At 38.5% G+C, this 121896-nt stretch overlaps 5 protein-coding genes across 8 annotated transcripts; 3 read left to right on the plus strand and 2 right to left on the minus strand.

The window, feature by feature from the left end:
- Positions 1 to 6535: 6535 nt before the first annotated feature.
- On the plus strand, positions 6536 to 15192 carry LOC128863677 (acylphosphatase-2). The gene is made up of 3 exons (XM_054102956.1): positions 6536 to 6882; positions 14584 to 14710; positions 14775 to 15192. The coding sequence occupies exons 1-3, from the start codon at positions 6819 to 6821 to the stop codon at positions 14887 to 14889; spliced, it is 306 nt and encodes a 101-aa protein (XP_053958931.1). The 5' UTR covers positions 6536 to 6818; the 3' UTR covers positions 14890 to 15192.
- On the minus strand, positions 14996 to 15700 carry LOC128863678 (cytochrome c oxidase subunit 6C-1). Its single transcript, XM_054102957.1, has 3 exons — positions 15594 to 15700; positions 15250 to 15427; positions 14996 to 15185 (listed from the first exon to the last, which is right to left on the minus strand). Exons 2-3 carry the CDS (start codon positions 15420 to 15422, stop codon positions 15122 to 15124), a joined length of 237 nt encoding a protein of 78 aa, XP_053958932.1. The 5' UTR covers positions 15423 to 15427; positions 15594 to 15700; the 3' UTR covers positions 14996 to 15121.
- A 9209-nt stretch (positions 15701 to 24909) lies between these two features.
- LOC128864910 (uncharacterized) lies at positions 24910 to 68836 on the plus strand. 4 transcript variants are annotated; one of them, XR_008454720.1, is made up of 7 exons: positions 24910 to 26054; positions 46944 to 47127; positions 47194 to 53910; positions 55705 to 55833; positions 55901 to 56275; positions 66305 to 67748; positions 68158 to 68836. XR_008454720.1 is itself a non-coding variant. In XM_054104670.1 (6 exons), exons 1-6 carry the CDS (start codon positions 26040 to 26042, stop codon positions 66364 to 66366), a joined length of 7482 nt encoding a protein of 2493 aa, XP_053960645.1. In that variant the 5' UTR covers positions 24910 to 26039; the 3' UTR covers positions 66367 to 68836. The 4 variants fall into 4 exon arrangements, 3 of the variants coding, with proteins under 3 accessions (XP_053960645.1, XP_053960647.1, XP_053960648.1); XM_054104670.1 differs by having other exon boundaries at positions 66305 to 68836; XM_054104672.1 differs by having other exon boundaries at positions 46947 to 47127; positions 66305 to 68836.
- An 11578-nt stretch (positions 68837 to 80414) lies between these two features.
- Positions 80415 to 102859, minus strand: LOC128863666 (MTOR-associated protein MEAK7). The gene is made up of 7 exons (XM_054102932.1): positions 102549 to 102859; positions 91464 to 91682; positions 89099 to 89414; positions 88777 to 89031; positions 88583 to 88701; positions 85161 to 85352; positions 80415 to 81247 (listed from the first exon to the last, which is right to left on the minus strand). Exons 1-7 carry the CDS (start codon positions 102672 to 102674, stop codon positions 81134 to 81136), a joined length of 1341 nt encoding a protein of 446 aa, XP_053958907.1. The 5' UTR covers positions 102675 to 102859; the 3' UTR covers positions 80415 to 81133.
- A 2750-nt stretch (positions 102860 to 105609) lies between these two features.
- On the plus strand, positions 105610 to 121593 carry LOC128863471 (UV radiation resistance-associated gene protein). Its single transcript, XM_054102638.1, has 5 exons — positions 105610 to 106133; positions 106189 to 107346; positions 117269 to 117343; positions 117422 to 117835; positions 120518 to 121593. The coding sequence occupies exons 1-5, from the start codon at positions 105802 to 105804 to the stop codon at positions 120630 to 120632; spliced, it is 2094 nt and encodes a 697-aa protein (XP_053958613.1). The 5' UTR covers positions 105610 to 105801; the 3' UTR covers positions 120633 to 121593.
- Positions 121594 to 121896: the final 303 nt, after the last annotated feature.

The following is a 121896-nucleotide window of genomic DNA, read 5'->3' on the forward strand; positions in this document are numbered from 1 at the left end:
TTTTGAAATAATGTAGCCTCCGAAGTTTTCCAGCCCATTGAATTAAATATCATTCAGTGCGGTTATGCGATCTAAAAAATCGTTGGTTTCTTGCTATTCTTTAAGCTAGAACAGATATGTATATATAACTACATTCAGTTGGGAATAATAAAGATAGAAGATTGTGCTCTGTATGCTTTTTTATATTTTATTGAATCCAAACAAAATGCAAAGGCGAAAATTCAATCCAGGCCGCTGAAATTGTGAATGGTGTTTATGGTGTCGATACTGTAACAGCTAATTACGCGCAATTTTGGTTTCGTCGAATCCGAAATTTTTGATGTTAAAGATGCACCTCGCACAGGCAGACCCGTCGTCGAAATTGTACATAAAATCACAGAAATAATCGAAGTTGACCGTCACGTTAGTAGTCGTAGCATCGCCCAGGAGCAATTCCCCCAAACTAATATAAGTGTTGATCCCAATAATACTTTGGAATAAGATAATTGTAATTTGGCAATTTTTAATAAGAAGTCGTAACGGACGCCATCACAGCAACATGGCTAACAGTACCCTGTACTAACAGTACATCGATTATAGTCGAAAGCAGATGCAGATAGATTATTTTCTTTAATTATGATAATAGACATAGAGAGATTCGAACTTTCGCACTTCCGAATGCTAGTCGCGCACCAACTCATTCGGCTACAGCGGCCGCTTACATATACATATACATATGTATTAAAATAATTGGCGCCCACACTTGGGTTTTGGCCTCTACTAGCATAAAACTTTTTCTGTCAATTGGTGTTTCATGCCAGGAGATTCGAGCTTCGATACTTCCGAATGGTAGTCACGCCCTAATCCAATCAGCTACTTACATACACACTGATTTTACTCAACATATCGAAGGCTATTTGTGAAATAGCTGCTTCAACATTGCAATGCGAAAGCTTAGGTCCTCTTTTGTGGTAATGTTATGCTTGTTTAGTAAGTGTCTATGAAGAATCAATATTGATTCAGTATTTCGATGTTCACAAGTAGGTTGGAATACGTATGTGAACATACTTATATATTGCTGCTCAACAAGAACTTTTGGTGCACGAGGCAGTTTGGGAGTTGTCTTACCATTTGATGGTCGAACAGTTTCTGTTTTCACATTAAGAAATAAGTCCACATGGTTTTATTTCTGCATACGGTCCAAGCAGCTCCCAACTTCTGCGCTTCGCCCAAGTATACTCTAAATTATATACCCAAGAAATATATAGGACCTTGCGACGTCTACTACAGCTGCCACGTAAAGAAGCGCAAATCCGGTGTTGGATTTGTTGTGGGAGAAAGACTCCGTCGCCAAATACTGTCATTCACTCCACTAGACGAGCGTCTTGCAACAATCTGTGTCAAGACTAGATTTTTGGCGCTGCCCCGCCACGACATAAAAATCGTGCTTGGCGACTTCCATGCCAGGGTGAGCAAGGAGGGAATTTTGGTCCCACAGTTGGAAAATTCAGCCTGCGCAACGAAACATCCGGCAAGGGACAGTGGCTGATCAATTTCACCGGGGCCCAAAACATGGTAGTCTATAACACCAGATTCAAACATAAGAAGGTACACCACGCTACGTGGCTGTCTCGTGGTCGAAAAATGCGAAACCCGATCGATCTTGTTGTGATGTATGGAAGACATGCTTCTAGTGTTTTAGATATACGGACGATCAGAGGACCCAACATCGACTCAGAAGATTCGCCACTCGACTCTCACTCTTGCTTTCGGATAGTACTACCTAACAATCTGGCATGCAAGGGCAATGGAACAACATTTCTCGTTCTCTACGTACCGCCGACGAAAATAATTGAAATTGTTAAAGAACAACAAAGGCGCGTGAGCCGACGGACTGCGGCTGAGCTACCAATCCACAATATGGGTGATACAGCAATCTGTGCCAATTATCGCGGAATTAGTTTTCTAAATATCGCGTATAAGGTTCTGACGAGCGTATTGTGTGAAAGGTTGAAGCCCACCATCAACCAACTGATTTGACCTTATCAGTGTGGCTTTAAACCTGGAAAATCCACAATCGACCAGATATTCACAATACGCCAAGCCATGAAAGGAGAATCGACACACACCATCTTTTTGTCGACTTCAAAGCTGCATTCGACAGTACGAAACGAGTAACCAAAACTAATACGACTATGTAAAATGATGTTGCTCTATACTTCCAGCACCATTAGAATTGGGAAGGACCTCTTCGAGCCGTTTGATACTAAACCAGGTTTCAGACAGGAGGACTGACTGTCGTGTAACTTCTTTAATCTGATATTGGAGAGCATCATACGAGCCGCAGAACTTAATCGCTCAGACACCATATTTTATAAGAGCGTACAATTTTTGGCGTATGCCGATGATATTGATATCATCGGTCTTAAGAACCGCGCTGTTAGCTCTGCCTTTTCCAAACTGGATAAAGAAATAAAGCGAATGGATCTGGTGATGGACGAAGGCAAAACCTCCTGTCATCACACAAACAGTCGGCGCACTCGCGTATCGGCATCCACGTCACTGTTGACAGTTATGATTTTAAGGTTGTAAAAGGCTTCGTTTATTTGGGAACCAGCATTAACACCGATAATAATGACAGCCACCGATAATAATGAAATCCAACGTATAACCTCTCTTGCCAACAAGTGGTGCTTTGAACTAAGTAGACAATTGAGTAGTAAAGTCCTCTCTCGACGAACAAAACTAAAACTTTATATAAGGCTGTTATGATCCCGTCCTATTGTATGGCGCAGAAGCGTGGACCATGACAACATCCGATGAGGCGCCCCTTGGAGTGCTTGAGAGAAAGATTCTGCGGAAGATTTTTAGACCTTTGCACGTTGGTGCCAGCAAGTATCGCAGACGATGGAACGATGAGTTGTATGAGCTTTACGACGACATAGACATAGCGCAGCGAATAAAAATCCAGCGGCTACGTTGGCTGGATCATGTCATCCGAATGGATACAAACGATCCGGCTTTGAAAATCTTGGATGCGGTACCAGCTGGAGATACCAGAGGAAGAGGAAGGTCTTCTCTAAGTTGGAAAGATCAGGTGGAGAAGGACCTGGTTTCACTTGGTGTGTCCAACTGGCGCCGTTTAGCACGAGAAAGAAACGACTGGCGAGCTTTGCTAAACTCGACCAAATTCGAGTAAGAGGTTATCGCGCCAATCAAAAGGAAGAAGAATAACACCATACGAAAAAGTAAATTTTGCATTCACATACAAATTTTGGGGATGGCTTTGGGTTACTACCATGAAAAGTTTGCATATAATGTCCAAAATTATTACACACAAATGTAGCCAATATCTACATATTATATAATTGAGTGATATGGCCATGAACGTGATTGTGCGCCAAAGGCCGATAGATGGACGAGCCGCACCAACTTTTTAACTTTTTCAGAGATGAAGAACCGCTATTCTGCTCTTTTTTGAAAAAGTTCAAAATATACTTTTTTATGAGTAAAAAACTGGCATAATTTCGCTGGAACAAAACTAAAAAGTGAGGTTCGATAGAACTTTTGTGGTTTTTAAAAAAGTAAAATTGACCTTAAGCAAAACAAAACAATATTTTCATAAATATTGAAAATTTGGACTAAAAAATCGAGCCAAGAAGAATAATAGGAATGAAAACATTGTGTCCAATTTGAAATTCATATTGACCATACCCTAAATATGGTCTTATTTCTATGTGTGAAGTGAAATAAAGCCATGATATTTCCTATGCCCATGATCGGGATCATGCTTACTCGTAAACAACTTTTTAAATTACATACGCCTAAAGCCTATTGATTTCGTTAAATATCGTTTCTAACACGGACAGTAATGTACGTATCTTCGTTACGTTCGTTGTGCAAAGCTGTGAAGGTTGCGGATAGTTTTTTGGCAACAGTAATTTATTTTTGAAAGGGTGGTATAATACATGGTTGCGTCTTCCGAATTCGCTTTGTCGTCAGAGCCAAACGAACAAAAGGAAGAGGAATTACTTTCACAAATTAACATGCGTCACTTAGTTTTTATTAGTTTGTTTAGCTTAAAAACATTATTACCAACCCATCCACTGAATTTTCACAAACATGTAATTTCTCTTCCTTTTGTTTGTTTTGTATTGGAAAGGGAACTTCCATCACTTGTCAAAATCTCAAAAACGAGAGTAACTGTTTTGGGAGTGCGCCTCCTATGATACTAAATTTGCCTTGGGTAACTCGTATCTTCTGGCGAGTTCTGTCATGTTTTTGTTTTGGTACCTTATTCGATCGGTATTGTTGCCAGTCGATTCTGGAAGTTTCTTGGTTCGTTACAATATATGGTATTTGGTTTCACTGATCCGTTTTCATTTACGAACATCAAATCTCAACGATCGTTTTAACCCTTAGAGGGGGCGACTTTAGGTCCCCCAAGATTAGTTTTTCTTTAATAACTCGTAAATAATTTCTTTCTCTCTTTTTCCCTTTAGGTAGTCGAGTTTTATTTTAAATCCTATATAAAAACTTATCTTTTTTTAATTTACTAACAGTTTTTGTTTAATTTTTTTTTTTTTATTAATATGCCAACTCTTCTTTCGTTGTTTCTTCTTTCTCAGTTTTTTATATGCACATACACAGGTTCTGGAATATCCAAATGATTGGAGCAGTTTCTTAGAAGATGTAGTTCAGCTTTCTCATGACATTTCAGGTTGTTTTGAGGTATTCAATAAGCGCTTAAAAATAAAACGGCTTTTTTTTACGCAATTCATGACTTCAAAATTAAATATAAATTTCTGCTGTCTAACAATGGGTAACCTTTCTGGACAGGAGACTGTGCTCATACCCGCGATACTCAGAGGTATCTCCGTATTTTGACACGACAGAAATATTTAACCCAAATTCCAGGTATGTCCGTGCAGCAACATGAAAACTACACCAATTACAACTTCGACCACGATTTCAACCTGCAAAAATTTGCGAAAAACAGGCAAAGCTTCAATAACAACCTCACCTACTACCTTTTCAGAAATCGTAGCTCTATGTCCTATAGCTGTCTGAAGCTTGTAGTCAACCAATGGTTCCACATTACCATTTACCAAATCTGACCAAATGATCGAGTTCATTGCGCCTGTGTCTAAACTAAGCACCTGGGGTAGACCCTTTAGCGTTCCTGTTATCGTCAAGTCGTTGCTTTTCCGTCCAATTCAGAATACGGAGACTGTGGGGTATTCAGTTGGGGGAATCAGTTCTCCCTCTTAGACCTGGTTCGATTTAGTTTAACGACTGCTGTTTATCGGGAGCGCCATTGTCAGTTTTGCGAACCACATGTCCGGTCTTACCTCAGTTTTAACACTTTAAATCCGAGCTTCTTCATGTAAATTGGGGAAAGGACTCTTATGGATTCCTCCACCAAGGTAGTCTCTACAATTTCAACCCGATGGACTTTGTGCATTGACTTGCTCTAGAGCGCTGCTGTTCCCTGTGCTAGCGGAAAATACACTGTTTCAGCAAACGTTCCATTCGGTGTTGAATATGCTGCCCATTCCGGACCTCGTATACCTCTTACGAATGCCTGGCAGTTCATCTTCTCAACGAATTTTGCTGTTTTATTTTAATTTATTTTATTTCATTACAGCTGGCTACTGTTGACTCAAAGCGAATCTATTCGAGGTGGTGGCATCCGAGCAACAACAACATTTTTTAAACTAGAAATGTCAAGGGAAAGAGAATAGAAGAATGGAATGAATAACAAATCGATAAAATTAGTTTATCGCCTATTCACAACGCTATAACAACTTTTCGTCATGTTGAATAAAGCCCCAAGAACAGGATCGTGAAAATGGCAAAGTTGAGCGAACTTAAGGTTCAGTTGGAACAACGTGACTTGTTAAATACTGGCAATAAGGCATATTTACAAGTACGGCTGCGCGAGACTGTGGAGGCAGAGGGCGTTGATGTAAACGAATATGTGTTCCAGCTAGAAGGTGAGGAGTCATCGTCTAAAATGGAAGAGAATACAGAACCTTCATTTTGTTTAAAAATTCTCTTTATGGGAAAGAAGCCTTTTTAAATTCTTTTCATTTTACAATATTTTTTTAAATACCTTTAGAGAAATTCTTAGAAATGTGAATTCAGAAATAAAAAATGTAACATAAACTCGTTTATAAACAAAAATTGTTCATATTTTTTTTTATTATATTAATATTTCATTATGAATATCCATAGAAATTTTCTTCCTTCATGTATGTACTATGTATTAATTGTACCATTTTTTTTTAATCGCTGTGAAATAAAAAGTAATTTTTCAAAAAGGCAATTTGTCTTTTGAATGGTTAGAGTGAGTGATGGCCGATTTAAAGGAAAAATGTTAAAATAATAACAATGACATCAATATTGCAAACATAGTTACATATGTATATAATTATATTAGATTCCTATCAAGAATTTTTTCTCGTAAAATTGATTTATGTTTTTTTTGTAATTTGTAACATACTGTACTAAATTCAATAAGCCAGCTGTAGGGTTAGATAATGAAAAAGAAAATCAAAATTAGCTGATATAAACTGCATCATCAGCAGACCAAAGGCAATCGTATTTTTTCGTTGTATTTAAATGAAATACCATGCAATAAATTTAGTTTGTACAACGTAGTCATTAGAATAAAAGAATAAAGTTGCTGAGACTTAAATTTTGCTAATAGTTAAAACACATGGATTGTTATACTCAGAGTGGAAAAGTTAACAATAAAATATTTACATAAGCTATTTTAATATTGCAGCATTCAAAGTGCACTTTCAATAAAATAAATCAAATTGAATAACATAACGATGGGCATTCCCGATATTCGAATGCTCATTTCAGTGGAGTTTGAGGTGTTTGGCCACGTTCAAGGTAAGCATAGAAAAAAGTATGTATTTTCTGTATTGAGTAGAAATGGCTTCATATAATTTCTACAAAAAAATAATAGACATCTACGCCAAAATTGTTCACTTGCAAGAATTCTATTTTTAGGTAATGGCATTTAATGTATTTGCGCATTCGAGCAAAAATGTCGACATAAAACCAATTCAAAGTGAATAACAAAATCAGAAAAGACATTAAAATAATTTATTATTGATCTCGAACATTGGGATTTATTTATTTGTTTATTCATATAAATTTAGTCAATGAAAATACAAGTTTCTTACAGACTATAGGCAAATAAAAAATTTATTACTAAAAGCACTAAAAATTATTTACAGGAACTTAGGTAAGTAAGAGATTAATTTTTAATAAAGTGTTCAAAGTATTAGTAAATTTATATTTCTCTGCAAAAATCAATTGATATAGAACTCGAGATCTTATTTAACTCACTAAGTGCACACGCACAAAAGGATAAACAACAAAAACAAAAATAAAATACAACACCAATAAATATGAAGGACCGTGAGTTCTTGACCAAATCGAAATACATGGTGTTCAGTGTAGCAGAATTCCTCCTTCTTATAATTGGAAGTTTGGCGACGAGAATAGCGCGATTATTAGCAAATATAAATATCTGCTTATATACAAACTCTCTTATACGAAACACTTAAATCTGAAGCTTGCTGATTCTAAAAGCGCTATCAATGCAACTTGGCTTAAATACGAGGGCGGATCAATAAGTCCGTGACTTTTTGTATTTCTGACCTCTTTACTGAAAAAGAAATACTGCTCCTGTCAACAGGCATCTGTCAGTTGACTCCTGTCAAAATTTGAACGTGCTACGTCAGTTAGTTTGTGTTTTACAGCTACCTTTATCAGACTACCCAGTAATTGACAGTCGACCACAAACGCAATCGTGTAACAACTTCACAGGAAGGTTTGGCGTTGTTTAATCGCAATATGGAGGAGTTTTTGTGCCGTTTTGTAACCGTGGACGAAACATGGATCCATCACCACACACCAGAGTCCAAACAACAGTCGAAACAGTGGGTTTCTAAGGGTGAATCGGCTTAATAAGCACACGAAATTCAGTTTTTTTTCATTTTCTCCTCAAATTACTGGGTAGTCTGATAAAGGTAGCTGTAAAACACAAACTAACTGACGCAGCACGTCCAAATTTTGACAGGAGTCAACTGGCAGTTGCCTGTTGACAAGAGCAGTATTTCTTTTTCAGTAAAGAGGTCAGAAATACAAAAGGTCATGGACTTATTGATCCGCCCTCGTATTTCAATGATCCTCGTATCAGCATTTCAAATAAACTAAAAATCTATGATGCGTGCTCAAGGTAAATCATGTTTTAGGGTGCGCAAGTTTGGGTTGTCGACGAATGCGATTCAGTTGAGAGACTTCTACGTTTCTTTATTAAAAAATACATTTTTTTGCCGCCAAATCGCCGAATTATATGATTCATATCGAAACAGATTTGGTTCCGCAATATTTACATATACCTTCAGCTCAAATATGAACGAGACGTTATCAATAAAACGGTCCGCGGATAACATATGGCAAAAATAAATTTTTTGTTTTTTGGTAGGACTGTTATAAGCTTACATGGCAAATTTCAGCGTGATATGTCACATAGTTTGTTTTCTGTGCTACTGTAAACAAGTCAAGCTCGAGTGTGTTCTTCGAATTTAACGATGGAAATTCAAGTTGAACAAAGAATTTGTTTGAAATTTTGTTATTCCAACAAAATTTCGGCTTCAGACGCCTTAAAAATGTTGCAGACAACCTATGGGGACTCTGCTCTATCGCATGCACGTGTTTTCCAGTGGTACAAATCGTTCAAAGAGGGCCGTACATCGGTTGAAAACTTGCCTCATGAACGTCGTCCAGCAACATCAGTAAACGACGAAAACATCGGAAAAGTAAAGGAAATTGTGCTTGAAAATCGCACAAAGCGCAAAATCGGTTAACGCTGAATATTATTTAGACGTTTTAAAGCGTTTGCGCGAGAACATTCGTTTTAAAAGGAAGGAATTTTGGGACAACAAGTCATGGTTCTTGCATCACGATAATGCACCAGCTCACACATCACGTCTTGTTCGCGATTATTTGAACAAAAATAATGTTAATATCGTTCCTCAAGCACCGTATTCGCCTGATATGGCTCCATGTGACTTTTTCCTGTTTCCCAAGCTCAAGTTGGAAAACATTTTGAGACAATTGAAGTCATAAAAGAGAATTCGAAGAACACACTCGAGCTTGACTTGTTTACAGTAGCACAGAAAACAAACTATGTGACATATCACGCTGAAATTTGCCACGTAAGCTTATAACAGTCCTACCAAAAAACAAAAAATGTATTTTTGCCATATGTCATCCGCGGACCGTTTTATTGATAACGTCTCGTTCATATTTGAGCAGAAGGTACATACTCCGAGCACATACATATGTAATTTGTCTTATATATATTGTATACAATTGGCGCTTACATCCTCTTTGCTTGTTTGGCCGAGCTCCTGCTCCTATTTGTGGTGTGCGTCTTGATGTTGTTCCACAAAATGGAGGGACCTACAGTTCCAAGCCCACTCCGAACGGCAGATATTTTTATGATGAGCTTTTTCATGGCAGAAATACACTCGGAGGTTTGCCATTGCCTGCCGAGGCGCGACCGCTATTAGAAAAACGTTTTTCTTAATTTTGGTGTTTCACCGAGATTCGAACCAACGCTCTCTCTGTGAATTCCGAATGGTAATCACGCACTACGGCGGCCGCCTTTTTGTCTTACGGTGTTTTATTATGCCAAGTCACAGGCTTCTGCGCATCCCTGTTGAGGAGACTGTACGCCTAGGCGCTCATTGGGTAAGGGCATCTCGCTAATGTTAAATATTGAGCCTCTTACTGCTTTTACTTCTAAGACTTTGTCTGAAGCTTAAGAATAAAAACCTTTCGACTTAAAATCAGAAACATATGATTTGTTTGCACTTACAGATATTAAATAGGTTAGTGATAACACAGGTCTGCAAAAAAATGGGTTCGGAATGTTCTATAAAAGTGTAGTGTCATTTCCGAAGTAATTTTTTGCGTAGAATCCGAGTCCGGGGTTTAAATTGCTCTATCACGTCAGGATTTTGAGATATCCTAACCTAAAAGTGCAAAAAACGCTGTTTTTGCCCATTTTTGAGGTTATGTAGCTACGAAGATTTTGCTCGCAACTAGACCCATATATCCCAATGAATTTTTAGTCGATGAATCCGAATCCGAGGTCAAAAAAATGGTTTGGTAAGGGTGGTTGGTAATGGTTTAGGGGTTGGGATGGGTTTTCCATTTTTTTGACTTCGGATTCGGATTCAGCGACCAAAAATACATAGGGATATGTAGGTCTAATTGGCTATTTTTTTTTGTGCGACTATGTATTCGACCGTATCACGTCTCATGTTATCTCAATGGATTTTCGAATATCGAAAAATTCACAAACATGAAACTTCAAAATGCGATATCTCAGTGAAAAATAAAGATATTTAAGAAAACTCAACGGCATTTAAAAGAGGAAGACTTATACTTTAAAATACCACGTCTACTTTTTTATGAAGAGCGAAATCTTCGTAGCTACATAACCTCAAAAATGGGCAAAACAGCGTTTTTTGCACTTTTAGGTTAGGATATCTCAAAATCCTGAAGTGATAGAGCAATTTAAACCCCGGATTCGGATTCTACGCAAAAAATTACTTCGAAAATGACCCTACACTTTCCTAGAACGAAAGATTGTTGACCTGTGTAATTTTTCTGCCTACGTTATTAGCTTAATAGGAAGTCTTCTTAAACTAAAAGCGAGACCTTTTAAGAATGCACTTTCTACCGACTGCACAGTTTGTAACTTGGGTGACCTCGAAAACATCCAACAGTCCTGGTCATCTGCCTAATTTATAAAAATTTTCGTTTAGAGCATTTTTGTGAAAAACATTAGATTTATTTAATACTGGCTTTAACCCGCGGCCCCGCTCGCGTAGGAGTAGTTTTGAGGGATTTAGGATAAGTATATAAAAGAATTACAAACAATAATTCCATAGAAAATAATTTTTTTATTAATAACCATAATATTTCAATACCCGGCATCCGTTGCTATGCCTCGTTGAATAAAATCAGAACAACCAAAGAGAAAAATATCAAGCAAAATTATTTTTATTAATCTTCTATCTCAAACCGTTTTTGAACTTTGCATTTGGGTTATAGTTGAACAGCTTATGCGGATTATGAAGTCTAGAGTGTGCTATAAATAGTGGGAAATAGGAAAACCCAAGATTTTTTAGATTAAATTTAAGCAAATATTCCGTTATTAGTGACGAATGAGAGTGGTGGCGCGGCCATAGCTTTCTTAAGAATATCAAAATTATATTGCGAAATTTAAACAAACATGTCGAATAAATATATTATATCTCCTAATTTATAATGAAATTCTAAACGACGCATAAGCACTTAGTATTAAGTATTAATTAAGCACTAATTTTACATCATAAGAAGAAGCTGAAGGCCTTAGCAGCCATAGCTTTCCTAACTAGGCTTATAATTTTAATTATAAGTTTCAGCTTGTAATAATAATAATAATAATACACTTGAACCAGAATCCTTTGAACTAAAAATTCAGAAAATGTGCCATCATATATGGTAGATAAATTATTCCGACTGACAACATACCAATGTTATAGTCGTATGTTCTACTAGTTATAAGTACCAATTGTATATGTATAATTATTATTTAAAAAAAAAGAACATAACATATAGTCCGTAAGCCAGCGACAGATTTTCACGACCAAGTTCCTCTCAGTCGATATCTCGTAAACTACCTCAGATAGTTGCATTATGAAGGGTTGTGAACGTCAGCTGCGGCTCCGAGGGTGGGTTGAGCAGTTATAGCCACCCTCGCACGTAAAAAAAAAAATTATTTTTAGTCATTTCCTCCCGATTAAAACATTGATCAAATTAAAGTTAGACTAATATTTTGAAGAAATAAAATCGTCAGCTGATTATAAAGTGGTGGATTATACGTCAGCTGGTCACACAAATATGGAAAAAAAAAATATTTTTTCAGAGATTTCCTCCCAAACGAAAATTTATCAGATGATAGTTTATGTATTGTTTTTAATAAATAAATAAGTCAGCTGGCTATATGTCGGTGGAATGTGCGTCAGCTGATTCCCTGAAGGTGTAACGTAGGAGCTAGTCGGAAACATTTATAGCCTAAGTAAATGTATCAGCTGACGAGTTTTCCCCCAACATACTGCCAGCTGATTTGTTTTATTACTTACAGGATCATTTCAACAATCCGCACAAACATTTCTTTTCGGGAGGAAATGACGTACTTGAAGTTATTCAACATTACATTTAATGTGCAAACTGAAATGTATAATTTTATGGCAATGTTTCGATTAAATAAAATTTTTTATGGGAACTTTCCGATTCTTAAGAATAGAAATAAATAAATATTTTGTTAAGCAAATCAACTAATTTATAATTTTTCAGTACTTAAATGAATAATGTTTAAGATTTAATACAAAAAGTTATTTAATTATGTTTGGTAATTTTATCATTTTCATTTTCGCTTCTGCTCATCTCACTTTCTTCTCTTTATGACTCACTGTCAGAGTCGCTGTTTAAAAATACAAAAAATAATTTAGGATACAGGTTTAAAAAAAATAAAATTGAAAAAAATTCTTACCTTCTTCTGATTGAGTTATTTGATCAATGGATGTTGGTAACTGAGTACCAGGAATCCACATGAATTCATATCTGTTATTTATTTCTACCCAGCCATAGTCAGAAGGCTCATTGACAGTTGGTACTTTCAGGTGTGCTTGAGACCAAATTTCCGAAATATAACACGTCCTTAGAAAATGATTATATAATTCCGTTTTGCACGGCGGAAGAGATGAGCCATCAATACCTTTCTTAGGTAATCGAAACGAATTGTCATTATCAAGAAATTTGTATGTCTTTTGAAACAATGCTACTCTCGCCTCATTTATAAACTTTAATCGTTTCAAACCATATACATTACATACAAACTCTTGTATTTTGTCAAAAAAGTCAAGTCTCTTCTCAGATGGTTGTGACAATTGGATAAAACATTCAGTGAATTCTTCAGATTTTGAAATTATTGAAAATGGCCGGTTTTTGCCCTTCTTAAAAAAGGCCGGGTTGTAATCGCATCCTGTGAATGCGTGAAATGCAGGAAGCGCTGCACTTAAATTTACTCCTAATGCTTTATGTAATTCTGTTATGATGATAAATCTTTGATTTTTTCCGACGCCGACTTCCATACAAATTTGAATATCTTCTGCAATATTACCCATATTGGCTAACATAATTATTAATACGTCAGTATCCGAGCAACGAATCGTAACATTTGCATTAAAATTTAACTGGCAAACGTGGAAAATTATTTTTGTGTCGGCTTCTTCGTGAGCTGGACACGAAAGTGTTTTTTCTACCGTTTTTACCACTTTAGAATCTGTAACTACGTACTTAAAACAATCGTCAACATTGACATAAATTATTTTACAATATTATTAATATATGGTGCCATATAATTTTCTTCCCAATTTTCAATAAAAAACTGTAGAAGTGCTTCTTTAAAGTTGGTATTTTTTAACTCAATTGAAAAATCTTTTTTTCGCACTTGATCTGGACCATCGATACGAAAGTTTACTTGTTCCATACCTCGGAGTTTATGCTCAGTGTCTTTAATCGATGGGAAAATGTATCTATCAAAGGCAATGATAATGACTTTTGCTCTGTTTGCACAAATTGCAAAATCATTCATGATTCATCATTTGCAATACTCTTTTTGAAATGTTTCCAATTTCCATTATTATAAATTAGTTGATTTGCTTAACAAAATATTTATTTATTTCTATTCTTAAGAATCGGAAAGTTCCCATAAAAAATTTTATTTAATCGAAACATTGCCATAAAATTATACATTTCAGTTTGCACATTAAATGTAATGTTGAATAACTTCAAGTACGTCATTTCCTCCCGAAAAGAAATGTTTGTGCGGATTGTTGAAATGATCCTGTAAGTAATAAAACAAATCAGCTGGCAGTATGTTGGGGGAAAACTCGTCAGCTGATACATTTACTTAGGCTATAAATGTTTCCGACTAGCTCCTACGTTACACCTTCAGGGAATCAGCTGACGCACATTCCACCGACATATAGCCAGCTGACTTATTTATTTATTAAAAACAATACATAAACTATCATCTGATAAATTTTCGTTTGGGAGGAAATCACTGAAAAAATATTTTTTTTTTCCATATTTGTGTGACCAGCTGACGTATAATCCACCACTTTATAATCAGCTGACGATTTTATTTCTTCAAAATATTAGTCTAACTTTAATTTGATCAATGTTTTAATCGGGAGGAAATGACTAAAAATAATTTTTTTTTTTACGTGCGAGGGTGGCTATAACTGCTCAACCCACCCTCGGAGCCGCAGCTGACGTTCACAACCCTTCATAATGCAACTATCTGAGGCATTTTACGAATTATCGACTGAGAGGAAATGACTGACAAAAATTAGCACCTGGCTCACGGACTAATATGTGCATACATACATATGTTTACTATATATTTATATATTATATAACTATTGTAATATATTTACTTACTTTTTTAACTATTAGGTTGCTACTTCACCAAATATACGAGAGACCTTTGTGGCAAAGCTGGGATCAGAGGGTGGGTTAAAAACTCTAAGCAAGGAACTATTATAGGAAAAATGCAAGGACCGAAAGAAGAAATCGACAAGATGTATGTACTCCAAAGATAACTTAGTATAAATACGCTCTATGTATATTATATATTTTCTTCTTAGGATAAGCTGGCTATCTAAGGAAGGTTCACCCGGCTGCCAAATTGACAAGTGTATATTGAAAAATTCTACAACTCTCAATCGGTTGGACTATAAGGATTTTGCAATTAGATTTTGATGTATTGAAACTCTTGTCATAAACTTCTTCCCCGCATGAAATATTGGAATTTATTTTAAGTTGTTAACCTTTCCCAAAAGATTTTTGATAAAATTAAATATTTAAATAAATATTTGTCTTCTCAATTGAGAAATCTTGTATTTTTATATTTGGAAATCAACATTTTGGGAAAAGCAATTAATTGTATACTAATCGTAACCACTGTTCCTCTCATCTTTAACTTTCTGTTTATCTAACATCCTTGGAAACGACCGTTCGCCTTCATACGTTCAAACGATTTCTGTGCATCATATTTCCTGAAAAGATGTTTTTATATATGTAGACAAATATATGTAGACAAAATTACTACGAATCGATTACTTGTAAAATTCGGCATAAGCATCTTTTTTGGGTTTGTTCACAAGAAAATGCCAGCTTACTGTTACAACTGTAGTCAATGCGATAGCAACGATTAGGTTCTTTTTGATGGTAGCATTATGCAAACCACGAAGAACAGGCTTTGCAGCACTTACAGTTGCGGGAGCACTCGCCATCGTAACTAAAAAAAAAGAAAATTGCGTAACAGAACAAACATAGGTTAGATGTAAAAAAACTTTCGAGACATAAATTTTGCACTTCAGACTTTTGTGTTCTTAATTTGCAATTATTATGAGTATTTATTTAAGAATTATGTTAAACTATTTCAAGCTATAAAACATTCACACCTTTTAATCAGATAGAAGAAAAACTTCTGACAAATGTACACACTACGAGAAATGACAAATATAAGGCTTGCCACAAACACTTCGCAACGTCGTCGTTAAGCTAGATATACACGAGGAAACCGTTGAAGCAACGTGTTGCCTTTGTTTAAGAAACACGTTGCGACCGTTGCTTCAATCTCAGTATTGTGTATAACTGTGGTGCAGGAAAGGTACAAGCGGAAGATACGTAAAATTCAATTTTTTAAATGATCCACTAAATACGTAAAATTACTTCTCTTATTATAATGGACGAACTTTTGTACGAAAAAGAGGAAGAAGGGATGCAACAAAAGAAGAGAAAGAAAATTTGGTCCAAAAATTGGATTTAAAAAAAATCGAATTTTCGAACGAGAGGCTGCTGAAAGAACTGAAGGAAAACGAGCCAGCGGACTATAAAAATTACATGAGGATGGACGAAGCCCTGTTTAGAAAATTGTTGGACTTCGTAAAGGCCAAAATAACGAAACAAGATACCATAATGAGAGAGGCAATATCAGCAGAAGTTAGACTGGCAATAACTTTGCGGTATCTTGCAACAGGAAACTCTTTTGCGGACTTGAAATTTTTATCAATTTTATTGTATTCATTTTTTAATTGTTCGTATGCTTTTTTTCTATTGGAGGTTGAATTAGTTTTAAAGGTGACACACAGATGGCGCTATTTATCACTTTATCGCGTTGGCAATACTGAATATATATTCATGACAAAGCCTCATCCCTAGGCTTTGTTTATCAGTATCTGTCATTTCGCTGAAGTATAAACAACGGAGTGTTTTCGTGCTCCGAGTATGTCAACTTTCGTGCCGTCGAAACGCAATTTGCGGGAAGCTTTGCTTTTCTGCTTCAATTTGAAAAAAAATACAGCCCAAGCCCGTGAATTGCTGCAGGAGGCCTACCCAGACCATACTCCGTCAATTTCAACATGTGAGTACTGGTTTCGACGATTCAAAAGTGGTGATTTTCACACCGAAGACAAGGAGCGTCTTGGCCAGCCCAAAAAGTTCGAGGACGCGGATTTGGGGGAATTGGTAAACGAGGACTCGTGCCAAACCCACAAAGAGCTTGCTGAATCATTGGGCGTTGATAAATCAACCGTTTGCAAGCGTCTAAAAGCGATGGGAATGATCCAAAAGCAAGGACATTGGGTCCCGTACGAGTTGAAGCTGCGCGACGTCGAACGGCGACTTTTTACGTACGAATTGCTGATCGAGCGACAAAATCGGAAGGGTTTTTTGCATCGCGTGGTGACTGGCGACGAAAAATGGATCCACTACGATAACCCAAAACGCAAAAAATCATGGGGTTTGCCCGGCCACGCATCAACGTCGACGGCCAAGCAGAATATTCACGGCAAGAAAATCATGCTCTGCATTTGGTGGGATCAGGTCGGCGTCGTATATTTTGAGCTGCTCCAACCGGGCGAAACAATCACGGGGGATCGTTACCGACTGCAATTGATGCGTTTAAGCCGGGCATTGAAAGAAAAACGGCCGGAAACGGTAAAAAGGCACGACAAGGTTATTTTGCAACATGACAACGCTCGGCCGCATGTTGCTCAACCTGTCAAAAAATACCTTGGAACGCTTGGCTGGGAAGTGTTACCCCACCCGCCGTATAGTCCAGACATAGCTCCCTCCGATTATCATTTGTTCCGGCATATGAGTCTCGATTTGGCGGACCAGCGGTTCTCCTCGTACGAGGCTACCAAAATATGGGTTGAGTCATGGATAGCCAAGCAGCGGCCAGAATTTTGGAGAAACGGCATCCGGAAATTGCCCGAAAGATGGGCGAAAGTTGTAGCTAGCGTTGGCCAATACTTCGAATAAAATAATATATTTTGTACCGTTTTTTCACAATAAAGCCCCAAATCTTCGAAAAAAACCTTTAAAACTAATTCAACCTATAAAATTTTTATTTTTATGTTTTTCACTACTTATATCCCACAGCTCTCTCAAATTTTTATATTCGTTAATAAAATTAACATAATTTTCCTTATTTTCAATTGCCATTTTTTCCTTTTTCACTTTATTTTACTCCGCACGAACCTTCTTCTTCGCTTGTTTTCAACGAACTGAACGAGTAAAAGCAGTAAACAATGATACACACGAAGCAACGGTTGCAGCAACCTATCCCAAAAATCAAATTTATTTGATATTTCAGGCAACGGTTTCAGCAACACGAAAATCAATTGGCAACACAGCTACATACGAGGCAACGGTTGCTTCAACATGGCCGTGTTGCTGCCTGCTATGTATTTAGCTTTAAACCGGTCAACGACGACGTTGCGAAGTCTTAAAGGGCAAATAGACGCTGTAAACATTTCACAAATCGTTTGTTTTCAGAAGATTTTACGTGTAACCAATTGTAATGCTATTTTCTTGGTGTCGTTGAAGCATCCGACGAATAGAATGGCAAGTAATATTAATAAAAACAGGGAAATAAAGACCGGCAAAAAAGGTGCTTTAAATAATCCGTTCTATTATATTATTCGGATTCGGATAAAACCTTTGTACCCTAATGCAACAACAAGGATATGATTCCCGAAGAGATCTGGTTGAGTTTATGATCCGTTCGCTTGGCTTTATTTTTCGTCATCAATTTGTCCTCGCTTTGTAATGTGTACCACTGACAAGTGAATGTATTGTTGTGAATCTAAAAGCCACGCGAATCTGCTGACAACACTAGAAAGCGAATGGCATACTAAAGCCAAGCATGAAGCGTGGCAGAAGATGCGAGCTGCCATATATAGAAATTACGATAGTTATTAAGCAAATGTATATAAGAACAAGTGCATACAAATAAGGTATTCAGTCTTGCCGTGTAGGAGAATTTGTCCTTCCAGATGAACTGGAGTACTCATCTTAATGCTGCATGATCTGTTCTTAATTGAAATCGTTGACCGTACAAGTATTTGTGGAAATGTTTTTCGCACTCAACCACAGTGGAACGCTTCCTTCTGTTCCTTACGCCACACAAAAGAGCAATTCCTCTTGGTGAGATTTTACAAACTCCGGGCAACCTTTGCGAATCCTGGAACAAAACGACGGTAATACGTACACAGTCCTAGTAAACATCGGAGGCTTCCATCTTTCCCCTACTGGAACTCTCGTGTCTTTTCTCTTCTTCACTAGTGTCCTTCCCACGATTATGTTCGTCGTCTCCTCGGCGATTCTTTGGCCCACACTTCGGTCGCCCCACAGGCTCCTTCCACATTAGCCCATATGACTGCTTCAGATATTGGTGGAATCCATTGACAATGACTTAGGGTGACCTTTCTGTACTGTGCACTTGGCTCATATCCAGGTATCAGAGGTATCTCCCTTATTCTGACACGACATAACCTTTTTACCCAAATCCAAGGCAAATCCGTGCAGCAGCATGAAATCTGCACCAATTATTCCTTTTTCCGTGTTTTAGCCCGTAAAAAAGTGTGAACTACTGAAGAAGCTCCAATAACTACTTCGCAAACTGGCTTTCCGCAAATCGTTGCTCTCTCTCTAGGTCCCTGGAGCTTGTAGCCAGCCAATAGTTCCATATTACCGATTACCAAACCCGACCGGATGATCGAGTTCGTTGTACCTGTGTAGTATGCCACCCGTTTCGAGTCTGGATCTCGAATACCTCTTATGAATACTGGGTACTTCAGAAATCCCACAAAACAGACGACAAGCAAAAATATTTGCAGGCAAAGCATTTGTTTAGGAATACATGCGAGAAAGCGAAGAAGGATTATTATGAAAAACTGGAAAAGAGAATCAATAAAGCCGCTAATTCAAAAGAATGGTGGAGCCTTGCTAAAGTTGGTGTAGGTATTACGACATCGGAGTTTAAAAACTATTTTCAAGACTTACTAAATAAGCCTCAGTTAACTAAAGATATTCGTTATGCAGCTGCTTTGCATACAGATACGGACCTTGATAGAGATGTAACAATAATCGAAGTCCAACAAATAATTAAAAAGGCTAAAACAAACAAAGCACCTGGAGAAGACAGTATACCGTATAAGCTACTAATGGCTGCCTCAACAGAATTTATCATGGAGCTAACGAAAGTATACAGGATCATCTTCGAGACCGGAAGAATTGACGAAGCATTACTTAAAACAATAGTTTACCCAATCTTTAAAAAAGGAAATGCAAATATAGCAAGTAATTATCGGGGAATATCCTTTATGAACTGTATCGCAAAAGATTTAATGAGTTTGATTAATGAAAGACTTCCAAACTGAATAGAAAACATTAACATGCTCTCTGAATTTCAAGCCGGCTTTAGAATAACATATACAATCTTGCATTTAAAGTTTAATGAAAACAAAAAAGTTTATGCATACTTTGTGGATTTCAAAGCGGCTTTCGAAAGGGTACCCAGGAGGTCATTAATTTACAAACTTCGACAGATGGGATTATCCAACAAAATAACAAATCTGATTGAAAATATATATTCGAATACGAGAACAGCAGTTTGGGCAGGAAGGGAAGCGTCAGACTACTTTGAAACCGGTACAGTGGTGAAAGAAGGTTGCCCGTTATCACCTTTGCTCTTCACATTATACCTGAATGATCTACATGACTGTTTGAAAGGTGGTCTATGTACTGATTGATGAAATAAATGTGCGTCTTCTTCTATATGCTGATGATATTGTTCTCTTAGCTGATAATCCTAATGTAATGCAATCTATGATTAAAAAACTAGACATATATTACACTGAGTGGGACATGGAAGAAAATTTAATGAAATCTGAGATGATAGTATTTAGAAAAAGTTGTCAACTAGCCAAGACAAAAAAATGGTAGTACAAGGTGAGGAAATAATAGTCGTAGCAGAATATAAACATCTTGGAGTCATTCTCACAACCAAAAATGGCGTTTGCTAAACATGTGCAAGCCAGAAATAATTCAGCAAAAGCTAGCATTAATTATACGTGGAGCAATTTCTTGGCTAAGCCATACATCTCATACAAAGCTAAATGGAAACTGTTTGAAGATGTGTGCAGAGCCATACAAACATACGTCGCTCAAATATGGGGTTATACGTTATTCGAAGAAGTAAATAAACTTCAGCGTTATTTTATTAAAATAAAACAACGTTAGAAAGTAACGTAGAAGATAGCTACTTATATTCGTTAGAACTACATATGAAATACATTTGGAAGCCATCTATTAATACAACAGCAGAAAAACGTGTCTTGGCTCAAACAAAGCAATGACTTAGGTATGGAGTTCGGCCTAAAGCTTGAAGAAAATATAACTGCTACTGCTTGCTAGGGCAAGATCGCTGTACCCAGCATTTATTAAACATTAACCCTTTGCACTCCAGCCTAGTAATGCATAGAGGCTACCAGCAACTCCAGCACTATATTAGTTCCAAGTACATACCTATGATGTAGAAGAAAAATAGAGTCCTTTCAATAAAACAAAATTTTTATTTCTTAGCTATTTTACAAACAAAGGACTTAAAATTTCATAAACTGTGAAACAATTGCCCATATGCATTCGCGTTTTACCGGGACAAGTATCACAGTATTCCAAAGTTTCGCGTCTTTCTCCCTTCTGTATATTAGAACAAAAAACAAAAAACAATATCTTTTCTTGCCTCACAGCAAGGTCCTGACACTTAAATAAAGCACTTTTTACTCTTATTACAATATAAGTATAATAAACATATCATTAACACTATAAGATAAGCACAGACTATTTTGCTTACCTAACTGTTAAGGGCGCCGAGGCAGCAAAACAACCATGTCGCCGGTACGGCGACAGCGGATTTATTGTTAGCTTTTTAATGTCGTGTAATGTAATGTGTAAATGTAAACACTCAAAAGGAGAATCATACTTTAGAGAAAATATGCGGTTAGCTGACATAACAACAATATTTCAAGCAAGATGTGGTTTACTCTTATCCAAATAAAAACGTCTCAATATAATTCCTCTGAGTTCGATCACTGGATTGTTAAATAAAAGTTACAAATTACTGGCAAGGCACTGACTTGCTGTAAGCGTGGCATACATGGGGAACATTATTTCAAACTTAAGCTGCAAATATGCATTGTTATAATACGTTCACATATAAGTAGATGATCTGATTTTCCGTGGTTAACTCCCAATTCGTAATTAAAAAGCGAGATTTCCCATACAAAATTTTTCTTCCTGAATCTGAGATTATAATATACATAGATCTAGATAATAATCACGCTTTTTGATATACAACCCTGTGTTTTCTGTGTAATAGATCATTAATTTTACGCGAATAAAGAAAAACGTCAAAGTAAAAACTAAATAAAATGGATGCTGGCAAAGAAAACAGGTTTGTAGGGATAATTCTAATAAAATGTTTGCTAGGTATTATTAACTATGCATTCATATAATAAAAAAAAGCGTGTGTCCATAAAGGTGTAACCTCTTATCAATTATGACCCGATTTACACGAGGAGACATCTGGAAGGGAAACATTTTGTTCAAGGGCGAAGGACGGTCGGGGAAGAGAGAAGGGATTTTGTCTCCCGTACTCGGCGACACGCTTTGCTCTTCTTATTCGTATTTCTTATCTTAAAGCAATTTTTGACAGTTGCTTCATTCGTTTTCTTCTTTTGTGGAAGAAAGTTCTAAGTTATGTGTTGGTTTCAATCAAACGGAAGATAACAACGATGACAAACATCTGAACGCTGCTTGGGAAATGCACGATTATTTTTGCTAGTAAAGTAGGTATAATTTAAAATAGTTATGGGACATGTTTATGTTGATTTCTAATTTTTCCCTGCATTTCTAGATACTCAAGTTAATTTTAAGTTAATTATTTACATATGAAGTATTTTTAATTTAATTTTTTTTATTAAAGTATAAGAATTTATATATATATTTCAATAAAAAAAAACAACAAATTATTTATTATTTAACCAGTTTGCATTTTTCATTCATATATTTAAGAAACTGTTGTCGAACGCTCTCTGCTTTACATGTAAGCGCGTGCTAGAATACATCCGAACCAGACGATGCTAAAGTATTAAATGTCAAAATGTCGCGGAAACATTTTTGCCCGTGTGTACGCGAATGAAACATCAAAAGAGAATTTCCAGTGTCTCCCTTCCAGATGTCTCCTCGTGTAAATCGGGACATTATAAAATATAATATCGAGTTTCAAATGCGTATTGCTGCCATACTTTTTTGAAACCTCAGTAAACGTCGTTTATGGATTTCCTCCACCTGTTTATTACTAGCAGGCAGTTGCGCAATTAAATGAGCTATTCCTTCTCTTTGTCTTTTATTCATATCGTTAATAATAATTAAACAAATCAAAAACACAAAGAAAAACCTTTTACAACAGTATTGACAGCTAGTTAACAAGTTTGCAGTTAATCTGCCATATGTGAACAGGTAGATTAATTTAGTGGATTTATTGGTAGTTAATGCTTATGTGAGGCGGCCGCCGTAGCCGAATGGGTTGGTACGTGACTACCATTCGGAAAGAACGTAGGTTCGAATCTCGGTGAAACACCAAAATTAAGAAAAACATTTTTCTAATAGCGGTCACCCCTCGGCAGGCAATGGCAAACCTCGGAGTGTATTTCTGCCATGAAAAAGCTCCTCATAAAAATATCTGCTGTTCGGAGTCGGCGTGAAACTGTAGGTCCCTCCATTTATGGGACAACATCAAGACGCACACAACAAATGGAGGAGGAGCTCGGCCAAACACCCAAAAAGGGTGTACGCGTCAACTATATATGTGAACGTGTTTTTACGATCAATGTTACACGTGTATTTGTATGTTTGGAACAATGTTGAAGTTACGATTAAAGTTATTGAAATTGGAAACAATGTTACTGTGTGTATGGGCATGTTTGAAATTAGAAACGTAATATCAGTTACGTGGTTGTAGAAGAATGCATATGGCATCAGTCGTACAAAGAGAGGAATAGATAATTTTTTTCGACACCTGGAAAGAGCTTCCAGAACTTTGGATGTAAAAAACAAATTTAAAAAGAGGCTTTTGAATAATTTCTTAAAATTTATAAAAAAAAAGATCCAAACAACTTTTTAGTTCCGCAGGTATGACAGTTTCAGTCCCTTTAGTAATTTATATGCGAAAATTCATTTCTTTTCAAATAAAAATCTTTAGACTATATTCTCCTCCTCCAAACATTCATCAATAATTAATATTTTAAAGAACTTTTTTGCGCTTATTATAATTGAAACAATATTACGACAGCAATCATCCATGTTTGTAGCTAATAATACGTTCACATATAAGTCTATGATCTACTTTTTCGCGCTTAACTCAAAATCCGTGCTTAAAAAGCGCGATTTCCCAAACAAAATTTCTCTCCCAAAATCTGAGATTATAAAATACGATGTATTACACAGAAAACACAGGGTTGTATGCCAGAAAATATGGTTATTATTAGCATTATTTTATAATCTCACATTTTAGGAGAAAAATTTGGCAAAACTTTCCATTACTACCACGATATATTTGATTTTTGTTCCAAATTTTCAGTATTTGTAAAAATATTTTTTTTGTAATATGTATGTATACTCGAAATCAAAAAAGCGCCCCTATAAATATTAAAACTAATAATAAAAGAATTGTTCCCTTTTGATTGACTGGGTTTTTCTTATTTCGCTTTGTTCTTCTCTCTCTCACCGTTCGTTTGACAGGTCGCTCCTCACATTTATTCTGCACGGTATTACAACCGTTTAGAAGAACATTTGTAATAATAGAATTTTAATAGAATTTGGAGTATTATTTAGTAAAAATAGCTTTAAATCGAATCTTCATTTAATAAAGAATGTTTATAAGAGAATATTTTTACTTGTCTGTGTTTGTATTTAAGTGAAATAAGCGTCTGTAATAGGGCATTTTTTCAAGCTTATACAAAAAGAAGTATTTTTAACGTTAAATATTGCTATTAATTCTTAATTGTAATTTATGAAAAGTACACTAATTCAAAGGGCTGATATAGTGACTGCATTTGCGTGTTGTAATTTTAAAATTCGGTCCACGCATTTAGACATTATAAGCTAATATATCGTGGTAGCAATGGAAAGCTCAGCCAAAAATTTTGTATGGGAAATCTCGCTTTTCAATTACGGATTGGGAGTTAAGCACGAAAAAGTATATGATCTATTTATATGTGAACGTATTATTAGAGAATTCGTTGTTATCTGGCATATTTCGTAGATGTCATTATAAGTTAAGTTTTCTTTAACTCTTCAAAAAGATGGCAGCACTCGATTTTTCCATCGTTGCTGAAAGTTCCATTGGATGATATTTTCCAATATAATTTTCATTTTCCAAAATGGTTTGGAAGGCAAATGCAAATGGCGGTTGTTATTGTGATCGAAAATTGTAGAAGACGATTATTTTTATAAAATCGTGTGGAGACGCGACATTTAAGGCAAAGATTGTATTTAAATCGAAGAAGTGTAGTAATATTTTTACAGGAATATGAATTTACAGAAAACAATCGAGTGTATGGAAAAATCTTCTTTCCAAAGTGGTACTAGTCTGTTCACTCGTTTAATCGCTCGGTGCTGCGTATGTGTCCAAAATGTTAATAGAAATTAGTTCAAGAGGATGTCATATATCAGACAAAATTTCACAGTGTTGAATTGAATCCTCATTGCTTTATATAAACTATACGTGTTGAGAGGTGTCAAAAAGAATGGGAAAGTTACGATAAAAAATATAAAGCAACTAAGTATTCGGAGCAGTTAGTGTAATGGATCTAAAAGGGGTGATGCAAAAACTGTGGCGAGAACGCAGCGTAGAGAAATCCCATGAAAGGCGGCGCCATTGATACGTGGTGGTGTGGCAATTCCTTGATATTCGTCGGGAGACATGAAACAACGTGGAGATGGTCAAAAAAGGAATGTGAAAAGTGGTAGTCATGCAAGATAACCATATACATGTGTTTGACCGATCGCTGTGATTAATTTGCGAACATTTTTAAACTTTTGCTTTGAGAGAAATACATATGTATGTAAAAATCCGTACTTGGTGTATATGCAACATTATACTCTGCTCGGGCTTTACTCTTTAGAACAGTGCAATCCAGTAAGAATTTTGTTTTTAAAAAGTGGGAAAATATGTTGCTGCCTCTGAAACAGTGCGGTTAATTTGTGATGTAAATGGAAATGTATATATATTAAGTTATAAAACTTTAGTAAAATTGTGTAGAGAGCAAACATGCATCAACAAAGGCAGAAACTGTGCGCTGTTTGTTGCATTGATTTGTCCCAAACATCTCCAAATTATAAATAAAGTGGATATAACTATATGTATAAAGATTTCACCATATAAAAATCAGCAATATAAAAGTTGTACTTTTTACTTATAATATAGATGTTATATTGCAATAAATTCTCAAACTTAATTTTTAAACCTCTGTCAAGTGTGATTGTCGTGTGATGATATGCAACTTAAACAGGTGAGCTATTTGCATATTTTGGATCTATTAATTTTTGGAGTTTACCCCCAAAATATCACTAGGTATTCTTTGTTATCTTAAACATTAATGACAACAAAAATTCCTAAATCATCGGGCAATAATGATGTCAATCCCAATATTTGCAACTTAATTTTGACGTATATTTGTGTAAATGGAAGCAATTTCTTTTAAATTGCTCTACGCCTAGCAAGATTTATTTGCTACTCGTTACCTTATCGCAACTCTTCTTTTCTGTAATTTTCGTTACATACGATAACTTTTGCACATATGTTCGTCTCTTCTGCCATCTATTATATTTCTTTATTGTACGAACGAAAGCTGTCAAAGAATTTTAACCAAAATGGCGGATACGTTCATAGTGAAATGAAAACGCTTTTATTCCAAACCTTCCACTTTCCAGTAGAGTAGAATTGGGTATTGAAAAACAAGCTTGTGGCGTATTAAGGTTCTTATTTTGTCCAATAAACGTATTTTGTTCTTAATTAGATATTTTCTTTTAAAATCATTTTTCGTATCTTTCTATACCTACGATGTGTATGCATTTTAGTATTCCTTTGTGGAACATTTGGAATATTGGAAATCTTGAAGTGGATACTAGAAGTCTAACGAGTAAAAGAAAGAAATCAAACGTCAAAACTTGTATTTTCCCCCTTGTTTTTTCCGTTTGCGTTTGTTTGCAATATATTTGGGGGAAAAATGCTCTATTCGAAACAGCGTTAAAAAAATTCAAAGTTTCAAAGTATTGATGAAGAATAATATTGTATTTATAGTGATTGTCCGTGAGCACATCAGCATGTTTGTATGCACGAATTGCGAGTTAGAAGTATCTACATACATACATATGTACCTGCATTCAAATGTATCTTAACAATAAATTATTTTTTATATATAACTTGCATTGAATAATATATTTCCAATTCTGATTCTATTTATTATCAATTTTAATGAAAAAGTTAGTTAAATTTTATATAACGATTTACTGTTAATGTTCATTCCCATGACGGACGGTTTACGTACCGGAATGACTGCCGCCCCAGTAAACTAGCCTTGTCCAATGCACTGAACCTCACCTCTCGTCTATAGTCACTTGAGCAGCTCCATGCAGCAAGACTGCTTCCAATACTTCTCAGTGCTTGGCAAACTCAATATAACTTAGATGGAACTAGTGCAATGGGTGGCTCCACATTAATACCTGCTCAGATGTTAAGACACACGGGGGGTGTTGCACACGATATGTGTCCACATTTTACTGCCGCCATTTGGCGCTCGCAGCCTCCATGGTTTATACCTCACGCAATGTGTTGGGGCAACCAACCAGCACCACAAAAAAACCTTCACAGTTCCACGGAGCATACCCAATTGCACCTTCACAATGAGGTTTCCCCTGCATCCGGTTAGGGAGCACAGCAAAATGCTCAGCAAACAATTTCTACTTCGTTGCTACTGAATGAATCAACCGTGCACACATTTTCTAGATCCTGAGCCACCTCCCAGGCGTGTGAGTAGACATCTATTCAACCACACTGACGAGATTTAGGACAAAACACAACTGCAACTACTGAGCTGCACAGACAGACGCTAAACGATATTCATCGGGGGACTCTCATCATCTTTCTAAACTCCCGACCCCGAATGCCGTTATCGGAGGCCAACTACCACCTATCGCAAACGAAGAGCTTCACCTGCCTCGTGAGACTCGCATAACTAAATTACGTTCTGGATATTGTAGTAGGTTATTCAACACATATCCGGCATGTGAAAGCACACGACACGAAATTAACATGCCTTCTCAAACGCACTAACGTAGCATCCCTCTCCATCTGGGCCCAACCTGTCGAAAGAGCGTGCTTCTTGGGCCTACAGTTAGATAAGTTAAACGATGACGATCGGCTACTAGACCGCACTGGCAAGGCTTTGTAAACTGCTACAACAACAACATTACTTATGTTCTTTATTTCAGTGTCATATACGATTTCATTAAAAATCGATAAAAGAAATGTCGAGAGGTACCAATCGATCGTATTGGACCGAGTATTAATAATCTGAAAGAGCTAATTTATGTTTTTTTTTTTTTTGAGTTCGAAAACTATTAACAAAAAAAACTTTTAAATACTCTTCCATAACCAAATACACAAAAGTAAGTGGAGTTAGAGGTAAAATTTCAGTTTTTGTTTACACAAGGATATACACATATATTTTAACTATAACTTAAACTATAACTATAACTTAAATATAATATGAGTATATTGTTAGGAAAAATGTATACAATATTTGGGTGTCGAACCAAAAATGAACCAAATAGGGCTTCGTATTGCCACTATATTGTACTATTCCTTAACACATTTAGGGTCAATTTATAAAATTAAACGTTTTTTCTCCGATTTCATTCACATCACCTCGCATCAAACTTGTGGCGTTTTTTATATCTAGAACCATATTTAAATATATTGGAAAATGTACTTGTGTCTACATTTTAATTTATTTGTATATATACAGTGAAATTCCCCATTACGGACAGTCCTTATAACCGGACAGCTCCAATAACCGGACAAATTTTGGGCACACAGGTTTTTCATTCATTTTTTCATACAAATATCATCCTAATAAACGGACACTCTAATAACCGGACGCGGACAAGGTATTTCAAACCATTTTCATAAAAAAATTTCTCATAAACGGACAAAATTCAAAAATATCACAAGCAAGCTTTGTTGTTCATTATAAAAATGAAACAGGTGATTCCCCTTTTAACATGTATACACTTATTCAAGTCCTGTGTTTTAAATTAAGAGTAGTTTTCCATTCAGTTTGTTAGGTCAGTTGTATGCGAATGGTTGCGTTCAAAGGTTTTCTCCAAATGGATCAAAATGTTTTCACTGAGGACAACAATATAGAAGTTCAATTTGACCAACAAGATGATACTATGGACATAAGTGATTCAGAAGATGAATTTTCAGAAGAAATAAGTGAGCCTATAACATCATAGGATGAGGCTTTAAAACTTGTTGCGGGCTTGAAACAATATGCAAAAAATGACTATGTAGCTTTTCAGCACATTAAAAATATCGAGAGTCACTTTGAAAATGAACATTTTAAATTAAAGCAATCAAGCATTACCTAATTTTTTCAATCAAACTAGTATTGAAATGTAAAGACTTGTACAATGTACTTAATCGCTATATGTACATATATGTATTTATATGTAATACTAAAGTATGCAAATATTCTTTACTTCCAAAAATTTCTTAAATAAACTATGTACAATACAATTCATATGTGTGGTATATAAATATTTTGTGACTTCATCCCTTATAAGCGGACATCTCCCATAGCCGGACAAAAACACTGCGACGGTGAGTGTCCGGTTATAAGGAATTTCACTGTATATATTATTTGTATATATATAATATATATAATTGGCGCTTACATTCTCTTTGGGTGTTTGGCCGAGCTCCCTCTCCTATTTGTGGTGTGCGTCTTGATATTGCTCCGCAAATGTTCTTGTGCCTCACAGAAATAAGTATATGTGCAAAGTTTTTTATACCAATATCTTTATTGGTAGTAACGGTACATTTTTGTTTGGTATGCCAGAATCTGTCTTTGCAGTCCACCTTAACTATTCGGTTGCAAAATTCTTCTTTAGTCATTATTCTTAGTACCTTATTACAAATTTGTGTTGAGAGATTTAGTTTTCATATGAAATAAGTATATGTGGAATCAGAGATCAGTATTGACTTGGCAGACACAGAGAGCAAGGTATCAAAAAATTTGGTATTATAAAGAAAAATGTAAATAAAATAGATTACTTCTTTTGAACAAAGTATAATTGAATTATTGATGGGTTAAGCTGTAGAATGCTACGTGGAAGACATTTATCCGATGAAGAGCGTAGTCTTATTAAAGGGCTAAGCGAAAGTGGCAAAAGTATTCATGAAATTGTTGCTAACGCAAATCGGCATAGGAATACCATCAGCAACTTTCTTAAAAATTCTGAAACATATGGATCAATTCAAACAAAGCGGCAGGCCAACTAACAACGACAGCAGAAGCAAATGAGAAATTCGCCGTCTGGCTGCTCAAAAAGAAATATCTTGCAAGAAAATCAAACACCATTTAAGTCGTAAGGTCACCGATAGACGAATACATTAAAATTTGGTCGAGAACGGAACACTTAAATATTGTTTACGGGAGCTGGTACCAAGACTAATAGCGGGCCACCTTAAGGATCGTTTAGCATTTGCCGGAAATGTAAATTTTGGACTAACAGATTCCGAAACGTTGTATTTTCGGACGAAAAAAAGTTCAACTTAGATGGTCCAGATGGTTGCCAAAATTATTGGCGGGACGTTAGGTAACCACGGCAAACGCGCCATAAGCGGAACCACGGGTCTTTGATGATTTGGGCCGTTTTCGGACATGGTGGAAAGTCTCCAATTTGTTTTATTCCGTCAAGATCCAACGCAGAATTCTATGTTGAAATATTAGGGGATATTCTCATTGAGTTTTCGGGAAACATATACGGATACGACTGGGCTTTCCAGCAAGACAACACCTTAATCCATACGGCTCGTTTAACTAAGGCCTTCCTATCGTCAAGAAAAATTTCAGTTCTGGATTGGCCAGCACTAAGTCCCGATTTAAACCCAACTGAGGACCTCTGGGGAATATTGTCGGCCCGTATTTATAAAAATGGTCGGCAGTTTGAGACAATCAAAGACCTGAAAGGTGCTTTAGTGGATGAGTCGTATAAGATAGGCGATTCCACTCTTCAATTTAACTTGGCAGACTATGCCTAAACGTATAAATGATGTCCTTTCTTAAAATGGAGAACATATTAATTATTAAAGATTCGAAAGTTATAGAAGTTTTGAAAAAAAAAATGTAAAGAACGGCCAATGCACATATACTTATTTTATATTAAGTTGTTTTAATTTCATTTTTAATTTAATAAGTTTAGTCAAGTTGAATTTTTGTTGTATAATTTTTCGTTCCTATTTTTCCTAAATATGTATTAAAATTATTGGTTTAACCTTTCCTCTGCTTTTTTATAGTTTTTCATTTGAAAATACCCTTGCACATATACTTATTTCTGTGAGGTATATACAGGCTCCTTCTTTTCGCCATGCGTTAGCAAGTGGTGAATAGATGAAGCAACTGGTATAAATGAACATATCTTGGCACGGCTGGAATATACATAGATGCCTAAAATTAAGGTCCGTTATTTTCACCAAGCGTTAGCATCGCTGCAATAGAGTTGCCTTAAATTACATGTGTTTGTATGATACTGAGTTATACCAGTTTGATGAGGTATAACCATACTCGCTACAGGCGAGTCTTAATCCGGGGTTTGTCGCTAGGCAAATACAAGCACGAACGGTTGCCACCGGGTAAAAATTACCACATAATATATAGGTGTACCTATATTTAATTAAATATTTATTTTACGTAGGGAGCGCGATTTTTGTTTCTATGCAGAAAGGTACTTGAAGCGGAAGGTCACGATATTTTGTATAAAAAAGGTGGAAGTGGTTCTATTACCTCTGGTATTTTTTATCCAGTAGCGACGAACGCCGGGTTAAAGTACGTTCACATATGCATTAAGTTCCAATAAATCCACAAAATTAATCTACGCGTCCACTTATGACAGATTACCTGCAAAATTGACAATCAGCTGTCAATACTGTTGTGAAAGGTTTTTCTTCATATAAATTATTTTGATGGAATATTTTGGCGTTTTTGGTTTGTTTAATTAGTATTAAGGATATGTAGAAAAGGCAAGGAGAAGGAATAGTTAATTTAATTGCGCAATTGGCTGCTAATAATAAACATTTGGAGGAAATCCGTAAATGACTTTTACTAAGGTTTCAAAAAATTATGGCAGCAATACGCATTCGAAATTCGATATTCTCTTCTTCTTAATTGGCGCGATAACCGCTTACGCAATTTTGGCCGAGCTTAACAAAGCGCGCCAGTCGTTTCTTTCTCGTGCTAACCGGCGCCAGTTGGACACACCAAGTGAAGCCAAGTCCTTCTCCACCTGATCCTTCCAACGCAGAGGAGGCCTTCCTCTTCCTCTGCTACCACCAGCTGGTACCGCATCGAATACTTTCAAAGCCGGAGCGTTTGTATCCATTCGGACGACATGACCCAGCCAACGAAGCCGCTGGATCTTTATTCGCTGCGCTATGTCTATGTCGCCGTAAAGCTCATACAGCTCATCGTTCCATCGCCTGCGATATTCGCCGTTGCCAACGTGCAAAGGTCCAAAAATCTTACGCAGAATCTTTCTCTCGAACACTCCAAGCGTCGCTTCATCGGATGTTGTCATCGTCCAAGCTTCTGCGCCATACGTTAGGACGGGCATGATGAGAGTCTTGTAGAGTGTTAGTTTTGTTCGTCGAGAGAGGACTTTACTGCTCAGTTGCCTACTTAGTCCAAAGTAGCACTTGTTGGCAAGAGAGATTCTACGTTGGATTTCAAGGCTGACATTGTTATCGGTGTTAATGCTGGTTCCTAAATACACGAAGTCTTTTACAACCTCGAAATTATAACTGTCTACAGTGACGTGAGTGCCGATACGCGAGTGCGCCGACTGTTTGTTTGAAGACAGGAGGTACTTCGTTTTGTCCTCGTTCACCACCAAACCCATTCGCTTTGCCTCTTTATCCAGTTTGGAGAAGGCAGAACTAACAGCGTGGTTGTTAAGGCCGATGATATCAATATCATCGGCATACGCCAACAATTGTACGCTCTTATAAAATATTGTGCCTGAGCGATTAAGTTCTGCGGCTCGTACGATGCTCTCCAACATCAGGTTAAAGAAGTCACACGACAGCGAGTCACCCTGTCTGAAACCTCGTTTGGTATCAAACGGCTCGGAGAGGTCCTTCCCAATTCTGACGGCGCTGCTGGTGTTGAGCAACGTCATCTTACATAGCCGTATTAGTTTTGCGGGGATACCAAATTCAGACATAGCGGCATACAGGTAACTCCTTTCCGTACTGTCGAATGCAGCTTTGAAGTCGACGAAAAGATGGTGTGTGTCGATTCTCCTTCCATGGGTCTTTTCCAAGATTTGGCGTATTGTGAATATTTGGTCGATGGTAGACTTTCCAGGTCTGAAGCCACACTGATAAGGTCCAATCAGTTGGTTGACGGTGGGCTTCAGCCTTTCACACAATACGCTCGCTAGAACCTTATAGGCGATATTTAGAAGACTAATCCCGCGGTAATTGGCACAAATTGCAGGATCGCCCTTCTTATGGATTGGGCAGAGCACACTCAAATTCCAATCGGCAGGCATGCTTTCATCCGACCATATTTTGCATAGGAGCTGATGCATGCACCTTACCAGCTCCTCGCCGCCATGTTTGTATAGCTCAGCCGGCAGTCCGTCGGCGCCCGCGGCTTTGTTGTTCTTTAGCCGTGATATTGCTATTCTCACCTCGTCATGGTCGGGTAACGGAACGATAATTCCGCCGTCAACGATTGGGGTATCGGGATCTTCACTTTCTCTATGACATGCGCAGCTGTCACTGTTTAACAGGTTCGAGAAGTGTTCCCTCCATAATTTAAGATTGCTCTGTACGTCAGTCACCAGATCACCGTCTTTGTTCTTACAGGAAAACGCCCCGGTCTTAAAACCTTCTGTAAGCCGCCGAACTTTCTGGTAGAATTTTCGGGCGTTGTTCCTATTGGCCAGCATCTCAAGCTCCTCGCACTCACGTATTTCGGCCTCTCGTTTCTTCTGTCGGATAATACGTCTCTCTTCCTTTTTCAGCTCTCTGTAGCGATCCCACATGGCTCGCGTTGCGCCCGATCGCAGCGTGGCTCTATGGGCGGCATCTTTTCTTTCGGCGGCAGCATGACATTCCTCGTCGTACCAATTGTTTTTTCGGGCTCGCCGGAATCCGACGAGAAATGTTGCTCCATTGCTCGCGCATGCCGGTGTGTTGGGCAGTGCTCTCCGAGAGCAGGAGTGAGAGTTGAGTGGCGAATCTTCTGGCTGTCTGTTGTGATTGCAGCTTTTCGATGTTGAACATTCTTTGCGTAGGTAGATGCACGTTTTTTGCTGCACAGAGGCGTATGCGCAGTTTGGCTGCAACAAGGTAGTGATCCGAGTCGATGTTGGGTCCTCGGATCGTGCGTACATCTAATACACTAGAAGCGTGTCTTCCATCTATCACAACATGAACGATCTGGTTTCGCGTTTTTCGATCAGGGGACATCCAGGTAGCTTGGTGTATCTTTTTATGCTGGAATCTGGTGCTGCAGACTACCATGTTTCGGGCCCCGGCGAAGTCGATCAGCCTCTGTCCGTTGCCGGATGTTTCGTTGTGCAGGCTGAATTTTCCGACTGTGGGACCAAAAATTCCCTCCTTGCCCACCCTGGCGTTGAAGTCGCCAAGCACGATTTTTATGTCGTGGCGGGGGCAGCGCTCATAGGAACGTTCCAAGCGCTCATAGAAAGAATCCTTGGTCGCATCGTCCTTCTCTTCCGTCGGGGCGTGGGCGCAAATTAGCGAGATGTTAAAAAATCTCGCTTTGATGCGGATTATTGCGAGACGCTCGTCCACCGGAGTGAACGACAGTACTTGGCGACGAAGTCTCTCTCCCACAACAAATCCGACACCGAATTTGCGCTCCTTTACATGGCAGCTGTAGTAGACGTCGCAAGGTCCTAGGTTTTTCTTACCTTGCCCCGTCCATCGCATCTCTTGGATGACAGTGATGTCAGCCTTTACTCTCACGAGGACATCAACCAGCCGGGCAGAGGCACCTTCCCCATTAAGGGACCGGACATTCCAGGTGCATGCCCTCAAATCGTATTCCTTATTTCGTTTGCAGGGGTCGTCATCAGTGTTGGAAGTTCTCATCCGAGGCTTTGTTGCTGTTTTCATTGGGGGGGCTTTTTAAGTGGCGGGTCCCAAACTCAGCGCACAACCAGCTATTCTGGGATGCTTCGCCTTCTCACGTTAGCTCACTCCCGAACGGGTGTTCGGAAGCTAACCAGAGGATACGTGGGCTAATCCCGGACGTTGTGAGCTGCTTGAACCATATGTAGAAGAATCGTCCTGGCCACTCCCAAGTGAATGGCGATCAGTAACTTTCCCCACTTGCATGGACTTCTACACATGGAACCATCCTTCGATATTACATTTTATAATAAATAATAAAAGGGCACACGTTTATGGATACATGTATTTTTTTTCTGTTATATGAATGCATAGTTAATAATACCTAACAAACATTTAATTAGCGTTTTTTTTTTCACGCGTAAAAATAACGATCTGCTATATTACCCAGAAAACACAGGGTTGTGTGCCAAAAAGTATCTAGGATTATTTTATAATCTCAGATTTTAGGAGAAAATTTTGTATGGGAAAACTCGCTTTTCAATTACGGATTGGGAGTAAAGCACGAAAAAGTAGATCATCCACTTATATGTGCAACTATTATTACTTGATAACTTTGTTGTTGCTTTGAGGCGCAAATGTTTTGTCAAGATAATCGAACAGAGAGATAGTGAGCAGAGAAGGGGCGAATAAAAGAGGTCTTATATCTGAAGAAATATTTAGCTGCACTTTTTTATTTATTTATTTATGGGTTAATTTTACAATGATTGAGCTTAAGAAAATCGTACAGATAAAAGAATTAACAATAAAATTAAAAGTATTGCTAGTAGTAAAGAAGTTGAAGTTGTTGAAGGTATAAAAGAAAGAAGGTGAGAAACGGATTAAAAATAGTATTACAATAGTAATAGGGATTAACTGAAATAATGAGAAATCGTTCGAGTATACTCAGCATTATTCGGCAAGGTAACGAAGCAATTTATGTTTGAAGCGCAAGTTCTCTTTTATATTTTTAATTTTTCGGGGTAAGTTATTCCAAAGATGGACAGAGAACACGAAGTATTGACGTTCAGTCATCAAACAACTGTATTTCATCAGGGCTAAGTTTAACGAACGGCAAGATTTTGAAAACAAAAGCCGATCTCTGAGATATCTGGATTCTTGAGTAGTTATGATGTTCTGGTGTTACACTTAGTAGAACGTCAAAAGATACAGATGAATTTTTTCGCAAAAAACAGAAATGTGGTCATAACGTGTTTTACAGTAAACGTATCTCGCAATATTATTAAAAAAAAATAATGTTTATTATTACGGCACACAATGAGTACATAACTCACAACCATACAGTAACGTTGGTAACAAAAACATTTTAGCTATAACCTGACACATGTGTACTCAAGTAGAGTGTTTAGTAGTCCATAGATTTCGGAACATATACTTTGCCTATGTAAGCCTTAAATTTTTAACAGTATGCACATCTTTAATCACAACATTATTTAGTCTGACTTCAGTATAGTCATCAAGTTTGCGATATTACTTGTAGATAATGATGCATTGAGATTTGTCACGCTTAAGTAATAATGTATTGTCAGAAGCCCACCTGCTTATAAATCTGAAGTCAGAAATCAAATTTCTGTGATGCAAATATCAATGCAGTTATTTTTATATATCTTTTTTCGACAAACAAAAGAGAGCCCAGCCTTGAGGTACACCTCTGGTTACAGGTCAGAAGCAAGTTATTGTGTTATCGGCACATGCTGCTTGTAATCGGTTTTTGACGTCGAACAACGCCAACGTTGAAAAACTAAATAAGTTTTTAAGCTTCAAAGTCAATAGTTTATGGCCCACGAAGTCATATATTTTGGAATGGTCAAGTAAAGTAAGAAAAGTTACACGCTGTTTATCAATGTTTAAGAGTGCCGTGGTGCACTCTAAACCACAACTGCAATGTGTTCAACAAAGCGCTGTTATTCGGAAACGTGTTTATTTGGCGATGCATAACTCGCAAAAGAGCTTTAGATAGAAACGGCAATATTGGAATCGGGCGGTAGTTACCATTCGGTTTCTTTATAGGTATAATGTTCGCTCTTTTCCAAGAGTTAGCACAGATTGTGGTGGTTAAAATGGTACTCAGAGCATAAGTAAGATCTCGTAAGATCGCAGTACTAAACTGATGTTCATAGCTTTTTAGTTTAGGTACTTAACTAATTAATTTGTTCACATCTCGTCTGAAGTCTTAAAGGTGTTAATTTTCCGAAATACTGATCTCTTCCATTTGCGATACGTTTTGTTACTTTTGTAAATCAAGTCTTTGATATGATTGTTGAACCATGGCAAATTTTCATCATTGACTGATACAAACCGATCAAAGAGCGAGCTAACGTTTTCTTCAATGAAGTTAATTAGCTCATTACTAGATATTAAGTTGCGGATACATCCCCAGTGAATTTTCTTCCCAGCCCCTTTAAGGCGCTTATAGTCTATGCGTAGAACGTCACGATATTAATAGCATTTAGTTGTTGTTGTTGTAGCATACCGTGTATATACGAGGAATGCTGCTGTAGTGACAGTCCTTGGCCGGATATAAATCCGGGTCGTTCCGGTTACGTATAACCGACTTTTGTGGGCCGGAGTGGCCTAAGGGTTAAGGCGCTGACGGGACACCCTCAATAGCATTTAGTGTCATAGGTCAATTGAAAGTCATGTGTCATGAAAATGAAATCGTGCTTAGAAAAACCTGGAACAGAAAGATGGTCAAATGGAGAATTATTGTGGTATTTTTAACAAAAAATATATCTAGCAAAGAGCTAATAGCTTGCTTGAAGTGTGTAGGCATAGGCGAACTCACTTTCACATACATAGAAGGCCGCTGTTAAAATCCCCTGCTACAAAGATTTTATTATGATTAACAGACACATTTTCAATGAAATCAACACATGGTGCGTAGACGATGTACCTTTCGGTCTATATACATAACCAAGGATTTTTTAATATGTATGTACTTGGATTTTATTTCCATGAAAAGATATTCCATTAAGTTGGCACTTTCTGAAATACACTTGGGGGGAGCAAGACAAACTATTTTTGACAAACGTCGTACCACCACGATTGTCTATCTAATCTATCTAATCATGTTTCCGAAACACACACATCTTCATTAGAAGATTCGAAAATATATCTGAATTCATCAATTTTAGATAGAAGACGCTGAGCATTAAGACGGCGTATTTTTTTGTTCCCCCGACAGTCGGTTCTACGTTACCAGGACGACCCGGATTTACTATATATCCGGCCAAGGACTGTCACTCCGGCAGCATACATGTACGGGGAATGTTATTGCTGCTACAACCACAACAACGACGTATTTTCAATCCAGATTTTAGCCTACTTAGGACCCGAATCATATTAAAAGTGGCATCTCTGGCCTTGGGAAAATATAAGCCTGTATTAAAATTTATTGACAGTGTTGAAATAGTGTGTTATTTGTTTTTGTTGCTTTAGCTGTTGTTTTTCCAAAGAATTTGAAGTTTTTTTTATTAATTCCCTTTAAATGCTGTGAATAAATGTGAATCAGTACAAAAAAGAAGTCTAAGATAAATAAAGAGTGCTCTATTTTTGCTAATAAATTCGAAAATTTGAATTGATTTTCTATGTCAAAGTCATTCTTGACAAAAATGGAATTAGCGCCACATTTCAATATAATTGATTTGCCAGTACTTTGAATGGTATGATATATTAGTACTTGATTTCTATTAAAATATCTTGGATTGAATTCATTTCGAATTTAGGAATTTTGATGTGATAGCTACATACACTTGCCTTATTTAAGTACCCGTACACAAAGAAATGAAATCAACATATTAAGAAATTCATCGTAAAAAATACTAAAACGTTTTAAACTTTTATGGGAAATATTTAGTCAGTAAGTTTTCTACAATTTCTCTAAATTTTTTTCTAAGTACATCTTTAAAAATTAAAATTTACAAAATAAAAACAAAAAACTTCACTTCAACAGGGATTCCCCGCAGTATGCAGAGGCAAGGGCATAACGGTTTTATTTTAGTTTGTAATTGATTTTGCTGTGACTACATTACTTTGGAGTTATTTTAAAGTTTTTGTGTACAAGAAATAGCGATGTCAAAACTAAGGAAATTAGAAGTCACTCTTCTGAGCAGTATGTCGTGTAAAATGTCAATTCAACTGGTTCAATTGTGTCAAAGCCACGTTCTGGTCGACCTAGCAAGCTGACCTTACGTGAAAAACGAATCATATTGCAATCAATAAAAAATAATTCTCAAATTCGGCTTCTCCAATATGTAAAAACATTTCAAATTCCTTTGGCAAGCATGTGCGATACGTACGTAAAATACTTAAAAAAGATGGGTATCGTGGACGTGTAGAACGTAGAAAACCGTACATATCCGAAATCAATAGAAAAAACGCATGGATTTTGCAAACGAATATGTTAACAAGCCTCAAGAATTTTGTGAACGTGTTCTATTTTCGGATGAAAACAAATATTTCACAAGAGCGATACTGCGCTCGAAAAAGAAAACCTTGTACCAACTGTGAAGCATGGCGTGAAAGGTGTGATGGTCTGGGAGTGTATGGCGGCGGAAGGAGTTGGCAAACTTGTTTTTCTGGAGTCAACAATGGATCAATTTTCTTATTTAAATATTTTAAAGAATAGCATGATGCAAAGCGTTCAACAGTTGGAGCTTGGTGATGATTTCTAGTTTCAGCATTTAAGCTCTGGTTGCTGTATAACACAAATCACCAATTGTATCGTGCTGTGATTGAATATTTATTTTTGGAAGGTTTAAAAGCAACGGAAATTTATGAACGAATATTGAAAGTGTATAAGGAGGTTTCGCCATTAGTTAGTACAATAGAAAGATGGGTTGCTGAATTTAAACGTGGTCGTAGAAGTCTTGAAGACGATCGACGCCAAAGACGTGAATAAACAGCAACAAACCAACAATTGTAGAAAGAATTCAGTAAATCGTATTGGCAAAACGTCAAGTGACTGAAAGAGATTTAGTAGGAGCTCTAGGCATCTCATTGGGCAGTGTAAGCAATATTTTGACTGAAGTATTGGGTTTCAGAAAGCTGTGTGCACAATGGTTGCCGCATTCGCTAACAATGGAACAAAAACACATTCGAATGCGACTTTCTCAGAAACATTTAGAGCGTTTTCGAAAGAATAAAGTGGATTTTGTGCGTCGATTCATCACTATGGATGAGACTTGGGTGTATGGCCTAAATCAAAACAGGAGGCTAACGAGTTGTGTGAACCTAACTCTTCGGCTCCGAAACGAGTTTGTGTACAGAAATCGGCCAAGAAGGTGTTAGCATCAGTTTGCATATCAGGGATGCGAAAGGAATTAGATTTGTGGATTACTTGTAAACTGGTAAAACAATAAGTTCTGAATATTATTGTAACCTTTTAGACCAACTGAGGAAAAAATTCATGAAAAAAGACCCAGTTTGCAAAAGAAAAAAAATATTTTTCATCAGGATAATACACCGCGTCACAAGAGCATTTTGGCAATGGCTAAAATCCATGAATTAAATTTCGATTTGTTGGAGTATCCACCGTATTCACCAAATTTGGTCCCTAGCGAGAAACTGTATGTATCACAATATGGGTGTCAAACGGAAGATGTTTAAGAAGAGTTTCGTTTAAATATATTTTTGGAGAAAGATGTCACCTGTTTTGAGAGTCTAATTTGAATAAAGTATACCAACGTTTTGTGAAATATTTCAATATTGGTGTCAAAAGAAAAACACTTGAGAAAGCTTCAGAAACTACTCATCTGGATAAATCTTTAATTTATAATTTTTTTCTGTTGCTAAAAATCCTCTCTTCTGAAAAAGAAATACAAACCTATGAGTTAAGTAATTTAGTATGTGAAACAAGAGACTGCTACCTCAGAAATTATATGTGGTTGGTGCAATATTCCTAGTTCATAAAGTTTAAATACACGGATGAGATGTAATTAAGTTCTCTGATTCACCAATAGGTAATATTTTCTGAACTGTTTATTGATCTATATCTTTATCTAACTATTTCTTTTAACGTGTTTTGGCAGGTTTATTATCTGAAGAAGCCTTAGAAAACACAAAAACTTTAGAAAATATCGGCTTTCTCATACTCGAAAAACTGGAAGAGTACATACTAATAATGATTTAATGACTCATTTGCTATTATCGTCAGATCCATTAGTTTCATCTTAAAGGAACTTAAACCATGAGAAAAAACAGACAATAGCATGCCACTTTTTGCATCAATTGCATATAAGTTCCTTCTCCGAGAATTTAAGTTCAGAAACTGATACATAATACACAATTAATATATCATTAATTTGTATTCGTTTTATTTTCTTAATTTGTGGTTTTCTGTGGACTGTTTTATAATTTTTTTTTAATATAACTGCACATGTCAACAATAATATATTACCTCCTTATCAAAAAGTAAAAAAACTCGGTTTTTTTTTTTAATTGGAACCGGTACGGAGAAACCCGAGTAAAGTTTCAACAAATTGCGAAAACTTCTCCTATTTTTGTCACTTGTTTATATAGAGTCGGAGCACTGTGCGGCAGTATGTCGCGTAATGTATGGACCAAAAGAAGCTAAAAAGCCTTAATAAACATGGGTTCGCTATCTAACGGTTTGGAGATATGGAGTTATTATGTTTTTCAGATCCTTTGTTGTTGTTGCTGTTGTTGATTGTTGTATCAGAAATACAAGCCCGTCAGTGTAGGGTCGTCTTCGTCTAGCTCATCTAAAGGTAGGCCCCGGAAACATGCTGTTTCGACAAGTTGGGTCCAGAGGGAGAGGGGTGATGAGTAGGTTTTAAGGGGCATGCGAAAAGGTGGTTAGTATCGTGCGGTGTGCCTTCACATGCCGGACATATGTTTGGTATGTCGGGGTCAATTCTGGATAAGTAGGAGTTTAAGCTGCTACAATATCTAGACGTAATTGTGCCAGTGATACGCGGGTCTTACAGGGAAGCTGGAGCTCTTCATCTGCTATAGGTGGTGGTTGGACTCCGATTACGGCATTCGGTGGTCGGGAGCTTAACCCTCTATCCAGCAGACTATAAATAATCGTCAAAAATCATGTAAAATTTATATAACGTTAATTTTGGTACGCTAAAAACGAATTTGACGTCTATTTTACATTACCTGTGTTTGTTCACTCGCCAGGTAACAAAAAGGAATAATCGTCTGTAGACGGTCAGTAAAAACTTCACAAAAATCAGTTTTATTTTTTCAGTTTCACTATAACTAATAGTTGCATTGAAAAATATACAGAAAACATACCTGTTTTGAATTTTTGAAGAAATTTCTGCAATGTTTGGGCACTTTTTCACAAACGAAAAGATGAAATTTTTCAACTGTAATTTGTTCGACGACGGCCATTACTAAACCGACAATAAACATCAAAATGAAACAAATTAACACTATAAACGATTTGGAATGGTTCCGTCATAGCCGTAAAATTATATATAAAACCCAAGAGGGTTTTATGATGACCGTCTGTAGACGGTCTTACTGGATAGAGGGTTAAGAAGGTGGTAACGGTCTCCCGATGAATGTCGTTTAATGTCTGTCTAAACACTGTCTTGTCCAGTAAATGTCTGTTAGTTTTGTCCTGGATCTTGTCGGCATAGTTTAATAGGTGTCTCCTGACATGCCTAGGAGGCGGTTCTGGCTCAAGCAGGTGTCTGCAAGGGCGGTAGCACCCTAACAGGAACTGCTTGCTGATCAATTTGTTGTGCTCCATTACTGTACCTCATTGTGAAGGTGTTGAAGAGGGAACATCAGGAGGCCACCCGTCGCTGTGTGTTACTGGTTCCAGGCGACCAGACAGACGCATCATAGTTTAGAACCGGCCGGCCAATTGCCTCAAATGTCGATAGCAACAATCCTTTATCTTTGCCCCAAGTGCTGCCGGCAAGCGATTGGAGGACCTTGTTACGGTTTTGGACTTTAGTGGCAATTACGGTTGTGTGCGCAGAGAAGGATAGCTAACTGTTGAAGGTAACACCTACAATTTTGGGAATTGGTGTGTCATCCTTTGTCCAGGTGGTAATGAGGGTCGCCGTGGACTTAGTGGGGAAAAGTTGTAGATTCCTCGCTGTGAAAAATCAAGAAAGGTCGTCGAGGTAGATGTTCACTTTGGAGCACAGGTCATCAATGTCATTGTTCGACGCCATTATCGTGCAGTCGTCAGCGTATGAGACCAGGGAGAGTCCCTCTGGTGGCTGGGGAGTTTCGAGATATAGAAGTTGAACAGCAAGGGTGAAAGGACGACACCCTGCGGGACACCTTGCTTGATCTTCCTCTGTTTTGATGTTTGGTCTCGTAAAATCACTGACGAGGGACGACCGCTTAGATAGTGTGCGGACCACCTCTTCAGCAATGGCGGGAGTGTCGACCGATAAATATCATCTATGTAGTAGCTGACAGTGTCGAAAGCCTTCTTCAAGTTCAACGCTACTAGGACAGTCTTCTCGCAGTGGCGGTTTTGGTTATGCCCGCAGTTTATCTGGGCGTTTATGACGGTGAGTGCTGTGGTGGTGCTATGCACTCTTCGGAAACCATGCTGATGTGGGGCTGGGGCCAGGTGTTTCGTAAAGAGTGGGAGTAGGAGGGCTTTAAGTGTGTTCACTACTAGGGAAAGAAGAGTTATCAGCCGATAAGATTCGCTTTGGTTGGCGGGTTTCTCAGGTTTCAGTAGTTCAGGTTCCCTGCTTTCCACTTGTCAGGGATGATGAGAGTGGCCAAGGACAGGTTGAAAACCCTTGTGAGAAATCCTACTCCCAATGGTCCCAGTTGCTTCAGCATCAGTATGTTCAGTCCGTCAGGGCCAATAGCTTTTGATGAATTGGATTTGTTGATGTCCCCCCTGAACCTCATCATTGGAGAAAGTAAGTGGAGTTCTGTCGTTCGTCAGTTTGTGCAGCCGTTTGGTAGCACGGCGCTTGTATCTGTCGGCCGGAGGATGCAATGTGAAAAGTCGGCTAAAATAGCTCGCGCATCTCTTCGGGTCCGACGTAGTGTAACCGTTAAAGGTGAGGTGATGACCACCTTGTCGTTGTGCTTCGTCGGGTTCGACAGGGACCTTACGGTGGACCAAAGCTTACTCACACCAGTGGTGAAATTGCATTCAGGTGTTCAACCCATTTGGTCCACTTATGTTGATCTACCAGTTGCCGGATCTCCAAATTGAGATTGCTTTTGCGGGGATCCCCGGGATCGACCTGGTGTAGGTGGTCGCGCTTGTTTGCTAAACTGGCTGCTTCGGCTGGGAAATTAGGGATGAAGCGAACCACAGCAGCTGTGAGCACCTTGCGGGATGCGCGTTCGTGTGCGCGCCATCAGTGGGGATGGGAAGAGCGGCGAATGTGTCCTCGGTGAATTCCGCGAAGCCGGTCCAATTAGCTTTTTTAAAGTTAATATAGGATCAGTGGTTCGCGGAAACGAAGTCGGCCGGTCTCTCAATCGAGACTATAATGGGCAAGTGATAGCATAGGTCGCCAGGTTATGCTATCTATCAGATCAGCGCTAGTTATTGTTATGTCAGCCGAGCTGCTGCAATTGCCCACTACCCTGGAGGAATCGTCGTAGCTTACAGTGCTGAATGTCGAATCTGCTCTGCCAATAGAAGCCCCCTGCGATCATTTTGTAGGCTTGAGTGCCAAAGATCGTGATGCGCATTGAAGTCACCTACAACCCACCAATGGGTTTTCACCTGACAGCTATACCTTGAAATTCTAAGTAGCTATCCCTGCGGTCGATGCCTTCATCGATGAGGCGATACTGCACTGTGTGGTGGACTATGAACGCTAGGCCACCACCGTTGTCTCGCTGCGATCATGTCTGTGCACGTTATAGCCAGTCCTAGCTATTAGGGAGGAGCTATCGCGCAGCTTGGTTTCTTGGACCGCAGCTATTGGGATTTCGTGTCGGCTCATAAAGTCAACTATCTCGTCTACCTTACTCGTAAGTCCGTCCCAGTTGAATTGAAGAAGCTTAAAGTTTCTTGGCAAGGCTGTTGCAACACGGGGTGTGAGGGACACGTGTGGTGACCTACGTTGAGCGTGCTAAGCATTCCTGTGTTGTTGTTGCGGCCTGATGGTGGGGGGGCTCTGCAGAGCAGGGGGCAACGTAGTCAGTTGTGCACTCACAGATGGTGCGCAGGCCGGAGCATCTCCGAAAGTGGCACCAGCCATTGCAAAAATTGCATTTGACTGATGGCAGGTTCTGAGGTATTCTGGTCTGACACATGGAACAGACTGTGCGGGGATCAAGAGCTGCTGGTTTGTCCACGGACTGGGGTTGGAGCAGGAGTGAAGGGGATGGGCTGTGTTGGGAGAGTTGCGTTGCACCGATAGGCTTCTTACCGTGGAGGTATGGGTTGTGGTGTCGGTTGGAAGTGCCGCCCTATCAGGGGGGTAGTAGCCGTTGAGACATCAGACGCCTGCTGGCGGGAGCAACACGAGGCCACATACCATGTGGACCACTCCCTATGTGACCTAAAACCTGAACAGGTCTTTAGGTGACTCCACCCATTGCACTTATTGCACCTAAGCGAGATGGAGTTCGGATGGATTCGTTTGTGGCATACGCAGCAATAGAATACCTCTGGTCTAGGCTTGGATTCAATACCAGCCCTGAGGAGAAGTATTTGGAATAAGATTGCTGCAAGGAGTTGCTCCTGTGACGTAAGAGGTTTTGTGATATACCGTTCACTAGACAGGGCTAGTTTACTGGGGCGGCAGACCTTTGTCGGAGAAAAATCTGAGTCATTCCGGTAACATAGAACCGGCTGCCATGGGAATGCTATTTTTACGCTTTCATTTTATTTGTATATTATTATTAATAGTTAGTAATTCATATCCTCGGGTTTAATGAAATTATTTATATTCCATTCGAAGGAAATTTTCCGTTATCAACTTTGTACAGAGAGATTCTCACGAATCATCTAGAGCAATATACTTACCAACCATCAATCATAGTTCAAATATTCAAAGATGTCATGTTTGATTTAAAATGGAATAGGAGAGCGGACTTTGAACCTCGTATGCAACTTTGTTTCTCTTTTCTTGCTGTGTTTCTTTTTCTTGCTTTATTTGTTTGTACGCAATAAATAAACAAGCCATTGGGGATAAATATTTCAATCTGCTATATCTCCCAAACTGTTTTTGGTTCATACTATTAGAACCTTAAATATTTTACATTCTTTCTACTTACTGGCTCAAAGTTGAATAATCGTCTTTCTTGCTCGTTTCTGGAATCATGTGTTAGTTCTGAGACTTCTTATGGTCTTCGTTGTAGCAGAATTATCCAAGCTATATCTAATTTTGTACTCATCAAACGCCGTGCATCAAATAATAAACCACCTTGGAGAAGTTAAGCTTGTTCCATCTAAAAACAACAAACATTAGAAACAAAGCATACAAGAAGCAAACATATGTTAGTAATGAAAGTGATGGATCCGATTGAAAAAAACATGTCGAAAAAGAAATCGGACTCTAGGTCCAATCCATATAGTTTTTGGCATTTCATCCCATTTTTCGAGCATGAGATATGAGTATATGAATTCTTTGCTCCCATTTATGGCCTGCTGCTCCCAACATTCACTCATCTCATTTGCCTAATATTACTTCGTTCGAAATCTCGGTGAATGATGTTCTTATCGCAATATCGCATCTAAAGTTTAGTCCTAGATCCTAGACACTGAAGCATTATCAACTATAATTTTATAAATTTTCATATGCCTTAGCGAGCCCAATGGCATACGATTGTGTAATAGCAACAGTAACATTACGCGCGGGAAGGCTCATTACTTTTCAATCAAACCCTGTAAACTTATTTTATGTTGCCAACTAGTTTGTAAGGCTTAACCCTGTAGAATGTATATTAATAAATAAAATTGTTTATATTATATTAATGTGTGATTTGTTAATTTTATTTTATTATAAACAATGCGAATTTTATTTTACAGCAGATTGATTCGTGTGTACGGATAACAGTGCAAATTCCGAAGGATGCGGCGACACGCTTACGCCAGATGGCATCGGAGGGTAATCCCGCCCTACGTGCCCTCGGCATTATGTCTGTGCAGTTGGATGGCGACTCTGTGATATCCATAAAATTACCCGGGCAAGAGATCAATCTGAAAACCGCAGGTAAGCTAGTAAATCTTATTTTGCGTTCCTCATTTTTTTACTGAACATTTTTTCAAATATTTTTAGATAATACAGCGGAGGCTTCGTCGACGAGGGCAAACGACGAGCTGGGTGATTTAACACAGCTGTTGGAAGCGGGAAGGAGTACGATAGGATGTCTTAGCCATGCGTCTACAAGTGGGACATTATTACAATCACAAATACAATATCGTATCCCCGCCCCAAATATTGGGCTGGCCACCAACAATGTTGTATCACCGCCACAGCTGCATCAACACCAGTTTGTGCAGGAGAGGCGAAATATGCTGCTCGGCGGTCCAAGTACAAGCAGTGCTGCTCAAGCCCTTCTACAAAAGCAGCAAATGCAACAGCAAAGTCTCCATCATCAAAACTCGCAACGCCAGCTCGTACCAGGTCAACCGCTTTTTAAGCCCCCAAACACTGTGTGCCCCATGGATGGAAAAGTTCCAGTCCCACCAATGTCTTCAAACTTGAATGGTGGATCGAATGGTAGGGATTACCCATTCGTGAGTATGAGGCAAGCTCGTGTGCTACAGGGTCGCGAAAATGCGTTGAATAGTAGTTTAGTAAATACCAACCAAACATTTACTTCAAATAACTCACAGACTTTACAAACGCCGCAGAATGGACAACTGGAACTTGCAAGTGGTTTAGGTCCGTCTGCTAATGTTCCGGTAAAAGCTATAAAACATTCTCCAACTGTGGAGCTTTTATCGACAAGCTCAGGTTTACCCGGAAATAAATCACAATTCTTGCAACCTCCTCCACCCCCGTATCCTGGTGTAGGAAGTGCAACATCAAACATCGTAAACAAACCCGCCTCTCAAATTAATAAACCAGTGCAAAATTACTTACACAAAGGAGTTGGTGGATCGTCAGTTGTTGCGCTTCAGGCAACTACTTCGACAACCACCAACAATAATATAGCGATTTCATCACCACTACTTGTAAATTTATTACAAAACGATGGAAACACTGTTACAAATCAAGTGAAATTATCGCCGCAAACATCTTTGTTGCAACAACCATCGTCTTTACCGTCGGGAAGTTCTGGGCCACAACAATCTCAAAATCAACATCAACATCAACAATTATTGAGTTCAACTATGCGAACGCAGACAGTGATGACCGACGTAATAATAGAGCACAAAAAAAGCCAACAACAACAGACACAACTTTTACATTCAGTTTCTGATAATTCATTGGTGGGCACATCTTCACCAGTCGGTTTGTCTTTATCTCCTAGTGGTACGGGGAGTATGCGTAATATGCAGCAACAACAAACACAACAGATAATAACAAGTCCCGGAAGCAATTTATATGCCCAGCAACACATTCAATCAAACTTTCAACCACAACATATACCATCTCAGCAAGGAAGTTTTCTTCGACAACAACGCCAGCAACAGTTGCAGGCAGCTGTTGTTCCGATCGGGGGCTTATCATCTCAGCGTTTCATGCAACAACAGCAACAGCAACAACAACAATCTTTCCAACAGTCTCAAATATTGCAAACGCAGCAGCAGCATCAAGTGACCCAGCAGGCTGGTATTAGTGGAATTATGTTGACTAATTTGCATCAACAGCAGCAAACACATGTTCGACAAGTTCGTCCTGGCGGTGTAATGCCTGGACAGGTAGTAGTTCAACAACATCAACAACAAACACATCAGTTTCTTTCGTCTGGTGGCATGTCGCCGGCTGCCTCGCATTCACCTGCCTCCAGCCACCATTCTATGCATAGTCCGTTAATAGGGCCACACCAGCAGCAACTACTATCGCCTTCGACAACACCAGTACAATCCCCACATTCTCATCCGCCACATGCACAAAAGCAAATTGGTCAACAACAGCAACAGCAAAATCAGATGCAATTACAACAACATCATCAGACAACAATGATTATACCACCAACGGCATCGCCTTCATCCCGCAGTGTTAATATTCTTCACAACACGCAAGTAACTTTGGCGCCAGCTCTATCTGGAGCAGGATCCGGTACTAGTGGTAGTGGCGTACTAACAAATACACAAACTACACCACCTGATTATAACCAGGCGGCTATAACAACATCCACAATGCGTTGGCCTGCGTTGAACAAACCAATGGATTCAGTCACTAAAAGCAGTTTCCAGGAGTTTGCTCGATACCAAATGCAGTACAATTTGCAGCAGCAACAAATCAATAATAATCATCAATCACAACCACAAATAAAAGATCACCAGAAGCAGAAAATAAACGACCACGTAATAAGATCTGAGGCGGATGCAATTGTTGGGATTGTGGGAGTGTCTTCGCTAGATAATGCTGCCTCGGCGAATGGATTATCAGATCCCTTAATAACTTTGTCAGATTTTGAAGCTTTAACAACAAATGACCTTGACGCTTTGTTACCAACATTGAATTGTGATTTAGACTCTGCTCTTAGTTTGGATGACAAAAACGAATTGGAGTCACTTTTACAAGATGCAAAAGATCTAGACTTGGATCTAATTGAAGAAAATCTATCTGCCGTGGGGGTAGATATTGATGAGACAGCAGCTGCCGCATCGTCTCTCTTAGATGCAGAAGCAACACAAATACCGCCAAATGACACACTGGGTCTTAATCCAATGCAGTTTGGACAGCAAAATGCACAAATGCCACAAAGCATACAGCAACAAACATCGTTCATGGGCATTAGTAGCATAATACCAACTCAACAAAATCAATTGCAACTACAGCGAAATAATATTGAACAGTCGGGTGAGGTGATCCAAAATCGGTACAAACCGGAAGAGAATTTGTTTATGCAAAATAACCAATCTAATCAGAAGTTGCAATTGCCACAAAATCTATTATCTCATTCAATACAACCGCCAGAGCACCCTAACCAGCATTTGCAACAACAAAAAGCGCTGCATCGACAACAAGAAACTCGTGTTGCAGACGCAAATCAGATCCGTTCAAAGACTGCTCCTTCAGCGGTTTGTTCAACTAGCCAGAAACAATTTTTAATAAATCCTCTAACCGGCGAATTGGAACCAATGCAGAGTGATGATAGCGAAACTGAGGCAGAACAGGAGACTCAGCAGTTGACTTTAATAACGACAAAACCACATACAGTGTCGTCATTAATTGACAGTTTTAGTAGTAATCACCCAAGCGAAAATCTACCCAACTCTATTTTCTTAGAGGATGACTCAAATTCTTGTGGTACCGCAGTGTCAAAACTTTCAGTAAATGATCAAAATAACGGAATCATACCCGGGGCGGGAAGCGATACAGAGCGCTCACGTGATTCTTTAATTTCAAACAAATCAAATCGAAGTGTCAAGCATGGAAAACGGGATGGTAGCCAAATGCCCAACAAATCCATTGCTTTGCCTAATAATATGGGTGAATGCGGTACACATAAATCACCCAGTCCAAATATAATAGCAGCAACGGCACCATCTACTTCGACGACGAGCACAGTTTTGACTAGTGTGGGGGTTTCGCAAAGAAAATCAAAATCTAATTTATTACGTGAAAACCAGCAAAACAATGTGAGAGAGAGAAAACAAGATGGAAGCTCTGGAGCTACTAAGCCTAAAAGAACAAAAGGAAATGCCAGGTCAAAAGCTGTTGTTGCTTCGTTATGTACGAAATCAGTTTCTGCTCCAGCAGTATCAGAATCCACATCGACATTAGCAAGTACTGCTGCCGAGGTAAATAATACTAACGAAAAAATAAAATTACGGTTAAAGTTGGAAAAGAAGGAACCAGTGTCTCCCGCTTATAAAGTAGATGTTTCTTTTATTGCTTCACCAAAACCTGGAACATCCGAGGCATCAGCGAGCAACACTTTAAATACAACGTCACAAGGCAATATTAATACTAGTACTCAATATAATATGAATATAAACCAAAATCCAATTCCGCCAATGACTTCTTTACAACAGAATCATATAGAGCAAGCTCATGTTATGCATCAATCAATTGCTTTCAGCAATTTTACGGCACCGCTTACATCCGTTAGTGTTGCACCAACTTGTTCAACCGATGAACCAAGGGTGCCTCCGTTACACATCAGTCTAAGGGGAGGCAAAAACTCAATCGTTATTAAAAGCAGCCGCAAAGATCGCAAAAAGCTTCAGAGTTTGCCAAACACTCCGACAGAAGCACATAATAGAGGTGGTGAAGATGATCCGAATCAGACGTCAAATAAACTGCTAAAACTACAAGCGTTGCAATTGCCCGATGCTAGTACAGAAAAAATAATGCCATTTTACAGCAGCTTTTCCACAGCATCAACGTCATCAGTTTTTAGCAGCAGCAGTAGTGGAAACCATAATAACTCCATGACAGTAATGACGTCAACGCGTATTCAAAATTTGCCGATTTCCAGCGGAGAACTAACATCGACAACTCCGTCGATGGCGGTAATATCAGCAGCGCCTTCCTTCTTGGGTAGCAAGAATGGACTGACAATAAGTGCAATTAAACCCCTTGATTCGAAGAGTGGCAGTAATTCAAATGACAATAAAAATTTAATAGTTGGCTCGACTAATGTGGGGACGCTACCATTTCCACCACAACTAATTGCGCAGTCTCAATATCAAAAACATTTGAGTTCAGCACCATTGACCCAACAGCAGCTACATTCTTCTAAAGTTCAATCAAGTTTATCTAGTAATATAACTCTTAATTCAATACCAAACAGTAGTATAGTAGCCTGTTCTAGTGATAATTCTGTAAATGTAGCTAATCGCGTTATTAATAGCTTGAATTTAAAAACAGCGGCGACGATTACACCTGTTGGCGTCGGGGGCGGTAAGCCGCTGACAAAAAACCACAAACCTCCATCTTACTTAACAGCAGTTCAACAGCTTCAACTTCAGAAGCATCAGCAGAAACAGGCGCAACAATTTGGGGTTCTTGGGGAAAATCAGTCAGCTCAGCAAACTATGGTTGCGGTGGCGACTATGCTGCCAAGTGCAACAACACTGAAGCGAGTAACAGTACCAAAATCGTCTGCAGAACATACTGATTTAACCGTGAAAATTGAAAATATTACTTCAAAGGTAGAGACCAATGAATCTACAGATGTAAAAACTGCAGTAATTTTACCAACGTCGTTGACGAACACAGTTGTGGGGTTTGAAAAACAATCTCATGAAAACGAGACACCTTCAACTATTTCAACTGTTGTAACCAATGGATGTACGAGCGCTAGTAACGTTGTGGTTTCTAGCAATCAAGGGATAATTGTTAGTACAACCTCTCCTGCTTTATCCAATGTTACGTTGCGAAATTCGCCTGCAAGTAATGGAAGTGGTACACCTGGTCATGGCAATGGCAATGGTACTGGTGAAGACAGTGGTATCGAGTCAATGGATGCGTTATCTGAGAAGAGCCCCCATCAGCAGTCAAGCAGTCCGACTCAACAGCAAATAAGTGTCGGTAGTCTTGGTGGTAGCATTGAAAAGTCTACATTGGTTGTTGTAAAGAAATCTTCAGCAGGTGAGGCAAAGGAGGAAAAAATAGACGTAATTGATATTAAAAGCAAAATAAAATCTTCAATATTAAAAGATGGTGTCGATGACAGGACGGAACTAAATCTTAAATCGACAGAAAAACAAACATTGCTTGATTATGCAGATGATGAAATTGAAAAGGCTTTAGCCAAGATGGAGGGATTTAATGAAGGCTTGTTGGAGGTGGCTACAAACGTATCAACTCCGATTAAAAACATTGAGCAAGTCGCATCCACTTGCTTTGTGAAGACCGAAAATATAACGACACCTACGTCTCCGAAAACAGAAACAATTACCAATGGAGAACAATCAGATCACCTCCTCGAAATTATAACACAGAGCAATACTGGCACAAAAATAGAAGTAGGCCTAAAGGACCGAAAAAAAATTCAAACGATTGTTCTTGAGGATAAAGTTATTCCCAAACTCAGAGATACTAATCTTGCAATAGATAATAAATTTGATAGCGATAGTAATATTGGGAAACATATTGATTCCAAAACTTTAAGCAACCCAATTATTAAGTTAGCTACATCAAAAATTCCGGATGCAAAAAGTAAAGAAAAATTTTCAATGGATGATGATAAAGACCTTGAAGTTCAAAAACAACGCCATGAAGCGTCTTTCCAATCACAGCTTCAGGAATCCGTTTTCCCTCCTATTTCCATTGAAATTCCGACTCAAAGTGAATCTGAATCTAGTCGCATTCGCACACGTGCTAGTAGTCGTTTAGGAAGCCCTTTAGATGCAAATAAAACAAGTCCAACAATGTTGTCGACATTTGTGGGTAGCACTCCACAACTAAATGTAGGAGGGGCTGGTAATGGGAGTCAGCAAGGGAACTTGCCTGCGGCAGGAGTCGGGAGTAAGCGCAAACGTCAGGAATCTGATACAAGCGCCAACAGCTCTAACAATGGATGTACGGAAGAAAAACGATTTCGAACAGGTAGCACATGTAGTGCTGCTATTAACTTTGTAGCAGATGAGAATGACGCAAAAATTACTGATTTGCCTTCAGTAAATGAAGGACAAGATGATCCAAAGTGCTTCGCTGGAAGAAAAAGTGAGGAATCTTCTGACTCTGACGAACCATTAATTGAGGTGGCTGAAAAAGTACGCAACTCAAAAGTCGCAAGTGCTATTATAGGCAGTAACGATTGTGGTGTTCAGTCAACCCTAGTGGCAGCAACAAAATGTGAGTTTAGCAATACAACTTGGTTGGAAAAGACCACTCGTAACAGTCGAGCAATAGTACATCAAACCAGTAAGTATCATTTTACTATTGTATAATTAGTATATTATGTTTATATATGCCATATATATATAATTGCTGCCTATACCCTTTTTTGGGTACCTACCTACCCTGGCCAAAGATGAACATCTGTACCAAAATTCATTGAAATATACTTAGTTTTGCTCGAGTTGTCGTACTTCCGAATGGAGAGACAGACATGACTAAATTTACTTCTCTCATAATTCGCTTTCATTAGGTTAAAGTTGCTCGTCGGGATATGTGGAAAATATACCGCTTAATGTTACAGAAGAAGCCCGCAAGCTGTGTTAGACACCAAGTGTGGCCACACAAAGTACTAATTATTCCATTATTAATTAATAGATACAGTCTGTGTAATAGAAGAGTGACCGAAAAAATTCAAATAAAAAAAAAAAAATAAAAAATTCGTTATAAAAAAAAAAAATAAAAAATTCGTTATAAAAAAATGTAAATACTGCTAAATGGGCGATTTGAAGCAGTGTTCTGATACACCCACCCTAAAATCCTAAAGGTCAAAAAATTTCACGGGCATCTGCCACAAAATATTTGAAGAAGCTAAAACACCTCTCCAAAGCAAGATCAGAAGATTATTGATTTATTTGCGACATAGCCGAACTTACCATTGCATGAGGCTGAATCAATTTTAAAGAAAACTGGTGTTAATGTATCCAAAAAAATATTCACGGATGGATCTTTCTTTTGGGCGAATAATTGCGTACGTCGGTACACTGATGATAATCTACAACTTCAACGAAAGGTTAAACACCCAGTTAGGTTCCTGTTTGCGGTTGCTTCTCCGAAAAAGGATTTAGCCGTTTATTTATATTTAATAACATGAATAACATTTTCCAAAAAGCATTATTACCGTATGCTGCGAAGATGTTTGGAAGAACTAACCAACCTTGGTTTTAACAAGAAGTCAAAGACCCCAAGCCTCGAAGTCGAAGTTGTGTGTGGAATTGAAATTTTGGACTGGCTTCACAGTCGTCTGGTGCTAACCTAATTGCAAATGTTTGGGCTATAGTTAATCAAAACTAAAAAAAAAAAAAAAAAAATGGACAGTCAAAAAGCTTTCAAGGCGAATTCGGTTGACTTGGAGCGGATTACCTCCACAACTTGCGCAGAAATTAACACAAAGTATAACTCAATGATGTGAAGTCATTATAGCTAATGATGGTGATTATACATTTTATTGAATTTCTTGAATTTTTTGAATTTCCATTTTCCAATTTCCGGTATTCTCTTCTATATTCCTTTATGTGTACAAAATTATAATACCTTTGTGCGGGTATAATTAATTTAATCTAATCCAATTTAACCCAATGGTTCGATTCTCATAAAATATTTCCAGCGTACATAGGTATTACATAATCAAGCACTTTTAAGGGAATCGTCAAAAGAAAACGTTATTGCTTTTGACAAAAACCAGGACGGTTAATTTTTTTAATTAAAAAAATAAGCCGAAAACAAATCTGTAAGTCGAGCCTTCCTAAAAGCAAACTGTTAACGGTTTGTCTTCTTAATGAACTAGATATACATACATAGTTCACCCTCTCTTCCTCTAATAATTTTCGTGTATTTTATTTTGATTCCACTGCTTGTTAGGGTTATTTAAAATTATAATGACGATCAGAAATGTAACATAAAACTCATATTTCTAACTTTTAATTGCGTGGATCAAAAAGCACAATAGTGGGATAGGTATAGGCACGCACCTGTTTTTCTGTATGTTTTTATAATTTTATTAAAAAAAAATTTGATATATAATTTAATAATTTCATTTAGAAACATCAAATATTAGCAGTACGACTGGAAGTGTATCGACTATATCTTCATCAACAAGTGTAATGAAACCAGCCGCAGCTGCGCCGTCGGTGTTCACAAATATAACTGGAGTCATAAAAACGAGTAGTGGTAAATAAAAGTAATTAAGCGTCATATGCAAAGCCAATACAATAGTATGCTTCTTTTTTCTTTCTAGGCACAACTAATAGCTCAGTTTCGTTGGAATCAAATTCAAATGAACGCAATGCTTCCACGATCACTTCAGTTACACCGGCACATTCCACACGTGGGAATACAAATTCTACTCCTGCATTTTCGAGTAGTTCTGGAATAAATAACAATAACAATAATATAAACGATGAAAAGATAGGAACACGAAGAAGTGTGCGCACAAGTGCTGGCATGCATAAAAATTTGTACGGGCGTTCTGTCAGTTCTGCAGCAACGACGATGGGGGCTGTTTCACAAATCACAGATCCAACAAAGTCTCCCATTTTGACAAAATCAGTCGGTGTACATGGAAGTGAACTCATGGGAGTAGTGGAAGCTCGGCGGAAAACAAGGAGCGCAGGTAAGTTTCTTATTCGGGAATTTAAATAATACTGCCTTAGTCTCTAAGAAAAAATTTTCCTTTTTAATAGTTCGGTACAATAGTATTTTTATTTTGATGCAGATTGAAGCAAATGTATTACAAGTTTTTGTACTTTAAATTGCTTTTGTGCAGGATTTATTTTATTTATTTATTTAAGATATGTGGGTACATGTAAGGCCTTTACTTTTACATAAAGGAAGTTACAAAATTTAAAAATTTAATTCTAGTGCAATAGAATGTAAAATAAAAAACTAACTGTCAGATATACAAAAGCAATGAACCGAATAGTTAGTGCGTGACTACCATTTGGTAGTGCCGGAGTTCGAAACTCGCCGTGGGCACGAAACAGCAAAATGACAGAAATGGGTTTTTCTATATTAATAGTGGTCGATCTTCGGCAGCCAATGACAAACCTCCGAGTATATTTTAGCCATGAAAAAGCTACTTATAAAAAACCAATTCCGTTTGTAGTAGGCGCAAAATTGTAGGTCCCCCCATTTGTGGAACAACACCAAGACGCACACCACGAATAGGAGGAGGAGATTAGCCCAACAACCAAAAACGGTTGTAAAAATCAAGTAAATACCATCACGTTCATACGGAAAATGCAAGTTTTTCAAATTAATGCAGATATTCAAATGTATGAGTTTATATTGGGTTGGGGAAAAGGAAATGTCGTATTTGTGATCGAAATTTGACGCTTTATTTAACGTACTTAGAATTATCCGATTCAAGTCAAATATGCCCCGTTTTGTTTGCACTTATTGCCATTTAGAAGGCAACTTCATTATAAACGCCCCTCCTTATTTGCAAAAAACTCAGACAACCCGTTTTCGCAAGCCTCTTTTGAGGCCACCAAGGGCGTTTTGCATTTACCGGAAGAGATGATAGTCACTTGGCGCCAGGTCCGGATTATATGGTGGGTGAGATAGGACATCCCATTCGAGCTCCCGTAGCTTCTGGCGGGTCATCAAAGATGTGTGACGACGAGCGTTGTCCTGGTGAAACACAACACTATTCCTATTGACCAATTCTGGCCCCGCACGATACTAACCACTTTTTCACATGCCCCATCAAGCCCACTCATCTAACACCTCTCTCCCTCTGGACCCAACCCCTCGAAACAGCTAGTTTCCTGGGCCTACCGTTAGATGAGCTAGACGAAGACGACCGGTAATTACACTACACTGACAGGGCGAAGATACTGCTTCTGGTCAATCGCCTACTTCAAACGGTCAAGTTGCTCACAGTAGAGGACCGAATTAAGGGTCTGGCCATAGTTGAGCAGCTCATAGTGGATAATTCCCTTCCAATCCCACCAAACACACAGCAAAACCTTCCTGGCGGTCAATCCGGGCTTGGCGATGGTTTGGGCCGGCTCGCCGTTTCTCGATCACGATCTTTTTCGCTTGGCGTTGTCGTACGTTATCCACTTTTCATCGCCAGTCACCATCCGCTTCAAAAATGGGTCAAGTTCGTTCCGTTTTAGCAGAGAGTCGCAAGCGTTGATTCGGTCCAAGAGATTTTTTTGCGTCAATACGTGTGGCATCCAAACATCCAGCTTTTTTTTGGTATCCAATCTTCTGCAAATGGTTCCAAACGGTTTTCGGCATCTTCGACATCTACTACACCAGAGCGAAATCTATCGAACCAACGCTGTGCTGTGCGAATCGTTACAGTATCAGGCCCACAAACTTCACAAATTTTTGCCGCCGCCTTCGTTGCATTTTTACCTCTACGGTAGTAAAAACGTAAAATATGACGAATTTCTTGCTTGGTGGACTCCATCTTTGACGCGCTATAACTTAAGACTGAAACATACGATCACAACACTGTCAAAGAGACGCTTGTAGTACAGATTGTCGTCTTCAAATCGCCGTTTAGTGTGACCTGATGCAATAAGTACAACGCAAGATATGTTTAAATGTCGCGTTCGATTGACAAAATACGACATTACTTTTTCCCCAACCCAATATTTCATAGATTAATAGTATATAAAAAATATAAATAATAATTCAAGTTACAATTAGAATAAACAGGTAATATTCATGTGGTGATTAAAACAAGTATGAAATAGAAATAGATACGATACAAAAATGACTTAGTGATTTTATTAAAAATGCTGCTCTTCGATAATTTAAGTTTAATCATAAACCAATAAACCACTGTGTCCACCATGACTGTCAATGACTTTTTGTTTTCGATTTGATTTTTTGCCATAAATCCTTATTTTAGAATCCGGTTTTCCATGAGGTTTAGGTCGGGTGACTGGCTTGGCCAACCCAGAACTTTGCCATTATTTTATATAAACCAGTCACGTACTAACATGGCAAAAAACGACCGAAGTGGCATATTCTCCTCCTTGTAAATAATTTTATCCATTTTATTGGTTATGATGAGGTGAATAAATAAATAAACTGAACGAACTATTCTGCCAGGCAGATTCCTGCCGTACAGTTCTCGCTAAAATAACGTTGTTGACTTCAACTGAAAATAACCGAATCTGAGCAACCAATAACGCAAATTAATATAACGGGTATATTAAATTCATAATGAAGCTGTGATGCCATTGTAATTCCAATATAGCTTTACATTTTTTCGACCCGCACAAGAAAATCGATAGATAAGTAGCGTACCTATTTTAATGGCCATATGCGTATGTATAAATATAGCTTTTCTTATAATTACATTTAAGACTGGAAAGCAAGTATTAAGAAGAGTAAGGCTCTTAAATATGATTGCAAAGTAGTGAAAAAATAAATAAATATATAAGAAACCTAGACGGTTAAGTCCCATACACATTCAATTTGCGGAATTGAACTAATTGTGGATTACCATTTTGTATGTAGTTACCCCTACAGTAATCGTCTTGTAGTAGTAGTAGTCTTGAGACATGTTCTGAAATGGAATTCCAGAACCTCACAGCATTAATGGAAGCCTTGATGAAGACAAGTAAGAATATTTAGAAATAATCAGGCTTTGATATTTTGAAGTTTTATATTTTATAAGTCTTTACATGAATGTAAAATTTTTTGCCGCAAGATAATCAGAAATGCTGCATCCAAAAATTTTAGTTTTCTACAAAGAGATGTGGTCACATCTTTTAAGGCCATATACATAACGTCCAATATTGTTGAACGCAACATAAATTTTGTGGGATGAAACAGAACCAAGTTTACAATATACGTGCATAGAATACGTAAAGTGAGACAAAATAGTAGGGCAGCTAATTTTATTCTTGCCTGTAAAGGGGCAAACGAAGCCGACGTTCTTAATCTACGTAAAACAGCGTAAATGTTACTACCAATTTTTTAACGTGGTCAGAACAACTCAACATAGAATTCACAATGAAACCTAAATTTCTCACCATGTCAGTAATCGTTAGAATACTACTACCAACATAACCGTTGAAGCATGAATATTTTTTTTTTGCTGTCGATGGACCTGGTTTACCGGCAGGCTCCAACATTTTCGATAATTAGGGTTATCATAATAAATCCATTTTTCATCGCTAGTGACGATGCGATGCAGCAAACCTTTTCTTTTCTGCCGTTCAAGAAGCATCTCACACATCACCAAACGTCTCTCGATATCCCTCTCCTTTAATTGATGTGCCACCCAGTTACCTGCTTTCTGCACCATTCCCATCGCGTGCAACGTGCACGGTTGATCTGTCAACATCCAACTCTTTAGACATATCATCAAGGGTTCGACATGTGTCTTCATCCAATAATTTTTGTAGTTGAGTATCTTCGAATTTTTTCGGTGTACATTTGTGAAATTGCCACGTTGGAAGCGTCGAACCACAAATGAAGCATGACTTCCCGCAAATGTTGTTTTTTCAGGACGAACGTAAACATTTTTGGCGTCAGATAAAAAAGGATCTTCATCTTAAAATCACCAGTATATAACTAGAGCGAACACAAAAATAGTGTCAGCAACGACACCTCTTTTAGGAGGGCGGAAACTTATTCCCATACCCAATATATATATATTTATTCTAATATACATCTTCCTGCAAAGTTGCTGGTCATAAGCTTGTATCCTAACGTCGTCAATTATTTTCAACATGGCTGTAGAGCAAGTTAGGTCTAAGGGCTAGCTCTGAGTGCTATATTGATAGCAGGTTATTTCGTTTAACATAAGATGAAATTTGTGATACTATCAAGGACTCCCATAGTTTGGAAAAGGCTGGCAGAATGTTTATCGGTCTATATTCATAGTGATTAGAGGCATTATTCTTTTTAGTAACTGGAATAATGACAGCCTTTTTGCACTTTTTGGTTGGAAAATAAGCGGTTGTGAAGCAGTGCCTTTTCACAAATATTTGAATGCCAAGAATAAGCGGCAGCACCTTCATCCATCCCATCTTCACTTATAACATTAGACTTAATCGTCATAACAGATTTTAAAGCTTCATTCCCAGGAATTCCATCAAATTGAAATGTTTCTTTAAAGCAAAATGGTCAATACATTTCTGCGGTGCAATAATCGATAAGGGCATTTAGGTAAATTTTACACTTAACCGCCAGTTTTCCATACACATTCAGCCTTTTCAAATTAGCGCATAGATCTTTTGATAGTAGAGATGGGATCAGTTTGGAATCACAATACAATTTCTTTGCATGTCTTATAATGATTGATTTATTTATTTTGAGAAATTTTGTACTGTGACCCAGTCTCAATGAACGAACCGTCGTTTCAGTTAACATTTGACACATCTTCTTCTTAATTGGCGCGATAACCGCTTACGCGATTTTGGCCGAGCTTAACAAAGCGCGCCAGTCGTTTCTTTCTCGTGCTAACCGGCGCCAGTTGGACACACCAAGTGAAGCCAAGTCCTTCTCCACCTGATCCTTCCAACGCAGAGGAGGCCTTCCTCTTCCTCTGCTACCACCAGCTGGTACCGCATCGAATACTTTCAAAGCCGGAGCGTTTGTATCCATTCGGACGACATGACCCAGCCAACGAAGCCGCTGGATCTTTATTCGCTGCGCTATGTCTATGTCGTCGTAAAGCTCATACAGCTCATCGTTCCATCGCCTGCGATATTCGCCGTTGCCAACGTGCAAAGGTCCAAAAATCTTACGCAGAATCTTTCTCTCGAACACTCCAAGCGTCGCTTCATCGGATGTTGTCATCGTCCACGCTTCTGCACCATACGTTAGGACGGGCATGATGAGAGTCTTGTAGAGTGTTAGTTTTGTTCGTCGAGAGAGGACTTTACTGCTCAGTTGCCTACTTAGTCCAAAGTAGCACTTGTTGGCAAGAGAGATTCTACGTTGGATTTCAAGGCTGACATTGTTATCGGTGTTAATGCTGGTTCCTAAATAAACGAAGTCTTTTACAACCTCGAAATTATAACTGTCTACAGTGACGTGAGTGCCGATACGCGAGTGCGCCGACTGTTTGTTTGAAGACAGGAGGTACTTCGTTTTGTCCTCGTTCACCACCAAACCCATTCGCTTTGCCTCTTTATCCAGTTTGGAGAAGGCAGAACTAACAGCGCGGTTGTTAAGGCCGATGATATCAATATCATCGGCATACGCCAACAATTGTACGCTCTTATAAAATATTGTGCCTGAGCGATTAAGTTCTGCGGCTCGTACGATGCTCTCCAACATCAGGTTAAAGAAGTCACACGACAGCGAGTCACCCTGTCTGAAACCTCGTTTGGTATCAAACGGCTCGGAGAGGTCCTTCCCAATTCTGACGGCGCTGCTGGTGTTGAGCAACGTCATCTTACATAGCCGTATTAGTTTTGCGGGGATACCAAATTCTGACATAGCGGCATACAGGTAACTCCTTTCCGTACTGTCGAATGCAGCTTTGAAGTCGACGAAAAGATGGTGTGTGTCGATTCTCCTTTCATGGGTCTTTTCCAAGATTTGGCGTATTGTGAATATTTGGTCGATGGTAGACTTTCCAGGTCTGAAGCCACACTGATAAGGTCCAATCAGTTGGTTGACGGTGGGCTTCAGCCTTTCACACAATACGCTCGCTAGAACCTTATAGGCGATATTTAGAAGACTAATCCCGCGGTAATTGGCACAAATTGCAGGATCGCCCTTCTTATGGATTGGGCAGAGCACACTTAAATTCCAATCGGCAGGCATGCTTTCATCCGACCATATTTTGCATAGGAGCTGATGCATGCACCTTACCAGCTCCTCGCCGCCATATTTGAATAGCTCAGCCGGCAGTCCGTCGGCGCCCGCGGCTTTGTTGTTCTTTAGCCGTGATATTGCTATTCTCACCTCGTCATGGTCGGGTAACGGAACGATAATTCCGTCGTCAACGATTGGGGTATCGGGATCTTCACTTTCTCTATGACATGCGCAGCTGTCACTGTTTAACAGGTTCGAGAAGTGTTCCCTCCATAATTTAAGATTGCTCTGTACGTCAGTCACCAGATCACCGTCTTTGTTCTTACAGGAAAACGCCCCGGTCTTAAAACCTTCTGTAAGCCGCCGAACTTTCTGGTAGAATTTTCGGGCGTTGTTCCTACTGGCCAGCATCTCAAGCTCCTCGCACTCACGTATTTCGGCCTCACGTTTCTTTTGTCGGATAATACGTCTCTCTTCCTTTTTCAGCTCTCTGTAGCGATCCCACATGGCTCGCGTTGCTCCCGATCGCAGCGTGGCTCTATAGGCGGCATCTTTTCTTTCGGCGGCAGCATGACATTCCTCGTCGTACCAATTGTTTTTTCGGGCTCGCCGGAATCCGACGAGAAATGTTGCTCCATTGCTCGCGCATGCCGGTGTGTTGGGCAGTGCTCTCCGAGAGCAGGAGTGAGAGTCGAGTGGCGAATCTTCTGGCTGTCTGTTGTGATTGCAGCTTTTCGATGTCGAACATTCTTTGCGTAGGTAGATGTACGTTTTTTGCTGCACAGAGGCGTGTGCGCAATTTGGCTGCAACAAGGTAATGATCCGAGTCGATGTTGGGTCCTCGGATCGTACGTACATCTAATACACTAGAAGCGTGTCTTCCATCTATCACAACATGATCGATCTGGTTTCGCGTTTTTCGATCAGGGGACAGCCAGGTAGCTTGGTGTATCTTTTTATGCTGGAATCTGGTGCTGCAGACTACCATGTTTCGGGCCCCGGCGAAGTCGATCAGCCTCTGTCCGTTGCCGGATGTTTCGTTGTGCAGGCTGAATTTTCCGACTGTGGGACCAAAAATTCCCTCCTTGCCCACCCTGGCGTTGAAGTCGCCAAGCACGATTTTTATGTCGTGGCGGGGGCAGCGCTCATAGGAACGTTCCAAGCGCTCATAGAAAGAATCCTTGGTCCCATCGTCCTTCTCTTCCGTCGGGGCGTGGGCGCAAATTAGCGAGATGTTGAAAAATCGCACTTTGATGCGGATTATTGCGAGACGCTCGTCCACCGGAGTGAACGATAGTACTTGGCGACGAAGTCTCTCTCCCACAACAAATCCGACACCGAATTTGCGCTCCTTTACATGGCAGCTGTAGTAGACGTCGCAAGGTCCTAGGTTTTTCTTACCTTGCCCCGTCCATCGCATCTCTTGGATGGCAGTGATGTCAGCCTTTACTCTCACGAGGACATCAACCAGCCGGGCAGAGGCACCTTCCCCATTAAGGGACCGGACATTCCAGGTGCATGCCCTCAAATCGTATTCCTTATTTCGTTTGCAGGGGTCGTCATCAGTGTTGGAAGTTCTCATCCGAGGCTTTGTTGCTGTTTTCATTGGGGGGGGGCTTTTTAAGTGGCGGGTCCCAAACCCAGCGCACAACCAGCTATGCTGGGATGCTTCGCCTTCTCACTTTAGCTCACTCCCGAACGGGTGTTCGGAAGCTAACCAGAGGATACGTGGGCTAATCCCGGACGTTGTGAGCTGCTTGAACCATATGTAGAAGAATCGTCCTGGCCACTCCCAAGTGAATGGCGATCAGTAACTTTCCCCACTTGCGTGGACTTCTACACATGGAACCATCCTCCACATTTGACACATCAGTATACATAAAACTTCCACTAACAGAGGCACACATAAACAACACATCAAGCGAACAAAATATTAAGTCATGGTTCGATGTGAAAAGCATTTGGTCAAATTTGAGAGTGGGGCGAGTACTATACATAATAACGAGGTCTAACAGGCTAGGGCTCGCATTGTTGGTATGTCTTCTTTATACTGTTCTGTTAACTACAGCAAGACCTGCAGCTTATACATGGTTAAGTAGCTTAAAAGCATAACTGGGTTGCATTAAAGTCACCACATTCAGTTCGCCTAATGCAAGCGTGTACGATGAATTTCAAACTTAAGAGTCGCTGCTAAATAGGCGTATCCTTTTCGCAACATGCGTTGTGTACTTTGTTAGCTTTGTGAGAAATTTAGATAGCGTCCGTTGTTTTTCCAAATTAGTTCCTCGTATGAAAAACGATTTGAAGCAGTGTTTCTATACATCCACCCTAAAACCCTAAAGGTCGAAAAATGTCACGTGCATCTGTAGTAAAATATTTGAAGAAGTCGAAGACTCTCAAAGCAAGATCAGAAAATCATTGACTTATTTGTGACAAAGCCGAACTTATAGTTGGAGTACATTGCGAGCACAAAAACCACTGCTCCCATTATCACTCATTGAAAAAAGACTGGCATGGGTTAAGGCAAATTCAGAACGGAAATGGTCGAACGGAATATTCACGGATGAATCTTCCTTTTGGGCGAATAGTTGCATACGTCGGTCGTGGTATACTGCTGATAATTGACAACTTCAACGAACTTGCAAAGCATCCAGTTAAGGTTCATGTTTGGGGCTGTTTTTCCGAAAAAGGATTTGTATGGTGAAGGTATGAATGGAAGAATGCCCGGTTCTACCTTCTCTAATATTGATGATTGTGTAGTAGTCGAGTCCGTCCTGAGTGTGAAATCTAACGCATAGTCTAGATGGCATTCATCCCAAATTTTTTAAATGTTTATTGCCTAAAATTTTACTATTATGTAACTTATGGAGGCGGCCGTACCCGAATGGGTTGGTGCGTGACTACTATTCGGAATTCAGAGAGAACGTAGGTTCGAGTCTCGGTGAAAGACTAAAATGAAGAAAAAGTTTTTTCTAATAGCGGTGGTCCCTCCGAGTGTAGTTCTGCCATGAAAAATCTTCTCATAAAAAATATCTGCCGTTCGGACTCGGCTTGCAACTGTAGGACCCTCCATTTGTGGAACAACATCAAGCCGCACGTCACAAATAGGAGGAGGACCTCGACCAAATACCAAAAAGGGTGTACGCGATTTCTAGCAGTGAGGAAAAACAGACGTGGTTAGTTATATATTTATATAACTTTTATGTCTTAAACAACATTTTAACCACGTCTGTTTTTCCTCACTGCTAGAAGTCGCGTACACCCTTATTTGGTGTTTGGTCGAGCTCCTCCTCCTATTTGTGACAGCGCTAATTAGGGTATCGGATGACATTAGACTCAACATTGCCAATGATCGCGTAACTTTATAAACACTTCTAGATCATTCTAAAGCTGTGACATAGTATTGTGACATTCCTGTATGCAGATGATGCCCAGTTATATGTCAGCTGCCGTTTTGTATCCGTCAATAATTGTATTAATAATCTCAACACTGACTTAGATCACGCCAGCAAGTGGACCCATGACAGTAGGTTACTCTTAAGAACAAAAGAAAAAAAAAACACCGTGCATCCTTATTTAAAAAAAGACATTTAAACTTGACGACTGCAATGAAGTGAAACTAAACAATTCTGTTATAAAATTTGTTGACACTGCCAGAAATCTAGGAATAATTTTCAACAGAAAATTGTAATGTAGATATCGTAGCTGTTCTTGTAAAGAGATTAAAAAAAATGCATAAATAAATCGCATATTCAAAGAGTTCTTACGCAAAACTAATTTTAAAAGGGTTTGTTTATTATTATTATTTCAATGCAGTTTAATTTTTATTGATGAGGAATTTATGTATATTTTTCATAACAGATTTTCACACTTTTTAATTGAAACATGGTATATCTTACAGTTATTGGTGAGGCCCAATTAACTGAAGGACGCAGAAGAAGAAGTTCTCGCGACTACAAGTGACCATTGTCTTGCGCCTCGGCTACTGATTTAAACGTATGCGACGATGGCGATATGGATATAAGCGAATTTGGAGTTAACGTACTCGACAGCAAAAGTTGCTTTTTATTAGCCGAGGCGCAGAGTGAATTCTCAATGCATGATTTTGTTGATGATGTTAATCTTAGCGAGAAAAATGTTGACCGTAAGGATGAAGGGGAATGCAAAAAAACTGTGGTTGCTGTGAGCGCAGATAAATATAAGTATACAACTGCTATTGGTGTTAATGAACACAAAAAGTGTAAAAACTTATTACCATCAACTGGGAATGCTGTAGCTATGGAATCTTCATGGAAGCCTTCAGAACCCTTACTAGCTTATAATACTGACATGGGCGCAGAAGCTGAAAATGTTTTGATACCTGAAATTTCTCGTACGAATTCCGTGGATTGTAGCAACTTCGCAGATTTCAATGAATTTAATTTGTGTTTGAATAATATACTTAATTATGATGATGATGATGTTATCACTCAGTCTTTATCGCCTATAACGATAATCCCTACAGACAACATGATCCACACGGGCGCAATGAGTTGTTCCTCAAGTCCAAAACTTTGTAGAAGCACACAAGACTCCGCTGACAGTTGGAACCAACGTCTTACGCCCAGAAGTGGAGACCAGCTACCGAACATTTTTGATATCGTTCAATTAAGTGAAGGCATGGATTTGCAAACTTTCCAATCAGACGAGAAAATACAACCACAGTCCTTTAGTACTGAGAGTGAATCGCACATAGTGCCAGCAGCAGGATTAACAAAAGATAAATTTGGTGGATATCAAGAACGCCAAATAACATAAAGTGCTACATATTAACAATTAAGATTATCATGCATTTGCCTGGAAGAAAATGTTTACAGTTATATGTATATATAAATAACATCATTGTGGCAATAAACTATTTATTATAATAATTAATGTAAATATAGTATATCCTTATTGATTATATCGTATTTTTGTAACATAATCGCTATTTGAAGCTACATATATGTTTAAAACTACATAAGTATGCAAAAAGCGTAAAGCACTATTTTTTTATTAATATGTAAAGCAAAGAACATTAAAAAATAAACGATTTCGCGCTATAAAATTAATTTCTGTAAAGGTGGCCAACATGTATTTGTGCGTGGCTCCAATTCACGGGGTTCTTAAGGGCATTAAACACCAAAATAGATAAAGTTTATTTTACTTGCGGCCGACCCTCGGCAGGAAATAGCAAAAAAGCTTTTTATAAAAACCATCTGCCATTCGTCGGTGCGACTTAAACTGCAGGCTCCACAATTTGCGGAACAACATAAAGACGCGCACCATGAATTGAAAATTAAGCACATAAGCATCTAACGGAGGATGTATGTATGCACCGATTATATATAAGTTTTATCAATTGAAAAATATTAAAATTCAATTATTTGGAATAATTTGGTCTTATTACGTATATTTCTAGTCACATTGTTTTAAATAAGATAACATTGATTAGAATAACATAAATTTGAAATTAATGAAATGAGGTTTCATAATTTTTTTAGAAACAACTTTAGAATGTGTAGATATGTACATAGTTTTTCTTAGTAATATTGAACAATAATAAACAATTTGAATACAGTTGTGAACATAATTTAACAGCAGTAGCAATGCAATCACTTTATATTATATCTCTTGTGTAAGAAAAGTAAGGGTTTCCATATTTGTAAAAATGCGTTTGCTATCCAACTTATTTGAATCTTGCATTATCCTTTCTTTTTGTGTCATCCATTTCAGATGTTGCCAGCAAGCAATGAAGATTAAATGTGTGGAAATGCAATTATGGTCGTCTTCGATTCGCCACGAGTGGCGAACAGATGAAGCAACTGGCATAAACATACGTTGGCACACTAGAAAAGAGCTACCAAAAATTATATTTGTTTGGAAGCTCTTAATGAGTAATATTTAGTAGTGAGATTTGTGTAATATGTGAAAGAAGAGTTCGCAGCATTGAATATAATGAGTTATACCAGTTTTATGAGGTATAACCATACACGCCAGCAACGGATCTTGTTCGATAACGTTTTAGTTGCTTTCACATGCAAATATTTCGTCAATTGAGCGGAGCCCAAACATAACGAGCAGAGGAGTGACGAATTATATATCAAAACAGTTTCGCTTTCTAAAATTAACTCGTTTTATTTAATGAATCCCCGAAATAGTGCCTTTGTAGCCGTTTTCGAAAATCTCGAACATATTCGAAACAATTTTCTGTGTTGCAGATGCAACGGAACAAGTATTTTGAAATGATTTATCATGAGCTCTTTCTTATATTTATATGTTTCGGATCTTCAATGTGTCGACATCACCAATATCTTGAAAGAATCTTTTATTGAAGTTATTTCCCACCTCGGAGAGCTATAATACGTTATACATTTTGAAAAAAAAAAAAAAAGAAATGGTTCTGGATTAACAGTATTTAATGGGTCGTTCGTTTTCGGGTCGTTCCGGTAACGTAGACTCGACTGTGGTAAGAAACAGCTTTTGCAGGGATTTATTCTTTCTCGATATTACCTCTTTGTTTACCGGGCCCAAAGTACCCGAATGAGATGTTATTGGATTCCAATGTCAATATCTTATGATTTTAAACTCTGCAGTACACTCTTTAACATGCTTTTTTTTTGTGGTATACGGTACACTAGACAGGGCTAGTTTACTGGGGCGGCACCCCTTGGTCTGTATGAGCATTCGATATCATCATTTTCATCGGTCCACAGTGGTGGTGCCCAGCGTTGGCAGAGCTTACAACAGTGTTTTTTTTAACTCACATATGTATCTGTATTTCTGAGATAGTTTCGGATGAAAACCTAATGCTTTTTGAAATCTGCTTTATCCGCCGTAAATAGTAAAAGATATGTCAACAGAGGAGACAGATGTTGATATCGTGCAACACACGAACAATTAAGATATATGAATCAATACACACTTTTGCATTACTTAACAATTTTTCTTACCGCTTGCCGTTTTCAGTTCGTTTCCAATATTTTTTGAACAGAGATGTCAAATTTTTTACAGATTATAGACAATTGTCGATGTGCGTTTTTGTTTTTTGCTGTAAGTGCAGATACATATACGTTTTAAAACTAATACGGATAATATTTATAAGCGCAAATTAAATATAAATTTAATTTTTTTGTTTTTAAACAAGTCAAACAGTGGGGGTTGAAATATGCGTTGAAGTAAGAAAAATAATCCAAAAATTAATTGGCATATACAATGCTGTCACACGGTATGAAAACTGAAACTGACTCGTTGTCAACGTCGCAAATGGTTGTGTTAGCTTCACATACTATACACTATCTGTCGGTGAAAGTCGAATAGTTCCACAAGGCTCTTGTTTGCATCACTGATCTACAGGCATAAACCTTTCTTGCATTAGCTTATTGGATACTGGTGCGTGCTTTATTCTTTGTTTGTATTTGGTATTTAGCAAACAAAATCACTGCTTTTAAATAAATACATCATTTTTTGTTTTTAAAGATTTTTCACTTCATGTCGAAATTTTTGTTCAAATAATCGTATAGAAACTTATGTACAGTATAATAACTCGAAACATAAATAAAAACAAGCAATTTATATTTATATGAAAGTGCACATAATCAAATTCACATGTACATATGTTATATTTTATTTCTTGCAAATATACTTTAGGATATATTAAATGTATGCGTAAAATTATGAATAAAACATTATTTCTAGAAAGCGTTTAAATCTAGTAAGGGAAAACTTTGTAATGATTGTTGAAGATGCGAAATGTCTAACCAAAACCATATTACATGCATAAGAAAAAAAACAAAACAAAAAAAATATATATATATAGAAAAACAAGTATATAAATAGATGAAATGCAATATTATAAAACGGGATGATTATTATGTAATGAATAAATATTAGTAATTGAGACTTAACTTTAAAATATCACATTACTATAGGTATATTTATATACTTATGTATAATCAATAAAAAATAAGTACGATGGCATCAGATGTTAGTTTAAATGTGTTTTAACATAATAATCTTATACCACTATTTTGATTTGAGACAGCCGGAAGTTATATTGTAAATTAGTTTAAAATCTTTTATATATAAGTTAGGGGCCATAATTCTAAGCGACGTAATATGTGCATTACCGGTAAGAATATTTGCTTGAAAAATAAAAAAAGGATAGCAGTGGTAAAAAAATATTGAAAACATTATTCAAGAAAGATATTGGAAGCAGAAACAAATAACTTAAATAAAATCAAAGTGTCTTAAAAGAAAATTTAGAATTAAGTCCTATACACAATGTAATGAAATTTAAAAACTAAATATTTTATGGTAATTGCATCATATATTATGTTAAAAAATATGTTTACAAATTTAAAACAAAGATTACTATATAAATATAAATTTTACAAATTCATGAAAAAATCTACATAGTGATTATGCAAAACGAATAATTTCATATTTAAGTGCGTACACTATACTTTTTATTAATAACTCAAGAAAAACTCAAAATAAATATATTATTTAAAAACCTCGTTTTATTAAAGATGTTCAAAGTTGTGGATTGAGCATATAAGTGTAAAAATATGTGAGTGGGCACCTTTTTATTGCAAAAACATTGCCTCAAGAGATGGGGCTTGTTCGAGGTACACAATATATTGTACACGTAGCCCTCCTTCAACACGGTTTCGCTCTGGCACGATAAGAGAATTGCAAAAAACCTTTCTATAGTGCTGTACTTCTACAGCCGCGGTGAGGCTTGCCGTCTTAAGGATACAGTGTTGCCACTGAAAGTGTTGGGGAAGTTATTTCTTTTCATCTCCGTGGCCTGAAAATAAAAGTGTCTCACGCTGCTGGGGGTCAGTGTAGGCCGAGCCGCGATGTATTAAAGAATAACTTTTTAACATTAAATTTCAGTCTCAAGACATGTCCGAGAAAGATGAAAAATAACGTTCAAGAGGAAATTAATTTCTTTAGAACTAAAAAAACAAATCGTCATTTGAAAGGAGAAAAAGCATCTCACATTGGGGAAACCCTTAATTTGAATGAAGCAACAGTCCGGAAATGCCAAGAAAAATTAAAAAGAAATAAGAAGTGTAGTTGCCGCAGGATATTAACATGCAAAACGTACAACTCGCCCCCGGCCGTCAATAATTGATAAAATGGAAAAGGATTGATGATTGCTGTAAAAAAAAATTCATTAGATGGCAATATCATCAAACAAAAAGCTCTAAAAATTTAAAAACATATTAAAGAACAAGCAGAATCCTCGGTCAATGCAGATTTTGTGGCAAGTAAAGGTTGGTTTGCCGTCGTAGCCGAATGTTTCGTGAGTGACTACCATTGGGAATTCAGGGTACGTTGTTTCGAATCTCAGTGAAGCACCAAAATAAAGAAACAAACAGCGGTCTTCACTCGGCGGACAATGGCAAACCTCCGAGAGTATTTCGGCCAAGAAAAAGCTCCTCATAAAAAATATCTGCCGTTCGGAGTCGGCTTAAAACTGTAGGTCCCTCCATTTATGAAACAACATCAAGACGCACGACACAAATAGGAGGAGGAGCTTGGTCAAACACCCAAAAAGGTTGTAAGCACCAATTAAATGCAATTCATAGCATAAGACTCTGCGTCGGCTTTTCATAAAGCCACTAGAAAAAAACAAAAATTAAAAACAGGGAAGGGCAAGGATACACAGCAGATCAAGTTTTCAATGCCGACGAAACTGTACTTTGGTGGAAAAAAATGCCCAGTAGACCCTTTATATCGAAATAGAAAAAAACAGCACCCGGATTTAAGGTGTCTAAAGATCGTCTAACGCTCCCTTTGTGCAGTAATGCACCGGGGAATTTTATGATAAAACCCTTGCTAGTTTATAAATCTTTGAATGCTCGTGAACTTAAAGGCGTAAATAAAAACACCTTACCGGTATATTGGAAAGTAGATCCAAAAGCTTGGGTAACTGGAAATTTATTTAAAGATTGGTTTTTAAATTATTTTGTGCCAGACGTTGGACGTTATTCAGTGAATAATTTGAGCTTCAAGGTGCTATTACTATTAGATAATGCTCTATGTCACCCACAAGATTTGAATCATTCTAACGCCAAAATACTGTTCCTACATCGGAGGCGAAGGCTCTGTGGATATGGCTTTTGAGGACGTTTAAGATTTGTTGGTGGAAGGAGGAGTTGACGAAGCGGATTTTATGGAAATGGCATCCGAAGCTGTAAATCAAATCGATTCTGAGAAAATTAAAAAAAGGCCTAAGCTTAGCTGAAAATCTCGAATCATTTTTTTTTGATTGCAGACCCTTCTGCTGAAAGAAGCCGAAAACCCAAAAAGAGCTGCAAAACTATATAGCTCCATATCGATAATTTTACAATGTTCAGGTAAAAACCAACAACCAAAGTACAGTTACAAATTTTTTAAGAGAGAAGAATGGGCAAGAACTTTTAATGAAGAAAAAAGTTCTGAAAGTGAAGGCGATATACGATAAACGAAGGACTCAGAAAGTCCTTTGGACACCTCGCCATTCAATTTCCAAACTCTTAGCTGTTGTTTACCGGTCACTGGACGATCGGCACACACGCGAAAAAGCAAGGGTTACCATTTAACCCCCATTGCAGAAGCTGTGTGGACCTTTCAGAGAAGCAGACTGTAGAGCACTTTCTCTGTTGTTGTTGTTGTAGCAGTAACACAAGACCCGTCAGTGTAGGGTATATCACCGGTCGTCTTCTAGCTCATCTAAAGGTAGGCCCAGGAAACATGCTGTTTCGACAGGTTGGGTCCAGAGGGAGAGGGGTGATGAGTAGGTTTTAAGGGAAATGTGAAAAGGTGGTTAGTGTCAATTCTGGATAAGTAGGAGTTTAATCTGCTACAATATCCAGAACGTAATTGTGTCAGTGTTACACATGTCTCACGGGGAAGCTGGAGCTCTTCATCTGCTATAGGTGGTGGTTGGACTCCGATTACGGCATTCACAGGACGGGAGCTTAAGAAGGTGGTAACGGTCTCCCGATGAATGTCGTTTAATGTCTGTCTAAACACTGTCTTGTCCGGTAAATGTCTGTTAGTTTTGTCCTAGATCTCGTCGGCGTAGTTTAATAGGTGTCTCCTGACGTGTCTGGGAGGCGGCTCTAGCTCAAGCAGGTGTCTGCAAGGGTGAAACCTGCGGTAGAACTCTAACAGCAACTTCTTGCTGAGCAGTTTGTTGTGCTCCATTACAGGGAGCATCTGTGCCTCATTGTTAAGGTGTTGAACGGGGGACATCTGGAGGCAACCCGTCGCTGTCCGAATGGCAGTGTTTTGGCTTGTCTGGAACTTTATCCACTGCGTGCCACTGGACCAGACAGGCGCAGCATAGTTTAGAACCGGCCGGGCAATTGCCTCAAATGTCGATAGGAACAAATCTTTATATTTGCCCCAAGTGCTGCCGGCAAGCGATTTGAGGGCCTTGTTACGATTTTGGACTTTAGTGGCAATTACGGTTGTATGCGCTGTGAAGGAGAGCAAACTATCGGAGGTAACACCCAAAATTTGGGGATTGTTTACAGTCGGTATTGGTGTGTCATCGACTTTTACCTTGAGGGGCAGTTTGACCTCCTTTGTCCAGGTGGTAAAGAGGGTCGCCGTGGACTTAGTGGGGGAAAGTTGAAGATTCCTCGCTGTGAAAAAGCGAGAAAGGTCGTCGAGGTAGATGTTCATTTTTGAGCACAGCCCAACATCGTCATTGCCCGACGCCATTATCGTGCAGACTTCAGCATATGAGACCAGGGAGAGTCCCTCTGGTGGCTGGGGAGTTTCGATATATAGAAGTTGAACAGCAAGGGTGAAAGGACGACACCCTGCGGGACACCTTGCTTGAGTGACTACCGCTCAGATAGTTGGCGGACCACCAACCCTGGCGGGAGTGTCGACTGATAAATATCATCTAGTAGCATGGAATGGCTGACAGTGTCAAAAGCCTTTTTCAAGTCCAGGGGCGGTTTTTTTGGTTAAGCCCGCGGTTTATCTGGCGTTTATGAAGGTGAGTGCTGTGGTGGTAATATGCACTCTTCGGAAACCATACTTCAAGATTCCCCTTGGTTGGCGGGTTTCTCAGGTTTCAGTAGTGGGACCACTCTCCCTGCTATCTACTTGTCAGGGATAATGAGAGTGGCTAAGGACAGATTGAAAACCTTTGTAAGAAATCCTACTCCCAATGGTCCCAGGTGCATCAGCATCAGTGTGTTCAGTCCGTCAGGGCCAATGGCTTTTGATGATTTTGATTTGTTGATGGGCCCCCTGAATCTCACCATTGGAGAAAGTGAGTGGCGCACTATTGTTCGTCAGTTTGTGCAGCCTTCTGGTGACACGACGCTTGGCCACCTTATCGTTGTGCTTCGTCGGGTTCGACAGGGACCTTACGGTGGACCAAAGTTTACTTACACCAGTGGTAAAATTGTATTCAGGTGTTTAACCCATTTGGTGTAGGTGGTCGCGCTCGTTTGCTAAACTGGCTGCTTCGGCTGGGAAATTAGGACGTATGTCCTTAAGCCTTCCAGGGGGATGAAGCGAGCCAAAGCAGCTGTGAACACCTTGCGGAATGCGCGTTCTTGTGCGCGCACATCAGTGGGGATGGGAAGAGTGGCGAATGTGTCCTCGGTGAATTCCGCGAAGCCGGTCCAATTAGCTTTTTTAAAGTTAATATAGGATCAGTGGTTCGCGGAAACGAAGTCGGCAGGTCTCTCAATCGAGACAATAATGGGCAAGTGGTCTGATGCAAGCGATAGCATAGGTCGCCAGGTTATGCTATCTATCAGATCAGCGCTAGCTATTGTTATGTCAGCCGAGCTGCTGCAATTGTCCACTACCCTGGAGGAGGCGTCGTAGTTTACAGTGCTGAATGTCGAATCGTCTATCTGCTCTGCCAATAGAAGCCCCCTACGATCATTTGGTAGGCTTGAGTGCGCATTGAAGTCACCTACAACCAACCAATGGGTTTTTACCTGACAGCCATACCTTGAAATTCTAAGTAGCTGTCCCTGCGGTCAATGCCTTCATCGATGGAGCGATACTGCACTGTGTGGTGGACTATGAACGCTAGGCCACCACCGTTGTCTCCCTGTGATCATGTCTGTGCACGTTATAGCCAGTCCTAGTTATCAGGGAGGAGCTAGTGTGCAACTTGGTTTCTTGGACCGCAGCTATTGGGATTTCGTGTCGGCTCATAAAGTCAACTATCTCGTCTACCTTACTCGTAAGTCCGTCCCAGTTGAATTGAAGAAGCTTAAAGCATCTTGGTAAGGCTGTTGCCACACGGTGTGTGAACGACACGTGTGGTTCCCTACGTTGGGCCTGCTGTGCATTCCGCAGTTGTTGTTGCGGCCTGATGGTGGTGGGCGGAGGCGTCACGGATGGCGGTTGCGGGTTCAGAGCTCTGCAGCAGGGGGCAACGTAGTCAGATGTGCACTCACGGATGGTGCGCAGGCCGGAGCATCTCCGAAAGTGGTACCAGCCATTGCAAAAATTGCATTTGAATGATGCCAGGTTCTGAGGTATTCTGGTCTGACACATGGAACAGATTGTGCGGGGATCAAGAGCTGCTGGTTTGTCCACGGACTGGGGTTGGAGCAGGAGTGAAGGGGATGGGCTGTGTTGGGAGAGTTGCGTTGCACCGATAGGCTCCTTGCCATGGAGGTATGGGTTGGAAGTGCCGCCCTATCAGGGGGGTAGTAGCCGTTGAGGCGTCAAGCCGATACTTTTCTGATGTTCGGCATTAATTTTGCATAGATAGGAGTGTGGAATGAAGTATGAGTAGGAAAGTGAATACGTTAATAAAAGTAATTGAGTTTTGTATAAATATTTTCCTTAGTAACCGTTTCACGAAAACAAGCGCATATTCTCTACAAATTTGCATCGCATTTTATGCCATGGACCCACAGGGAACAAAAAAGGGCCTCCTGAGAAAACGGATGAAGGCTGGCAGACAGTTACTAAGAGGGGCAATCAAAAGAAGCCAAGCCAAGCAAAAGGAGCAAGTCGCGAACACAACACGCAAAACGAGAAGCTGTTGTGGCTAAATCCGCAAAAGGGGAAAGCTACGCAGATGTGCTGAAGGATCATAGGTCCGTCAGGAAAACGAAGGCTGCGGCCAAACTTTTGGAGTTTGGTAGAGGGGAGAAAGCCATGCAGAGCTCGTGCATCAGCTGAAAAGCACTGTGCTGGACTCGGCTTCCACCATGGATACTGCTCAGATAGCAACTTAAAGATTTTTCTGTGTCCCGAAGTTCCGTCTTCGTGCCAGAAACCATATTTACGGAGTCTACACATTGCTTTTATTGCTTCCTGTTGTATCTTAAAATCCAAGGGGAGCAAATTAAACATACCAGGTTGTACCAAAGGCTCTACGGCATTGCTGAAAAATCCTTAATGCGCGATTCGCCTTCAGTTAATCGTGTGTCTCCCAAATCTGCATCTTATCCAAGATTACTAGATATTTAACTTCATCGGAAAGACCAAGTGTCACACCTTTCAGTGTTGGAAGACTGAGTCCATCCAATTTACGTTTTCTCGTAAACAAGACTATGGTTGTTTCGTTCGGATTAACGGAAATACCTTGTCTCATGCACCAATCATCGATTTTGTCTAGAATCCTCTGCACTTTCGTGCAAAGCCTCCTTAGGGATTCATCCGATGTTAGCGCACAGACATCGTCCGCATATGCTTGGACATGAAAACCGAGTTCCTGCATCTCCGCTAGTAGAGAGTCTACGACCAAGGCAGCGGAGGCATCCTTGCTTGGCCCTGACGGTGATTAGGTCTCTTCAGCGGTTAACAGCTTCTCAGAGTGCATGGAATATATCCATTTTACAATGGATTGATTAACTCCGTGTCGTTCGGCAGAAGAACATATTGAGACGAAAGTAGCATTATCAAAAGCCCTCTCAATGTCCACGAACACGCCCATTGTGTATTCGTTAGCTTCCAGCCCAGCTTGAATCTTGCTAACAAGATCGTGTAAGGTTGATTCACATGATTTTCCACTCTGGTAAGCGTGTTGATTTCTACTAAGTGGACTTCTCGGCAATACTCCCACTTCAACATGTTTCTCCACCACTCGTTCTAGACTTTTCAACACAAACGATGTCAAACTGATTGGGCCACGGATACTTCCGGAGATACCTATACCGTATGGGCAAGGTAACCGATTCCAAGTGCATATATTGCGAAACGCTGAACACACGTTTTTTAGTTGTAACAGATGGCTCGCGGAAAGAAATGCTCTGAGGGAGCAGATTGGAGACATCACACCGAGCAACATAATCAGAAAATGCTCGAACGCGAGGACAGCTGGAACGCGGTAAACAAATATATCGAGGAGAACCAAAAAAAAAAGATTGACCTCGAAATAGTGCAACAAAGCGAAGCCGCACAGATAGAGACACAAGCAGACGAGCTTATAGCATGAAAGCTGGCTACAAATATGGTGGACCCAGATGTGGTGAATAGAATTGATCCTTTATGGATGCCGTTCTGGGCCCTCCCAAAGTAATATAGAAAGCAGTTCCGGGAAAGGCCACACCACACGAGGCAGTAGATGACGGTCGCTGTAAGTGCGAAGGCATTTTAAACCCTACCTCACCCACAAAATAAAAATATGTTATATGCATGTATATTTTATTATATTGTAAGCTTAGTTTCGCGTATCAGCAGATATCGACGTCCAGCACTCATGCCAGCGTTTGGTGTTCTTCTGGGAGGTCTGCGTTGATTAACTTTGCTGTCTAATGCTATCTTCGCCAGGCGTCCATTCGGCATTTTCGGACGTGACCTCTCCATGCGTTTCTTCGAGTTCGAACCCATCTCGTTATTTCGTATTTATCTTCCGGTCGTTTTGGTGTATCCAGCTATTGCACGTAGTGTTTTTATTTCAACCGTTGCCATGTTTTTTGCATTACAGCCCGGTCCGTCCTTGCCTCCGCAACATACGTGAGAATTGGTAGAATGCATGTCTTATAGATTCTTACTTTGATTTCGGTCCTCATATGCTTGCTTCTCCATACATCAGTTATCAGGCAGCCAGATAGCGATGCTGCTTTATTTTCCGGTTGCTTTACTTCTATTATTAGATCTCTATTGCTAGGGATTCTTAATCCGAGATAGGTAAATTCAAGAATCTGCTCTATCGGCTTGTTGTTGACTGCCAAATTGCATCTTATGGCTTCTTTGGATACAACCAAGCATTTGGTTTTTTCAGAAGAACTAAAATTTGAATAGTAGCCTCTGCGAAGACCTATTTTCCCGAAAACCTTGTTGCTCCTCGCACATCCGTGTTTTGATATTTTCGTTGCAATTATTTTTGTGAAGAGTTTTGACATTGAGAAGAGTAAGGAGATGCCTCGAGTTTAGTATTTGGTTCTTTTTTGTCGCATTTTTTGATTGCTGGGATAATACTCTGCCTCCAAGCTTCTGGTATGGTCGTTGACTCGCAAATTTTGTGGAATAGTCTGCATATTTCATTGCATAGTGTTGGTCCTCCATAATTGATTAACTCATTATTCATATTGTCAATTGTAGGTTTGTGGTTAGTAGGCTTTTTTTAAGTTTCGGAGCTAGTTTCACACCTTTTTCCCCTTCCATATATGTCATGTTCGATTTCTGAGGTGAAAGTCTCCCAGAAGTTCTCTTTTATTTTGCTGATTTTTGAATTAGCTCTGTTTCTGGTTACCGTATTCCTCATAAGTTATTTTGGATCTTCTGTATCGCTCATAGTCTCTCCTTGTTGTTGTTTTGTTGTTTTAATAGCATAGGTCTTCTTTCGAACATAGTCTCTCCTCTTCTCTTTCGCTAATAGCTTAACGACATTGCATTACCATTTTTTGTTGTGCCGATTGGCGTTGCTGGTATTAATTGTCCAGGTTCCGATTGTTTCATTTGCAGCAGAGATTATGTTTGTGTATATCTTGGCCCACGCTTTTTCAACATTTTCAGTGTTTGTAATTCAATTGTTTGATATTTTGTTGTTAAGTCGATTTTCATGTATGTATAGTTCTTTTGTGGATGCGTTTCTTAGTGATTCGATGTTAAATTTTTCCGTCATATTTTGTTCTTGCTTTTTTGTTATTATTTTAATTCTAGCCGGAGTTTTGCTAGTACTAAGTTATGATCTGTTTCCGTGTTAGCCGAACCTAACACTGGAACTTCTAAGATTTTCGATGGGTGTATTATTCTATTGGTGACAACATAATCAATGTTCGCTTTATCACTCTCGAGTTGTTGAAAGTGTACTTATGTTGACTTTTGTGAGGATAGTAGGCGTTATTAACCCTCAATTCATTTCTCATGCAGATTTTCAGCAGCATACTGCCATTTTCGTTTATCACATGTTCATTGTATTTGTTTTTAATGCCCCGAATAGTATCACTTCTAATTCGGGCATTGAAGTCACCCAGTAATATCACTTGATCATTTCTTGGTATCTGCTCAAGAAGTTATTGCAAATCGTGATAAAATTCTTCTTTCATTTCATCGGGTTTGCTGATGTCGGGTGCATATACAGATACAATATTCAGTGCTTCGACTGTCATCTTTACTTTAACAAGTCATATTCTATCATTAACTTAGTCTATATCATTTACTTTGTCAGTAAGACGTTCATGAATAAGTATACCCATCCCGAATGAAGCCCCTTCTTGTTTGCTGTTATCAAGGCAATTGGCTTAGAGGCGATGACCGCCAAAACTTGCGCAGAAATTAACACCAATTAATGGTGGTGACTATAAATTTTATTGAATAGGTATATTGCATATAATATGTAAATATTATAAGCTCGCACAATGCAGTTTGTTAGAATCGAATTGGTCACAGTTTATAAGTTTTGGCGATCACTCTTCCATTAGACACACTGTATACCATATACTTACTTCCATTTGCCTTAAATTTTGGAAAGGAAGAAGGCGACATCTATCGAATGTATACCAACTTCGTATCGAAACCACCAATGGGCTTATTTACAACATAGACGAAGGAAGTCAAGTTGGAGTATACAACTATAATTTTAATCATTAAAGAGTGACAATAGAAAATTAATACCTTCCAAACTGTCGCTGCTGGATAATACACGTATGATGTCTTTTTACAGGCGAAGCAACTTAAGTAGAAGTAGAAAACCGGAACTATTAAACTAATTATGTGGCATTTTTGGACTATTGTAAAATATTAATAAAGGTAATCTGGCAACAGTTAAATTTCAGCAAACATCGTTTTTGTTCTGCCTAGACTCCACCGAAACAACAAGTTTCCTGAAAACACCAACTTGGGCTGGATTAATAAGGACCTACAACAACAATCTTAAGTCCTTAAAGTAATAGAAATATTTAAAAGCACGGAATTGATATTAGAATTTAAATTTTAAATTTCGTATGGCTTCCTCAGCATATGTATACATACATATTGTATAGTTAAATATGTTTCAGCAAAGGCACAGTCAAAAGTTAATGTTCACAAAAACTAATAAGCTATGATAACATTAATACATCTTGGTATGATATGCACATAAATATTATATATATATTCAAAGGTAAAAAGCACAATATTTGACGGATACACGCCTTAGTGTATAATATTCTTTGTATAACTTCGATATTACATCGTATTTATGTAGATATCATTGAAAACTTATTAACAATATAATCGCATTTAATAGTAAAAAAACATTTAGTTTTCAGCTTAATCCTAAATTAATATATCTTCACAAGTCCATGTCAGGGTCACGGAGACCTTCAGAATGCATTTCTTTGCCAGCCAATTGGAGCATAACTTTATCCTCTAAATTCTTATCCAATATTGAATTCTTTCCAGCGCCCTGAAAATATTAGATATAATAAATTTATTAAAGAAAACTAATACTTTGTGACATTAATAAACAATAGAGAATATAAACGCTTAAATACCACTACCGTAACACTGCCTAATGAAATTCTCCAAATATTTCTGCAGGTTTGATCATGTAACACAACCCAGATTAAAAAAGGGAAAGAGTAAAGTACGGCGGCCGCCGTAGCCGAATGGGTTGGTGCGTGACTACCATTCGGAATTCACAGAGAGAACGTTGGTTCGAATCTTGGCGAAACACCAAAATTAAGGAAAAGATTTTTCTAATAGCGGTCACCCCTTGCCAGGCAATGGCAAAACCTCCGAGTGTATTTCCGCCATGAAAAAGCTCCTCATAAAAATATCTGCCGTTCGGAGTCGGCTTGTCCCTCCGTTTGTGGAACAACATCAAGACGCACACCACAAATAGGAGGAGGAGCTCGGCCAAACACCCAAAAAGGGTGTACGCGCCAATTATATATATATATATATATAAAGTGTAAGACTTTACTCAAAAACCCCATGAACACACTACAGAGGCATATAGTGAACAACAGCATACCGTCATGGGATTCCAACAACCACCCATCGCAGGCGAAGTGGTTCAGCTCTGTATCTTCGAACATGACATCACCCAAAAGCAACTCTTGCGTCTTGGTGCCACTTTCGGAGATGCTCTGTCCCTACCGACTATCGCCATCAGGTCACAACAACAGCGGAATGCACATCAGGTCCTAGGTAGACAACCCCACGCGTCCCATACACCCCGTATCGCGACTCCCATCCCGAGGAGTTCTAAGATCCTACAATTGAACTGAAACGGAGTCGAGTAAAGTTGACCAAATAATCGACTTTATGAATCGACATGGAATCTTAATAGCTGCGGTCCAAGAAGAAAAATTGCATAGTAGTTCCTCCCTGATCACCCGAGATGTCGAGTGAGACAATAATGGTGGCTCTAGCCGGCAATTCATTGTGCATCTTCCAATCGATAGGTCCAAACTGCCAAACAACTGCGCGCCGCTTGTTTTTTCCAGAGATGAGGTTCAGGTAGTCATCAAGAAAGCAAAGCTTGAAAAGCTATTGGCCCCGACGGAACTAACATGTGGATGCTGAAAAACCTGGGTATATTGGGAATAGGATATCTCACAAATGTCCTCAACCTGATCTTGACGACTCTCATAACATAGCTTCGGTAGAGTGCACAGTACCACCACAGAACTCACTGCCATAAAAACTCAGATCAACCGCGGGCTTAACGAAAACCGTCCGGCGAGAGGGGTGTCCTAGTAGTGCTGGACCTGTCCAAGGCTTTCGATATAGTCAACCACTCCACACTACTAGATGGTATCCAACAGTTGACCCTCCCATCGAGGCTAAAGCACTGCTCCGCGAGCTATCTATGTAGGCAATCGACTGTCATCTTTGGAGATCACAGCTCAAAACAAAGATAGATAAAGCAAGGTATGCCGTAAGGTGGTGGCTTTTCACCCTTGCTTTTCAATTTCTACATCTCGAGGCTTCACCAATCACCAGAAGAGTCTCACTGGTCTTCTAAGCTGACAATTGTTCGATAATGGCATCGGCTAATAAGATCGATGACTTGTGTTTCAAAGTGAATGTTTATCTCGCCACCCTTTCTCACTACCCTTTCTTGCTTTTTCACTGCGAGGAGTCTACAACTTTCCGCCACTAAATCCACGGCGACCCTATCACCATCTGGTTGAAAGGAGGTCAAACTGTAGCTAAAGGTGCATGCAGATGACACAAATACCGACCGTTAACAACCCAAAATCTTGAGCGTCAGCTTTGATAGTTTGCTCCCCTTTTTCTGCATAAAATCGCAATTGCCAGTAAGGTCCAAAACCCCAACAAGATCTTCAAATCGCTAGCCGGGCAAAGCAAAGAAATGTTGCTAGCGACATTTAAAGCTATTGGCCGGCCGGTTCTGAATTATGCCGCGCCCTTCTGGTCGGCGGGTGCCCTTGATACACAGTAGACAAAGCTGCAGACCTGTAAAAATACTGCAATCAAAACAGCCGCCTGATGTCCCCCCTGCAACACATTCCCAACTAGGCTTCCATGTTCCCGGTTAAGGAGCACAGCAACAATTTCTACTTGGGTGCTATTGAAGGAATCACTTCTGCACACATTTTCTAGAGTCTGAGCCATCTCTCAGGCATGTCAGGAGGCAGCTCTTCAACTACACTGACGAAATCCAGGACAAAACACAACTGGAACTACTGAACCGGACAGCAAAATATATACAGACATTAAACGGCATTCATAGGGAAACTCTTACTACCTTCCTAAATTCCCGACCACCGAATGTTGTTATCGGGGGTCAACCAACACCTCTTGCAAACGAAGAGCTTTGGCTCACTTATGTTCTGGATATTGTAGTATGTTAAACTCCTACTTATCTAGGCATGTGAAGGCACACCGCAGGGTACTAGCCACCTATTCATATGCCCTCTCAAATCGACTCACCCAACACCCCCTGGGCCTACCGTTAGATGAGTAAGACGATGACAATCGGTGGCAACACCGCACTGGCAGGGCCTAATAAACTGCTACAAGAACAAGAGCTTCAGCTGCATCGTGAAACCCTCGTAACTTTGGCTCAATTACGTTCTGGATATTCTAGCAGGCTAAACCCCACCTATTCATAATCGACCCCGTCGTACTCAATATATGTCCAGCATGTGAAGTACCGCACGGTACTAATAGGCGGGACTACGCTGCGAGCGTCTTTTTGGATATAGAGGGGCGTTTGATAATGCCACTTTTGACAGTATGTGCGGCTCTGTGTAGGCATGGCGTAGACCGGGTGCTAGTTAATCGGATTCGTTCGATGCTAGCCCATAGAATCGTTTCGGTGCGAGAAGAGGAAAATCTGCTGGTGTTATCCGTGGTTAATATAGGCTGCCCCCAAGGCGGTGTGCTGTCTCTGGTGGATGGTGATCGATCCTCTACTCAGCACCTTAAATAATGCTGTCGTATGCGGACGACGTTGCATGTTTTTTACGGGCTCTTCGCTTATGAGCATCTATAGAGAAGTACTGAAAACTCTGGATATGATTGACACTTGGTGCTGTGCGAATGGGCTATCGGCAAACCCTACCTATACTGGTATTATCCTCTTTGCCAGAAGGAGGAAGCTTGATGGGCTCGTTCTATCTATTTTGAAAGGAGTTACAATGTAGAAATCAAATATCTTGGAGAAATCCTCAATAGTAAACTCCTTTGGAAGTAAAACGTTGAAACAAAGACATCCAAAGCACTGACAGCCTTCTGGCACAGCAAAGGTGTCTTTGGGAAAACGTGCGATCTTTCTCTTAGCAAGATCCTATGGATCTACATAGCTATAAGACCTATTATCACCTATTTATCAGTAGTCTGGATGAGTAGACTCTCTCTCGTGGGAGTCAGTCATCTGTTGCGCCGGAGCTTTCCCGACTACTTCAGGCCCGATATTAGATGCTCTGGTTAGTCTACCACTATTTCATGTTTTCATTCCACAATGGGAATTGGGACGGCCGGCAATGGACAACGGAGAAGGCATGGACTTCGATCCAACGCCCTTCTCCATGTCCCTTGAATCCATGTCATCAGGAATCATACTTGAAAAGAGATCTGCATGGTGCTGTTAGAGGCTCAATTGAAGTTAAACTCTGAGAATAGGCCCGGCAAATATTATTTTCGCGCTTTCCCCGATGACTACAGGACCGAGCACGGTTTAGGTAAATGATTTTTTTAAATTTCTTCGAGACTTAGTCACTATGTAGCAATATGAAGTGGAAAATATGGAATTGTCAAATATATACTAACGCGTGTTAAAATAATATATATTTTTTTTATATTAAAGTGAAATTGCAAATATTATGTACATTTGAAATACTTACTTCAATTTCTTCCGAATCTTCATCTTTAGGTTCCTCACCAATGCCCCAAACTTCCAGATTACGTATTCTAAAATCTTTGCGTTTACTTAGTTGTACATAATCGCCATAGGTTGTGCAGGATTCGCTACTTTGTCCTGAGCCATAATCACTGTCAATCCATAAACCCCAATAATTGAACTGTCCGCCCATTCCCTGCGGTGAAATATAATATATATATAATATTGTATATAAATAAATCAGCCAACGATATTCATAATTATTTAAGTTATAATATATTAGTTTGGGGAAAAAGAAATCCATATTTTCCCGGTAGATAGTTGTAGGGATCAACTGTTTTCTTGTTCGTTCCATTCAGTTGTGAGTTACAGGGTGCTAACAATGGTCAACAAAGGGAAAATTCGGTACATTTTGCAGATTTTCTTTGATAAAGGGGAACATCGAAGCCAGGCCGCTGAACTTGTGAATGGTGTTTATGGTGCCGATACTGTAACGTGCAATTTTGGTTTCGTCGGTTCCGTTCAGTCATTTTTTATGTTAAAGAAAATGTCAATAAAATCACAGAAATAATCGAAGTTGACCGGCATATTAGTAGTCGTAGCATCGCCCAGCAGCTAAAGATCGACCATGAAAGTTTTAAACTGTTTGCGCAAAATTTTTACGTAAATCTAATGGATTTCTTTTTACCCAAACCTGGTTTCTTTTTTACAAACATGGTTAGTATATAAATATCCCCACATTGTTGAAACTCCTGCACAATCGCCGGATTTGAACGTCATCGGAAATTCGTAGTGGGTTTTGAAGACAAATATAAGAAAATATGACGTCCATAATAAATTAAATCTTAAAAAGCCGATACTTGACAACCGACTTTGAAAACACGGTTCCGAGAAAAACGTGTTTAAAGTTTTAAGTAACAATAAAGATGGCTTGGAGCGCACACCTTCCAAAGGCTGTATCTCCGCAATTATTATTCGGTTCGACTTGAAAATATAGGATAATATTCTTGAGATGTTGTAGAAATTAATAAGCCAAAAAAAATCGATTTTTTGAACCCACGAAACCCATGTAACCCCTTAAGTAAGAAAATACTTTTTTGCTACCATTTTTACCAAAAAGGATTTAAACTGTAAGGGAGTGTCAAAAATCGAATGTCACTAGGGAGCAAACCTTTAATAATTGAATCATGGAAATGAGTCAACACTTTTTTGTATTTTATGTTTAGTAATGAAATAAAACAAAATAAATAAGATGTATGCATACTCTGTTTTTCCATTTTCGTAAAATGGCATGAAATATAGAGCACATTACAAAAAGGTCGTATCTGTATTAACACATTAAAGGCGGGGGATCTTGAAAAAGGTTTGCTAGGCATCACAGCGTTTTTTGTCCTAAAGTGGGAGATATTTTGTGTAATCTCTACGACTCTCGCCTTTAATGCGTTAAATAAATGACTGTGTAGAATTAGCGTTTACACGCTTTATTGAGCGTTTGGTGGCGTGACGTCTTGATGTTTTTCCACAAATAGAGATATCTAAAGTTTTACACCGGCTCCAAACGTCAGATGGTTTTTTATGAGGAGCTTTTTCATGGCAGTATGAGTCTTTTCTTATACGTGGTGATCACAATTCAAAAACAAACAAAACATTTCACGAAAGAATCGTCTAAAGAGACAAAATTTGCTTTTTTTACTACAGCAAAAACAAAACCACTATCCACAAATGTCGAAGACATTTTGTACTATTGAAAATTATTTCTTTATTCCTTATTTCCATTCCTTTATTTCGAAGCCATTCCTGATTGTTCTCGCATAGTAGTTAAATATTTAAATAATATATACCTTTGCCCAACTTACCGCTACTGGGGGTTTTTGCTTTAAGGCCTGAAGCGGAATCTCGCTGGAAGATCCAACGCTCTCCATTGAAAAACAACTGCTCAACTGCTTCACCACGCCATCTAAGACGTCCTCCTGATACACTTTTGTCTTAACCCCTTTTTCGCACAAATTAAGAAATGTAACACCTTTATAAAACAATCCCCACCAAACCATTACGAAGGCTGAATGGTACTCACGCTAAACCCTTGGAATTACATTTTTTGCGTCTGTAGAAGTTGTAGCATAGATTTTGTCCTTTTACTTATAAGTATAATAAGTTTTTAATTTAACAGTGAAAATTTTCTCATTTGTGAAAATAAAATTTTCATAGCCGTTGACCGCGTGTCACCGAAGAAGCTGCTTGCATCTGTCGAATCTAACTTTCTTCAAACGCATTGTCAAAAGATGACCAGTTGAGCAACAGAAGGCTCTCATGTAAAGATTATCTATAATTAGTCTTGACATGAATATCGATACATGGATGAATGGTCGATACATTCATTTCCCTGGACTTGATTTGCTTTCTAAGCGGATTTTTGCGAATTCTATCTCCAACGGCTTTTCTGCCTATCACGTCAGACGTTTGAGAAAAACGATTGAGCGTGCGGTAAACAAACATTCTCGAAATATTAAGTTTTTTCAGTAATTCGTAAATCACTTGCACTTTTACCACACTTATGCAATGCAATCACTGCATGTGATTTTCCATATCTCCGTAATAGAGTGACAGACATTGTTAACAAGCAAAATTTGCCACGAAACTGAGTATAATTGATGAGTAGAGAATGCATCGTAAGAAAAGCAAAAAATAACGAAACTTTTTCCTGCGAATTTGTTCTTGTCGAATGCATAATAAAATTGGTCACAGAATTTATGGAAAGATTATTTCACAAAATGTTATAGCAGGATTTACTTAACCTAAACCATTTTTGTAAATTCCCCACGCCCAATCTTTTGATATTAAAAATATATTTAAATAAGCAATTTTTGTATCTTCGGACGATTCGTTCACAAAACGTTTCTTTTATTTTTGAACTCTGGTAAAAGTACTACTAATGCTGATGTTTTCAAACACCACTATCGTATACTAATTAACTCACTAAACATAGTTGATTGTGCCATTTTTATAGGCGGCTCAAAAACCGTCCATAGCATTACTGGCGTTGTCTCAAAAGATCGGTTGATTTGTTCATCCGAAGCCTGGGATTTTAAAAGAAATTGAATTTGCGACTAATACTAAAGGCAAACTAATAGAAATTAATAATATACCAAACAAGCAGGAGGTTCTACGAAACGTAATCCACAAAGGTATCCAATGCAATGAGTAGCCTAAAATTTTACCTCTTTGAGTTGAAAAATGTATACGAATATTTACTCAAGACCACCAAATAAATGTATATCACGATGTATAAATACAAATGCTAATATTTGTTTTGTTCTCTATTCTCAGCATATAAATTTTATCAATCGTAATTATAAATAAAAATATATATTTGGTAACATGGCAAATAAAACTGGAGCAAAAAGGTACATAAACAAATTTACTCACTAATCCATTTGGCATCGTTTGTTGATTCAAATTCAAATACTGATAATGGTCATTATATCCTGTAGCATTAAAACAACGCATTGCTGGACTCAATGTATATAGCATTGAACTTTCATTACCTTAAAATAATACAACAAATTATGATATTTAATTATATAAGTAATAGAGTCGATATACTATATAAAAGCACATACCGAAAAAATGTGATTTCATCGACCACGACTCTGGACAAAAACCGGCAAATACATAACGATCCTCATCTTCTATAACTAATAGCGTAGGTCCCCGACCCACAATCTTGCCTAACATTGTTGAAAAGCTTTCGCCCATTATTTTTGAAGAGAATAAGAAACGCCATTTATTACGATGTTCGTTCGGCAAATTACTATTCACAAATATAACATGAGGAATATCTAAAATGGGCGTATAATTTGTGCCACTAGCTAAACCTAAGAGAATATTATTATTTAAAATATTTATATTTGTGTTGTTCCAATTGTTACATTCAATGCTTACCATCTAATACCGGCAGTAAATTTGAGGATAGAGCAGAGCTCGATTTAAGGGACTTTGAGGAATTTTTACTATATAAATAATTAAAAACTTCGAGCCACATTATTAGAAAAGTGGGATTAGTCCGCAGCCATTCTTCCAATTGACTTAAATTAAGGAAATGATCATGACCTTGGCATAAGCTGCGAATAAGTCCTTTTGAAAATGCGTAAACTGTCCGTTCCGCTGACTGGTATCCGTGCTGCTTCCAACTCTCGAATGCTTCTGTACACTGTTGTGCTTCGAGTTTTAAATAACTCCGTAAAACAGCAGCCACATACTAATGATGAAATAGATAAATAGTTTTATAATGTTATACACAGTTAATTGTAGTGCCATGTTGGTCAAAATTAACAACAAAAATTCTAGGACATTATTTTTTATATTCTTTTATTAAAAGTTAGAAAGTTCAAACTGTAGTCAAAAAATCCCGGAACATAAAGTATACATACAACCTTCGCAAACTTTAAAAATAGGTATGGTTAGAATTTTTGTTTTCAATTTAGCAGCTTTTGTAAGTATTGCTCAACGTCATCTTGAACAGCCATATTAGTTTTACGACGTTGAGCAATATCAGCATCGCCGTCAGATTTGGGAAAGATCTCTCCGAGCCATTTGATACCAAACGAGATTTTAGACAGGATGGCCGCCCGCTGACGGGTAACTTTTTTAACCTGATGGTGGAAAATATTGTGCGAGCCGCGGAACTTAATCGCTCAGCCACAATCTATGTATTGTAAGAGAGTATAATTGCTGGCGTAGACCGATGATGTCAATATCATGATATCAATAGCAAACTATATGTTTTGCCTTTTCTAAGCTGGATAAAGAAGCAAAGCGAATGGGTCTGGTGGTGAACAAGTACAAGACGAAGTAACTCCTGTTATCAAACAAACAGTCGGCGGATCGGAACTTACGTCACTGTTGACAGTTATGACTTTGAAGTTTTGAGAACCAAAATTAACACCAATAATAATCTTAGCCTTGAAATCCAACGCAGAATTTATCTTGTCAACAAGTGCTACTGTGGACTAATAGTGGGGTTTTCTTATAGCGGTCGCCTCTCGGCAGACAATGGAAAACCTCCTCCGAGTGTATTTCTGCCATGAAAAACCTCCTAAATTACGCCAACGAGATCCAGGACTAAACAGACCTACAATTACTGGACCAGACAGTGATTAAACAGACTGTAAACGACATTCATCGGAAGACACCTACCACCTTTTTAAGCTCCCGACCCCCGAATGTCGTAATCGGAGACCAACCACCATCCGCAAAATATGAAGAACTCCAGCTACATGGGCACAATTACGTTCGGTATAATGCAGCAGACTAAACTCATACTTATCCAGAATCGACCGCCATACCCAACAAATACCTAGCATGTGAAGGCACACCGCACGATACTAACCACCTTTTCACATGCCCCCTCAAACCTACTCACCGAAACACCATTCTCCGTCTGAACCCAACCTGTCGAAACAGAAAGTTTCCTGAGCCTTCCGTTAGATGAGCTAGACGAAGACGACCGGTTATTTACACCACACTGGCAGGGCAAAGTATACTACAACAACAACAACAACTACACACTTAATAAATGACGCAAATGTTTATATAGTATTCAAATAATCCATTCGAACTTCGGTTTAAAATTAAACTTAATTTTAAGATTAACTTTAACTCATTTACATTGAGTTTACGGCACATATAGGGTATATTCAATAACGCATTATAATGCGCAACGTACTTTTGCAGTGTTGGCAATGCGTTCAGAAATGCAAATATGGCAGTACTGCAAATGCATCGCGTTCCAAAACGCCATTTTTGTATCAAACGTCGCGCATTATTTGCAGGAAAAATTTTAATACTGCCAATCTATCAATTGCAACACTTGTCACATTGGCAGTGCTGCCAGCGCTGCAATTACTGCGCATTTATAATGCGTTTCTGAATATACCCATATTTTAGTCTCTTAAGCATCGGTTGGATCTGGCTCTTTGGATACTTTTATTCGTCATACAGAATAACCATGGCACATGATTGAGAGTAAAAAAAAACCAGTTGGCAGCAAAAAAGGGCAAGTAATTGCCAGGATGTGAAAATATTTTTTTCCGTAGTACTTAATGGTTGAAATATTTTCATTTTATTTTTGTACAATTGTTAAGTTGTTCATAATCATGTCAATGCTGCCATTCCAATAGTGGATTATCTGTAGAACAAAGTTAACAAGCTTTATGTCCAAGTAAAATTTGTTGCTAATTTTGCTCTTAAAATTGTTATCTGGCTCTATCTAAGCTAATATTATGTGTATGTTCACAAAAGAACTTACATGTTCTAGTTCCTTAATTGTATATTGATTTGTATCGGTTTGTTCAAGAGATGCGGCCAGAAAGTTCACTTTTTCATCAATTGTTCCACTCTCGACTATATAATACGGTTCAGAATACCGAGCTAGTGTTATTACAGATGGCGACTGTTGAATCGTTTTAAAAAGAAAATTTGCAGTGCACTGTGCTAAGTGAGAGTCGATAATAGCTGACCAGGATTCCTGAAAATAAGAAAAACAAAAGTTTAAAAACTGCTGGGAAATACATGTCAAATAAATAAAATAAATTGGCGCTTTCAACCTCTCAAGGAAAAGACCTACAAATGGAGAAACCTACAACCTCCGAACGGTAGATATTTTTTATGAGAAGCTTTTTCATGGCATAAATGCACTCGGATGTTTACCATTGTCTGCCGAGAGGTGAACGCTATTAGAAACAACTTTTCTATCATTTTGGTGTTTCATGCACGGAGATTTGAACTTACGCACTTCCGAATAGTAGACATGCACGAACCCATTCGGTTACGGTGGCCACCCTACTATCAAACACACAGATAATAAGTAAGGAAGTGCTAAATTTAGCTCGGCCGAATTTTATATACTTCCGCACAGTTAAGTAAAATTGACTTTGGGCTGGCTATCAATTTTTGCAATAAATAAAACTTATAGACAATAGGAAATGAGAACATTTTTACATTTTTTATAGTAGAAGTCTAAAAGAGAACAACATTTTTTTCTTTAAGTCGATTTTTTATTCTACATATTATCCACGTATTTAAGGAACTGATTTAAATCTTCCATAATTATAACTTTCTGAGTACAGATTTCACGGAGCTCTGAGTATAGAAATCCAATAGGGGAAAGTTTTTTGAACATGTATTTCGGTGTCAGAAATACATTGTTCACCTACGCGCTAGAGTTTTCTTTTAACAGTATAAATTCCGGCATTTTACTCTGAAATTGCTTCATTTAAGAACCTAGAAATCGCTCTATTTAATTTATTTAAATAATGAATTACATATAAACAGCTATATAAATTGAATATATGCAAAAAATCAAAGAAAAAACAAATAAGGACGGTCAGATAGTTATCAAGGCAAATGCAGCTGATTTGGTACCGATTGCCTCCATAACTTGCGATGGTAACTATACATTACAATGAATATATTGAGCAGAGAACGTTAATGATATAGAGAAGTCTCTCGAGCTACGAATAGTGTGAATTGCCAAAAATGAAGTGTAACTTCGAAGATTTTATCACCTCGCCCAGCTCGACAGCGGGGAAGTTCTTAACAGAGCTGATTACGGAGAATTTCGTCTAAGTACATTAACTCAAATTGCCGACGGCATTTTGCAAGACATTTGACATTTCTATGTACCTGCGGCAAACACAATTTTATCCAATTTACTTTTTTTTACAGGCAAGCAAAAGTTTAATTGCATTTTTAATTCGTACATACATACATACATATATTTGATTTATAAGCACCATTATTTAAAATCAAAGTAACTTCACTGTTGTCTGCTTTCCCACAACTTGGTGAGTTCTAGTAAATTTAAAGCTTTATACAAATTTGATGAAAATCTTTACTCATTTTTTGTGTCGAAACTAATTTTAGACGAGAATGCAAAGATCGTACAAGTTGTTTTGGTATATTCATACATATATATATTAATATAATAAATATATTATGTTAGTTGTGTTTTTACAAAAGTTCAATTGCATCGCCTATCATATCTACACGCAATAATTAATATTTGCATGGGCGTATGCACACTTGATGCCCTAACCTATGTACGTACATATTTGTATTCTGAACTCCCAGCAAAACTATGATTATTAGTACACACATATGCATGTATATTACCGCACACACTTTATTCCTCTTTATACATATAGTACATCCATAGGCACTGAAAATCTAATAGTGCTCTCACTTCCCAACGTAAACGTACGCCCGTATGAGCTAACAGAATGAAAGTAATGAGAGCCCCATGTAAATGAATTCTCACCACCATTCCGTTCTGTAGTATCGTAGATCGTTGTTTCATCATGTCAGATGATACGGGCGTACGTTTACGTTGGTTAGTGTGGGCACCTTAAGTCCAGCCACTACAAGAACAAAATACATTAATAGGCGCAGCCGTAGCGGCTATGATTCTAGTTTCCGCGGCGCTGAACAATTTCAAATATTGTACAAGCCACCCATATGCCAATTTTTTCTCAACGATGACAAAATAGTCAATACTGGAATATTTCTTACAGAAATATTTGGTGAATCGTAAATTGTCATATGGAATGGTCGCGGCTCCGTATATATTTTTGCACCCATATTATGTAAATATGTCTTCTAAATGCACGATAGCCGCAGCTGTTGTGCGTCAAAAGCGCGCAGGAGTGTAAAGTAAGGTGTACAAATCAACACATTTTCCCGAACTCCCTAAAAAGTGCCCCACGCACATAACCCTAAATTTATATTGATATCTTCTTCCGACAATACTAAGCCTTTTTCTCTGAGCCCACTTGCCATTGAAAAATCGATTGAAGCTAAATCGACGAAGATAAACTCAATCTCACAACTCCGCGACGGTAATTTACTCGTCTTCACCCTCAATGCTCGAATGGCAGATAAGTTTCTAAAAGCTAAGTCTTTTCCTAATCTTTATCCCTTTAATGTTAAGTTACATGAGACATTGAATTCGATGAAAGGTGTAATCTTGTCTAAAGCACGTTCCCTAAGACGAAAAAATCGGAGAAATGAAGGATCAGTATGTTAAGGGCGTATACCCGCCGAATTGAGGGTAAAACAATTTATACTGGACAAATTGTTTTAACCTTTGATCTCTTCCAGCTTCCTGGAGGAAGGCTCAACCTTATATCCCTAGCCCAATGCGTTGCAGAAACTGCCAAAGGTTGGGACATACTCAAAAAAGGTGCAATAGTAATCCGACATGTAAAAATTGCAACCTTCCACTTCACAATCGCGACAAGGACAGGAACTGCACCAAATATATCCAGGCCAAGGAAATCCGCAAGATGAAAACCCGAGAGAAATGCAGTACCGGCGAAGCGCGCCTCTAATATAAAAATAGTTTACCTTTTCCCAACGGCTTAACTCTAATGCTAGTGTCACAAAAAATGTCTCATCCACAGATAATATCGCTTGCGGAAGTAGAAATAATAATAAAAACACACTGAAATTAAAATACTGAAACACATAACTTTACCAATCTAACCCTCTTCTAGTAGCGACTCTAACGCTGTTCCTACTATTCCTGCTGAAAATTGTTCCTCCCCACAACAAAGCTCAACTTCAGATACCAACACTTTGCCATTCCAATCACCAATATCCAATTTTACTCAAAACTTACTAAAAAATAACGACTACTATCTTAAAAAAAACCCTCAGTATTGGAAAAGCTCTCTCTACAGATAATTGCTTCCAAGAATTATAAATATTTCAAACATTTCTCGCTTCTATAAAGGCAACTTTATAAAAGGCTGAGAATTATCCTTTTTTTCATGAACCTAAATATTCTAATATACAATGGAATATAAAAGATTTTTACAACAATTCGCTTATTAAGCTATTCAACCCAAGTCCAGCCCTCCTAAACAGTTACTTCTACTACTTCGTAAATGCTTCATCACACACCAGGGCCAAACAAGGTGTTGGTTTATTAGTAAAGAAGCACATTCCACATAAAAATATTGACATAAACTCTAACATTCAAGTAGTTATGATCGAAATTGAAATGAGCATCAAATTCACTGTGGTATCGGTCTACATTCCACCCTGTCAAATATTTACCACCAAAGAGCTAGCCGATATTTTCCGATCAGTTAGCACACCGCTTCTAGTATTTGGCGATTTCAATCGGTAGAACAATTTATGGGGCTCTAACTCCAATAACCACCGAGGGCTAATTATCGAAAATGCTATACGACTGTCAGACCTCTGCGTTCTGAATGATGGTAGTCTGACTCACTTTTCCACCCACTCTTCCTTTTCTCATGTTGATATATCTTTTTGTTTGCCTCCACTATTCCCTCTTTTAAAATGGCAAATACTAGATGATCTCTATAACAGCGACAACTTCCCAATAACCCTAAACCTCTCAATGAACCCAAATATTTCCTCCCGTTCCAAAACTCCCTAGAAATTCCTATTAGACCACGCAGATGGGTCCAACTTTGCAAGACAGGTTAATCACCAATTGGACGCTCGCATTCAGTCCAACTCCCCGAACCATGAAGCTGGTTAAGCTTCTATAAAATTAGTAGATTATGCAATCGGAGCCCATACCAACCTGTCGTTGCAATTAAAACCAACAATTACATCTCTTCCCACCCATCCATAATTTCTAACCAATTTGTCACAGTGTGGTCTAATTATTCATCAGATACAAATTTTTCCAATCATTATATGAGAGAAAAAAATCATACTTCGAACCAGACATACCATTCTAGGGTGACACACCCAAAAGATGCCGCAAACCAATCACAATGGAAAAGGAACAACCCCTGGTTTCGACAAGATGATCAATAGAATGTCTACAGTCGGAAAATCCCAATTGCTCCGGCTTTACAACGCTATCCTAGACACTGGTATTATCCCACAAAATTGGAAAATTGCCACCATAATCCCTATTCCCAAATCAAAACAAAATTCTCTCTCAACCGATGGCCACCACCCTATATCTCTTCTCTCTTGCCTTTCAAAATTACTAGAACGGATCATAGCAAATCGAATCACATGGATTACTGGCACACATCACACTATTATCTCTAACGAAGTTGTATTTAGACGCAATAGAGGCTGCACCGATGTTCTCCTTCACATTGACGACTATATCACGAAAGCCCTCTCAGCCCGCAACCACATCTCCATCCTTTCGGTTGACTTTGAGAAAGCATTTGAGCGAGCTGGCTCCCATGTAATTCTAAATCGTCTTCACTTATGGGGAGGAGGACCCAAAATACTTTGTCAAGTCTTTTCTAAAAATTCGAAAATTTCGTATAAGAATTCAAAACACATTTTCCGACATTTATCCTTTAGAAAACGGAATACCTCAGGGTTCTCGTTTATCTTTCGTCCTTTTCAACATGGCCTTTAATGAAATAAGCAATATTATAAAATCCAATAGTCTGGTAGATCACTGACTTTATGCAGATGACGTCTACACACTCTGCAAAAGGAACAATAATATAAAAACGATCTCAATTTTCAAAAATTTAATAAAGGGCATCTTGGAATGGGGTGATTATTCTGGAGCCAAGATATCCTTAGAAAAATCAAAAAAATTTCATGTGCATATGTAGGAAACATACGTGCGGTTTACACAATCTTAGTTTAGCTATAAATAATATATATAGAAATTGTAAATGTACAAAACATGAAATTTTAGTTATTACATTTTCCCATAATTACCAATGGACTTGCCACTTTTCTAATATAAAAAAGCATTAGCTGCCAGAATAAACATTATTACATACTTTGCAAGTATGAAATGTCATGTACACATTAATACTCTTATATATTTAACCAAAACACTTATGGGGTTAGGGGTAGTTAGAGGCCCGAAAAAATTATGATTTTCAATAATTTTTTTTTGCTAGTCAATTGCTTTATTTTACAAATATAAAAACATAACATTAATACACCATGTTTCGACTTGACTTTAGCTAAATTTAAAAAAAAAAGTAATAATTGTAAAAGTTTTCGCTGTTTGTGCGGAGCCCAGAAATCCCATGCAGTGATCATCACAAGTGCTTGGAAATTCATCTAAAATCAATCGGACAAGAGAACTTTATTTTATTAACAGATAATCTTGTGCTTGATCGAAGTTTTTTATTAAAAATTAACAATATGGTGGCCTCAGGAAATATTTTTCAGATTTTCGAGAAAAAACCGACAATTAATTGTACATTAATTATTTAAAACATATAATTGTTTAAAAAAATCGAAATTAAAAAAAAAAAATCCTTCGATCAGACACGCGTTTTTTATATTTTTCAAAAGCAGTATACATTTTATTGAAATATACCAAAGGGGGATTTAAGCTACAGTGACCCCCAGTTCAAAAAACATAGTTTTGAGAAAAACGCATTTAAAGTTTCGCTATCGACTAAGTAGAGTTATACGCCCTTTGTTAATTGTTGATTAACTCGAAAAGTAGTTTTTTAAGATATTATACTTTAAGAAAATGCAAAAAAAAATAATAAATTACATTTTTTGAAAATTCTGACAACCTTACTAAGCAACATCGACTACGGGCTGTTCCTCTTTGATAACTCACCAAAATCGGCTTTACACATATTCAGGCCGGTATATCACCAAGCGGCGCGAACGAGTATTTTTGCACAACTTCAATAAAAAATCTTTTAGCAGAGGCTAAAAGGCAATTGACGAAATAATACATCAGATTCAAGCGAGACTCATCCCTAAATTTCTTTTCCCATCCAACTCAATCATTGACAAAGACATCTCAAATATAAACCGTCCCAAAAAACCCACAAAAAGTTCCTTCTGTTATGCATCAAATATTTGGAATCGCCAACAAGCTAGAGTTACCCTATCTGGTGGTGAGCTACCAAGCAAAAAAACCCACCATGGGAGATAACGAAAGTATCCTGTGACCTCGGCCTATCCAAATTTGAAAAAAAACTACATCACCCGAAGCATTCCTTTCTATATTCCAGTAGCGCAGATGGCTCGAAATCTGATAACGTACCAGCCAGCTTTGCAGTGGTTGACACAAACGGAGACACTCTACGGGTGCAAACTTTGCCGGACTACTGTGCATCTGTTTTTACTGCAGAAGCAGTCGCCTTTTGTCATGTATAAACATGGCCTTGGAAAATTAATGTAAAACTCTCATATGAACCGACAGCAAATCTGTTTCAACCGCAGTTCTAAACCCTTAATCCAATTCATCCACCATTACTAGAATAAGGGGTACGCTCATTGGCAAGGAGGCTACCTTACGCTTACTTTGGATACCAAGCCATATAGGAATTCATAGGAACGAGATGGCATACAGGGCGGCCAAACAAACCTCCTCAACACCGATAACAAAAAATCCCACATGGGAAAAGAGAGATATGCTGTCAGCAATTAGACGATATCTCAACACCAAAACAAAACTTGAATGGCTAAACTACACCCACCACCACTACACTACCATAAACGGAGAGCATATACCCCCACAATGCCCCACCGGCGTATGGAAAACACAAATAAAACATTTCTCCCGGCTACGCCTTGGCCACACTATTGACACACATCAATGCATTCTGACCGAGGAGCCACCTCCAGTCTGCGCACACTGAGGAGGAGCTCTCTCTTTAAACCATACATTCCAAGGTTGCCCCGTTTTGTAGAAGCCTGAAATCATTACCTGAGGAAGAACTGGATTAAATTGTTAGAAAACCCTACATCCGATATCATCGCTATCAACAACTTTATAAAGCACATCCGAGCCCGAATTTGAATTTAGTATAAATTTTCCGTATTTAGTTTTTAGTATATACATAAGTTTATAAGTACAAGCATATTTGATTTTATTTCTACACAAGCATTCTAGTCCTACTGTTTTTAAATATTTTTGTAGAGCTGATAGCCCTGACAGCTAATGCTCTTTTTCAATTTTAACGTAATTAATTTAGTTAATTTGTTAATAAAAAATAATAATAATAAATATTTCTTGTTCTCTGATACTATGTAATAATTAATTAATATGTTACTTTATGTATGCAGTTCTCCAATTGATAAAAAGTGCACAAAAACATATGTATATATCTGCAAAGTTAGAAACTTACTGAAACCAGAGAGAGGTTTATTTGGAGGTTACTGAAGCCCAAAGTACCATTATTTAATATTGAAGCTTCTTCGAGCTGTGCAGCGCTGTTCATAACAACAGGGGTACTGTCACCCACCCCACGCTACTGGATGACATTATTCAGTCGACATTCCCGCCAGGACTGAAGAGGTGGTCCGCCTGGTCCGTTCCCACGACAGTCGGTTCCATGTAACCGGAACGACCCGGATTTATATCCGGCCAAGGACTGTCACTTCAGCAGCATTCCCCGTATATGTATGGGGAATGTCTATGCTGCTACAACAGCAACAACAGGTGGTCCGCGAATTATTTGAGTGGTCGGCACTCGTCAGCAATTTTTCAAGACCAACACAGTAGATACTGTAGCAGACTAAACTCCTACTTATCCAGAATTGACCCGACAAACCAAACATATGTCCAGCATGTGAAGGCACACCATCTACATTGTAGGCTTTAGTAAGCTGCTACAACAACAATTTAATCATTTTTTTCGTTCCCACGACAGTTGGTGCTACGTAACCTGAACGACACGGATTTATATCCGGCAAAAGAACTGTCACTTCAGCAGCATTCCCCGTATATGCATGGGGAATGTTTATGCTTTTTTTCTAATATCTTTGCTAGCATTTTCATTACATTTTTTTTTTTTTGCAGCTACGGTTATTTTATAACCGTTCTTTAATAAAGTTTTATATAAGTAATGATTGAAATAAATAAATGCTAGGATTCTTAAATAATATGAAGTGTTTGCAAAACTAAAGGTATTGAGATTAGCGCTTACCCTCATAGATAAATGGCTTTGAGTGGTGAGCAAATAAAAAATTTAACTAGAAATAATTCGAAAACTATAAGCTTCCGTCAGCTAAACGTGGGTATATTTGGAGAGAAGACTACAACTTTCCAACAATACCAATACTACCTTCAAAATCGGTTCTTCTCATTTTAAATAAATGTACATGCATTCAAATCAGTCAAATATTTTTAAATTTCATAATAGAATAGGGTCTAGAGGAAGTAGTGTGAGGAGTAGAGGATACAGTATACCTTATAAGGTCGAAGAGCATAATATTCTTTTCCTATCTGTCTCTCTAGCAGCAAAGCAAAGCGGGCTGGGTTTTATCAGTAACGACATAAACGATACATATACATATCAATTATAAATATATTCGCAGGTAGCTTGTGACCATTACGCGTGACAATTATTTAATCGTCTAAAATATTGTTTTTTATTCTTTGAAAGTTTTAATATATGGAGTGCATACTTCATGCAGACATACCGTAGGCCTAAGTAGCTAGTGTGCTCTATCAATTAGTGTAATATTTCAAATTGCTCTAATAAATAATAATAATAATAATACATGCATACAAGTATTTATCTCCCAATATATATGTAGTAACTCATGTTTCATCATTGGATTTTATGTAATAATAATATACAAGTATGAAGGAAGTTAATTGAAACATAACACAAACATATTGAAATGAAAAAAAAAAAAAACTAAAAGCAATTAGTTGACAGTTAGAACAGAATATAAGTGTCCGTTTAATGTTAAAGTTTTTTATTATTTTTTATCATTATTATTTAATTCACATACTGTGTTAATAATATAATCTCTCACTAACTACGAAGTATATGTTAAAGGGATATCAAATGCTCACACACAAAAATTTGCATTAGTATTTGAGTTGCATTATATTGTAGCATTAAAATTTTTGTATTATATTATTATTTATATTAACAATAGAGAATAGTACATCGATCAATTTAAACCAGTATCGGTTATAAAATAATGTAATATTTAGGGGTCGCCGTAGCCGAATGGGTTGGTGCGTGATTACCATTCGCAATTCACAGAGAGAACGTTGGTTCGAATCTCGGAGAAACCAAAATTGATAAAAACATTTTTCTAATAGCGGTCGCCCCTCGGCAGGCAATGGCAAACCTACGAATGTATTTCTGCGTTGAAAAAGCTCCTCATAAAAATATCTGCCGTTCGGAGTCGGCTTGAAACTGTAGGTCCCTCCATTTTGTGGAACAACATCAAGACGCACACCACAAATAGGAGGAGGAGCTCGGCCAAACACCCACAAAGGGTGTACGCCCCCAATTATTTATATATATATATATATATATTTAGGGGGTTCAAGTCATATTAACTATACCTTAGGTAAAATGTATTTCGTTTTATTTTTGAAAGGAAGTAATGGCACACAGCAGATTTTCTACCTTAAAAACTACGCGTTGAGAACTAGTTCCATAATTATAGTTCCGCAATTCTAATAATGATCGTTTAAGGTCAAATGAGAACTGCAAATGACACTAAATAATAGCGCCAGATACGTATTGTCGAAGTGTAAATTTTAGCGCATTTCCCAATACAGCTGTAAAACACTAAACTATTATTGATTTTAAACCACACCTTTTAAAAATAACTTTAAAGTACCTTTAAAAAAATAGCCTTGCATCAGTTAGAATGTGTGACCCCATTGTACGAAAACACGATTATCTTGTTTCCTCTAATTATGTTGATTGTTATTGTTAAACAAGGAATTCGTTGACGATTTCTACAAAATCACACTGCTGGGCGCTTTGAATTAGTGGTTTATTTATTTTATACGTCGTTTTTTCAAATTGTTCCATTTTTATTAAGTTAAATTGTTCCATTGTTATTTAAGTTAATTTGATAAAAGAAATTATAAAGACTTCATCAAATTACTCTGGTTGTAAAATATGATCTGCATAAAAGGCAATATTTGTTGATACATGCATGTTGAATGCTTACATATTACCGGAATAACCCAGATTTATATACGGCCAAGGACTTGTCACTGCAGCACCATTCCCCGTACATGTATAGGGTATGTTTATGCTCCTACAACAACTTTCAACATTTCTCTTCGGATAGCCAAATCTTTTAATCCATAATTTCTGGCCGCAACAGACACGACCGGACTAATTAGACTGGAGAGACTATTTGTCTGCGGAGACGTGGGGTAAGGCGGGGATTTCAATACGAATTCGTCGCCGATATAAAAAGTCGTATTGTTTGAATGTGAGGTAAACTCATGTGATGAGTTGATTTAAGTGAGCTTGCGAAGTGGATGCTACATAATGAGGACTTTCTTATGTATTGAACCGATTTTGCTTAATTTTTGATGTAGTCTATTAGGCAGAATATATTTGATACAATCGCCATCGTTTTTATTGTCACTGATAATAAACCTCTTCTGAATAGTAATATTTACCAGCAACTTCTCCTTTTGTAACTTTTCAGAATGTGCTCCACAAGCACGAAATGTTACTTCTAACATTTTAAGTTGTTCCGAAGTAAAAGGCAATTTAGACTCCTTCTTCCCGTGCTGGTTCCCCATTTTGAAATTAACAGTCTTCAGTGTTTTTACATTCAACTAGTATTTGTTTTTTTGTTCTATCGTACAAATAGATAGAAACAGCAGTCTCATGTAAAACTTAAAGAAAATACGATATTACACTAAAAAATACAAGAAAAAAACATGACCAGGAAAATGAAGTGGTGTCAAATAATTATATCGATAATTGCCGTTGATGATAAGATGTTGGTTAAACTCATCCATACTCAGTTAGTCTAGACTTATGGCATGTTCCCACGTCAGATAATTTGTTCTCCGTGTATTAATAGCTAATTACCTTTTTACGGCTTTTTATTACAATTATTTGAGTAAATATTTCTGATGGTAAAAAAGTAAATTAAAGTTAAGACTTTACTTTATTTTATAGCGAGGATTGTATTAATTTATTCATTTTTCAACAATAAGAAAAAGTGCCTAGAAATGGCAGCAGGCCGTGGAAAGACATGAAGGTATTGGGTTAAAAAATTAAGGAGTAGCATCCATTATTATTCAGAGGTTACGAATTTTCCCACGTTAAATTCAAATAAATCTCTTACAATAACTCTCTGAATTCGAACACTGGGTTGTCGAATAAGCACACAACTTAATAACAACAAACCTGCTTTACTATATTTTCAACATTTTACTTCTAAATGTATGTGGCAGCTCGTATCTCCTGGCGAGCAGCAGCTTATTAGTCACCTGTCGTCTTCGTATAACTCATCTAGCGGTAGACCCAGAAAACGTGCTTTATCTCGCTATCTGTTGTCGCAATGAGGGTTAATTCATGTTTTTGTTTCGGCCTCTCGTTCGCTACTGTTGCCAGTCGGTTCGCGAAACTTCACGGTTTTAACACAGATCACTTTTTTCTTCTTTCATCATTTGATGAAATAATCTCGATACAAATTAGGAAAGAAAAGAAAGTGATTTTTTCGTAATTCAGACTGAATTACGTAGAAACTAGGTAATTCCCTCTGAAAATTTCATTTGGCGATTTACCTAACTCGGTGAGTGATAAGTGATTTCTGGAGAAGTCCTTCGCTAAGATCAGCAATGCCTGGGAGGGACTTTTGATTAAGCTTATCCCTGCTTTGGAGTATGGTATGGAATTCTTATTGCAGTACAACGTAAGCTAGAAGCTTTCCATGTCTTGCCTTTAAATAAGAACCCCATCCTGGATCAATTGTGTGTTTGTGTAAAGTGAATATCTCGTTATAGCACTTTATATATATCTACTTGTATCTTGCATCTCTAAGCCTAATAATAGTACATATAAGCCTAATAGTAATTATGATCTCTACAAATCCCATACGAACAACATTGTTTCCCTTGACCAAAACATGGTTGATCATAACTATATTATTTTTTTGGGGATTTTAATTTTCCGAATTTTGCTTGGTCTACTAACTGATGCAAGCATGGTCTAACCCCAACTAATGTTACATCATCACTCGAATCATATGCTTAGGACACACGCTCATGCATTTGCTGTCAGCACACATACTTGTTGTCGGCTTTTGCAAGATGAAAATCAAAAATTTCAGATATTAGCGTCATGCACCGGGCGGCGCTGTCGAGGCTAATGTTAAACACACGAGGACCAAAACAAAGTCGCCGTTAGCTGCTGGCTAATGTCGTGAAAAGCCAAATTTTGTATGGGGTTTGAATCTGGGTGAATAAAACGGATCATGTATCATACTTCCGAGGTCTACAGTCCACCTACCGGTTGTGCGCACTACACGTATGTAGCGCATTTAAAACGGTGTCCGACGATGCAGCGGTAGTAATATCTGGCATGTACCCGCTAGGCTTATTAGCAATGGAAACTGCCCAAATAGCGAGAGCGAAGTGAGATAGCTGCCTCGACGAGTGGCAAAATAGGCGGGACAACTCCTCCAAAGGGCGTTGGACGCACAGATGCATTCCCCCTAAAGCTTGGGTTAAAGAGACCACATGGAGAAGTGGACTTTTACCTGCTTCAGTTTTTGAGTGGACATGGATGCTGCAAACCATATCTATACAGGTTTAACCACGACGATAATCCTTATTGCGACTACTGCGATGGAAACATTCTAGAGGACGTACACCACATATTCTTCACATTCTCGTGCTTCCGTTCTGCAAAAGAAATACTCTATAGAACCTTTGGAGAACCTCCTTCGCCGGAAACATTCGTAGAGCACATGCTGTGTTCGTAGGAACAGTGGAATGCGGCACGCGACTTAGTGGCGGAGATTATGCAAGAGATGAGGCGTCTGGAAAGACTGCGACACAGCAACGGCGACTAATCGCCTTCCCTCCCCGCGAAGTAATGCTTGACGGTTGCCCCGCGGCGGGAGGTGATGAAGGGAAACCGGCCCAGGCTGGTTTCAGAAGGCCACTTGAGGATAGCGCGCAACCACAACGGCTAATGAAAAAAAACCCTGTCGTTCATTTAATTGGAATTGGTTTAGGCTTATTTGTGAACTTTTGGCAGATTAGAGAGATTGCTATTTACATCAGGCTTCCAAATATGTTTGAAGAAAATTTAAGAAATACCATTAAAAACCATAGATCTATATATCAGTGTTCCTCTTGCAAGCCGGCGCAAAGTTGAAAGTGCCCGTGTTTTTGTCGATGTATATGTAATTCGAGAACTCAAAACTTTCGATATTGGTGTGATTGGGGTCTTAACATGTACATTTTTGTTATTAAAAGAATATTTCACAACAGCTTCTAGATAGCATTATGACCCAAAAATGTATTTTGTATTATTGAATATGGCTATCATCTCTCTTTCCTTTTATTAATCATCTGATTGTTATGACAGTTTCAAAGCGCCCGTTTGGCCGTACAAGTTTTCAACGCTGAACAAAGCGAATACAGCAAACAAAGCCAGCCTGCATTGGGCCAGCGCTTTATAGCGAATCGAAAGGTGTATGTAGTCGGACCTTTATGTTTTGTGGCTTTTAATTTTGATTCTGCTTAATTGACATTGTTTGCCTTGTTTGAAAAAAAATTCCAAAACAACTAGCATTTATTTGGGTGCTATATTTGTTTTTTACAAGATACATTGGAAATAAATACCCATGAAGTTATGCATACATAGTAATTTTGCGATATTAAATAGAAAACAGTGTATGAACATAAAATGAGACTTCGGCCACGGTGCGGCTCTTGGCTTCCTTTGTCTACACAACAACTTCGTTTGCGAAATCTTCTCAGAATAGAAGGTATCAATATTAAATGCGATGAAGCTGGTGCACTTATATATTATACACTCCACAAAAGTAAAGATGCGGATGCGTTTTATGTAAGTGAATATTTGCCCCATCGGCAAGAACAAAAATGGACAGAGATAGTCTGTTCGAACTTATTTAAATCAAATGACCGAAGCGTATGTGTCAAAGTATGGGCAAAGCTTATAACTGGCTTAGCGTCTACGGAGCATACTACCAAGGCCTCAGAATTGGAGCGCTTAAGGTATGCAGCTTGAAATTATTTTTTGCAGACTACTAAGAATTATTCTACTTCCCAGTGCCTTGACTCACGAACTATCCAATGTCCACATAAACTGTTATAAACACATCAGTTATAAATCAGATAAATTGCTTTTTACTTGGGGCATTTATTTTTCTGGTCTAATCCCATTAAGTGAAAAGAGAGATATTAGATGCTTGGACAACTCACTTTTCTTCCACATAAACGGAGAATGGTTTGCATCGGCAGAGCATGTTGCTCGGGACATTTCTTTGAAAGATAAATTAATCAAAACCCACAATGATTATTTCGAATTTTCAGAAATAAATGCTTTTCAAGAGGAAACTGAATGTATATTACCATCTCGAAGCATATCTAGCATTCATATTCCGGAAAGCCGAAATGCGATGAGCGTACGATACATGCAGTTGTACTTTAAAAGCTTTGATGTACGTAAAAGTTATAATTTGCAACAACTGCTAAAACTGCAAGGAGTACAACGAACACAATTGCAAAGGAGAAAAGATACCGAGGATCTCGCGATAGAAATACAGCAGCGAAGCTTATATTGCATAACAAAAGAACAACTCTGCAATCCACAAACTACATCATTAAGCAGCTCATTCAGTCGTCATCAACAAAGAATTACCATGGGTCGCGTATTAAGTGAATTATTTTCAGAACAACATCAAAGTAATCCTCATTCACTTTTGCGTGCACAAAAATTAAGAAAGCAATTAGAGACATTGCGTTTAAAGCATCAGCTACTTCAATCCGAGTGTAATACACATTCCTCACGCATTGCTCAACAAAGAAATCTGTTGACTTCTTTAATCGAAAGTCGTCAACAGCGTCAATGTTGGCTTCGATCAAAACGCCAACAACTGCATGCCGAAAAAAAAATGTTGAGTGAACAATATCAGGAAGAATCTTTTCTTGTACAAAAAAGGCGGGAAATAATGCGAGATATGGAACGGAGAATGTCTGCACTCTGTGTGGGACTACGTGAAATCTATCCGATCGAGAAAAATTCAAGTGGTCTTAATACAATAAACAACGTCCCATTTCCGACTATGGATACATTTGTTAATGGTACAAAAAATGGAAATGCTACAATCAGTGCTAACAATATTTTACCAATAACTTTGAGTGTTTCACTCGGTTATATCGCCCATTTAGTACAGATGATTGCTCTTATTATCAACCGGCCTCTAAGGTAAATAACATGTATATGAAGATTTTTATTTCGCAATAGATATTGTACCTGTAAAAAATATATGGGATTTATATTGTCATTTTTAATTGTAAATTTTAAAAATACCATAAATAATGAATGTTTGTGTTAACTCACAAATTTGGCACGATGACGTGGTGCGGAGTCGTCTTGGAATTCACACTTATACTCATATATAGCCCAACACTAAATCTGACAAAGTTTTATGAAAAAACGGGCAAAAAGTTGAAAAATTAAAGAATTCAGTTTGGTATATAACACATTTAAGTTGATAAATTAACTTTTAAGATAAAAACAATGAATTCCGGCATAGATTCTGTGCTCATATGATTAAGTCATCTGGAAAAAGAAGTCATTTTACAACTAAATTATTTATATTTTGATTAAATATATTCCTTGTACTACTAATCTTTTATTAGAAGCCCCTTATGCAGTATAAATTCCATACATTGTTCATCAAGGAGTGCTTCGGATCGTGGCATTGATCTTGAACCTCTTCACCTGGTTGATCCGCCATAAATAAGCCTTATTTGCCGGTATTTTTGCAGCTACTGCTTTCTTTCTGAGTCCCCGCGAAATCTGTAGCTTACATAATCGAACCAAAAACTGATGAGGATGTAAAATAACCTCACACCCTCTATCTATCTATCTTGGGAGTAGTGTAGTTTCCTGTAGTGATGGCCGTCTCCCGTAGGGTTTTCCCAAAAAACTAAATTTCCAATCGTCACTCCAAATAATTAATTACCCAAATATAGGGTCTTTATTAAAATGTTGTTTGGCACATGCCAATGGTTTTATTTACAATATTATTTATTTATTTATTTATATTAAATCTACAGTACAAATTAAGAATCTTAATCAAAGCCGATCTAGGCAAAAAAAAAGCCTAGTTGGCGTTGATTTGACAATGTATCGAGCGACTTGGCTATTCGAACAACTTTCCTAAAGCCGCCATCAAACACAACAATATCGTATAAATTACGTTTTTTTGTCGAGCGTTTTAAAAAAAATAATATTCCACGTGTATTAAAAGACTGGGTCTTGGGTTTTGAATAAGACCTCTTTATTTTACCATATTCACTCTCATTTATAATTTAATTGTTATGTTGACAGTATTTATTGCTCAATACTTAAATTAGGTTTCGCTTACTATTAATTGTTGCATTAAACTGCTTACAATTCCGATTGCAAATTTACTTGTTTATTTAGATTACAAGATATTGCTGTTTGGAAACTCTTACAACTGAACTGCAACGGACTTACGAGTAAGATTGACGAGATATTCGACTTTATGAGCAGACATGGTAGATGTTAGCTGCGGTCCAAGAGACAAAACTGCACGCTAGCTCCCCCCTGATCACCAGGGACGCCTACAACGTGAACAGAAAGGATCGCGAGCGAGACCACGGTGGGGGCTTTGCGTTCATAGTCCACCATACAGTGCAGTATCGTCTTACCGTTGAAGGCATCGACCGCAGGGACAGCACCTTAGAATGTCAAGGTATAGCTGTCCGGTCAGCTCGAAATCTATAATATTTACATACACCCTGTTACCTGCTGCCCGGCAGGATATCACCCTGATATTGGTGTACTCATCAGGGGTGAAAACCGATTGGTAGTAGGTGACTTTAATCCGCATCACGATCTTAGGCATTCAAGCCTGCCAAATGATCGTAGAGGACAGCTATTGGCAGAGCAGATAGACGACTCGACATTCCGCACTGTAACCGACGACGCCCCACCAGGGTAGTGGGCAATTGCTGCAACTCGCCCGACATCACAATTGCTCTCATCAGACCACTTGCCCATTATCATCTCGATCGAGAAACCTGCCGACTTTGTTTCCGCGGATCACCGGTCATACATCAACTTCAACAAAGCTGATTGGACCAGATTCGCGGAATTAACTGAAGATATCTTCGCCGCTCTTCCCATTCCCACCGATGTGCGCGCAGGCGAACGCGCATTCCGCAAGGCGATCACAGCTGCCACTGCTCACTTCATACCCGCTGGAAGGATCTGGGATATACGTCCCAATTTCCCAGCTGAAGCAGCTGTTCTGGGGAACGAGCGTGATCGCCTATGCCCGGCCGATCCCGGGGATCCTCGGATAAAGGATCTCAATTCCGAGATACGGTAACTGGTAACCAAACATAAGCGAAACAAATGGGAAGAGTATTTGAAGTCCTGTAACTCCACCTCTGGTGTTAGCAAACTCTGGTCAACCGTAAGGTCCCTGTCGAACCCGACGAAGCACAATGACAAGGTGGATATCACCTTCAAAGGTCGTGCTTCGTTGGATCCGAAGAGATGCACGTGCTATTTTAGCCGGCAATTTATTCTGCATCCTCCGGCCGACAGATCCAAACGTAGTGCCACCAGACGGCTGCACAAACTGACATACAACAGTGCGTCACTTGCTTTCTCCAGCGATGCGGTTCAGGGAGCCAATAAACACATGAAACCATCCAAAGCCATTGGCCCTGACGGACTAAACCTGCTGATGTTGAAAAGGCTGGGTCCATTGGGAGTAGAATATCTCACCAAGCTCTTTAACTTGTCTATGGCCACTCTCATCATTCCTGATAAGTGGAAATTAGGGAGAGTGGTCCCACTACTGAAGCTTGGGAAACCCGCCAACCAAGGGGAGTCTTATCGCCCGACAACTCTCCTTTCCCCAGTAGTGAAGACTCTTAAGGCCCTTCTACTCCCACTCTTTACGAAACACCTGACCCCAGCCTTACACCAAAGTGCATAGCACCACCCAGGTAAACCGTGGCCTCAACCATGACCGCCCCTGCGAGAGGACTGTCCTAGCGTTGTATTTAAAAAAGGCTTTCGACACAGTCAGCCACGCCACGCTACTAGACAGTCGACACTCCCGCCAGGGCTGAAGAGGTGGACCACGAACTACCATTTGCTTGGTCGCCATTTGACGGGAGACAAGGAAATGTTGCTGCCGACTTTTAAAGCAATATGCCGACCGGTTCTAAACTATGCTGCGCCTGTCTGGTCGCCTGGAACCAGCGATTCGCAGTGGACGAAGCTTCAGACCTGCCAAACCACAGCATTAAGGACCGCGACAGGATTTCTTCTGATGTCACCTATACAACACCTACATGATGAGGCCCTAATGCTGCCTATTAACGAGCATAACAAATTGCTCAGTAAGCAGTTTTTGCGAGGGTGTTACCGCAGGCCTCACCCGTGCAGACAACCTGCTCGAGCCTGAGCCACCTCCCAGGCACATCAGGAGGCATTTCCTCAACTACGCGGACTAGATCTCAGACAAAACCAACAGACAGCTACTGGATCGGACAATGTACAGACAGGCCATAAACGACATTCATCGGGAGACTCTCACCACCTTCTTAAGCTCGGACTCCCGAATGCCGTTATCGGAGTCCAACAACCACTAATCGCAGACGAAGAGCTCCAACTTCCGCGAGAGTCCCGTGTAACCTTGGCAGCATGTGAAGGCACCCCGCACGACACTAACCACCTTTTCACATGCCCCCTAAAACCGATTCATCTAACACCCCTCTCCCTCTGGACCCAACCCGTCGAAACAGCATGCTTCTTGGGCCTACCGCTAGATGAGCTAGACGAAGATGACCGGTGATATGCCCGACACTGGCGGGGCTACTATTACTGTTAACAAACAAACAAAACAGCGATATCTTATTTATCTTATAAGTGGCCTCCGTAGTTTATATATTGTTTTCTTACGCGATGTAGACCGACCTGATTCATCGTTTGAGAATACAGGTGTGCTAACATATTGGACAGAAATGTCTGATTTAAGATCAGTTCACCTCATAGCCAGCACATCCCCAATGCAATTTACAGGAATGTCTCTCGGTCCAGGAACCAGGAGTAACTCCACATTTAATTGTTACTTTGGAAGAAGAGAGATGACTAGAGATTTTATGGCAGCTTGACTGTCAGCGGTGATCGGCTGAGTTTGAATTTTTTTTTTGAAAATGTAATTGTGGATCAGTGTAATCTAGCTCCCTTGCTTAAACTTTCCTTCTTAGAAGTCAGAAAATATACGAAAGTTAGACAAACAAATAGCTAGGTAACAAGGAGGCTTGTATGCAGAAATAATCAATATAAGCCTTCTTACAGATGTAAAAGTTTAGTTTCTTTCAGATTTTTTATACAATTTTTATTTTTTATACAAACGGCTCTTAGATAACAATTATATGGGAAAAATTACACCATTTAAATGTCCGCCGAGAGCACGTCTACAGGTAAAACCCTCCATACAGCCGAACGTCGAGATATCGATGTTGAAAGTTGTTCAGAAACACTGCTCTACAGCAGCAATAGCCTCAACAGAACGTCCAGTTTTCTGCTAATCGTTTTTATATCATCTTTGAATTGTCAATTATTTCTAAAATATAAGCATTTGGCGATATATTGTTCTTAAAGATCGACCATTTTCATAATAAGTTTCCAAATTTTACGTGTTATTCTATCGTGTAATAAAGGGTTTTCCAATAACAAGTGTTTTTCGGTAGATGTCTTTTTGAAGCTGTCATTTTCTGATATTTGACAAGTAGAAACTACGCCATTAATAAAAATGGAACGATACACCCTCAAACAATGCATTAAAATTATTAAAATTCACTATAAAATGGTGTAAATTTGGCAGAGACGGTTCGTAAAATTTGGAACATTTTTGGGTCATCGTGAAGCACCTTGTCAGACCGCAATACGGAAATTGGTAAAAAAATTCGAGCTGTTGAGACAAGTTAGTGATGTGAAGAATAAAACCCGTGCACGTCGCTCAAGAACAGCCGAAAAGAAACCATCAGCTCTTGGTCCCCCGCGCAGTCTGCTCCGTGTGTCAGACCAGGATACCTCGGAGCCTGACATCAGTCAAATGCAATTTTTGCAATGGCTGGTGTCACTTTCGGAGATGTTCCGGCCTGCGCACCACCCGTGAGTGGATAACTGACTACTTTGACCCCTGCTGCAGAGCTCTGCACCCGCAACCGCCCCCTATGGCGCGGCCGCCCACCACCATCAGGCCGCAACAACAACAGCGGAATGCACAGCATGCCCAACGTAGGCAACCACATGTGTCCCTCACACCCCGTGTTACAACAGCCTTACCTAGAAGCTTTAAGCTTCTACAAAACAACTGCAACGGACTCACGAGTAAGGTCGACGAGATAGTTGACTTTATGAGTCGACACGAAATCCCAATAGCTGCGGTCCAAGAAACCAAGTAGCACGCTAGGTTCTCCCTGATCACCAGTGATGGCTCTAAGGTGCACAGACATGATCGCGAGCGAGACAATGGTGGTGGCCTAGCATTTATAGTCCACCACAGAGTGCAGCATCGTCTCATTGATGAAGGGATCGACCGCAAAGACAGCACCTTAGAATGTCAAGGTATAGCTGTCCGGTCAGGCGATGCCGAGCTCGAAATTTTTAATGTTTATATACCTAATGCAGTATAAAAACTTGCATCTGATAAATTTCGACGATTAGACGTATTAGCGCCTTGGTCGAGCTCCTCCTCCTATTTGTGGTGTTCGTCTTGATGTTGTTCCACAAATGGAGGGACCTACAGTTTTAAGATAACTCCGAACGGCAGATATTTTTATGAGGAGCTTTTTCATGGCAGAAATTCACTCGGAGGTTTGCCATTGCCTGCCGAGGGGCGACCGCTATTAGAAAAATATTTTTCTTAATTTTGGTGTTTCACCGAGATTGGTGCGTAATCACGCACCAACCCATTCGGCTACGGCCGAATCAAAGATTTACTTTGGGGAAAATGTATATAAATTGTAAAAAAATTACTGGCTAAACATTTCTCACAAAACTTTAAAATGTTTTAGTTTTTTTACAGTGAATTTCTTAATATGTTGCTTTCATTTCTTTGTGTACGGGTATTTTTTCTGGAAAGTGCATAATTAAAAGAATACCTTTCGGTCTTCAAAATGTACCTGTCACGTTCCAACGTGTAATAGACCGCTTCAAAACCGCAGTGCCAAAAACTTCTAGCGTACCTAGATGATATAATTATCTGTTCGACCACTTTCACAGATCATCTTAAAGAATTGTTTTTTTTTATATACTTAAAACTAAGATACTCTACGAGGCACGCATGGAAAGCACCCAGTGGTGAAATCAGTTCTCAATTTTTGCTTTTTAGCATGAGATCTATTGTTGATTTCCTCCTCGATATTTCGATGTTTGAGTTAGCTGCGGTGCCCCAGTGTTAAATACTATATGTCCATACTGGTTTTAGGACAGCTGAGTACAGAGAGAGCTTATTTTCGAGGGAAACATGGCAATTGCGACTTAACAGCCATTAAAAACTTTGGAGTTTGATTCCTAGTGCCTTGGGCTTAGTAAAAATATGAGTATGATTGTGTTTTTGAGTATTTTGTAAGTATTTCGTTTGAGTGTAAAGGTGACTTGAACAGATTTTGTCTCATTTGATTTTATTTTCCAGTCTTTGAGCCATTAAGTTATTTTATCAAGTCCTTTTTGTAGTTCAAGTCAATATAGGGGGATTGTATATATATGCGTCACGAAAGATATTCCTTCTTGTGGGAGTTGCTTAAGTACTTGGTGATGAGATTATATCCGGGGGCTTTCTTGGTTTTAAGTTATTTTATTCCTTTTATTCCTTCTTTCCGTTCCTTTTTTTTTTAATTTTTTTATAGATGGGTCCATCTTGGTCATGTTCTTACAACGTATGGAATTAAAGTCAATCCTGATAACACAAATGCTATAACTGTACTAAAAGAACGTCGTAATATCAAGGAACTGATTTGGTTTATCCAAACTTGTTCTTGGTATCGCCACTTACAGATCTTACGAAAAGAAGATAATATACCTATCACAATTTAAACTGATGCGAGCGCTAACGCACTAGGAACTGTTTTACTCCAGTGGGAGAAGGTAAAGGAGAATCTTATTGAATACGCAAGCCGTTTATTAACATCGGCTGAATGTAATTATTCAACAATAGAACGAGAAAATCTTGCTATACAGCAGTACAACTTTGAAAATTGATTACACCGCAGGTAAAAGTAATTGCGTAGCTGATACGCAATCGCGTCCAGCGTGAGCGTCAGAAGATCACAAAACATTCACTTGCATATGTACTTTCCAAACAGAACTGCCACGTAAAAAACCAAATGAACTACGAACTGAACAGCTTAAAAAATAATAATTAGGTTAGGTTAGCCAGGTTTCTTGTCGAAGACAAGACACTCGGTGGCCTTAAGGCCCATTGTGATACCTGCATTACCCCTAACTAAGTTGCTTAAATCATTTAGATATTTCTAAGAGGGTAACTAGTCCCTCCAGTGAGATATTTTGCAAATTTCCCAGGTCTTCAAAGAAATAATTGCTAATATATTGTATTTGGCCGACTTCTTTGGAGTGCAGGACATGTACCGAGGAGGTGTTGTACCGACTCAATTTCTTCTTCACCTTCACAGAAGTTATTGTGAGGTACACCCATTCTACCAATAGTGCAGCAACCGGTATAACACCTGTGAGGACGCTGGGAGTTGATCTGTTGAATCCAAGCAGCATTTTTTCTATTGAAGATTTAGTTTTGGCCAGAGCGCTTTGGATACCCTGTAGTTAGTAGTCAGAGACCACCTTCTATTGGATCCCACGATTACCCTCAAGTTAATCGCAGTATACAGTTCGTTTAGAGGAATGCCTATGTCCTCTACCACTTACTGAAGGTCAAACTCAAAGCATTTACTTGCACACTCACTCGCTCTCTCATTTCCCTCTACCGGCCGGGGACCCAAAAATGTGTGGTGTTGTGTTGTAGGATAAGCAAGAGGGCCCTAGTGCATTATTTAACACATCTTGAGTTGACGATCGCTTAGGCCAGTGCCTTGATCGCTGCTTGACTATCAACCAAAATGGTAAGGTTTTTGCTGCCTTGTCTATAGTATAGATCTGACCTTGGAAGACGCTATACCCGTTTGGGGGTCTAAAGAAGCAATTTAAGGATAATTGTTCCGAGTAAACTAAACGGTCCAGTGTCATTGTCCATCTTTGAACTGTCAGTATAAATATGGTGGCCACTATCATCTGATTTCACTCTGGCCTGCCAATCCTTTCTGTCGGGTATAAGTATTTTATGGCATAGCCTTTGTTAAGATTTCTCTTGGGAACCAGATAGATAGTCTGTTTTTGATGCGTCTTTCAAGTGCTGCTTTAATCCTGGAAGCAGAATTGACCGCTATCCCTTTAACATATACATCAATGGGTGGAATATGTGGGATCACTTCCAGCTCCGCCTGAGGCGGGATTGTGTCTGCACCGCTTCTCAAAATGGGTCTGATTATTTTATTATACGCTCAGTGGTTTATATACGGTTTCAGGCCCCATTTTTGCCAAATGCTTACATATAAAGAGGCCGTTACAAGCTTTCTTCAACCTTTCCTCGGTATTCCTTTTCCAAGAAAGCTTTAAGTTCAGAATTTTACCAAGATACTTGGCTTCGTTCGATTTGGTTAGTGTTACTCCATCTATGGACGGTAACTGAAACCTCGGTATCTTACATATTCTAGTGAACAAAACTAGTTCGACCTTGGTTGGGTAAACTCTCAGACTGTTTGAGGTCGCCCACTTAGGGAGTTCCCTTAACGCTGATTCATCAGCTCGCTGATAGTCGAGAGAAACTTCGTCCGCATAAGCAATGTTGATCTTTTTCTTGCTGTTTCCACGACAGTCGGTTCTACGTTACGGAAACGACCCGGATTTATATCCGGCCAAGGACTGTCACTCCAGCAGCATTTCCCGTATGTAAGTATGGGGAATGTTTATGCTGCTACAACAACAACAACATCTTTTCTTGCTCATGTTAATAAGCAATTCATTTAAGACTAGGTTCCACAGTAACGGCAAATTTATTAGCCTACAATCTTCCCCTATTGGCTGTATTTCTGCCTGGAAGGCTCTGCAAGTATTGGGGAGTTGCACAGATTTTTCAATTCTAAGTCTATGCGACTATATACCAGCTCCACCGCTACAATCCATTTTTGAACCATCTGTGTAGACTATAGTGCCGCTTCATTTAACCTAAATGCACTCATGGTAGCCATCTTTTTGATATGGAGATCTACGGGAAGTACATGTGCGCAAGATGAGAAAGAGTAGATAAAATGGAAGGAAAACAAAGGCGTTCGTCGATTCGACCAAGGGCAATCATCTAAGGTTAAATATCATTTGTTTAAAACCCATATTGTAATACTTCAATTATTTAAAAATTTAGGTAGGGAACAAACCTAACCTATTCAAAAATATGTCCATATTAAAGTTTTCTTAAACCGATTTCTTTGGGTACCAATATTGAATTTAAATGAATTTGCCTTTTCAAAACGCATTGTAACGCGTAAAAATTGGATTTTACTATAAAAACTCGCGAGATCAACTAAATACGTTTCCATTACCATTCAGTCATCGGAAGATCTGTCAAATTCATTGCAAGTGAAGCAGTTATCGAAGAACTTTTTTTCGAGGGCCTTTAATCACAAGACTGGAATTAAAACAATTTGTCGAGTAAATTACTTCTTTGCTCTCTTGTGTTGCAAATGGTATTAAATAAATAAATACTGATTTTACACTTAAGATAGTTTTCTGTATCATAAAAAATATTTCACCTGGAGTCAAAGAAGTTTGAAGCCATGCATTTAATTTAAAATAAATTGTTTTGTAGTTTGTACTGCTACAGTTCCAAAGACACCCGAACAGTTTATATGTATGTATGTATTGTGCATACGTTTTTGCATACACATGTATGTATGTATATATGTATATATGGGATTTCATTTTAAGATAACATTATTTTGTTCCTTTCATTCCATATTTATTGTTATATTTATATATATTCGTTTTTTATATATTGTAGAAATGCAATTTTTCATCAGGGTTCACGTTCCCGTATAATTGATATCGTAAAAGAGATTCCGTATACTTGTTCGGAGTAAGTATATCTGTATGCAGTATATTAATACTTTGTAGTGTCATTTTTAATCTTTAATTTGCCTTTTTTTATTTTCAGGTTTCCACTTTACAGTCGTTCTAGTATACCATCTAAGTCGGTAAAGTATGCAATATTTCTTCTTAATCAAAATATTGCTCAGCTTTGCTACGATATAACGGGACTGCGCTGTGATATGCGTTCAACACTAGAGAATATCCATCATATATTTACTTATTTATCTGAAATTCAAAGTTCTGATGAAAACAAACAAAACGATCATAACAAACCGTTTGAACTGAAGTACAACAGTTATACGAATGCTGGTAACGGGTGTGTAAATATAGACAATAATTTGATGTCGAGATCACTCTCATCGGTTGATATACATCACATGACAGTTCCTTTGGCGACTGCTATGCCAGAGAATTCCCTGTTGCAGCTGCCGAATGGTATGCCATTTTCAATTGAAGGCGGATGTATTTGTAAGCAACGGTTAGTATGCAAACCTTTTTTATTATACTGATTTATAAACTAGCTAATGTCAATAAGGCCTGATCTGTATTCCGATTCAAAAGCAAAATCAATGTATTTTTTTCCCAAGGTACATTGAACAGGTAGTAGCTGTTAGTCTCTAAATTGCAAAGATTAGCATCTTTGTTTCTAGATTTGGACCTATGACATTATGCCATTATTTATTCCTTTTTTGACCAAGTTTTTCAGGATTGAAATGCAAATATATGGCACAAATCTCCCGAACTGGGCGATGTAGCCTCATGGAGAAAATTATACATTTTTGCGTGGTTACAGAGTCACATATTGCAAGAGTATATTTGTTCATACATATACTTGCAAAGGCAGTAGTCTGCAAGGGTTTACAAAAGTAACGGCGCTTATTAGGCTTATTTTGTTCTGCTCTATTAGCATTATTATGAATGTTACTTACCCATCACGTACATATTATCCACCTATTATTTTTCAGTCTGTCAGTATGCAATTCAGAAAACACTAGGTTTAAAGTAGTTTCCGCAGGCAATAGTTTATGTTTTTATCTCTGAAAGCACATTACTTTGTAAAGACTTATTTTTTTTTCTTTTATATCTAAGTAATATAATCTGTGTATAAAAAATAAAAACAATTAATTAAAATATTATATACAGGGGCTCACATGTGTATTTTAATACATGTGCAGACGTGTTATATTTTTTAAAGTACCCCGTTCTTTTTAACGCAGGATATAAAATAGTTATTTTCCAGCTGAAGATAGTTCTTTATACTTTATCATTTTCGATATGCACAGTACCACAATTATAAATGATTTGAACGATATGTTGTTTTAAGAGCTTGAGAACTTAGCTGATGTTTAGTTGGTTTGAAAACAATATTTCAGTACGCATGGCTTGATAGCGCTCGCCATTCACTATAGGAAGGTGGTAATAGACTCCAAATGAATGCCGTTCGATGCCTGTCTATATACTGTCTTGTCCAGTAGCTGTGTCGGGTCCTCGATCTTGTCAGTGTAGTTAAAGGTATGCCTCCTGATTCGAGTGGGAGAGGGCTCAGCCTCCAGCAAATGCTTGCAGGGGTAGTAAACTCAGCAGGAATTGCTTTTTGTAAGGGAGACATCAGGAGGTATCTCATGACAGTACGCTGACGGGTTTGAAGCTCAGTTGGTCAATTGCTTTAAATGTCGCCTGCAATATTTCTTTGTCCGTGTCCCAGCCGCTACCGGCTAGCGATTTGGAGACTTTGTTGTGGTTTTATACCTTAATGGTAAGTGCTGTTGTTGCGCTGAGAAGGGGAGTAAACTATCAAAGATGACGCCCAATATTTTCGTGTTACTTACGGTCGGTATTATTGTTTCGGCGACTTCCTCAAATTTATTGGGCATACAGTTTACCAAATTGGTACTCTTTTCAACAATAATCTCTCCCATAATATCTTTCGATATCTCTTTGCTTGTAATTTGAGCCCTATGATTGGGATCATTGTCTTGTTGAAAGCAGTATTGCATTGATAACCGCAGCATCCCAACGCCTTGCTTTAAATTTTGTTTTAACACGTCTAAATAAGCAAACTTATTCATTATTGAATCAATAAACTTCAATTTTTCCACGCCACCAGCTGCCATATATCCCCACACCATTACCCTACAACCTCACAAATCTGTGCGTCTCCCTAATACCAACAGTGTCTTCCAGGCGGAAGTACTGACAATTGGGGAAGCTTGTAGGTTCGCAGATTTCTCTTTTAAGGGCAATATCGCTATTCTTTCGGATAGCCAAGCTGCAATCCAGGCACTGGACGCGGCTAAAACAACCTCTAAAGTGATGGAGCAAAGTAGGAATAGCCTCACCACCTTGAGTGAAGTAGTCTTAATTTGGGTCCCGGGACACCGGAACATAGAAGGTAACGAAAAAGCTGATGAACTGGCAAGAGGGGCATCTGCCATGAATAGCGTTCTTTCAGTACCAGTATTCACACTATTAGGTGCGGTCAAGAATGCAATTTCCCTAAAATACCTTCGAATTGTAGATGGAGAGACCAGACGAAATGCAAAATCAGCAGGACGTTATGGCCCTCCTACAACCTCAAGCAAGCATGAACACTGAATTTCCTGATAACCGTTATCATAATCGTTCAGCTAACGCGTACGGTGAATCCAATATTTGGCTGAAAACCGGTTTTGCATCGACAGTCCTCGCTTGAAAGTAATTCACCACAGTAAGTCGAGCTGTCTAAGAAAAACTAATCGCTTAACAGGTTAATTTTGCTTTCACTGCATGCCTCCGCACATAATTCTTTTGAGAACCAAAAAACTAAAGCCTATTAAATAAAAATAATAATTTTCCCTGCAAAAAAATCGTCCTAACAACACAAAAAGCGAATTCGCAAACGGTGAGCGTACACTTTTGACATTCGCCTTACTACGTACATATTATCGAAAATAAGTATTGTTATAACCAGTGGCGACGCTCTGCGGTGTTAATTTTGTATAGCTAGCATAACTAATACGATAGCAAATAACGAAGATGATGAATTTGATTTTGTGATGAGCTTACCGCTACAAAATTAGAACGAATAAACAAATTTGTAGTAAAGTTTGGTTATTTTATTCGGTATGTTTTCTTTTTAAGTATACTAATTAAATGTTTACTTTTTCTTTTTTACTTTTAGAATTAGCCGTTCCGTTGGTTCATACTCGGACTCTGAAGAGGACTTTAAAGACATCCACAGGCATGGCTATTCCAACTCTGATTCAAACATTACGATGCAGCTTAATGATATTTGAGAAACATTTACATAAACGTGTATATACCTACATACGTATGTGTGTGCATATGGTGGCGCATAATAACCGTTATGCTGCAATTGGTGAGAATAGAATATCGGCCACGAATCATCATAATATTATAATTGTTTAGAAGAGATTGTTCCTCAGCAGGAAATAAGTTAAATTTCGTATGCTTTTGCGCCATTGTGTGTATGCTTCTGTGCGAATATTTAATTTTCAACAGGCTAAGGAAAAAATCAAATTTTTTCTTTGGGCAAATAAATCAATATTCAAAAAATATCGAAAAGTAAGATTTGCATTCTTGTAAAAAAATTCGTGGTAAGGGATAATCTTATTTGAAACAGTAAAACATATGAATGAAACAAGTTAACAAAAGTATTCACAAATGAAACCGCAATGTTAATTATGCGCTACCCATGTATGTACATGCAAATAACTTGGATGTGTTTTACATACAACACTCGGTTAGACGATATTATGTAGTTTAAAATTATTCCGAGATAAATTGTATAATCTTATACATAGAGTAATATTTATCTGCTGAAGCTGAAAAACATTGCCTTTTCTACAAATTACGTATCAACTTTTACCACAATTAAAGCCCTACAGCGATTCTTCGCATTAAGGGTACTGTCGTTTGGTCCAGGCGAACTTCTGCTGCTTGTGGTATTTGAAATCTCTTTTTGCGTTTTGGTTGATTGCATGTCATGGAATTAGGTCTGCCTATTGTGTCAGAAGATAACAGTTGTGAGCAAGGCAGAATACTTGTGATAGCATGCGACAAAATTTTTTCAAACCCGTTTGTTATAATCATATAAGGTGGGCATCAGGAAAAAAAATATAGTGGAGTCAGAATCTGCATCAAATGTATGAAATGTCGGTGTCAAAAGACCCACAACAACTGTGTCGCTCGCTTTTTTAAATATCAACATTTAATAAAAAACCGTTAACAAGATTTGCAATGTGTGTTTGAAATTCCGTAGAGCTACGCGGGTGAATCATTGATTAAGATATTACTTATTTAAGGTTCACAATTACTAAACTTTTGGCAAGCGGGCATATGGATGTGGTAGGCCGGGTGAAAATAAACAAAAAAATAAAAAAAATATTTGTTTATAGAGCCGTTCTTTTTTTTTTTACTTGTACTGGCATCCCATGATTCAATAATAATTGAATCATGCTGGCATCCCATTTCCACTCAAATATGTTGTTTGTCTCTTTTTTGTAAACTAATGGCCTCTGGTGACGATCCAGCATGCTG

This window comes from Anastrepha ludens, chromosome 5 (assembly GCF_028408465.1).
Source record: "Anastrepha ludens isolate Willacy chromosome 5, idAnaLude1.1, whole genome shotgun sequence".
In the NCBI taxonomy this organism is placed as follows: Eukaryota; Metazoa; Arthropoda; class Insecta; order Diptera; family Tephritidae; genus Anastrepha; species Anastrepha ludens.

Coding starts and splice junctions, on each gene's coding strand:
- LOC128863677 (XM_054102956.1), top strand. CDS start 6,819: ATGGGCATTCCCGATATTCGAATGCTCATTTCAGTGGAGTTTGAGGTG. Junction 6,883..14,583: donor GGTGTTTGGCCACGTTCAAG/GTAAGCATAGAA, acceptor TTTAACTATTAG/GTTGCTACTTCACCAAATAT. Junction 14,711..14,774: donor AAAGAAGAAATCGACAAGAT/GTATGTACTCCA, acceptor TTTTCTTCTTAG/GATAAGCTGGCTATCTAAGG.
- LOC128863678 (XM_054102957.1), bottom strand. CDS start 15,422: ATGGCGAGTGCTCCCGCAACTGTAAGTGCTGCAAAGCCTGTTCTTCGT. Junction 15,186..15,249: donor GCTTATGCCGAATTTTACAA/GTAATCGATTCG, acceptor ACATCTTTTCAG/GAAATATGATGCACAGAAAT.
- LOC128864910 (XM_054104670.1), top strand. Junction 53,911..55,704: donor AGCAATAGTACATCAAACCA/GTAAGTATCATT, acceptor AATTTCATTTAG/AAACATCAAATATTAGCAGT. Junction 56,276..66,304: donor GCGGAAAACAAGGAGCGCAG/GTAAGTTTCTTA, acceptor TATATCTTACAG/TTATTGGTGAGGCCCAATTA.
- LOC128863666 (XM_054102932.1), bottom strand. CDS start 102,674: ATGGGGAACCAGCACGGGAAGAAGGAGTCTAAATTGCCTTTTACTTCG. Junction 85,353..88,582: donor AAACGATGCCAAATGGATTA/GTGAGTAAATTT, acceptor ATTTCACCGCAG/GGAATGGGCGGACAGTTCAA. Junction 81,248..85,160: donor AAGATTCGGAAGAAATTGAA/GTAAGTATTTCA, acceptor TAATATTTTCAG/GGCGCTGGAAAGAATTCAAT.
- LOC128863471 (XM_054102638.1), top strand. CDS start 105,802: ATGAGACTTCGGCCACGGTGCGGCTCTTGGCTTCCTTTGTCTACACAA. Junction 106,134..106,188: donor TCAGAATTGGAGCGCTTAAG/GTATGCAGCTTG, acceptor TCTACTTCCCAG/TGCCTTGACTCACGAACTAT. Junction 117,344..117,421: donor ATTCCGTATACTTGTTCGGA/GTAAGTATATCT, acceptor TTTTATTTTCAG/GTTTCCACTTTACAGTCGTT.